This window comes from Cyprinus carpio, chromosome A1 (genome assembly GCF_018340385.1).
Source record: "Cyprinus carpio isolate SPL01 chromosome A1, ASM1834038v1, whole genome shotgun sequence".
Taxonomy (NCBI): Eukaryota; Metazoa; Chordata; class Actinopteri; order Cypriniformes; family Cyprinidae; genus Cyprinus; species Cyprinus carpio.
The window spans coordinates 31,472,281-31,616,459 of NC_056572.1; the positions used below are offsets into that span (position 1 = coordinate 31,472,281).

The 144,179-nt window shown below is 35.9% G+C and overlaps 13 protein-coding genes across 14 annotated transcripts in view; 5 read left to right on the top strand and 8 right to left on the bottom strand.

Annotated features, from left to right (window-relative positions):
* The window catches only part of actr2a (actin related protein 2a), an 11,045-nt gene extending 5,315 nt beyond the window's left edge, over positions 1-5,730 (top strand). Inside the window, exons 6-9 of the mRNA XM_042762239.1 lie at positions 1-137; positions 346-491; positions 1,345-1,477; positions 3,334-5,730. The exon at positions 1-137 is cut by the window's left edge and continues 13 nt beyond it. Coding sequence (XP_042618173.1) covers positions 1-137; positions 346-491; positions 1,345-1,477; positions 3,334-3,504 — 587 coding nt within the window. The 3' untranslated portion in view covers positions 3,505-5,730. The remainder of the gene's footprint in view (positions 138-345; positions 492-1,344; positions 1,478-3,333) is intronic.
* A 9,344-nt stretch (positions 5,731-15,074) lies between these two features.
* spred2a (sprouty related EVH1 domain containing 2a) lies at positions 15,075-28,037 on the bottom strand. Its single transcript, XM_019119234.2, has 6 exons — positions 27,668-28,037; positions 20,992-21,175; positions 20,746-20,914; positions 20,594-20,658; positions 17,519-17,671; positions 15,075-16,594 (listed from the first exon to the last, which is right to left on the bottom strand). Exons 1-6 carry the CDS (start codon positions 27,691-27,693, stop codon positions 15,905-15,907), a joined length of 1,287 nt encoding a protein of 428 aa, XP_018974779.2. The 5' UTR covers positions 27,694-28,037; the 3' UTR covers positions 15,075-15,904.
* Positions 28,038-31,740: 3,703 nt separating this feature from the next.
* Positions 31,741-54,808, top strand: meis1a (Meis homeobox 1 a). 2 transcript variants are annotated; one of them, XM_042762248.1, is made up of 13 exons: positions 31,741-32,122; positions 33,155-33,354; positions 33,845-33,983; positions 34,131-34,181; positions 34,312-34,362; positions 34,478-34,624; positions 37,528-37,633; positions 40,184-40,329; positions 47,706-47,782; positions 52,071-52,129; positions 53,293-53,382; positions 54,258-54,358; positions 54,758-54,808. In XM_042762248.1, exons 1-12 carry the CDS (start codon positions 32,111-32,113, stop codon positions 54,317-54,319), a joined length of 1,140 nt encoding a protein of 379 aa, XP_042618182.1. In that variant the 5' UTR covers positions 31,741-32,110; the 3' UTR covers positions 54,320-54,358; positions 54,758-54,808. The 2 variants fall into 2 exon arrangements, with proteins under 2 accessions (XP_042618182.1, XP_042618192.1); XM_042762258.1 differs by having other exon boundaries at positions 53,296-53,382.
* Positions 54,809-61,034: 6,226 nt separating this feature from the next.
* etaa1a (ETAA1 activator of ATR kinase a) lies at positions 61,035-65,934 on the top strand. The gene is given in 6 exon segments (XM_042762318.1): positions 61,035-61,362; positions 62,393-62,527; positions 62,616-62,689; positions 62,789-62,889; positions 63,106-64,581; positions 65,385-65,934. Coding segments are annotated over 6 exon segments (2,058 nt in total). The 5' UTR covers positions 61,035-61,226; the 3' UTR covers positions 65,521-65,934.
* Positions 65,935-69,889: 3,955 nt separating this feature from the next.
* On the bottom strand, positions 69,890-83,755 carry ppp3r1b (protein phosphatase 3 (formerly 2B), regulatory s1ubunit B, alpha isoform, b). The gene is made up of 6 exons (XM_042762283.1): positions 83,635-83,755; positions 79,223-79,262; positions 73,540-73,716; positions 73,243-73,302; positions 72,929-73,113; positions 69,890-72,131 (listed from the first exon to the last, which is right to left on the bottom strand). Exons 1-6 carry the CDS (start codon positions 83,635-83,637, stop codon positions 72,084-72,086), a joined length of 513 nt encoding a protein of 170 aa, XP_042618217.1. The 5' UTR covers positions 83,638-83,755; the 3' UTR covers positions 69,890-72,083.
* A 1,979-nt stretch (positions 83,756-85,734) lies between these two features.
* On the bottom strand, positions 85,735-88,310 carry cnrip1a (cannabinoid receptor interacting protein 1a). Its single transcript, XM_019119747.2, has 3 exons — positions 88,038-88,310; positions 87,539-87,683; positions 85,735-86,156 (listed from the first exon to the last, which is right to left on the bottom strand). Exons 1-3 carry the CDS (start codon positions 88,214-88,216, stop codon positions 85,992-85,994), a joined length of 489 nt encoding a protein of 162 aa, XP_018975292.2. The 5' UTR covers positions 88,217-88,310; the 3' UTR covers positions 85,735-85,991.
* A 1,434-nt stretch (positions 88,311-89,744) lies between these two features.
* On the bottom strand, positions 89,745-90,596 carry LOC109106866 (F-box only protein 48; the record flags this gene model as incomplete). The annotated part of the gene is made up of 2 exons (XM_019120162.2): positions 89,745-90,259; positions 90,351-90,596. Coding segments are annotated over 2 exons (408 nt in total), but the record flags the coding sequence as incomplete, so codon positions are not given.
* An 845-nt stretch (positions 90,597-91,441) lies between these two features.
* aplf (aprataxin and PNKP like factor) lies at positions 91,442-105,646 on the top strand. The gene is made up of 12 exons (XM_042762368.1): positions 91,442-91,731; positions 91,882-91,974; positions 94,347-94,418; positions 95,199-95,359; positions 96,143-96,323; position 96,892; positions 97,726-97,837; positions 99,579-99,759; positions 100,596-100,885; positions 101,665-101,784; positions 102,430-102,476; positions 105,440-105,646. The coding sequence occupies exons 2-12, from the start codon at positions 91,882-91,884 to the stop codon at positions 105,631-105,633; spliced, it is 1,452 nt and encodes a 483-aa protein (XP_042618302.1). The 5' UTR covers positions 91,442-91,731; the 3' UTR covers positions 105,634-105,646.
* Positions 105,647-114,846: 9,200 nt separating this feature from the next.
* On the bottom strand, positions 114,847-122,419 carry prokr1a (prokineticin receptor 1a). Its single transcript, XM_019118123.2, has 3 exons — positions 121,869-122,419; positions 119,600-120,136; positions 114,847-115,916 (listed from the first exon to the last, which is right to left on the bottom strand). Exons 2-3 carry the CDS (start codon positions 120,061-120,063, stop codon positions 115,190-115,192), a joined length of 1,191 nt encoding a protein of 396 aa, XP_018973668.2. The 5' UTR covers positions 120,064-120,136; positions 121,869-122,419; the 3' UTR covers positions 114,847-115,189.
* A 3,332-nt stretch (positions 122,420-125,751) lies between these two features.
* snrpb2 (small nuclear ribonucleoprotein polypeptide B2) lies at positions 125,752-127,824 on the bottom strand. The gene is made up of 7 exons (XM_019118474.2): positions 127,721-127,824; positions 127,453-127,542; positions 127,165-127,337; positions 126,746-126,877; positions 126,583-126,621; positions 126,378-126,466; positions 125,752-126,126 (listed from the first exon to the last, which is right to left on the bottom strand). Exons 2-7 carry the CDS (start codon positions 127,514-127,516, stop codon positions 125,967-125,969), a joined length of 657 nt encoding a protein of 218 aa, XP_018974019.2. The 5' UTR covers positions 127,517-127,542; positions 127,721-127,824; the 3' UTR covers positions 125,752-125,966.
* Positions 127,825-128,028: 204 nt separating this feature from the next.
* Positions 128,029-131,357, bottom strand: rnaseh2a (ribonuclease H2, subunit A). The gene is made up of 9 exons (XM_019118224.2): positions 131,077-131,357; positions 130,373-130,501; positions 130,225-130,296; positions 130,025-130,151; positions 129,855-129,942; positions 129,548-129,685; positions 129,324-129,411; positions 128,568-128,691; positions 128,029-128,381 (listed from the first exon to the last, which is right to left on the bottom strand). Exons 1-9 carry the CDS (start codon positions 131,231-131,233, stop codon positions 128,222-128,224), a joined length of 1,083 nt encoding a protein of 360 aa, XP_018973769.1. The 5' UTR covers positions 131,234-131,357; the 3' UTR covers positions 128,029-128,221.
* Positions 131,358-133,232: 1,875 nt separating this feature from the next.
* Positions 133,233-136,957, top strand: prdx2 (peroxiredoxin 2; the record flags this gene model as incomplete). Its single annotated transcript, XM_042762555.1, has 5 exons — positions 133,233-133,275; positions 133,456-133,609; positions 134,137-134,259; positions 135,353-135,483; positions 136,538-136,957. Coding segments are annotated over 5 exons (534 nt in total), but the record flags the coding sequence as incomplete, so codon positions are not given.
* Positions 136,958-139,754: 2,797 nt separating this feature from the next.
* Positions 139,755-141,077, bottom strand: junba (JunB proto-oncogene, AP-1 transcription factor subunit a). Its single transcript, XM_019118387.2, has one exon. It carries the CDS (start codon positions 140,815-140,817, stop codon positions 139,849-139,851), a length of 969 nt encoding a protein of 322 aa, XP_018973932.2. The 5' UTR covers positions 140,818-141,077; the 3' UTR covers positions 139,755-139,848.
* Positions 141,078-144,179: the final 3,102 nt, after the last annotated feature.

A 144,179-nucleotide genomic window follows, 5' to 3' on the forward strand; every position in this document is an offset into this window, starting at 1 on the left:
GGGGTTACGCCTTCAACCACTCAGCGGACTTCGAGACGGTGAGGATGATGAAGGAGAAGCTGTGTTACGTGGGCTATAACATCGAGCAGGAGCAGAAGCTTGCGCTGGAGACCACCGTGCTGGTGGAGTCCTACACGGTGAGTTCAGCCCAATGGAGGAGCAGGGAGACCGTTATTAACCCATGAGCTCTGCTCCATGACCCTCTTAAACCATAATGACCCTCTTGACAGCAGACTTGTTATTGCCAGCAGAGGGCAGCAGTGTGGTGTGTAAACTGAACTCTTTGAAATTGTCAGCAGGGTATAAAATGGGAGAATTCACACTAGTTTGTCCCTGGGTTTGTAGCTTCCGGACGGCAGAGTGATTAAAGTGGGCGGCGAGCGGTTCGAGGCTCCGGAGGCTCTGTTCCAGCCTCACCTCATTAACGTGGAGGGAGTGGGTGTGGCTGAACTGCTCTTCAACACCATCCAGGCTGCCGACATCGATACCAGGTCAGTTTAAATATTCCATAATCAGTATTAATATAGAAGAGATTTTTGTATACTGTATTGTGTGTGTGTATATATTTACATTTACATTTATTTATATATATATATATATATATATATATATATATATATATATATATATATGTATATATATATATATATAAGTTGATTATTATCTAATTTTTTGTCTCCTTTTTACAAACTTAATAATAATAATAATGCATTTTATTTATCACGTGCTTTTCTTCAACCCAAAGCGTTACAACAAGACATAATAGTAATATAGTAAAAACTTGTAATATCTTTAAAAAACAATTTTTTTTTAAATACTACAAAGTATTATATAAGTAATTATAAGTAATATAAATATTGTATAATTAAAAAATATATATTGTTATTAATAATAATCATATTTTTAATTGTAATGTTATCATTATGTATTGATATTTTTTAGTAATTTATAAAGTATATTTTTACATTATTTTAAGAGGTGGCTAATTCGTACAAATTCATACGATTTGTGCTAAATTGTATGTATTTTACGAGTTGCACAGTTAGTATGAATTTGTACGAATGACACTGGGGTCTAGACAAATCCTACAAAATCATACAAGTGAGGTCATACGAATTCTTGTGAATTAGCCACCTAAAATATGTATGAATTGGTCGTGAGATAGCATTGTATATTTATTTCTTTGTTACAGTGTATTATTTATATATCATATAATTAAAATATTATTACATATATCTTTATCTGTTACATATATTGTCAAAATGATCTATTTTTTGTATCAATCGCATGTTTTTATGTTCATGTACATATACGCACTGACATTTGTCTCTGTCTTTATGTCAGGGCTGAGTTTTACAAACACATTGTTTTGTCGGGCGGTTCTACGATGTATCCTGGTCTGCCGTCTCGTCTGGAGCGGGAACTCAAGCAGCTCTACCTCGAGAGAGTCCTGAAGGGAGACGTCGACAAGCTCTCGGTACGAATGCTTTAACCACAACTAACATCTAATACACACCCCAGGAAAGATGTGAACAGTTGGACTGGTGTCCTAAAACCTTCTGATCACTAGGTGGTGATATTCACCTATAACTGACTAGTTAGCAATGTAGCAGTTTATTTAGCAGTATTTGAGATTATTTATAGACAGACATTAGCTAACTTTATTAAGGGAAATTCCTTGCTGAAATTGTAACATTTTTATTTTTTAAGGACATGTTTTTCCCCCCTAACCATGTGAAAGGTCACTGTGATGTTTGCAGATGCACTAAACCGATAACTAGATAGGCCTACGATAAAGCATAATCAAATGTCAGCTATATTGAAATGGATGAATCATTACCAGAGCATTTTTTTGCCTCCATATTATAATTATCTAGAACAGTTTGTTTATATATACATATATATACAGTACAGGTCAAAAGTTTGGAAACATTACTATTTTTAATGTTTTTGAAAGAAGTTTCTTCTGCTCATCAAGCCTGCATTTATTTGATCAAAAATACAGAAAAAAAAAAATGTAATATTGCGATATATTATTACAATTTAAAATAATTGTTTTTAAATTTATTATACCTTTAAATTATCGTTTATTTCTGTGATGCAAAGCTGAATTTTTAGGATCATTATCACATGATCCTTTAGAAATCATTCTAATATGATGATTCATTATCAAAGTTGGAAACAGTTCTGCTGCTTAATATTTTTTTCAGAACATGTGATACTTTTTTAGGATACTTTGATGAATAAAATTAAAAAAAAAAAAAAAAAAAAAAAAGAAGCTATGTTTTTAAAATATAAATATTTTGTAATAACAATATACACTACTGGTCAGTAATTTTTTTTTCTTTCTTTTTTTTAATAAAATCAATACTTTTATTCAGCAAGGATGTGTTAAATTGATAAAAAGTGATAGTAAAGAAAATATATTATTAGAATATATATTATTAGAATTTTTTTTATTATTTTGAATAAATGCAGTTCTTTTTAACCTTTTATTCATCAAATATATTAGACAGCAGAACTCTTTCCAATACTCATAATAAATCAGAATATTAGAATGATTTCTAAATGATCATGTGATAGACTGGATGTTACATGTGACACTGAAGGCTGGATTAATGATGCTGAAAATTCAGCTTTGCATCACAGGAATATATATATATATTTTTTTAAGTATATTCAATTAGAAAACTATTATTTTAAGTTGTAATAATATTTCACAATATTACTGTTTTTTCTGTTTTTTTGATAGGATAAATTTGTTTTTGATGAGCTATATATATATTTTTTTTTAAGTATATAAATAGTAATAGTCCAAACTTTTGACCTGTACTATATAACTATATATATATATATATATATATATATATATATATATATATATATATATATATATATATATATATATATAAATATATATAAATATGTGTGTGTGTGTATTTGTATTTTTATTTTAAGTCAACTTTTTAAAATAATATTTCAGCTAGTTGCAAGGGTGAAATTTCTAATTTTCATTAATTAACTAAAATTGCAAAAATAACTTAAACTGAATTAAAATTCATAAAACTATATAATCATATTTTAAGAAAACAGTAACTAATTAAAAAAAAAAAAAACTAAAACTTTAACCAAAATTATTCTGAAAATGGAAAATATAAAAAATAAAAATTAAATTTGAATAATTATAAAAACTGGAATAGTATCCAAATATTAAAATAACACTGGCGATTTCTAACTCTGCTGTAGATTAGTTTTGAGTTTTATTACTAATAATTTCTTGCATTATATAGAATTGCTGTTTTTCTGAGTCTGTCTTGGCTTCTGTTTTTGTAGAAGTTTAAGATCCGCATCGAGGATCCTCCACGTCGTAAACACATGGTGTTTTTGGGCGGAGCGGTGCTAGCCGACATCATGAAGGACAAAGACAACTTCTGGATGACCAGAGAGGAGTACCAGGAGAAGGGCACACGTGTTCTGGAGAAGCTGGGGGTCACCGTTAGATAGATCACACACACACACACACACACACACACTGCACTCACACTCCCAGTCACAGTCACAGGGTGGCATTTTGGCAGCATAAACAACAGAGGTTTTCAGCAGATTATGAGGATGAGAACAACGATATTCAAATACTTGAAATTCCTTTGCAATCCAAAAAAAAAAGTGCTCTGTTTGTACGACATTCCAAATGTAAAGATTCTTATGACCACTGCACAGCACGAGACAAAAATTGAATGAAATCGAGAGATTTGCTCCTTTATGCTGCCAAAATGAATCCTCAAACGTTCCTTCATGTATCACCATATCACGACCTGTTTTGAGTCCTGTCTGTCTCATGAGTTCACATTGACCCTAACAAAGAGAAATATCGCTCAAAAGAGAGTAAGAAACAGCAGGATGTTGTGTACGTAGAGGGACAAAACAATAAAAAGATGTATTTTTAAGAAAAACAATGTTTCTTTGGTAATAAAGTTGTTTTTGTAGTAAGGATAAAAATCGCTGCAGCCAATCTGCTAATAAAAAAAAATGAAGAATGTAATTGTGGCCAATAGTATCAAACACATAGACGTACTTCTAAAAGCAGATTGCCTTTGCTGAAACGTCTGTTGTCTTTCTTTAACTTCCTGTGATGTCGTTTCCTGTCTATAATCTCAGCATCTGTGCACTCCATTATTGGATGCCCTGAAAATAGAGAGAGAGAAATGCAGCAGCAACCGGGACCTTCCCCAAATTACATTTAACAGAACATTTGAAGAGCGTGATTTTGTCCAATAATGTCGCTGAGGAGGCTTTGAATGCACTCCTGATGAGCAGAGAGTCATTTCAGTCATGAGAATTGGCATTTGGAAGTCTTTCGATATAGACTCTCTGTTCATGTCATTCCGCCTGCAGCTCCAGGATCAGTTTAAAGGACCTTCATGAACAATAGTATCAATATCATACTGTATTTGAGAGGGAAGTGATAATGTTCTGCTGCATGTTTTGCGTACGGTTATGTCTAGAACCTAATTTCCACAAAAAGCTGGTTGAATCTCATGAAACGCGTCGGAATCACATTTCATTTCAAAATCAAAAGAAAGAAATAAGAAGTTATAGTTTCCTTGAAGGATTTTGTCGCATTATTTTCATGACATTAATCACTGTTTTCCCCAAAATACTCATTACAGTAATGCAGAAAAATCTCGTTTTTATTTCCATAATGCAAATAAAAAAAAACAAAAAACTTTTTTTAGTTATAGAAATGCATGCTATTTTTCAGTTGTGTAGTATTGAATACTACATGGTGAGTTTTTTTTTTCTACTATGTGTAATGATGATTTAAATGCAAAAAACAAAATAATTGAATTACAGTATTTGTACTCTAATTCAGTTAAAATGAAACTAGTGAGAATCTAATAATGGGAATTACTAAATGTCCAGGTGTGTTACTGTAATGCGAATTTGGCAGATGAATGTGTGTAATTGTCAAGACAGTAATGATACTAAAAGAGGAAAATCAAATGTAATTTCTGATTGCTTTTGTTTTTGATTTGGGGATTTTTGTGAGACTCACACACGGAGGATATAAAACCGTGCGAGCAGCTGCAGCGGTGCATTTAGTCGTGGCTCATGCATTTTACACACATGTGCATCATCCATCCATGTGGCTTCATTCCATTGCAATAACCCTGCATCCTTCTCATCAGCTCATTTATTTAGTGTTCTAACCAGTCTAAATCATGGCCAGAGGAGCCTCCCGATTGTTCACTTTGCTATTTTTTTTTTATGGTTTCGCATTCATGTTTTTTCTTTGCTGTTGGTTGTCAGTCATTTTCATGTCCTAGTCGAGTCGCATCTAACAGTCTGGGAAAGGAGGGCCTCACTGACGCCCGGTGGGTGTTTCTGGGTCAGGCGCTTCATTCCCAGACTGAAGGCACCCGTGATGTAGCGGTTTACTGCCTATTTGTAATATGAATTACATAATGATGGTATTGTTAATGATGATAATAATTTTAGTGTTTGTGACAAGCGTTTGGAAGCTGGATCAGTGATGTTTCTGTGTTTGTACACACTCGCACATGGAACAAACTAAACGACGAATCCACTGATTTCACTCACACGCATTCTTGCAGTGCCAAGTTTGGGTATTGTAGTCATTTTGTTTGTTTGTTTTCTGCTTTTGGTTTTTGTTTCATTTGTAGCATACTGCCAGACCCCGATTTAAATAAAAGAAAAATTGATTTATAACTCAGTGGTTAAAGTGAGTCTTTTAAGCAGATTGAAGCCAGTGCTGTGTGTGTGTGTGTGTGCATGTTAGAGAGAGAAATGGTTGTTTTTCTTCATATGTGGTATGTAACTATGGAAGCGCACGAGGAATTGCTGCCCATCTCTGTTACCATGGAGATGTGCTGTACACAGTGTCTTTTCTTTCAATTCATCTCTTAGAGCTGTAATTTACAGTACCAGCCTCAGACACACACACTCATTATTTATTCACACTATTATCCATATTTGTATAAGTAAACAAACATACGTCAATCTGATTATCTATGTATCATCTATCTGTCTGTCTATATAGATGACACACATTTTATATATATATATATATATATATATACATACACATATACACATTGATATATATATTGTATAAACATACACGTCACCAAAAAATAAAAATATGTATGCGAACACCTTCAAATAAATGTCCATTTAGTTTTCTGTCTGATAAGTAGACATGTAATAAGCATCAAAACCAAATAACTTATACAATATAATTATGATTACTTCTTTCAGTAATGACAGGTTGACTACATTATCCCTAAATCTGAACAATGTATGCATGTTTTTTGTCTCCATTTCATTAAATTTTATTGCATTTTTTTTTCCTAAATTCTCATTACCGTAATGCAGAACAATATCTCTTTTTTTTTTTTTTTTTTTTTTTTTTTTACCATAAATCAAAATGATTGCTTTTCATTCATGAAATGCAAAAAAAAAAAAAAAAAAAAAAAAAATCTTATTGTCATTACCTTAATGCTGTTTAAAATAACTAAATACTACATGGCAGATTTTTGTACTGCGTTTTATGCTAATTTAAATTTTAAAAATGAATAAATTAATTATAGTATTTATACTGTAATACACAAAAAATGAGAATTTATTAAGAATAATGGGAATTACAAAATGTCCAGGTGTGTTACTATAACAAGAGTTTGGGAGATGAATGTGTGTAATTGTCAAGAAAGTTGTCATGATGCAAACTTTATGATACTAAAACAAGATAAAAATATGTAATCTCTTATTGCTTTTCATTTTGACTGAGATTTTTGTGAGATTCACAAAAGGAGAATTGGCCATAAAACGAGTCTCTCTTGAGTCTCATGGGTCTGGGCGGGGGTGGGAGAAAAGACAATATATAGCTTTAGTAGGAAATATTTTGAATGTTCGTGAACAATACAAAATGTTTTTTCTCTTTATGGTCCTGTTCTTTTCTCAAGAAGACCATCATGTTCTTGAAGAGACAATCATTCTGCATAGAAATACAGGGCTGTGGCCTGATGATGATGATGTGTGTGTGTGTGTGTGTGTGTGTGTGTGTGTGAAGGAGGGGGTGATTGTGTTCACATTTGTTTCCGATTTTATTCATGTAAACAGGGGGGCTGTCAGACTCAGTGGGGCCTGTTTAAATTAAGGCCAGGCTGCTCTGCAAACAGCGACTCACTCGCTGTATGTTACATTACACGTACTGAGAGCAGTGATACATTTGCATAAATAACACAGAAATGCAGATTTTGTCCCAAATTGTGGTGACCATGAAGAAGTTCACCCAAATATGAACATTTTGTCATCATTTATTTGCCTGTGGAATGACAAAGCAACACCAGTATATGGCTTGTGCACTATATTCCATGTCTTACGTCATACAGTAGATCAAAATATTTGTCATTATGTGCTCAAAATCATCCCCTCCGTCACAGTTTGATTTGTTGTCAATGGCATGTGCTTAATGACAAGTAACATGGTAGAGACTGCAGAAAACTGTTATTCACGTAATATATATCCCATAATTCCACTCTACACTGTACACATGACTGAACTGCCCTCTGGGGAAGAGATAGTTGTTCTGTTGAGTTGAACACCGCATGCTATATCCAGTGCACAACAAGCCGATTCATCAGTGTATGAAATGAACCACAGACATGTTTACTATCAATATCATTATGCAGCCGGACTGTGAGAGCAGGAATCTGGTGTAAATGCTCCTTTCTGGCAGTTATTTGCTAAGACAGTCAGCATTAGGGCATGCTGGGATGGAGTTTGGAGGACAAGGCTATATTGCAGCATATAAAGAAAGCTGTCAAAGTCAGCATGAAAGCCTCTGTAAACTCACTTTGCTTTCACAATGTGACGTGTTTTTATGTGAAGTGGAGCATGCAGGGAGGGACTTGATTTGATCCATTTATCCACTAACCTTTGACACACAAAAAAAGATAAAAAGTAGTAATTATGATGAAAAGTTCAAGTTTTTTATCATAATTATGAATTTTGTCATAATTTCTCATTTTTATCTCAGAATTATGGCAACAATAAGATTTATCATATTAATTTAGACTTTCATCTTATAATGACAGTGTATCATAATTGTAGGTTTTGTTGTAATTATTACTTTTTATGTCAGAGTTATGACTTCCCAAAGCATTTTTAATGTTGCATACAGTATTCGAGCAGTTATTGTATGAAGGAGTAACCGACGTCAAACATTTGTTTTGTTTTTGTTCCCGCTGTTTTTTGTCCAGTAGTTCTACATGCTCACAAATCCTCTCATTATAATGAGCAAAGCATAGACACAGTGTAAATAAGAGACTGACTATGTGTTGTTCTTCACACACACACACACACACACACACACACACACACACACACTGAAGAGGATTTATGCTCCTCAGATTGGAAGCTCCACCTCATAGTGAAAGCCCTGCACAATTAATTAATTGTTTGTTGCATATTTGTTTTTAGCTGTCTAGAGACCTAATTATTATATAGTTAATACATGTTTTTAATAATAGTCCTATATATATATATATAAATATATATATATATATTATATATATATATATATATATATATATATATATATTATACAATTATTATTATTATTTGTTTTATTTTTATTTATTTATTTATTTATTTTTTACTGTGGCTCTTTTGGAAAAATGTATTAACCAGAATGTAAAAAAAGGCTCTTTGGTCAAAAAAGTTTGCACCCCTGTTTTAGAGTTTCACAGCTGTGTGCTTTGTTTCTGCATCATGGCTGATTTGTAGATTGTACCCCCAAAAATTGATATGTATTTTCGCATTTCCCATTTAATTCCTATCATTTTTAACTGCGAACAACGCAAGTGTGATTTTTTTAACATCCATTTAGCTATTTCAAATCAACTTTATAAAATTTTTGTGTTCACATTTACATATGCTGCAGAAGTCAAGTTTCACGCCATAGAGAGCTACACTTAAATATTTGAACATATACACATACAAATTGTATATTGCAATAAACAATCAGCGACTTTAAATGGATAGTTTTATATTTCTCCATCAATTTTAATTAGATTATATTATCATACATATTTGCAGTGCTTCATGGGACTATAGTTCTTTCCCTCATTAAAGCCCAGTTTTGTATCTTTGTCTTTTTGTCCGATTTTCAAAAACCTTTTTGCTTTAAATCAAAGTTTGTACTGTTGTGATTCACCTGGTATTCAGACCATTCAGACTGAAGGTCTGGAATTCATGGCAGCTTTCATTGGCCAAGGCCCGCCCATGAGGCCGTTTGACTGACATGTCAAACAACCAATCACAGTTCATTTCGCTCAGCATCAAGTTTCGAGGCGTGGAAATATTGCCACAATAACAGGCCAGTGTGTAAAACTCTCAGACATATTTTAAAGATTCTATGCCGCGAACTTTAAATATTTCGCATACTTTTGAAAATCCAGGGTTTAGTTGATCTTGATAAGTAGAATGTAGAATTCAACCAATCCGATGACGACTTCGAAACCCCTGAAGTGTTTCTACTTTTGTGTCCCATATGCATCAGACGTTCAGCCAATGGTCCGTGGGTGTGACGTCTGAGGCTGAGACTACCTGGTAGCTGGTTGGCTTTATTAAAGGGTTATAGCAGTTTAACAAAGACTTTTTGGGAAAAATGAATGGAAGAAATACTTCCCGAATCAGCGCCTTTGAAAAAGGGGACAGGCACCAATGCACTCTATTCCAATGAAGTAAAATAACAAATCTAAACATATTTTCCCCTCTAAAATGACCGAACAAGACCAGAGGGTTAAGAGTGTAAAGGTAACATGGAATGTGTTCATCCGCTTCCTTCCCGCCCCAGATCCGGGCCTATTTCCCATCATGCTGTCTGCTCATAAGAAACTGCTCCCATGGCTCTATTGAGACCATTTTACTGTCTCTCTCAATACTTTAGTCTCAAAGATCCAGGCACTACCAAAAACTCTTAAAATGCACTTTAACCGGATTTGAAGCGCTGTATCGCTCCACAGAGACGTGCGCGGTCCAGAAGGCTTCCAGCTGACCTTGGACTAATGCAGTAAATTCATTACCGTGACCTCTCCGGCCCTGCAGACAGGTTGCCAGATAACTACTGCTGAAAGTAAACAAACAAGGGTGTACACGGGGAAAGAGACAATGCTGGCCCGGCCCTCTCTTTTCCTGCTGCACACACACACGCATGCACAGCTCCTTCCGAGGTCCCTGCTCAGTGTGGGAAGACTCCTCTGGAGACGCAGGCGGCTCCTTCACTCCCCTCTCGCTTTCTGAACATCTCTGTTTCCTCCCTCTTCCTTGTTCTTTTGTGTAAAGCTACAGTGTTGATCCTTATGTCCATTTAATCTTTGATGACCTTCATCTTTCTCACAAACATACTTCAAACTGTGTCACGCACAATAACATCCTGGTGTGTTCCCAACTGGGTACTTCAAACTGTTTATTGGAAAATAAGTGCGATTGCACGACAGGGTCCTGAATGAGAAGGGGGAGCGTCATCACGGCGCCTCCTGCAGTCTGGGAGTAAGGTTGAGGTGACGGGGTTCAGCTGCACGCAGTCAGGAAGATGGACCAAGTTGACACTAATGCATACAAATGAGCGTGTTTAAGATTTAATGTGCCTGCTGAGCGGCAAACCATTAACATGCTTCACTCCGACATTACACATCTACAATCAATGAAGCTTGACTGAAATGACCAAACTAAAATAGCAAAAGTAGTTCTGTTAAAATCAACAAAGATGTCAGTGGATGAAACAACAAAGCTGAAAATAAAATAGTACACTGCCATTAGAATCAACAAAGTAGACGAAATGACAAATCTAGAAACCCAACAAAAATGTCAGTGGAAATGACAAAACTAGTACATCCTTATTATCAACAAATTATCATTATTGATTATTATCAGCAGACAAAATGATTACATTCGAATGGAACATTATAATCATTTGTATGTCGCTTTGGAGTTTTTTGAAATGATTATAATTGTTGATTATAATCATTTGTATGTCGCTTTGGATAAAAGTACTAAATGTAAATGTAAATAATCGACAAAGATGTCAGGAGATGAAGCAGCAAAGCTAGTTTGCTTTGAGTTTTCAGCAGACAAAATGATTACAATAGAATGAACTGTTATTATCGTCAAACTACTGTGCTAATATACAGATTAATACGTTTGAGTTGAGAACAAGTGTTTTTAACTAAAATCAGAAATTGTGTTAATTGTAATAAAGCTGAAAAAATATAAAAACTAAATAAAAACTTTAAAAACCTAAATATAAATTAGAAATATTGCCTTAACCAGCTGAAATAAAATTAGTTTAGGTTAACTAAAATTATTCAAACTAAACTGGAAAAAATATAACTTAAGCTAAAATGTTGCCTTGGCCAACTGAAATAACATAAGTTTAGGTTAAAGTAAAATTACCAAAATTAAACAGAAATAAAAATGAATTAAAGCTAAATAGAAATATTTTTTTTAAAATTCTAATAAAAAGATAAAAGCACATAACAAAATTCCTAAAACAAACTAAAAATAAAACACAAAATATGAATAAAAACGTTCAGTAGACAAAACAACTGTTGAAATGAAAAAAAAAATAGATGAACGTACAATATAATTAGTATGTTGACATTATAAACAAAGCTGACAAAATGAAAAACTAGAATGCTTGAGTTTTAATTAACAAAAAGTAAACAGATACAGATCAGAATGGCCCATTAACAAAGATGGATGAAACAAAACAACAAAAACAGAACAAAACTTATACGCTCTCATTAATATCCAAAACGATCAGCAGATGAAATGACAAAACGCTCCTATAATACTCCGCTCCAGAATGAGGAGACAAAAGCCGAATGACAAAACTAGCATGCTCCCATTATAACCAACAAATCTGTGAGCAGACGAAATGACAAAACCAGATTATAACAGGATCGGTCTGGTTTGGTCATGTTGTGAGGAGTTTTGGTCGTCCTTGCTGTGGTATATGCATTAGTGTGCTGTTACCTGATTCCTCAGCATTAACAGTGGGAAGAGGACAAAGAAGGACTCCTGTTGAGTCCAGCGTGGTCTAAATGTCTGCACATGTTGGAATTTGATGCTATTTGTAGTTACAGTTCCAAAGCTGGACAAGGCCTTTGGGACCCCCTCCCTCTCCCCATCTGTCCCACTCAAGCTGTTATTCACTCATTCGGGAGCTCACGATTAAGATGTTTTTGACTTGGCATTACAGTGGTTGCACATTCTGTTGGATAAAACAGAGGAAGATGCAGTCGAGAGTAATAGTGCTGGGCTTTGGGACATGCACAGCTTTCTGCATAAACACAAACACTGTCACGTGTAATTCATGCATAGTTTCTCATTGGACAGTGGCCACACACACGCTTTCCCATAATATTGAACAGTCAAACATCTGCGTGACTTACTACCATTTGTCTATCATTGTTTTCCAGTCTCTTGGCTTTTATTTCCACCTAAACCAGACATGACTCAAGTTGTCCTCATTGAAAGTGCAACATAAAAAAATACCCAATCCGAATGGTTTTGTTGCTGATATAAAATATATAGTATATGGTAATGTATATGTGGTAATGGTGAGCATGATGTGACAAAAGTAGCATGCAAACGTGGCCAATCACTTTTTAAAAAATGCCTTGGTTGCGGAAGTATTTTTCACATTAATTTTCTCCATAGGCATTTAAAAGAAAAGACTTCCGTATAGAGTTTTAATGTAGCAAACGAACAAGACATTACACATTTTGATATGATGCAGAATTGTTGGAAAAAAGACATGTATTGAACATTATGAAGACACAAACTGCTCTTCCCATGGAGCATTGTAAATTGTATAAATCATTCCCAACAATAAAATGTTTAATTTAAGTCAAATTTATAATACATATAAATATGTGTATGTGCATCAGGGTCATTCTAGTTAACTAAAACTGAAACGAAAATTAAAACCATAAAAAAATTATAAATAAAAATGAATATTTTTATATGTATTATTTTATAATGAAAATGTTACTTAAAATAAAATAAAACTTATCTCAGCTAGGCAACTTTTCTTATTTTAATTTAGAGTAACCTAATGTACTAAAATAACTAAAAATGAAACAAAAATGGATAAAAACTGTAGACATATATAAAAATACAAAAGTACTAAAACTTTAACTAAAATGAAAATGGAAAATATAAAAATTAAAACTGATTCAAAATAATAATAAAAAAACTAAAATAGTATCCTCTTGATGCTCAAAAAACACTGATGTGCATATATGTGTGCAAATACACATATAGAGATATGGAAAATATAATTGAAAATTTGAAAAATGTCATTTTATATACAATTTTTTTTATATTCAATATATTTTATTGATATATTTGTTACAAAATATTCAAATATATACAAATATATAAATAGTTTGAGTGTTGGGAACAGTTTTTAAATACATTTAGAATTTTTGACATTGTACCAACATTTAACAGTTTCTGAGCTTGCAAAACATATGTTGTTACTAAATATGAATATCTCTATGGAGAAAATTGATAAAATTTTTTTTTTTGATTTTATATGAAAAAGAATACAATTTATTTGATTTTGAATTGCTTATTTTTTTTATGTTTAGAGGAAAATACCAGACTAATATGGAAGAGATTCAACAAGAACTGACGTGTTATCGTGTCACACCTCGTTTTATCTTTTGTAATAGAAACATCCTTGTCCCAAATGTGAGTAAAAGACGTCACAGGAGCGTGAATGTTAAATTTAGAGATGGACAGAAGGCGTGAGACGCACTGGCTGATTCAGGCACTTTCTTTTAATCTCAGATTGTTCAGGAGCATCAGACAGACAGAGAACTCACTCTCCTGGACACCAATAAAAAAATAAAACTGCTCCTCTTTAGTCACGCGTCAGATAGTACTACTGCAAAAGCTTTTCACAGGAAGAGGGGGAGAAGATGGAGGACAGACACCAGAAAGAGAGATAGAGACACAAATAGGACATAAAACATCAGCTGACAAATAGGATCACAGTCGTCATGACAACGCTGTCACAGTCCACTGATTGGCTGGATGTTGTTTTGAAGGATGATGCTGATAGGCCAGCAATTGGAAATATATTTTGAGAACTTGACAACAACTTGCACAGTGTTCAGTTGGTTGTTTTTTCTTGTTTGTTGGTTGTACTAGTTTGTGTTGTGCTTAAGACAAAGGCAGAGAAAAAAGACATCTTGTTTTTCGTCCTGTAGGAGGGGTACATCGATTTTGAGGCTGGTTTTCATTTCAAAACATTGATAACAGGGACATACATCTCACAAAACCTTTTAAGAAAATGCTTGGCTCATATCGCACCCCAAAAGCAACCGCAAAATTTTGCTTATTGAAAATAAAACCCATTTTTAGGTATCTGCATTGTGATATTATTTTCTTGATAATCAAGCACGTTCATTTATTACAGCAGTACAACAACGTACTCTACTGGAATATGAAAAAATGCTATTTATAAATAATAGAAATATTTGCTGTATTCTTTTTCTTGTAATAAAAATCATGTAACTATGTTATGTTGTTATGGTGCACTGTAAATGATTTTCAAAGTTTTATTTTATTGATTATTTTAGTTTGTAATTTGAATGTTTTATCAATTCAATTTGTGAAATTCACAAGCAGTTTTTTATAGTGTAATATATGGAAAAAAGGTAATTGAGACTTTTTATATATAAACTTGCAATTGTGAGTTATAAAGTCAAAACTGAGAAATATAAACTCGCAATTTTTACTTTTTTCTCAGAATTGCGAGTTTGTATCTTGCGATTCTGACTTTTTCTTGCAATTGTGGGATATTAACTTAAAAATATTTGATATAAACAAAAAATATTGACATTTTCTCAGAACTGTGAGTTTATATCTCACAATTCTGACTTAATAATGTTATAAAGTCAAAATTGTGAGATATTAACTCAAAATTGCGAACTGTGAGATAAAAATTCGCAATTATCTTTTTTATTTTTTTATTGAGTGCCGGAAACGGTCTTCCATAGTACTGACACTTTGGATGGGAAATAACTGTCATAAAAATAATGCCACAATGCTAAAAGCTCCTAATATAGGCCAAATAAAGCCTGTTTTCTTTTGATTTTGGGGTAAAATATGACCTGCACATTAGACTCGCTAACACACATACTTTACATTTGGGCAGCAATGTGTTTCCCATCTTCCACACAGCGAATTAATATTGGCAATTTGGCAAAATGTAATTTCCCACATCCGTTCTGACCTCACACACACACACACACACACACACACACACACACACACAAGATCTACCATCCTACAGGTCAGCTATTTTGGATTCCTCTGTGTTTGTCTTATCTAGACGGAGTGGATCACAGTAGAAGAGACGCCTCTGACTGGAGAGACATAACGAAAGGCTAACGGGAGAGTAAAATCAAATCAAACAAACTTATTTAAACACAGACGAGACGGAAGGAAGATTACAATTCAAACCTTCAAAGCACATGAGCATAAAAATATAAAGTACCTGGATTTATATATTTATATCTACATATATTTATATATACTTTTCATATATAAATGAATATTTATAGTGTGTAGTCTTTTAAATGGAAGCTGAGGGTTACTCTTTTAAAAACAAAGAAAAATACAAACCAGGACAGCTGTCCAGTACAATTAAATTGAGATAATGAAACAAAAATGGACCAACCCTCTGAAATTCAGTGGGAAGGAGAAACAACAACAAAGTGAAACACAAATGCAGCCATAAGTTCGTTCTTCCAATTTTAATTTGTCATTTTTCCCAGCTGCAGGTGTGCTCACGTTTTCCCGCTTACCCCGAGGCCTTGTGCTTGCCGCCGCAGCAGTGGCACGCGACGCCGCATTGGTAACACGCTCGCAGCGGCGCGTAGCAGCACATGCAGGGCGCTAGCAGCGACAGTCCCAGGAGAGCTAGCCAGCGCAGGCAGAAGCGCTCTTCGCTGGCGTCGCATGAGCAGGGGTCCGAATAGTCGCCCTCGGGGTCCGACATGCAATGGTAGAGCAGGCTGTCCGCGCACCACATGAAGCTCACCCGGCGAATGCATGTCTGCACGGGGTCCGGAGCTTCCTGGCAGCGCCCGCGTCTGTTTTCGGCCGGACTGAACATGTTTTGACAGTACACGCACCGTAAGCGCTCTCTGCTGTCCTCCACGCGTCGCGGCAGCCATTTGGCGGTGAGCGCCCGTGGCTGACCGGTGACCACGCCGCCGCCGATGCCCGTTTTGCCGTCGCGGGGAGTGTGTCCATCCCCACTGAGTGGGTACGAGTAAGTGTAGTCGTGTTTGGGAGGTTCGCTCTTGGCGAGGTGAACGTAAGCGTCCGTGGCGTCCGGCCGCAGAGGTTTGGCCCGTGTCGCTGTGGTGGCGTGGCGATAGTCCTCGTAGCCCGTTAACCAAGAGCGTTCGCGTGGGTTAATCCGTACGATCTCCTCCTCTTCCTCGTGAAACCTTACGTGACGGGAACACGGGAACATGGGCACCGTCTGTACAGCAGAAAGAAAGAGTTAAACACAAGATAGATAGACATCTAGATAGAAATATCTGAAATGGTAGCAGATAGCAGATGATCTTGAACACATATCTGAATATGTTATGATAAACAATCAGCATAACATATTGCCGCTGGTTATTTTTAAAGCATAAAGAGAACTAAAAAGCATAATATCACTCTAAAACAAGTTTAACATTGTGATGCCTTTTATGATTAAAATTAGACCCATGATCTTTCACATGTAGAAGTTATTATCATATAGTTATTATTGCTATACTTAAGTGTTCTATACTTTAATCTTGATTCCTTAAAAGAATCAAACTCAGCCCTTTTTCTCTTGTTGATCCAAAAATGAGAAAAACCCAGTTTGCAAGAACAATCACTTTGCATGAACATTGATTTTGATTAATTATTACGTTATTTTAACATAACACTTTATAATAATTCTAAAAATAATAATAAAAATTCAATTTACAAATTCAATTTATCATACTGAATTTTACAATTCAGTAAATTACATTTTCACATATAGAAATACACAAATAAGGCATATATATAAAATATAGGTTTTAAATTAATACTTATATCTCTAACTGTATATATCTAACAATTTCATTAAAATAATCTATTTATGAATAAAATGGTTATATTTAATTTCTCAAAACAAAACTTAATTTAAATAAAGTTGTTTATGTATTTAAAAAAGTCAAAAGATTCAAACAAATTTATAAAATAGTTAAAATTCTTTAAAAATTATTATATAAAAATGGAAACAATATACTAGTCCCTAGTGGCTAGTCCCTTAGTCTAAATAATATACTGCAGGTAAGGAGTCAAAGTACACTAAAACAGTACATTGTGATGACATCATAACTTTAGTAAATTTTGCACAAACAAATTATGCATACTAACTCACCTGTTCCAGGTAGAAGCGGTCAGAGTGTCTGTGTTGGTCGTAGAGATGTCCCAGAATGCAGTGGTGGGGCTCGGAGAAGCTGATTGGTGCGTGGAGCGTCTGCATGGACGTCTCTCTCTTCTGAGAAGAGTTAGACGAGCTGTCTGTGGCATTCTGATGGACAGACAGAGAGAGCAAGAATAGAAATTGTTTTCCAATTACAGCATGTTGGCAGGATCATGGTGGCACAAACTAAATGACTCCCCGCTCTTGAACGAGGGTCAAACAGTTGTATTTTTCACAGAATTTCCAGCAAAAATAGCCTTGTTGAGATTTATAACGTTACCATGATATAAGACTAATTATAACTTGGATTCAGCAGAAAAATAGAACATTGAAATCCATCAAACCATCCCTTCACATTTAACATTCACCATGTCAGAAAAAAAGCAGAAAGTGTTTGTATAAAAACAGAAATGGATCTGTATAAATGCATTTCAAACGTTCCACAGCAACACAGCACAGGTCATTCTGCTTGACCTTTGACCCTGTGTATGGGTGCGCAAGGTTTGTGTAAATTAAGTGCTTGAGTACTATCATCAGCACTATTATCTCTGACCTTCAACCCCTGAAATCCACACTGTCTCCTTCCTGTGGCTCTTCCTGAAGCCTGGAGCCTGAACGAGAGCCAGCAGTGTGTGCGTGTGTGTGTTTGTGTGTGAGCATCTGCTTTAAAAGTTGACAGAGAGCCACAAAGCCATCAATAACTCAAGTGTGTGTGTGTGTGTGTGGGGCCAGCAGTGTGTGAGTGTGTGTGTTTGTGTGTTTGAGATGATTACAAACACAGCTCGCCTTTCTTAAGTCATCTGGCTCCTTTCTTCTGCAAAGACTGAAATCTACCCTACACTGTAAAACACGTTTGTTAAATTTACAGCACAAATCTGGCAATTGCTGCATCAGGATGACACATGTGAAACACACACACTAAATAATGCAGTAAACATTAACTACACAACATAAAGTAACAAACACCCCAAAATGCACAACATAGGAAAACGAGAAGAAATTACCTTTAAAATAAAATATATGCAAATGTGATGATCTTTTTGGACTTTTAGGAACATTATTTTATGTTTTCAACCAGAAATTAAAAGATTTTACAAAAACAACCAAACAAAAATTATTTTACCAATATTTTAACATTAAAGAACATTTATTGCCTTGTAAAACTTTTTTTTTTTTTACTTAAAATGTTCATTTTACTTTCACAGTATGTACAATATTTTACTGTAAATAGTCATTTTATTCACCATAAAAAAGTTGATTTATACATTATATTTACAAAAAACCCTAATTATTATTTAAAAAAAACAATAATAATAATAAATAAATAAAAGAAAATATATGTGGTGTATTCAAATATAAATTATAAGATCATTTATACCATTCATTTATAAATATGTTATAATTTATTTCTTACGTTTATTACATAACTTTTTTATTTGTTAATTATAATACAGTTAATTATAATATACAAATATTAGAATTTTCAACAAGATTACTACAACACGAAACATTTTTACTATAGTGATATAGATAGATAGATAGATAGATAGATAGATAGATAGATAGATAGATAGATAGATAGATAGATGAAAGTGTCTCGAGTGTGTATGTAAGTGTAAATTCATACTACATGCATTCTAAGTACATGCAGAGTTGTGAGTGTGAGTGTAATGTCTGGATGGAAATGTATTTGTGGCTGTGCTAATTATCACTTTAGACTTTACCTCAGAGGGAATTAGACATCCAACAGCTGCTGCCCATTCTAAACCTGCCGCACACATCCCATCTCTCCCTCTCTAAACTTAGGAGCGACTGACTACTCCTGATTAGTAATAATCAGTGTCTGGCTGGGCTTGTATGAATAGCTGTGAGTCATAAACTTCTAAAGTTAGCGATTAGAGGAACGCCACTGCTGAGAGATCATGGCAAACGCTGATCGCTGAACACCTAAAGCCTGAAGTCCAACCAAACGTAACACACACTCGTGTATCTTTACTCTGTATAATTTAGTTTCTGAATGCATGCGTGTGATAAACAGACTCTTGTATCTAAAGGCTTTGGCGTGGCTTTGTTGTGTTGAGTTAGGAGCTATAGGAGGACGAAAGGGAGCAAAGGTCACTTCCTGAGCACAGCCCACACACACAAACACACACACACTTGACAAAACCATTTAATTTAACAGTACTGTAATGTGAACTGACAAAACAGATTTTTTTTTAGGGGTTAATTGAATAGAAAAAAAGATTATAATAACACGCTGTTGATATGTTGTTTAACAGAACAATGCTGGGTTTTCACTTGCTCGACCAGAAAACAATATATTTGTAGCAATAGCCAAAAATACATTGTATGGGTCAACATTTTTGTTTTGTTTTTTTAATGCCAAAAATCATTAGGATATTAAGTAAAGATCATGTTCCATGAAGATATTTTGTACATTTCCTACCATAAATATATCAAAACATAATTTTTGATGAGTAATATGCATTGCTAAGAACTTCATTTGTACAGCTTTAAAGGTGATTTTCTCAATATTTAGATTTTTTTGCACCCTCAGATTCCAGATTTAAAATAGTTGTATCTCGGCCAAATATTGCCATATCCTAACAAACCATATGTCAATGGAAAGCTTATTTATTCAGCTTTCAGATGATGTATAAATCTAAGATTGGTTTTTTGGTTTTGTGTTACAGTGTTAAATATTATTTTTTGTTTTATACAAAGTGTGATACAAAGTTAAGCAGTTGTTTTGTTTATTGATTTCTTTGTTTCTGTTAATAATTTTTTAATTTTTTCACTTCAACAATTTGTTTCATCACTCAAAAATGTGCACAAAGAGATGGCATTTGTCATATTAAAGCAATCTATGCAAGTAAATCTTGATGTTTATTACTAAGGATTGTCAAAGTGGGGTATATTAAAGAAAATACTGAAAGTATGGTTCCTCTGATTTAAAATAAATAATAAATCATCCTTTTAAGCCATTTGAGGGCAAATACATGAATGTAGAGGCTCTAGTCCGAGACTCACCGTGAAAACATCATCATCACCCAGTTCGGCTTCATTCTGTAGTGTGGAGGAAGAAGTAGTGGAGCCTGGAGGGGGGAAAAGGATTCATGTTATAATCTTAGTCAACTTGTTTCACATTAAACCATTCTCATGTTCCTCACGGATCCACGCACCCTCTGTGAGGTCCTCGATGGCCTTCCTCACGCCGCGATCGAACGCTCGGGCGTCAGCGGGGCTCTGGAAAGACAGGCCACACTTCCTGTTGTCCACTCGCCAGTGATGGAAAGTGGGCGTGGCTTTAGTGTAGACCAGATCCTTCTTCAGAAAGCACTGCAGGATCACCTGATCAACACAAACACAATTTTTAGGGTTGAAGAATCAGATTTTTGGAGACTCGCACACGTAGAGAGCTCTCTAACCTGCTTGTCTTTGAGTCGCTCTCCAAAGATGAGAAAGCCGTTCCGTCCCAGGAGCTCCAGGTCAGCTGGGACCACCTTACAGACACCCACTCGACTGAGACCACCGCCCTCCTGAGCCAGCCAACCCCCGCTAGACTCATCCCTCGTCATCACCACAGCTTTCACTCGCACTATGTAACTGTCACTGCAGGGAGAGACAGAAGGATGTTCTGATGTGGTGCAATGACAAATAAGAATGTCAGAGATGATTAAAAGAAGACGTCTAGTTTAAAACACATGTGAAAGTTACTCTTTGTGTTCATGTTGGTTTCATGCATTTTTTTAAACCATTTATGGTAAAGCTTTACAGTAAGGTTCCATTTGTTAACATTAGTTAACTGCTGTTAATATTTTTTAATGGACCTGAGCTAACTTCAACTGACACTAAACACTATTACAATTAATTAACATAAACATTGTAACAAATCTTCTTCTTATTGTTAGTTAATGCATTGAGTAATGTTAACTAATGGACCTAATGGTAAAGTTTCATTTTCAATATAAATTCAGAATTATTGATTATAAATGTCAAGTGGTGTAACCATTAAGCAAGAAATAAAAACATTTTCCTTACACCTTAAAAGTGTACATATCTTAAAGTTTCATTTTCAATAACTTTTGTCATGTCATGAAAAGGTCAAAATGTCTGGTATATTTTCAGATTATATACATTTCTATATATATAAAATATATCAGACATTTTGACCTTTTCATGACATGACAAGTTAGTTTCAAATGGTTTCAAATTTCATGACATGATATATATATATATATTAAAAAGTAGTAAAACTAAAAAAAAAAAAATCAAGACAGCCAGAAAATTAATATTTAAAAAAATATATAAAATGCAAAAATATAAAATATTTATAAATACAAATATGCTGCTTGAATGTTAGTAAGCGGTTTTTGCGATTCTCAAATGAACCTTCTGCGCTTCTTGGTTCAATGATGTCAAAACTTATGATAATATATCAGCAACCTAGGTATAGCCTGATCGGACTTTCATTTTCAATAAAAATTATGATTTATTGGTTCAGTGATGTCAAATGTCTTGGTTTTAAAATGACAGCTCTGCATTGCAAATGAGGTTTCTACTGAAATCTTAAAGAGGACGATGTTCGTTATGCTAATGAGATTTCCGGTCGTTGTTTAAAGACAGTGATATGCCTTATGCATAGATATGATAATGCCGTCCAAAATGCTGAACCTAGTTTATGTGCAACCATGTGCAAAATATGACAGAAGGTTTAACGAATGCAAAACTTGGGATGAGGATTTCTCAGAACATAATTTACATACTGACTGCAGCAGAGCATGGGAACTTAACACACATCTACAGGCTCATCTTTGCTTCATATTAATGCTGGAATGAATTCACCAGTCAACATCAGAACAGCTGATTTATTACTTCAACTTTCATACATACTTGCTTCACACCTCATGCCTAAAAAAATGTTTTAAAGTGTAGCCGAAGTGTCTAAATACAAATGCCAAATCACCCTCATATTTCCCTCAGATGCCTCCCTTGGTTAAAAAAAAAAAAAAAAAACCTCTGTAAAGAATGGAAATGTCAACCATTTTTGATCAAGAAAATATAGATTGCTTGACTTCAAAGCATTTAAGTCCACTAACAGTTATACAAAAACTTACAATAATGAAGCCTCTTGTTTAATTTTGCCACATTTGCTACGTGGCATTTTTGGGATTATCTTGTGATACAGTTGGTTAAAAAAATAGTTCACTAAAAAATACACTCCCCTTCAGGCCATCCCAGATGTTATTGTTTAATTTTGTCACATTTAGTACATTTGGGGTGTTTTATAATTATATATGGGTGCCGTCAAAATAAGAGTCCGAACAGCTGATAAAAACATCACAATAATCCACACCACTCCACTCCATCAATTAATATCTAGTGAAGTGAAAAGTTGTGTGTTTGTAAGAAGCAAATCCATTGTTCAGATGTTTTAACTTCAACCCTTTGTTTCTAGCTAAAATAAAAGCCCTCTATCCATAATATTGCTTTTTCTAGTAAAAAGTTGTCTCATCTAAATCGGGAGAGAATTATGAAGAGCTCAAGCACGGTTTACAAGCAAAAACAGTTCTAAATAGCTCTAAACAAATATGTCTGTGAATTTTGATGTGAGAGGACAAGGGATGGACATTTTCACTGGAGAAACAATGTGATGGATTATGGACGCCAATATTTTGGCCAGAAGCAATGGTTTAAAATTAAAACAGTATAATGATGGATCTGTTCCTTATAAACACACAGCTTGTAACTTCACAAGACATTAACTGATAGACTGGAGTGGTGTGGATTACTTGTGGATTATTGTGATGCTTTTATCAACTGTTTGGACTCATTCTGACGGCACCCATTCATTGCAGAGGATCCATTGGTGAGCAAGTGATGTAATGCTACATTTTCTCCAAATCTGTTCCCATGAAGAAACAAACTCATCAACATCTTGGATAGCCTGAGGGTGAGCATATTCTCAGCTAATTTTTCTTTGTGGTGAACTATTCCTTTAGAGGAACTGTATCCAGCACTGAACATAGTGATTTTCAGGCACAAGCAGTAACATTCACACAGGGACTTAAGTTAAAAAAACTTTAGCACATCGCTTAAGAATGTATGTTGAGAAATAAACGTAAACAACAAGAACATGAGTTCATTTCCTCTTTATCTCATCCTGAGTTTTAGCCGGAGTCTGTAAAATTACTTTCAGATTTATCATGCATATACAATCTCTTTGTGTCTACATAAACAGATAAAACTACTCATGACTTTCCAAAAATATGAACTGCAATATGATTACTTATATATGTATTATGTTTGATAGATTTTTAGTGGGGAAGAAAAATATATATATCGATTATCATGTACAATTTTTTTTTTGCAAGTCATTTTGGATTAAATCTGCTAAATGATTCAATGTAAACGTGAAAGTGGCTAATTCACAGTGTACACAATGCAATGACATATGCAGCTGCCATAGCAACCATTGTCTCCCACACACTGAACAACATACAAAGGAAAAACGTTTCATTCCAATCTTCTTCCACTCTTTAAAACTTAATTCCCTTCACAGCGCTACAGTCTCTTCATTTTGCATTTCACTCCCCTCACACTTCCAGTGAGCGGCTGGCTGGGAAATCAATCCTTATCCTTACTGTAAATCCATCAGAACTATGGAGAAACCAGCAGAGGGTTCATCTGGACTGACTTTACCTCAATGTCACTCTCGTCCCCTTTCAGATATTATTGACCCATAATGGGGCTGCATATAGGTCACGCTGGTGTGATCAATATAGATCGCATTCCTCCCCTCCCCAAGCGCCCAGAGGCTGGAGAGGGCATCCGGGTCTGAGGTCTGGGCGCCAGCTAGTTCACGTGAGCATGTACACACACCTTCAGGCTACAGTCATTAACAATGGGGAGCCACTGGTTTGCTCAGCACGTTTTTGAGGAACTCACATTCCAAGCCAAAAAGAGCCAGACAAACAACAGCATACCAGAGTTTCCAGAAAACTCTGAAATCTTTCGAAGGAATAGTTCAACCAAAACAAAAATCTTGCCCTCATTTATTCAACAGAATGAAATAAGGGTGAGTAAATAATGACAGGATTTTAATTTTATAATCCTTTAAACCTGCCATTCCCAAACAGTGACATTGTTCTCTAAATTTTCAGTCACAGTGAACCTGAATTATCCAGTTAATTTTGAATAATGGAACTTATGTGACTGCGAAAGCAAATATGCATCATGACACAAGACATAATGACCCAGAGGACATTTGCAATAAAGCACAGGAAGTAGCAAGAACAACACTAATTCCAAGCACATCTATTAGCCTATTAAGAAAGTATCATTTAAGCGAACTCAAAATACATAAAGTGGGTGCCAATGGATTCATGTAAAAATAAAGCACAAAAGTGATGTCCAATCCCATGTCTTTAAACAACACTTTCATATAATACAAAAATTAAAACAAACTGTCTGACAATTGTCCGACCACTCCAGGTCTTGTGATTAATATGTTTAGCATGTTGTTACAATGGCCTCCAAAATGTATACAGAGCCTTAAGTCACAATTAAATTGCATGGATGTCATTGCATTAGATAACAAGACACCAATCTGCATAAAAAATACACATTTAATGCAACCAAGCATCACATTTCACAATCTTAAAAGGATAGTTCACCCCAAAAAACAAGTCATTTAATCATCCTCAAGTTGTTTCAAACCTGTAAGGGTTTTTTTCTTCAGTTGAGCACGAAAGAATATATTCTGAAGAATGTGTTGGAGTGACGGTAGCCATTGACTTCTATATTATTTTTTTCCATTCTAAGTCAATAGCTACCGTCAACAGTTTGGTTACCAATATCATTCAAAATCTCTTTTTATTTGTGAAGAACTGAAGAAAGAAACTCTAACAGGTTTGGAATCAACTTGATGGTGAGTAAATGACAGAATTTAGATTTTGGGGTGAACTATTTCTTTAAGTGTGTTTTCAAAATTTTTTTTTAGGTGTTTTTTAAAAGGTTTTTGGGAGATTTTGTGTTTTGGGGTTTGGGTAGTTTGGTTTTATTTAGATTTTATAATTTGTGTAACATTTGTTTTGCAACTGCTTTGCAAAAGACTTTTCTATGTTTTGTTGAAGTATCCAGATATATGTTTCCAACATGCAAGACATGAAACTAAGACCCGTGATACCTGGGGCCATAACGGTTTAGACTACACAAGGGGTGTGAGTGTTATGTTAAGTAGAAGGGTTTGATTTCATTGGAATGAATTGTGCAGAGTAATCCATTCATTATTGGCACGTCATTGAGAATCCAACAATCGAGGGGCGTGACAGCGAAGTTACGCTTCAGCGCTTCACCCACCTCTTTCACTTCCGCCGGATCTTTGTTTAATCCTCTCACCATTGTTTCGTATTCCTTGAGCGAGTGCTTTGAAAGATACTCCCATTTTGGAGCAGCCCACAGCCCTCCCCTCCGCAGATAAAAGTCAACATTTCACAACCTCGGGCTGTTATATGGGCCTTTACATCCCAGTGTGACACACGTATTTACTCAAACGGGCGTGAGTGTGCCATAAATCTAAATAAGAAAAATTCCCCACCAGCTTCGGGTTTTTTTGTCATTTAAATGAAAGTTTGGTGGAGTTATTTAATTTTTAAATGAAATATGCAACTTTTGCACAAAAGCCATTCCTACAAAGATGATGTTTCAGTAAAAAAAAAAAAAAAAGATGACAAGTTCAGAAATGGTCTCACACACACACACACACACAAAAGTTTTTTAAAAACAAACACGCACACATGTAAGAAATGTTTGCCTGTCAGAATATAAAATGTCTATTTTTCAATTGGCGTTACAACAGGAGTAGCCTAACAACAACACATTACATTGATTTACACAGGTTATAATACTGTATGTAATACTGTACAGTATTTTACAGCATTGCATTATAGTTATATACTTTGAAAAAAGTTACACCACCAGTCTCCTCTAAATTACATTGCTTCAGAATTAATAATATTAGTTATATGTAATACTGTACAGTATTTTACAGCATTGCATTATAGTTAAATACGTTGAAAAAAGTTACAACACCAGTCTCCTCTAAATGATATTGCTTCAGAGTAATTATTAAAACTAATAATTGTCATTACATTACCATTTAATTTTAATTATATTATCATTAACGATATAGTTTTATATAAAATTTTTATAAATAATGATTCCGGCATAAAAGACAGACTAAATGATGATTGTTTTTTAATGATTTTCATTTTTTAAGCCCCTAAAGAGCTCAGTAAGTTCACGAGCCGTTTAACTCGACTCTAATGCTATTAGCGAGACTTGATCTGCTTGAGTCAAACTACTGTGATATGAGTGTTTATATTATATTAGGGAGAAGAATGTGGCAAAAAAGAAGAGAAAACACTCAAACAGTGCAATATACTCGCTAAACAAGTATACGGTCTATATGATTCGGTTTTGTTTCTTGTAACAAAAAAAGGAGACTGTCTGATTAAATGTAACATTTAAAAGCACATATAGGCCTATATATGCTATAGGGCCTGCCGTGACATCAGCACAGCTCTGAGGCGCTCTGCGCTCTCTGCTGCGCGCGCGCCCCCGTCTGTATTTTTATGAATGAAGGACAGTATGCAAATGAGAGCGATTCACGAAAAAGAAATGGCGGATATGGTATGTCAGACCACCACAAAGAAAGACGCCAAGAACGGGCTCGTTGCTCAAGCGTTGTGCGTTTATAAACTTTGCAGTCGCCTATTCGCTTCCTCGGAGCGCTAATTCGCCTTTAGAGTCGACGTGATATAAAGTATTCAGTAAAGGATCCCTCCACAAAATGTTTCCGCTCGGGCCCCTCCTCCTCCTCCCCACTTCTCGCTTTGAGTCCAGAGCCCTGCAGCAGGGGCCCAGCACTCAAATCCCTTTGACACTGCATTGTTTCTTAGCATTAACATCTCCTGCGTCTCTCTCCGAAGCGCATGCACGAATCCCCGGCATCTGACTGAGCTCGGGAACGCATTCTTGGACACGGGATAAGATTTCAATTCGCGTCCACATGCGTCGTTTTCGCAAAAAGTGGATACTCACTCGTCTGGGTGCGATTCCTCAGTCATGTTTCCCCACGTTTCACCTACAATAGAAATAATATCCCACCGCGGGCACGCAGCGTTCGGGCTTCATGTCGTCTCGATTTTCCACCTCGCCTTTTTTAAAGTCCAGTGCATCAACGAGTTTCCCCCAAATCCGTCTCGGCGTTCCTTATTCTCGTTCTTTCTCCGCGCACTGCACTTTATCCGTCACGGTTTGCAATGCATCTGGTTAATCCTCGCGTTATGCGACATCCCGGTGGCTATATCGACGGTTTCTCGCCTCGCGTCTCCTGCGCGCTGGTCTCGAAGAGGAGCCCCATCTCTCGTTACTCCATGTTGGATTGTGTAGTCAGCAGCAGGCGAGAGCCGCCGACACTGGGGGTGCCAAAGTCCTTGGGGGCGATGGGGGTAAGGCTACGGGGGACTTACAAGCGTTGCAGGGAAGCAATGACGTCACGTTAACGCTCCCCTTACCTGAATGAAAAGGTGTTGCTTAATTAAATTAATGTTTTATTAATTGAGTATGTGTTATTTACGGTAGGAAATTTACTAAATGTATTCATGGAACATGATCTTTACTTAATATCCTAATGATTTTTGGCATAAAAGAAAAATTGATAAGTTTGACCCATGCAATTTGTGGTCCAGGGTCACATATTTCTGTGTTCTGGCGCTGCTGGAAATCCAGTTTAAGTACTGCAAGCTGGTTACTAGCTGGTCTAAGACGCAGGAAGTTTTTGTATGGCGAAGGGCCATTTTTGGTCTTGAGGCCTGGCCATCTACCATTCAGGACTGGGTGACATTTTGATAACGGTGGGGCAGTTTTTTTTTGCAGTTGTTGTTATTGGTCAGTTTTTTTTTTTCTTGTTCTTATTTTATAGTTTTATTTTTGATTTTAATTTTGTTTTTGTTTAGGTGAAGTTGATATGGTTTTTCTTAATTAAATTGTTTTAGATTTAAATAAAATGCATTTAAAGGATATTTTAATACTTAAAAGGATTTACTTTGATTCGTAATTAAATTTCTGCAGTTTTGTTAGCAAAAACAGACTACTTGGCATTGTTTATTGTATTTATTGGTAGTTTGAAATAATTGTTGTAATTGTTTTTTTTTTTATTGTTTGTTGAACAGAATAGTAATTTGACATAAAAAATTTACATTCTGGCACCATTGGTTATCTATTTGTAAATGTGTTCTTTTCCTATTTTTAAATACGCTTGATCCTCTGGCACTTGCCACCAAGTGGCGTGCTTCTGTCCTGCGGTTCTGTTTTAAAAGGGGCATCTGAAACACTAGCTTCTCGGTAAAGGCTGTTCTTTTTCTACTAAATGATCTATCTACTTTGTTCCCTTCTTTTAAGTTATATTTTATAGAACTATGCAAGGATTTATATATATAGGCTATATATATAATATACTTGCATATATATAATATACTTGCAGGGGTGCCGCTATATGTTTTTGTTGCAGGTGTGCAGCTGATGTTTTTAGGGTCCCCTACTTGTTTGAATTCTCTCTTGGTCCCATATAATATACTTGCAGGGGATAGACTCTATAACCGTATACTATGAATATAGCTCTTAGCATATTTTGGTTTCCACTCGGTAGAAATTGCTAAGTGTACTGCGTTAGGCCAACCGATACTTGTTATAGCTCTTGCATATTTTTGTTTTTTAATTTTGTTTTTGATTGTTTATTTATTGTCATTTCTTGAAGTCAGCCTTGAAATAACTGCAAAATGTTAATAATCTAAAATGGGAGATTACAAAAAAAAAAAATGCATTTTGTGTTTATTTAGTACTGCTAATTTATAATACGCATGATTTTTAATTATCAATACTGAGTGTTGTCACCTGAATGAGCAAAACTGCAAACATTCACTGATGCTCAAGACAAAATACTGGGCTATCCAAAATGTTGTCATTAGCCATTGACTTCCATTGTATTTTTTCCTTTATGGAAGTCAATGGTTGCTGTCAACTCTTTAGTTACCAATGTTCTTCAAAACATCTTTTGTGCTCAACAGAAGAAAGAAACTCATACACATTTAGAGAAAATTGAGGGTGAGTAAATGATGACAGATTTTTAATTTTTTGGGTGAACTATCCCTTTAAGTAGCCGGGGGTGGTAACTTTGTAAAACATCGGATGATTGACCGGGAAATTGTCTTTATTTTTGTTTGAAGATCTTTTTTTTAGTACCCTGCCCTTTAGAAGTTACAATAAAATACTTAAACTTATGTACATATATTCCCAGAATACAAAAGAAGTGAACAAGTTTGACTCCAATTAGACGAGGACTGCTCAGGGCAAATGTTTAAAAAACACAACCCTTAAAAAAGGGTGGATGATAATGACACAACATTGCTAATGGTATAAACCAGTGCATTGTGTTCTTTGGTAATTCATTTGTGTAAATGCAGATGTTTTTGTGTGTTGTGTGTTATATGTAAATGTCTGTTATGTGTAGAAATTTTTAAGGGCAGTTTTTGATGGGTGAATGTAGAATTTTATGTTGCCTCTTGTAACAAGAATAGTACATAATTTTTCTGCTCAAAAAAATGTCATAGAATAATTTTGTGATTTTTTTGGTCATGTGGTTTTCAGAATCATTTTGTGATTTTTTTGGTCATGTGGTTTGCAGAAGCCTCAGAAAATTGCTCAGATAAAGGAAGAGGACTTGAATCCTTTTTGCAAGTTGGAATCTATAGTGATCAAGTATCCTGGAGATGACGGAGGGGCACAAGGAAAATTTGGTAGCCCCCCTTAGACCATACCAGCTCAAGGTGGTTAGTTTGGTTTTTAGATCCCGAACTGACCACCTTGATCAGCAAATAATCTGCTTTTAGCATTTAATGATCTTTAGTTTTGTAGACAAATATAAATTTTTATAGGTATAAATTGTTGTTGTTTGTTATTTGTGTAATGAATATACATTGGTACTAAATCTTGACCGGGCAGTCTCAAAAACAATGAGAAAATATGTAGGTAAAATGTGGTGGTTGTTGAACTTGGATCAGGAGTTTCCAGTTTTTCAGACTCTCTGCACAGTCAGAGGCAAATAGAGTTGGAATAGTGAGGCCGTTTTAAAGTGAACTGTGATGCAACCACAAATTCAGTGCGTGCGCTGCGCGTCGAGTCAAACGCGTTCATATGCTGCCCCCTCATGGAGAAAGGAGGCGCTTGCTTTAATAACTTTTTGATGGAAGAGTATTACATGATTACGTGTAGCAAAAATAGATCTCCAACAACAAGTGGAATGTTCCTCAATACTTTATAAACGAGAAAAAAGTCTCAGTAAAACAGCTTATATTGAAAAACTGTTGTCATTGTCAGTTAACGTTATAAGTTAAAAAAAATACAAGTTAAAAAAAAATAAAAAATATAGAAAGGCATTTACTCAGCTTCAAGTTAAGCTGTTATAAAGTAATCACGACTGTGTTGTAGGCTTGGGGAAATCTTTTCAACATAATAGCTACCAGTAGAGGGCGCCATAAGGATGATTAATAAATACAGTTTACATTAGCTCACTGCTAGTCCTTTCGTTCTTTTAGTTATTTTGTTATATGAATTTGGTTAGTAGATGCTATATAGATATCTAATTTCGTTTTTTTTTTTTTTTTTTTTTTTTGTATTTTCACACTTTCAGAAATTTACATAGAAACAATGCTAGATATTTCAGTTTCCTTCCAAATAAAGCAAAATTGTTTAAACATTTAGGTGTCATCATGTGCCATTATTAGGATTATTTAAAAAACAATCTAATTCCATAGCAATGGTACACGAACTGGTTTTTAGCTGGTCTTGGCCACTAGTAAATCTAAGCTGGTCATCAGTTACCTTGCACTTTCAGACTGTTGGTTGGCTTAGGTCCAAGTATGAAAAAAAGTATAAAAAAAAAAATCTTGTCTGGTATGAAAAATCGCAAACTTCTATTTTTTTTAAAGGCTATACACTGGATTTTTCCAGTGACCTGCATGCTCGTTGTGCGCTCTTTACGCACGGGTTCGCTTTGGTCTTCTTTTACGTCTCCTTTAAGAAGTCCAAATGCCCTCTCCTCCTCCTCCTCCTCCCTCTCCACGCTCCTCACATCTCATAGAGGTGTTATTGCATTAAGAATAAACCAGCTAAGCGATCAAATACCCGAATGGAGTTTGCCTTTTCACCCTTTGGCTACAAATCTTCGATTGGCAATAGAAAAATACAGCAGACATCCGAAGCGCACTTTGGTTATTTCGGAACGCGTCGAGAACTGGATTTCTAGCTTACTGATAGCCAGCGTTACGTTTGTTGCGAAAGCTGACCGGGAGTATTTGGGTGGATTACGATGTTATTGTTCATCAGGGGCACTTGAGCTGGGTGTTCGGGAGAGTTTTGAATGCGGCCTCGCTGCACTGAGATCCGGACGCGTTGAGAACAGGGAGTCGGTGACACGGAGTCCTCATGGCGCAACGGGTGCGTAAAAACCAACGCAACAAAAACACTCAAACGCGGCCGTCAAGACTAATTCTACTAGGAAGCTGATAAAAATGGACATAATTACAGTCAGATGTCCTTTAATTCCTTGAATGAACGATGTATGTGTTTAAACACCTAAGTTGTTTAGGAATATACACAGCAACAAGTGAAACCACCAAAAAATGAATTGTTATTTTTGCATTTTTTTCATAGCCACGCCATTTTTCATTTCCATCTAAAAAACATTCTTTATTTATATTTTTTTCAAATTCAAATATGTATTTTTTTATTATTCTTTTTCAATTATTATCTCAACTAAGTCCATATATAGCTGACAGCAAAAAGCGTAACTTGATGCTTCCAGCCTGTTCATGATTCATATTTCTCTCGTTGGATAGCCTACTTATCCGAGACCGATTTAATGCTATAAAACATCGATACTAGGCCTAATTTCAGTAATTATTTTTATACGCCGTTAAAACATCGCTTCACTGTAATTCTAAGTTATATTTTGCGTTTTAAATTAATTTTTAATTTCATGTAAACCAGAAAACTCAGTTGAAATAAAAAGGAAATTGGATAATAAAAATATTTCGTTTTAGCTGAATGTTGGTTACTCTTATATTACAGTAATTTCAAGATATAGGCCTAGCATTCGTTTAAATTTTATATAAGATATGAATTTAAACTTTCCATGTGTTTAAAAATTAAAAACGTGTTCAAAACATTTTAAGGTATAATGGCAACACATTCATATTTTCCTTTGTACGTGCTGACCATTTAGAAGTCACAAAGAGCATGAATATTAGAACTGATCCACTGTTAATTAATTTGTTTGAAGGTTGAAACTACTGACGTGTAGCCCATTTCGTTAATTAGTTTTTGATGCTCAGTTTATTACCTTTTAAACAAATAGAGCTTTGTTCCCTTCTCATGCTCCCTTGGCTGTTGTTATGTCAACATTTGCAAGATGTGTGTACAACAAAGTCCCGCTCTGAGGTTTAACTCCCACATTCTGAATGTGCTCAGTACGAGGATCTGGTCCATTACGGAATGGATGCGGTCGGGATCCCGTCTCCGATGTACGGGGATCCTCACGCGGCCAGAGCGATGCAGGCGGTGCATGTGAGTCACGGCCTGCCGCTTCACCAGTACGCGCACCCCGCGGCTCCCGGTGTCCCTTCGCCCGTTAACGACGCACTAAAACGGGATAAAGACGCCATTTACGGGTATGTGATTAATAGCCTAAAGGCCTGTGTATTCTGGTATGAAGATGAGTTATGATGTAGGGTAGAATTTAAAAGTAAAAATAAAATTGTTATTTTACGATGTTCTGTTAGACTAGGCTTATTTTGTTATGCTGAAATACTGGTATTAATGGAAATGTTTATAAGTAGACAGTATGATTTTTTTTTAATAGACTAGCCTACATATTTTTGCAAATGAACTTTTATTTCCCTCTTTTATTCTACATCATTTTTAACGATAGCAGTGCCAGAATAACTTCGTTTGCCTGTCACAACCATAAATGGTGCATAAAACCTAAAAATATTTTTTAAAACATAAAAATACAGGCCTATATTTAATATCATTGTTATTGAAAAAGTTGTGGAGAGAAAAAAGACAGGGCCTCGAGCCTGAATGTCCTGTGCTTGAGACAAATCGTGATTTTCGCCACAAATAGACTATAAACTCCACTGAATGTGTTTTGTTTTTCAGGCACCCTCTCTTTCCTCTGCTTGCACTAGTTTTCGAAAAATGTGAATTAGCGACTTGTACGCCGAGAGAGAGCGGAGTGACTGGCGACGTCTGCTCGTCTGAGTCCTTTGACGAAGATATTACAGTATTTTCAAAGCAGGTCAGGTCTACCAACGCTTTATTACGATAATAAAAAGCAGTAGGCCTTCTGATATAAGCAACCAACAACGCAGTCCAATTTAATCTTGTGTGAAAACTGTGCCTCGATATTACGAGCTAACGATACGATCGCTATTTTTAATTTCAGATAAGGGCTGAAAAACCTTTCTTCTCGTCGAATCCAGACTTGGATAATTTGGTAGGTTGCCCTGTGGTTTAAAATCAATTTATAGTAGTTTTTACATTTTACAATTTCTTTTTTATTGCCGGATAAAGTGAAACAATAATCACAAAACATTTTTGTGATGTGATGTGTCGTTTTGTTTTAGATGATTCAAGCCATACAAGTGTTACGATTTCATCTGCTCGAGTTAGAGAAGGTTGGGCTTTCACTTAGTGGTTTGTTATTTTTATTTTTTTGGGTTTGATATGGTAGTGTTTGAGTAGATAACATATTGGCCGATCATTGATGATACATGTCTGTTCTTGTCGTAGGTGCATGAGCTGTGTGACAATTTCTGTCACCGCTACATCAGCTGTCTGAAGGGGAAGATGCCCACTGATCTGATGGTGGATGATAAAGAGGGGGGATCCAGATCTGACGGCGAAGAGTTTACACGCACTCCAGGCGGGACAGACCCGGCAAGTCTTCAGCTCAAATCTGTCTGCTTTTGTTTGCTTTTGAAAAGGCAGTGCTGTATATTCTTGCTTTGTACAGTGCCAGGAAGCCACTAGAGCTTTTTCAAGAAAAAGTTAAATTACTTGTTATATTAAAAGTTTAGTAGAAGCTAACATAGGACATAAATGTGAAATAATTCTATTATTATGTTCTATTAAATTATATTAAAATGTGAAATAAGTCTAATAATTATATTATTGAAATAATATAAAATATAATTATATATAAAATATGATCATGATGTCTGTGGTGTGAAAACGTTTTATTTTTTTATATTCCCAGCAAAGGGACAGCTGACGTGAAACCTATTTGTAATTTGTCTATATATTTATCATGCATGCAGACTTTATGATAAATTATTTGGAATATTTGTGCATTTAAAAATTATAAAATTTTAACTTAAAAAACAAAACAATAAAACAGCAGCAAACCTTGAGGCACCTAAAATATACTCTTTCCATAATACATGAATATATTTTTAATTTAGTTAATTTCGATGTTGAATACATTTGTCAGCCATTTGAATACAGTAACAAAGCAAACTTGAAACACTATCCGGAGAGTTTGTTTTTGTGGGGAGGCCTGAAACTCCTGTTTCATGTGATACAATACGGCCACAGACTATTTGTCCCCCTGGTCTATATTAAATAACAGCAGATAATCAATCTTCTGTCATTTTATAATGAATCATTTTTGCTCTTTTGAGGTTAAATGAAACGTAACTCTTCACATTACAGTGTTATGCGTGATTAAACCCCACAAAATGATTACAGATCATATGATAATTCAGATTATATGTTGCCCATTTGAATACTGACACAGTAACATGAACAAACCATTCATGTTACCTAACCTTTTTATAGAGAGTAAAAAGACATGTTTGATTTTATAAAGCAGGTTATTCATAACTCCCAAATTTCTAATTATATTTGGATCATGCATGGGGAGAAGTGTAAACAAAATGTTTTAGATAACAGTCTTCCTAACTGTTGGTGTCAAACTGCAGCAACACCTGAACTATGGTCACTAAAGATCAAGGATTTGAAGTGCCTACTTTATAAAAAAACAATAAATATATGTTGTTATTTAATTTTATATATATATATATATATATATATATATATATATATATATATGCAGCAAACTTGGGAAGTGTTAATGATGTGTAAATAATCCATTAACACTGCCAAGTGTGTTGTGTGTGTCTTTAATACCTAGTGCAAATCACTGAAGCTTTGTTTTTCTGTTTACTGCATTGTTTGCACATATGTTTGTTGTTCTCTGTGAGTTTTTTGTCATGTGATGATAACTCACAGTGCATTTCTCTTAATGATGTGGTTTTGGAACGTTAGGGATTGTGTTTGTCTGGTTGAAAATCTTGATTTATTATAAGCGTGTCGCAAGATATTGTCTCCTTATTGTGCAGAGATGCTGAACATCTCCTTGTTTATAAAAAGTATTATTATGAGAAGACCAAACTTTGTTGCTATTCTGTGCACAATTGGCACTGGATAACAAAAAGTAGACCACTTACTTTAGTTTGTCTCAATTTTGAAGCATTTGCTTTCCAAAACAACTCATAACTGAATAAAACATGTAATTAGGAATGTAGATATAAGTTACTTTAACATTTTTTAAATAACTAAATGAATTATTTATATAATATATATATATAATATGGGGAGCCTGGGGCAAGTTGTCACACGGGGAAGTATAAGGTTAGTCACACAAGAAATGTATCTATAGCAGTGCTTTTGATCGTTAGTTTCAAACACTAGTTCAACCCCCCTTAAGTTAGGTTTGGTTTTGTAAAATGACATTATCCAAACTAAAATATCATACTAATGTCATCATGTTTTTGTAATAGCATTTTGTTAACAAGTGAATAAACCATATGATACGAATGAAGGCAGATTATAACCTAAATCCTGAGTTGTTCTTCATAAAAGATAAATATTACTTTAAAATATAAATATAACTATAAAATACATATATTAGCATAAAAAATTACATCTATTTGCTCTCTCTCTCATATGTAGGCTAGTCAAGACTATTATAGGACAAGGATATTTTTCAAAAATTTAAATGACTGACTACATAAAAAGTATATAATATTAAAATATATAATTCATTATATGTGTGTGTGTGTGTGTGTGTGTGTGTGTGTGTGTGCGTGTGTATAAATATATAAACATTGAATCTATTGAATAATGCCACTATAAGAAATACTGACTGTAGTTTTAAATGTTAAATTTGTATGTGGTCTCTTCTAATATTAATCTGTCTTGCTCTTATCGCTTGTTTGCGAATGGTTGCCAACCCATGGTTAAGACATTTCTCTCTAGGTTTAGTGTCAGTTAAATGCAACACACTGATCAGATTGCATCTTTACAACATAATAAAAATATTTAGTTGTCACTGACATGTAACGTTCATAGTTGGTCTCTACAGTATGTGTGATATACACACTGGCTAGATGCACAGGTGTTTCACGTCATAGCTGTTATTATATTATATATTTTAGCACAGTTCGAATGCTCAATTGACCAATCAGTATCCGGGCCCGTATCCATCCGCTTCATTCGGTCGGTTAAAGCCAACAAGATGGGTTTTCAAAATATCCTGTGCGTGTATGTGAGTGCGTTTGTTTGTCTTATAATTTCTGCGCAGATGTTTGTGCGTGTACGCGCACGTGTGTTTATATACAGCAGTCTGTAGCGCTTTTCAACTGTTTGCTCTTGCAGCATGTGTTCTGTATTACTCCTTACAGCACGCCTCTGGTATGCACTGCTATGCTGTACTTAACTAATCGTATATTATGCTGAACGCAGCTTATTACTCTGTCTACCTGTCTGTCTCTCTCTAGGCGTTCTGGAGGGAGGACGACGCTGCATCTGTTCATTCTTCTGAAGCTCCTGCGGCCTGCGGCAGACGGCCCGGCTCACACAATGGAGACAACAGCAGCGAGCACGGTAACACACTCACACGCTACGGTACAGATACACACGCGAGTGTTTGTGAAGGTCTTGCTGTGTGCCAAGTGAAACAGATCTGCTGCAGGTTTGTCATCTCTAGCATACATTTACACTTTAGCACCGCCACGGGGGTCTCAGACACACACACACACACAAACACACAAGTACACACACCGGTGGACTGCTCCTAAATAACTGCAGCCGCTCATGTGTGTGTGTGGATGTGTGGATGTGTGTTGGACAGGAAATGGTGCATGATGGATATAAAGACTCTTCTCTGGGCTCCTCTGCTCTGAGCACCAACCATGGCCAATAAAAACCAGAGTACATACTTCCTTGTGCACCGCATCTGTGTGTGTGTGTGTGTGTGTGTGTGTGTGTGTGTGTTTTGTTCGCTGTGCCTCAGCGCAGCAGCTGTGAGTCTGGCTCGGACAGAATATCTCACTACCTGAGAAAGAGAAACAACAGACACCAAGTTGTTTGATGATAATGATGAAGAGAGTATTTTGTAGTGGATTGTTTTTTATACTGTAAACATTTGCTTGATGTCTTTTTTAAGTTTTTGAAAAATTTAAAGGAGATGTGTCACACCTTTTTACTTTCTGTGTCAGTTTTGTTTTCACAAAAATGACATTTTGTACCCTCTTTCTGATGCATAAACATAAAGGGCTGTTTTTTCTCCCTCAATATACTTTTAAGACTGCTAATTTTTAAGACTTTTAATATTTCAAACATTTCCTTGACTTTTTTTTTTTTTTTTTTTTTACTTTTTTTAAGCTTTTAGGTCAAAATTAAAGGATCCATGTCAAACCTTTTAACTTTTTTATGTCAATTTTGTTTCCCAAAACAACAAAAAATTAATTTTCATGACTTTTTTGATGCATAAAACTAAAGAGCTAGTATGATTTTAAGACCATTTAAAGGGCCCATGCCATGAATTTTTTACGTTTTCAAAAAGACCTATAATTTCAATTTCACGACATTTTGTTCCCTCTTTCTGATGTGTAAGTATGAAAGTTTTTTTTGATGATATGCTTTTAGATATTATTAATGGTTAAGATTGTTATTACTGTAAACACCGTAATATGTCTTTTTAAGTTTTATTTTCATGACATTTTGTACCCTCCTTCTAATGCATAAAATTAAAGCACTGTGGTTTTTTTTTTTTTTTTTTTTTTGCCAGTATGGTTTTATCTAAATGCCTTCTTTGCATGTAAAATGAGATAATTGTCAAAAATATTATCAAACATCACCGAATCGTCCTACATACATTAATTTATACCAACAAAACTACCTTTAACCATGTAGAAATGGCTCTTTAAGGTAACAGCTGCATGTTAACACTTTTTACAGTGCAGTTTTTTTTTCTGTCTGACATCAGAAAGTTGTAACAACTTTAAAACAAGGTGTTTTTCTGATTATTCCTAATAAATGGATATTTTCACAAGGGAGGACATTTATAGCTCTAAACAGTTACTGTTTGTTATAGTACAAAAGGAGAATTTGGCTCCTCAAGATATGACCCCTTAAATAAAACTAACTGCTAACAAAACAGTGATGTTGAAACCATATCAAACAGAAGTTCAGATAATTAGAGTTGTAATGATGTATTTAGAGCGTAATTAAAAAGTAATGTGATCATACTGTTGTGATGAAAGAAACAATCAGCGTTATCATGCTCAAATTATGATGAATGAAAATGAATAAAGGACTTGTGATGTACTTTATTAGTGAAATATAAACATCAAACTAAATATGCTTTTGCATGTATTAGAAGGTTTTTGAAATGTTCAAACCCCTTTTAAATGGGGTCTAAAGTGCTCATATTATGGCTAATGAAAGGTTCATATTTCGGTTTTGGGAGTCCCCAATAACAGGTTGACATGCATGTAAGGTCAAAAAACACTTTCATTGTCTTATAATATGCATTTAATTTTACCTTACTTGCTCAACGACTCGCTAACGATTCGCTAAACGATTCATTTTTCCAAACCCCTCCCTTGCGTGATGCTAATCTGCGGTGATTGGTCCGATTGGTCTCATTTTCATTTCATCATGCCTGTAATGCCTGATAAAGCAGCGTTTGTGAGCACAGTGCTGCTTTGTGTACAGCGTTACCAGGGAAACCGCTATTTTTATCGCTCCAAAAGCTGCACCTAGTGGCAAAGAATAAATTTGCATTTTCATTCAGACCAATGCGGAAAGACCAACAAGAGGGCGGGCAATATGCTAATGTTTCATGTTGATGTCAACATGAAATGGCTTGGGATTCGTTTCAAAAATGACTCGTTTCAATGATTCAGAGTCGACTCTTTCTTTTGAGAGACAATAACTTTATACACGGTGCACTTTTAGATTTAAAACTCTGCAGGATGTTTTCATTCACTTAGAGCTGTGTTACACACTGCATGAAAGGTCATTTTCAAAAACCCTAATAGGGGCACTTTAAAAGCATTACAAAGAAATGAAAAAGAATGCAGCCAATGCAAATACGAAGAATATTATCTCGCATCTGTTAAGGCGCAGTAATTGCTTTCTTTTCCCCAGGTGACTTTCTGGATCACAGTGTTGCGTCTCCAAGCACAGGAGAGGAGGAAGACCCTGATAAAGAGAGGAAGAACAACAAGAAAAGAGGCATTTTTCCCAAAGTGGCAACCAACATCATGAGGGCATGGCTGTTCCAGCACCTCACGGTAAAACTTATCTCTGCTTTCCCAATGATAATACAAATCAAGCTCATATAATCTTAATTTACATTGTGTATTACTTTATCATAGGGTAAAAACCAAATCAGAATATGCTGAACTTAAGCCAAAAGTCATTAAACTGTATGCAATATAAATGTAAATGACAGAATTATGGTTTTCAGAAATATTAACGTTCAGTTATGTTAAGATTAATGAAAGTGTGGGTGAATGTGTGTTACTAGTTATCATGTAACCTAAAGTTTCTTTATTTGTAAACTTAATCTGAAGGTCATCGATACCCATATATAAACCTATAAAACAGCTTACAGATGCACAGAATTAGATAAGAAGATCATGTGGCTTGTCTGTACCTGCACGGCTACATTATTTCAAGCTCAGTGACGCTCCCACATTGCCTAGAGGCTAGTAGTGAACACACACACACAGATGCACTAATGACCGGTGTAACGATATATTGGGATGAAACACAGGCAGGGTTTTTTTACTGTTGTCATGTGTAAAGTGTGATAACGGTTTCCATGGTAAAGTGGGCGGGCACAACTCGGAGCCCCTCCCCCTCCCTCAAGCTTATTCGGAAACTTGTTGAATCTCCTTCCAAACAAATAGGCGCTCACACTGCCTCATAAACACTAGCTCATATGTGTCCCACATAAAGGCTGTGATTTAGATTGGGTAATTAGTGGGTAGTTTGTTGCCTTCTTGACAGCAGATGTGAAGCAGCAGAACACAAGGCTGCCCGAGCAACCAACATTAAGGAAGGAAGGATTGTAGAAGTTTTTTTTTTTTTTTTTGCTTTCAGATTGCTTTTATTCTTTTGTGTTTTTATTATCGTTTGGAGTCATGAGAGGACAGGAATGAGCTAAACATGTGCTAACCACACTGCATTCATTTTTATCAAAATATAAATTTCAAATGTTTTTAAATATATATATATATATATATATATATATATACATTTATATTTCTAAAATAGATTTTAAAAAATATACAAAAATGATCAAAACATATATTGGTAAAAATATATTTACAAAACATATTTTAGCAAATATATGCCTTTTTGTATATTTGAAAAATATATATTTGGTAATATATAGTTTTTGCCATATGGATTTGGCCATTTATATATATATATATTATATATATATATATTATATATATATATATATATTATATATATATATTGATTAATATTCATTTTAAAAAAATCATTTGGTAAAGATGCAATAAATTGTTTAAAAGTGACAGTAAAGACATTTCTGAAGGATCATGTGACACTGAAGACTGGAGTAATGATGCTGAAAATTCAGCTTTGCATCACAGAAATAAATTACATTTTAACAAATATTCATGTAGAAAATAGTTCTTTTAAATTATAATAATATTTCACAAATTACTGTATTTTTCACCCCTGTTTTACTGACGTCTTTCATTTAAAAAAAATCCAAAAGTAATCCCAAACCTTTGAACAGCAAAGAAAATTAGATACTTTATTGCCAAATTGGCAGAATCATAAATATCCTTCAAAGAGGAGTCAGTCCCATATGCACAAGCTGGAAAAAATCTATCCAAGATGGTGAATAAAATTCAAGAAGTGTTGATATATCTATAATTATTTCAATATGGAGTGTTAAAATAATGAGACCATTTTACTTTGCATGTTTTGTATCAAATGATTATTTGGTCTGTTGTGTGATTTAGTTTTATTGAGTATTTGTGTTTTATTTATTTTATATGAGAACCAAGTACAGGCCTAAACCAATACATGATCAACTTATGAATTAACACGACAATAATCACATAACATTATTGTACAGATATTTTGTAGCAGCGCACAAACACCTAAACATACTTCACAGTGATTTGAAGGTGAACAATCAAACAGACTGTGGGTTGTAGACACGAGGGCTTTCCTTCAGGCGCCAAATAAGGTGGTTAGCATTCAGATAGATGACATTACAACATTCCCTGAGATCATTAGGGGGTCAAAGGTCGTGGGTGTAAAAGAACGCGCCCCCAACCTTTATTCCCGTACAGTTGCCTGATCCATTCAGCTCCAGCAGCCACACAAACACCATGCAGCGCCATCGCAGACGTTACTGCATCCTTCTGTTTGAAGTTTAGAAACACGAGAAGCGCATGCAAAACCTAATTCATATGTTTTCCACCCTGCCTCTTCCCAGGCTCTGATCATTTTCAATCTCCATATTTGTGTTTGTCAGTGGTAAATGTGATTTCGCAGACCTCCGCTCGCTGATTACCCTTTAATTCTACTGCAGCGCAGACCAAAGGAATAGTTCACCCAGTCATTATTTTCTTAGTTCTTACTGTTGCTCAAGACCCATATGAGTCATTTCGACTACTTTTACTGCATTTTTTTTTTTTTTTTTTGGAGAGTTCATTGCTGCATGAGAAAGAGTTGCATTAAGTTTTGTGTCCCAAAAATATGCAGGTTTGGATCTGTATCTTGAAAAAAAAATTCTGCTGATTTGCCACAATATTTGATTTGGCCAAATATTGCCTAATTCGTTGATGCTGTATATATGTATACACTGTGGTTCAAACGATCCTCTTACACGCTTACACACACAACATTCATGGAACCTTTCTTCATAGTCGAAAAAGGTTCTTTAGATTTTTAGAATGTTCTTCAAAATGGTTCTTTTAAGAACTGTTCACTGAAAGGTTCTTTGGGGAACCAAAAATGGTTCTTCTATGGCATCACTGCAAAATCACCCTTTATTTTTAAGGGTGTATGCTCATCAAGGCTGCATTTATTTGATTAAAAATACAGAAAAAACAGTATTTTTGTGAAATATTATTGCAGTTTCTAATATTGGTTTCCTATTTTAACGTGCTTTAAAATCTAATCTATTCCTGTGATGCAAAGCTGAATTTTCAGCATCATTACTCCAGTCTTCAGTGTCACATGACCCTTCAGAAATTACTGTTGAAACTGTTGTGCTGCTTAATATATTTTTTGAACCTGTGATACTTTTTTTTTATTCTTTGATGAATAAAAAGTTTTTAAAAACTTCAAATTCAAATGCTAAGAACTTTTCTTTTTAAAATAGAAATATTTTCTTTGTAGTTCTAAGTAGTTCCCAGTAGTAAAAAAAACATTTTTATCCATTGAACACATCCTTGCTGAATAAAAGTATTAATTTCTTTTGAAAAATAAAGAATAATTTACTGACCCCAAACGTTTGAATAGTAGTGTTTATTGTAACACAAAATTTCTATTTTGAATAAACTGTTCTTTTTAACATTTTGTTTTTCAAAGAACTTCACAGTATCACAGGTCCCCAAAAATATTAAGCGGCACAACTGTTTCCAACAATGATTATAAATCAGCATATTAGATTGATTTCTGAAGGATCATGTGACACTAAAGACTGCAGTAATGATGCTGAAAATTCAGCTTTGCATCATAGGAATACATTAAATTCTACAATATATTCAAATAGAAAACTGTTATTTTAAATTGCAATAATATTTCACAAAATAAAAAAAATAAAAATTCTGTATTTTTGATCAAATAGCTAAATACATCCTGAGCATAAGAATACAACATGAGCATAAGAAACTTCTTTTAAAATATAAAAAATATTACTGATCCCAAACCTTTGAATGTGTGTGTTTTTAAATCTTGTATATAAAATGCATATAAAAATATCAACACATTTTCTTGTCACAAACCATTTTTTCCCCGCAAAATCTAAATGGAGATTTATTTACTTATTTTTTCCAGAAATTATGTCTTTATGGCAGTTTTTTTGATGATGAAGTGATAATACAGGACTTTTTCAACCTTACAAATGGTTGTCGAAAGCAAAAATGCTTCAAATTCCACATATTTTGTGTGAAAGTATGACATCGAAGAGCAAAATGAGGCACTATTTTTGGAATCAGCAGCCCCAAAATGAGTAAGAAACAAGTATTGGATTTCATTCAGTAAATATGAGGGAGGGCTGTGAAATGACATAATTTTCATTCTGTGGGTGAACATTTTTCGTTTACGTCTCAGTTAATGCCACTAAGTATGTTTGAGATAAGGGGGTTTGGATTATTTAGCGCATTTCTGTTATTTTGTGTTTTGTTTTTGTGTCTTTTTTTTATTTCTTTTATGTTTTTTATACTGTTTTAGCCGGTTTCTCCACAGGCGTAGTTTCCCTTTGAAGCACCGGAGCATTTGGTTGTAATGAGGGAGCCGTAATTAGCGTCAGTCCCAAAAAATGAGGAGCGGAGGGCTGCGGTGGGGGCGGTGTAGGGGCGCAACGGACCTCATTTAGCCCAACTGCACGGGCATGTTGTGTGAGGATGGATCTGCTGGGGTCCCCCCCCACCCGGGGTCTCTCCAGGGTCGAACTCGCTGTTATCAAAACACCATCCATTACGGCTCTGACAGCTCCTCCTGGGGACCAGGCTCTGCTAGACCTTCAGGGAATTTCCGTCCTTGCCCATGAAAAGAAAGGGATGCAGAAAAGAAAAATGTTGGGGAGAATGAAAGAAAGGAGAGGTGATTCATCACAGCCAGACTTTTTTGGTAAACGCAGAGGGGAGGGAGGCGAGGAGGAGACGCAGAGATGAAACCGAGAACCGTTGGACGCTGAAGTCAGGCCTCGCTTCACTGTGAAGTTAGTGAATATCTTAGTTGGAATGTTGGTTATAATCACAGACATCTTTTTAAAAATGAAAATCTGTTTTATGCAGTGTCGGAGAAGCTACTTTAAAACTAGCTTGCCAAGTAACAAGCTACTTGTAATTTAGAGTAAAGATACTATAAAGCTAGAAATTTTGTTTAGTTGTTTGTTGGAGTGGATGTTTTGTAAAAGTAGCTATTTAATATCTATAAAGCTGTATTTATATACCACATAAATTAAATAAATTAGGCTAATAATCTAGAATATAGCAATATATATACACTATCAAGCTTTTATAAGAAGTCTCTTCTGCTGACCAAGCCTGCATTTATTTGATCCAAAGTACAGCAAAAAAAGAAAAATGTTGAAATATTTTACTATTAAAAATAACTGATTCATTTCTTTATTGTAGTACTAATATTTTACTATTAAAAATAACTGATTCATTTCTTTATTGTGTTTGTTAATAATTTAATTATATTTAAATAAAATATATTTATATTTTATATTTTTTCATTTCTTTATTGTAATATTTCATGTGTGGTTTAAATATTAGTGTATCACTTTATATACTTAATATATATGATATATTTATATATTTAATATATAATACTACCATGAACAATATATGCCCCAAAATATGCAAAAAATGTTAACATATTTGGGGAAAAATAATATATTTAATTAATGTATATGATATTTTTTTATGTTTAATTAAAACAATTATACATAAATTTTATATTATATTATAATTTTATTAAATTATATATATATATTTTTATATATATGTGAGTAATGTATGTATATAATATATGCCCAAAAATATGCAAAAGTATTATATTAACTATGACTGATTTTTGCATGTTATTATTTGCTTCTACTATTGTTTGCTCTCCTGTTGTCTGTGAATTTTTTGTTGTTGTTTGCTTTTAGTTTTGTTTTGTTTTATTTTGTTTTAGGTAGAGTTTAGTCTAAAGTCTAGACAAAGTGTTTGAGTACAATACAGAGACCATCACACACACACACACACAAACACACAGCTGCAGTGGGTGAGGCTGGGTGTGTTTTAGAGTCTTTTTAAGTACCGTTCACCCTGAATTACCGATCATTAGAGCCCTAACAGTTTTACTGCCTCTGTAAACAGGATAATGACCCCACACACACCTTTAACTCTTCATTGAGTTTCACAGGACACACACACACACCTCTAGCCAGCATGGCTCGCTCGCTCGTAAAGTTACCCACCATTTGTTACCAGAGCTCTCGGCGTGCAACAGGTGTTAAGAGAGAGTCATTCATGGGTGAGGTGTTTATAGGCGCTGCTGTAAAACCCCTGCTCCAGGATCAGTTTAAGACGCACGCCTCTTTATTTATAGATCTCCTTGAGCTTTAGATGGCTGACCCGGGATCAGTTGTTGTCTAATTACAGGTTGAGACCTCCTCTGTCACTGTGTGCGTATCCTCTGGGTTTGGAGAAAGGCTTTGGTGGTTGCTAGAGCCGTCACCCTTGGTTACAGGATAGCAATTTGTAATGACTTTGTGGCTTGGTGTCTAAATCCCAGCTGGCAGCTCTCCGATTAGCGCATGGGGTTTCCTTTAGAGTTTATGGATTTATTTGCCAAGATACACAATGAATTTGTTTGGCTGTACAGACACTAAACACAGTTCAACAGAGGAACAATGGCAACTGGAATCTGATTCTTCAAGTCCTATTGATTTGTGTGTTGTTTCTTTTGTTTCATGTACACTGTTTTTTGAATAATTATGATTTTTAAATGTGCTTGAAAGAAGTCTCTAATGCTAACCAAGGCTGCATTAATTTGATGAAAAAAAATTTTTAAATGATCTGTTTTTAATACAATTTAAAAAATTGCATTTTAAAATGTAATTTATATTATGTGTAGTGCCTCGCAGCACCCGTAATATTTATCTATATAGGAATAGATATATAGAGGCATTTAATATGTCCAATTTTGACATTTTAATTGACCATTCATTTTAAGGTCATCAACTGGTTTTATTAAAATGAAAAAATCTTTTATAAATCTGAATTATTTATTCATAGAATAATATATTTCATTTTATGTATTAAATTTCATCTTAATGTGTGATCAAGTTTATTATAAATTAAGAAATATTTAAATTTCATCTTAAGTATTTTTTTTTTTTTTTTTTTTTTTTTTTTTTATATATATCTTTGTGTTGTTGTATTAAATGTATTAAAATACATTTTAAAATGTAATCTTAATTACTTAATATTAATAAATATTAAAATAATTTATACATTTACAAATATATATTATATATTAATTCACAATTTAATATAACATTTTAATATTCTTAAAAAATGCATAATACATATATAATACAAATGCATAAAACATTTTTTTTTTTTTTTTTTTACATTTTCAAACATACATTGATTATATCTTAAGAACATTTTTTGTGGCCACACCTTTGACTCGCTGATAAATTTACATAAAATGCTTTAAAGTCAACATGAAATCAAAACTGACCTTATTTTGACTTTAATGCACATTTTATCCTACTTTTTATCTCAATATTTCAATTGGAACATTTCTGTTTCACTTAGAAACGTCACATTACAGAAGTAAAATGGGTTGAGAACACTATTTCATGTCAACCTTAGATTGTACATGTTAAAAATGCACATGTTGTACATATGCTTGTTTTGTGATTGTCAATGTTTGTGCCCCGCAGCACCCGTACCCCTCTGAGGATCAGAAGAGGCAGCTGTCCCAGGACACTGGACTGACCATCCTGCAGGTCAACAACTGGTGAGTGCTCATCAGATCAAACTAACACAACATCAACTCAAAACTAAACACAAGGATGAGCAAGTGATCTGAAATGTGATGTCTGTTGTTATTTCTAGTAAGAATCAGAAAGGATTTTACAGCATGATGTCATAGTAGAACCTTTTTAAGTTCATCAGAGAACTTTTATTCACTCGTTCTTTAAAAAAAACTGATACAATCTGGCATTTTAAAGTACATACAAGCCATTACAATACAAATAGAGATAGATAGAGAGACAGACAGTCAGATAGATATATCCTTTAAAGAAACTCAACAGGCTTGTTTTTATAGTCTGAGTGTTTGGTTTCCAAATGTCTCTTGAATTTCTATGGCTTCATGCTCTCGGCAGACATTCATTCACCACACAAAAACACATTGTGGTTGCCACTTACAATGGTTATGCTTGCAGCAACTGAACCCTTACTTAATGTATTCTGGATCATATTTTTGGAGCTTGCGTAGTTTTGTCCGTGTTTTTTAGGCAAGACATGTCTCGCACACAGCACTCCAAAACAAGATAGATTTTCAGAAATTATAATAACGTGCCATTTCGATTTGTTTCTCACCAAACCCACATTATACCTGCAGAATGCTTGGAATATACGCCACGAGATGCATAAGATTATTTTACGATGGATATGCATCCACTTAAAAACAACAAATAATTACAAAAAAAAACTAAAATCACCATTCTCTGCCATAAAATTGGCAAGTATGAGCAGGACATTTTTGTGTTAATTAAGTAATAAGCCTTCAGAACAACATTATTTCAATATTAAATCAAAAAACGAATGAACGAATGATACACAGATTCAAGAGCCCTCATAATCAAAATCACAACTAATTAGCATTTTAATCACCAGAGTGAAAATGCATTAAGTGCTCTTCAATGCCCAACACAAACAAGAGTGCAGAAAGTGCTGTGTGTATGTCTGCAGCTCTGGCGTGCAGAGAAATTGATGAGGGAACGAGAGGGGCGAAAACGAGCTGCTGTCAAATTAAACAGAAATTATCACTGGAAACAGCTGGACTGGTTTATTTAAACGTGGAGACACACACACACTGTCCTCCGAATGAACTCACAATACAGTGGGACTAAAAGAACACTTTATGTCTACGGTTTCCAGACAGGAACATTTGTTGTTGAGTTTTAGCTTTAATAGGCTACAAATATCATATGGTGAATTAATATAAACTGTGAGGCCTAGGAATGTACAGTGGGGTCTGCATGTCTGAGGCTACAATGATTTATTGTTTATTCAAATCTGGAAATTATCAGAAAGCTTTGAGATTTTCACAAATGTTAAAACAAAGATAAGCGTTGATGTAAAACATCAAGATAAATTTAAATTTAACACATATTTATTTGTTTTATTTGTGATGGTAATAATGAATTTAATGGATTTAATGTTGTTTTTTTTGTTTTTTTTTTAATTTTTTTATTAAGTTATTATAATTCGCAAATAAATATTTAATATTAAAAAGCAAAATATAATATTTTCACGAGTTGTTACTTTTCATCCCCATTTTATATAGTCAATTATAAACATTTAAAACCCACATAGACTCGATATATCTAGCTGTGTGTGTGTGTGTGTGTGTGTGTGTGTATATATATATATATACATATATATATAATTTGTAACAATTTCAACTCTGAAATTGCTAGTAAATTTCATAATTACACACACACATATATATAAACAGATACATTTTATGTATAATTTCTGAATTGTATTTAAGAAAAATACTGTAGCATTTTATTAATATATAACTTCTAAAGTAAATATATAAATATTTTACAAATTTGAGTATTTATCTATATATATAATTTTATATATAAAATAAATAAAAATAGATATATTTATGTCTAATTATCATATTTTTATATTATATTATCTTTTATATTTATATTTAATGTTATTAATATATTATTAATTCATATTATTGTTGATAACATTTAAGAATTTATTCATTATAATTGTATATCTTTTTTTCAAATATGTTAACACTATTGCATATTTTGGGGTATATGTAATAATATATAAGTGTATATATGGCACAGCAGGTTTGTTCTGTGTTGGATTGTGAAGGAAAGGTACTATGTGTTTCTTTGCTCCCTTGTGCACCAGAAAGGGCCCCCAAATATTTGACTTGCTGCGTAGTGTTGTTATGTGTTTGGCGTGCGGCGTGTTGGTCCGTGTATGAGTGTGTGTATGTGTGTGTGTGTTTGGAGTGAACAGGCAGAGGCATGAAGCTCGTAAACTTGGTCTCGTGGTGAGAAGAGGGGTTCAGTGAGGGGTCAGCTTTTAACCCCCTTAAAGAGTGGGACAGGCCCGTTCCCGCTGGGGATACGACTCCTATCTCTGATTGGTCACCTAACGGGCGGAGCTGAGAGAGATGCTCGCCCTCTACAACCTCACAAAGAGTTTTTTGTAGTTGCTGTTATTGTTGTTCGTCTTATGATGCTCTTCTTTTTATTCTCTGGTTTTACTCTGGTTTTATTGTGCTCCTCAAGCTGTGACGTGCAACATTATATGTACAATTTATTATAAAATCCTATAAAATATACATTTTAATTGGCATTTTTATTTTTCCATGTGATCTCCATAAATTTTAATATAGTTTTGTGTGTTTAAGACTCCAATGTATAATATACAGTACATTAAAAGGTGAATAGTACGACGCTTAGGAAATAGATGATGCATTTTTTAATGTCTTTAATGCTGACCAAGCCATTTATTTGAATAGAATATTGTAATAGAAAAGTAATATTGTGAATAATTACAATTTAAAATAATTGTTTTCTATTTGATTATAATTTATAATATAATTTATTACTGTGATCAAATCAGAATTTTCATCATCATTCCTCCAGTCTTCAGTGTCACATGATCCTTCAGAAATCATTCTAATATGCTGATTTGCTGCTCAAGAAACATTTCTGATTATTTTTTTACTGTTGTAAAATCAGATTTTTTATTTTGTTTGTGGGATGCTTTTTGTTTTTTTTTAAGATTCGTTGATAAATAGAAAAAAAATTGTTATATATTTGAAATTAAGTTTTTTTTTGTATTATAAATGTCTTTACTCTCACTTTTGATCAATTTAATGCATCCTTGCTGAATAAAAGTATCAGTATTTTTTTCTTGTTTTCCAGTATGATTTTCTTTTTTTTATTTTTTTCAAGTTTGATTTTCTAAGCAAAACTTCATAAGTACATTTTTTTTTTTCACTTTTTCCTTCGAAAGAATAAATTTTTGAGAAGGAAAGAATAGATTTTTCTTACCTCATTGGGATTTTTTTTTTTTTTACATGGGTATTAACTTTTGTTAGATTTATTCTTAAAACAATAAAAAATGTTTGCTAGTGTGGTAATACAAATATCAATTAATATAGTCTCTGAAAATGAGACTTTATTCCTTAAATTCCTCTTTTTTTTGCGATAAGGGAATACTGTGAATGTTTATATTTGGTCAAAGTTGGCCTGATGTAAAGTCAGGCTTCTCCTCACCCATAACTCTTGGGTTTCAGATGGTGACACCTCTCACAGAGTGTGTAATTCACTTCCTGCGAATTAAAAGTAGAACTTCCCCTCCTTTGTGAAGGTTAAAATGCGAGCGAAGCACCTGGGGAGACGCAGAGCGGTCATTTTTTTATTGTGTGTTTGTTTGTTGGCTGTCGGCGGGCGGATGTGAGGTGGGGGTTTTTTTTTTTGGGTGAGAGAGGGGATGGGTGGGTGGCTGGGGTGGGTGTGAGGTCATTGAGTCGGGGGGTCAAAGGTCAAGCGTAGCATGGGAATAAATGCGGAAAGCATTGAAGTTCTGTGGAACGTGTTAATTTATGTTCTGTGTTAAAATAGTGTTCTAAAAATTTGCCACCAATAGCATGTTGTGGATGGTTTGTGTGGTTTTTATGGTTTTTCTTGGTGTTTCGTATCTCTCGTCTCTGTTATTCTGGTCTTTAGTCTATTGGCTTTTTCGTCCATTTTCTTATCCACCAGGCAAAGTCATAAATTTGATCATTTGAGACTTAATAAGCTGCATGGCTTGAGGAATCATTCATGTCTGGAGCACAAGCAGTGCTGGATGAGTTGCACGCCAAAGTTTAATACTCTGGGTTTGTTCAAATCCATAATCATAAGTATGAGCAATAATTTTAATGATGTTTGCCTTTGACAGAAGCCAGCAGCGTTAATAAAACTTAAATGTGCTTTTATTGCCTTTTTTTAATGTTTTCACCCCTGTTCTTTTCTTTGCTTCATCAGGTTTATCAACGCCAGGAGAAGAATAGTCCAACCGATGATCGACCAGTCCAACCGCGCAGGCAAGTGGCTTGTAAACTGACCCAGATCTTTTTAGTTTCAATTCTCAGATCTACACTGAAGTGCCGTTCATCCAGGATATGCTCTCGCGTTCCATCTGCACTATATTTTAATTACTGGTCTATGCAAATATTTGTGAGATGAATGAATTTGGCTGTTGCATTGCATTTTACGTTTTTTTTTCCCCAGTGTTTTGTGCCATGAGCATCACGTTTTTAAGACCATGGCTCAAATGTAAAGGTTTTAGTGTTCAGCAGTTTTAAAACAATTTCCAAACATGCAGAAAATGAAGACAATGGACTAAACGTATACCTCCAAACATGCTTTCTGTTCAATTGTGTTGTGCTATTTTTAAACTCAAGAACATGCGCATGCATTAACTGCCCTTAAAATGTATTTCAGGATGAACACACACATACACACACACACACACACACACACACACACACACACACACACACACACACACACACACACACACACTCCTCCCCCCCTCCCCCCCCCCCCTCTCTCTCCACACACAGGCACACAGATGTACACACACACACACACACACACACACACACACACACACACACGCACACCCACGTTTACTTAGCTATCTAGATGGGGACATCACATAGACTTCTGTTGTTTTTATATACAGATGGTTATACACTTTTTAACCTAAACCAACCCCTACCCCTGACAGAAAACTTTCTGCATTATTACAATTTCAAAAAAACTTAATTTTTATACCAGTTTTACAAATAAGGATGACCCCAAATTGAGGTTTTTGCCAATTTTGTCTAGTTTTGCTCACTTTTGGGTACAAATTTGTCCCCAAAATATGGTTAAGTAGGTACATACACGCACACTCTCCTCAGGATGAAGTGTGATGCATGTTGGTCTGGTGAGGATTAAGGCTTGCTGCTTGCAATGGACCTCAAAGACATTTATCCAAACAGATGCTTATGAAATTATTGTTTCAAACTTTTCTGACCCATTTTTGTAGCTTGGTTTCAGTAAATGGTCTGGGTGAACTGGAAAGCGTGTGTTTTTAGCATCGCATCTGTTTACATATTTCCTCTGGGAAGCGGCTAGCGTAGTGATGTCTGACCTTCTTAACTGTCTTTTGTGTAATATACAGTATGTGTGTAATGCATGTATGTGTGTGTGTGTGCAGTAGGTCACGGTGGCCCGTACACTCCTGATGGTCAGCCAGTGGGTGGTTTTGTAATGGACGGGCAGTCACACATGGGCATCAGACCATCAGGTACATCAAGCCTCTGTCTGAATGTTCAGATGTTTGAGGGACAAAATGTGCATCCAGCCTGAAATGAAGTCAGCAAAGCACTGCTTGATTTATAAAATGCTCCTGAAAAGGATGATTCACCCCAAAAACTAAATCAATTTATAAGAAATTATATTTTGCCTAAAAAAATGAAGTCAACAGTTTGACGTAGGACATTTAAGCACACTTTACCTCTCGGTTCTCATTACTGTAACATAAAAAACTAACACTTTTATTCAGCAGTGATGCATTAAATTGAAAAGTGTCAGGACAGACATTTATAATGTTAAATGATTTCCGTTTCAAATTAATGTTGTTCTCTTGAATTTTATATTTTTCAAAGAATCAAGCATCAGAACAAAGATAACATTTTTATACAGCCTTAATTTTTTATTTATTTATTGTACATTATAATGTGTCCTGTTTGATCTATTTATTTATTTTTCATTTCATTTTATTTTTTGAGCAAAAAAAAATGAATATCATACATTTTTATTATAATTTACAGAAGATACATATAACAAATTTATATATATATATATATGGATATATATATATATATATATATATAAATCCATTGTATATATATATATATATATATATAATTCAAATATTGTTATCAATAATAATTAGATAAGTATGCACAATTCCTAAATGAAAACTTTCTTTACACAGTATTTATTCAAAATTCACCAAAAACATTTGAAAATAAAATGCGAAAGATCCGTTGTCAAGGCTGTTGGTCGGATCCGTTGTCAAGGCTGTTGGTCTATGTTGTTTGTTGATTTATTATTAGCTGAGAAATGCATTTCATGCATTTGTGTTATGCATTTTATGTATCTGTGTCTGTCTCTCAGCGGCTCTGGGTGGTCTTGGGGGAGTGAATATGGGGCTGGAGAGTCAGTGGCACTACATGTAAACAAACCCCTGGCATCCTTCTGAACACAGCAGAGCGGAGGTACGACACTGCACCAGGGATTCCCCTCCAATGAAAGCAGCTCTCATGGCTGTTTGCCCCAGCTAACAGTCACACTTCTCTCACGTTTACAATGATTTTTCAAAATCATAAAACACAGTGTTCAATGTGTTGCTTGCTGTTTTTTTCTGAAATTTACTAGCAATCCCTATCCCATAATTCCACCGTCACATGGTATTAACCGGCCAACCTGATTAATTAGTCACTTAATTACTCAGTGGAGACAGTTTATGACATCGGAATCAGTTAATGTCTCAACCCACAGGAAAAGATAAAGATGAAAGCGGCTGTTTTGATAGAACTGTCAGCTGCGTTGATTTGTGACGGCGCCGTCGCCAGTACTGTTTCCTCATAAATGATTTCAACTCTTTTTCATTACAGAGTCAGGCTTTTTGGCGACAGGATCGATCCTTTGCTCAAGTACTGGGATTTGATTTTGTGTTTTGCAACAATGTGAGGCCTTTATTCAAATACCCTAAAGAAACCCCTACAACTTCACTCTCGAAATGAGGCGCTGTCCTCGTGGCACAGACGCTTTCAAGATGGCCACCAGGACTCGTTCCCTGTGATGGGCAGATCAACCGTATCAGGACAGAGAGAAAACAATACAGGAAACAGAAATGCTTCAACACCTGGACGGAGCCGCTCTGGGCCGGGAGATTCCTTCATGTGACCTTTCACCTGGAACCAGGTGAATCTTCAAGTGGCCTGAAAGGCCAAAGCAAAGTCTCATGTTTCAACTCAAGTGCCACCTGAAATGAAGAGTCATTATTGTGCAGACAAAAAGCCCGGGAGTATTTTTGCAGACAGACATCTACGTCACACTTCGCAGGAGTCTGATACAGGAGTTCTCGATCTAATCTGTGCAAAGCAATTCAATACAAAGCCTGTAATTGTATATAATGCTGCTGGATGTGTCAAACGTGATACAGAAAAGGTTCATGAACGCTGGTGTTGCCCGACGAATGCAACTGTAGGTTTCTCACACATCATTTACTGCAGGAAAAATGTGTTCAGATGCATTTGGACGGTCAATGCTTTTGAAAGGTACTAATGATTGTTTTGGATTTGACTGACGTGAGCTGAGCTGTGTTTTCACACTATGTGTGTGTGTGTGTGTGTGTGTGTGTGTGTGTGTGTGTGTGTGTGTGTGTGTGTGTTAGTGTTTGGTTTTCAGTGAGTATGGGTTTATTCACATAAAAATTCATACCTCAACATGTGTGTTATATTATTTTTGTTGCACGTCTGCCTTGATTTGTTGGCTGTGTGTGGAATAGAGTACTAGAGTACTGCCTTCTATACAGTATATTACTGTACAGTACATATTTTAAGTTTAAAAATAGTACACTACTGTTCAAACATTTGGGGTCATTAAGGTTTAAAAAAAAACAAAAAAAAACAAAGGCGCATTAAACTGATTCATAGTTAGTTTAATTAAAAGTTTTTTGTGTTGTTAAACAAAAAATTATTATAATTGATAAAAAAAAATAATGTAGTGAAGAATAAATGCAAATCACTGGTTTCAACAAAGTTATTACTCTGGCACAATTTTTCAGCATGATAATAATAATCAGAAATGTTTCTTGAGCAGCAAATCAGCATATTAGACTGATTTCTGAAGGATCACGTGACACTGAAAACTGCAGTAATGATGCTGAAAATTCCGCTTTGACCACAGGAATAAATTACATTTTCATATATATATTCAAATAGAAAAAAGTTGTTTTGAATTGCAATAATATTTTTACAATATCACTGTTTTTACTGTTTATTTGATCAAATAAATATAGCTATCGTTGGTGAGCAGATCTTTTAAAAACATAAGAAAAACTCTGACTGACCCCAAACTTTTGAATGATAGTGTATTTTGGCTGACAATACTTTAAAATATATTATGGAGTATTGGTAGTATGATTATTGTTTTGAATAGTTTTTGTATGTTTGTTAAGTTGTCTGTAATTTTGTTTACTGCTTTCTCCTGTGGTCGGTGTGTATCGCCCTCTGTAGGGCACTTGAGGTACTGCTTTCTCCTGTGGTTTGTATTGTAGATGACTTCTGGTTAAACTGAACATTTCATCAACATTACCATTCTAATTTTACCAAATAATTCTAAAAACGTCTTACCAAATAATGAGACAAGAAGGCACTATGTGCAGTGTACTTGTCATATGGAAGTCCAAACTGGACGCATTGCATTGTGGGATACAGTATTCGATTGTGACTACATTAAAAAGAACACATTTTGTATGTATTTTTTTGTTTTTTTAAATAGTTTACATTTTTGCTGGAGTATTATTTGTTTTATGGTATGTTGTAGCCTATGTGTTGTTGGTAAGTGGACTGCACAGTGCACACTGGAGCGGGTGTGTAGCGCCCTCTGTAGGGCACGAGAGGTACTGCTTTCTCCTGTGGCTTGTATTGTAGATGACTTGTTATTGTTTTATTGTGTGGCTTGTATTTTATATGTAGCTGGGGTTTGTTTTGTTTATAGTGAATGTTTAGTCAATAGCTGGGGTAAATTAATGTCTAGTCCATGTCCAGACAGTATTTCCTCTAAAACAGGAAGGAGGATTGAATGAGAGAAAGTGGCTTATGAACATGGCTTGTGGTTCGGTTGTAACAGAGCCATCTGTGGTATGAAGGTGAGTTATGGTCAGTGAAATTGAAATGTCTGGGTCGGATTTTAACGCTTGATCTCGCTCTTCTTCCACTTTCCTGTTTAAACTCACTGCCAAAACAAACCCGGCATCATCTCAACACTGGAGAATCTTGAAGCTGATCCAAAACCATGTTTATAATTTTTACAATTTTTTTTAAGTTTTTTTATTTTATGATCTGAAGCAGTGTTTATGTTTGTGTTATGAGTAGGCTAAATGTTTCAGTTATTCCTACAGACCTTTAGCTGTACAGGAGTACCGTATGTTAAATAAAATCTACAGTATTTTACAAGATTACTGTATTTTTAATGAAATCTACAGTATTTTTACCATAATGCATCTAGAAATGTTACTTTTAAACACTGCATTATATATATATATAGTACATACAGTATAGTACATAGTACATACTAGATGTGTAGTACATACTAGATGTGTGTAATTATTTTTATATTTATAATTTTTATAGGATATGAAAATGTTACATGTGCCCTATATATATATATATATATAAATATATATATATATATATAATATATACTATAATATATTTTATTTAATTTTTTGCATTGCAGTAATAATAAGTCAGTGGGGAAAATGTGCTTAACTGTCATAAAAATTTTGATTTTTTTCCTAAAGGCTTCACTCTATTTAATCAAAATATAATTTATTATTTATTATTTACAGCAATGCATGATTAACACATACATACTGTTTTAACCATTTAAATCATGCATATAATAAGAGGTGTCCACAATCGAAACGAGGAAATGAAGGGATTGAATATCTCTCTGGATCTGTTTCAGTTCAAGGGCAAAGAGAGAAACGAAGAGAGGAGAGAAAGAGAGACAAACAGATGGGTGTCGGGTTGTCTTGTGAAAGCTTGTAACAGGACAGGAGGTTGCTCTCGTTTGAAGAAGCAACTGGCTTCATTTAACAAAGACACAGACTTACAGTAGTATCCTAAAACTATTTCTGTCTAGTTATCGTTATAGTTATTGTGCTTGGTGTGAATGGACCTTAAGCGGCAAATCAGAATGTCAAATCACAAACATACAAGAGCTGAGCCTCCCAAAATCACTCAGGCTGAGATGTGAACCGCTTGATGGGTCAGTGTATGTACAGTTAGCAGCCGACCCCTGTGTGACCCTCGGCCGAACCACACCAAAGACAGGCCTGTGAGTGATTAAGCAATTTCACACACACATATATACACATTCAATCAGCTCCTCTAATCAGGACCTAACCACAAAAAAGGCCAACCAGGGGTCGTTAGGTACCTTTTCTGATGACATCATCAGGTTGCCGCGGGTAACCGGAGCTGGACCGGCTCTGGAGGTGCTATAAGGGGTATATTTTAAAGGGTTTCCCAATAGTATATTGTTTGGTTTACAGCCATTCATCAAATAAAAGTCCTAGCAGTGCAGACTCTGTGTGTGTGTGTATACGTACCCAGCCCGGGCTCAGATATAAACATAAGTAATCTGTTGAGGTAGCTTTAGCAGTGACAGGGCAGTCAATCAGGCCTCTGTCTACATGTCAGCCTGACAGCTTAACAGTTCATGGGAGATTTATTAGCCACGGGTCAGATCAAATAATATATCCCCAGTCTGCTCTTGTTTAGGATGACTTAGCGCTATTGATTAGACTCACCCGTGAGGCCCCTTCTGACACGGGCAGAGCTCACAGGAAACTCTGCTAAATTGCCAAACCACAATATATCATGCTTTGATAATTCAATGAGATGGTCTTCATTTATCATATGGTGTGAATGGCTACAGTGATTCTGGAAACATATCTTTATGGAACTTTTATAATTAAATTAATTAGTGTTTAAATAAATAAATAAATAAATAAATAAAAGTTAATTCTGTTATGACTTTTACTCTCATGTCATTCCAAAATTGGTATGAGAATACATACAGCTCTTTTACATACAAAAACAGTTCATCAAACATCAGTCAATGTTTAAAAAGGACCAAAAGCACCACAACAGCACTACAAAGTGGTCTAGTTTTTATATTCAAATGATTTGTGCTGTACAAAAATTATAATAAACATGAAAAGGACAGAAAATATGAGTTTGGAATGAATAAATAAGGGTGAATAAATATAAATAAGATTACAATAAATAATTAGATTAAAATAAGTAAACAAATAGATAAAAATAAATAATAAATTCGATTTTAACAAACAAACAAACAAACAATAGAATTAGATAAAAATGAATAAATATATAAATTTAACAGTATAGTATTGAAGTGAGTAGAAAAAAAACTTAAGACTTAATAGAAAATAAATATAAAAAAGACCAAAAAACACAAAGCTGCACATTTTTATAAATTTTTTTTACAATTTAAGTTTAGATAAAACTGTTTTTAAAGTGTAAACATAAATAAATAAAAATTAAGAATAAATAAAAATTAGATAAATAAAATTAAATAAATAAATAATTTGATTAAAATAGGCAAATAAATACAAATTATAAATAAATAACTGAAAAATAAATAATACAAAATTTAATAAATCAATAATACATCTAACAGTATATATTTTATAATAAACAGAAAAAAGAACTTAATGGAAATTATGGAAACTAAACATTTTCTGAATAGTATATTAAATTGGTATAGTATATATAGTATGGCAATTAATTTAGTATAAACTGGGTCTTTATGCATAAAACAAATATATAGCTTCCTTTCAGGATGGGGGTCCCTTGCAAAAGGTTGACAGTATTTAGGGGTCTGTGGCATCTAATAGACTGAAAACCCCTTTCTTTATGCTGCAAGGCAAAAAATTCTGACGACCAGTTTGAGCAGTAATTTGTTTAATGTTAAGGTTACTGATTAACAAATCGTCAAACTTTCTGTTAACAAAATAGCTCGGTATGACTACTTAACCTCTAAAAGGTCGATCACAAGCGCCTTTAAATTTATGTCCAGCTCCTGCAGCTATTTCCTGTGTTACGTTACCCTGAAATAACTCTGAAGCTTTGCAGCGGTGCAGTCCACAAGCGAAGTATGCAAGAAACCAAAAAATAAACATATAAATACATGACTGAGTGGAAACATGCTGACATTTATACAATGTAATCACTCCTTAAGTACAATAGGACAAAGGATCTGACAAGCTGAGATCTCTATCAAGCATTATTTGGACACAGCTCATTTCAGAAAAGAGCACACACATAATGTGCTGTGATTGCAGAGCAGTGCAGACACTGACCTGCGCTGACACGGACACACAGAGCTCCAGACTGCTGTCAGTGTGATGATGAATACCTGCAGCAAGAGATCAGAAACACTGGATTCAGTTTTCTCACAGAACATTGGCTTACGACCATTTCAAAAATGCAAGTTTGGTATGAAAAACAATAGTTTTGCCCAAATACCATAGTTCCTACAGTTTCTGTTGCTGTGCAAAATCATAAATTAATCAAGGATCAGTATCTCCCTCACGGTTTCAGGTTATTTTTCTCATATTTTTGATGACAGTGGTTTCTTACAGCAGATTTAAGACCCATAAGACTAATTCACCACGAGTTGTCTTGAGATTTTCCTTTGGGTTTTAATAACAGGGTTTTTCAATTCATGACTAATATAACATCTGCAGTATACATAACTTGACAGTACCTGGGCGCTTTGATGTCATTATGTAATTACATCTTATGTAATGCAACTACGAACATATGTTTTTAAAAATAAAACATAACTGCTTCAAAATCGGTGTTTTTAGTATAGTATGTGTAGTTTATATTGCAGAACAAATCGTCCAAGTATTGTCAACAATACAGCTACAATAGCCTACTTGGCAGATTTATTTATTCCTATTATTATTATTATTATTATCATTATTATTATCATCATCACTTATATATACATTTTAAAATTAAATTCACTTGAGACAACCGCTTTGCATTCGCTAAATTATCAATATGTAATTAGCTGCCTTATTTTTGTCAGCTATTTAATCCTAGCTATATTGTGTAGGTTGTATGCGTCGCTCTTGCGTAGCAGCTACGCACACCCGACGTCCTCGAGCACGTTTCCGCAATGAATCCTGGGAGGAACTGGGAGGAACTGCGTATTTGGCGGAATGTTTGAACAATTTATACAAATCCAGGCTCACGATGGCAGCGAAAAGCACAAGTAATATAATACCAACTCGGTGATATATTAACTAAAGACAACATGGAGGGCAGAGGCAGTCAGGAACACCGCGAGCGAAATGAAATCGCCAAACTGACGCAGATGAAGTCGAAAGTAAACAGACTGAGACGCAGCCCTAAAGCAGCGACACTGAACCCCGAGCAGATGCGCGACACGGGTAACACATCACCCCAAAACACACTGAAATCTGACTCACTCATGACCAGTTGACATCTCCGACTTATTGTTTGAACGTTGTATTGCTTTTATGTAACGTATTTAGTTTAATATTAATAAAATTGTTTGTGTTTAAGATTGTTATGGTTATTTTATTTTTATTGGTGTGGGTTTGGACCACAATTTTTTTAAATTGAGATTTATACATTATCTGAAAACTGATAAATAAGTTTTCCATTGGTGTATGGTTTGTTAGGATCAGACAATATTTGGCTGAGATGCAACTATTTTAAAATCTGGAAACTGAGGGTGCAAAAAAATCAAAATATTGAGAAAATCGCCTTTAAAGTTGTCCAAATGAAGTTCTTAGCAATGCATATTACTCATCAAAGATTAGGTTTTGATATATTTATGGTAGGGAATTTAGAAGATATCTTAATGGAACATGATCTTTACTTAATATCCTAATGATTTTTGGCATAAAAGAAAAATCTATAATTTTGACCCATACAATTTATTGTTGGCTATTGCTACAAATATTCCCCAGAGACTACACGTGCTACTTATGACTGCTTTTGTGCTCCAGGGTCACAAATGGCAGTGCAAACTTTAAGAAAAATGCTTTGGCCGGTCTCAGGCTTGACATCAATTTGATAACTTTAATTATTTTGATTGAACCATCTTTGACATTTTATCAAATATCATAAAAAAAAGCAAGGATAGCATAATAGTAAAAGAAAGTTAAGAACATTTTAATAAAATAGTAGTGCAAACTTTAAGAAAAATGCTCTGGCCGGTCTCAGACTTGACCTCAATTTGATGATTTACATTATTGTGATTTAACTATCTTTTGACATCTTATCAAATTTCATTAAGAAGGCAAGGATAGCATAAAAAGGAAAGTCCCACATGTCAAAGTACTATGAAGTTTTCGGTTACTGCATTAAGTAATTAATGTGCATCGCAGAACCGTCAGATGCAACCATGTGTCTGTATTAAAGCAGGTGTTTTGACCTGCGTGTGTTTTATAGCAGAGTTCAAAACCCCTACACGTCCAGCGAGAGGCCAGTTCAGGAGACTGATCCCTGACGACTCGCCCAGCAATGATCCGGATTTTCATCAAGATATTATATGGGACACGACATCTCCGTCACCCGTTCGTCATGGTATGCATGTCTATTAGACTTGTGCGTTTTTGTAATTCTTCTTTAAATGTGCAGTATCCAAGTATGACAGAATTGCATTTATTTCCAGGTCGTGGACAGAGGAGAGCTGCAAATGTCAGAGCGGTGGATATATCGGACATCGCCAATCGGATCGCACCAAAGGTTTGCTCGAGGAACATAAACTACCAGAATGTTTTCAGTTCAAAACAAGTTAAGTGTTAATGTCAAATGCTGTATTGTGATGTATTTGTTTGTTTGTAGAATGGAAGACTAGAAGAAGCGGATTCGTCTTTGCTGCAGTGGATTGGGGACAGTGCCATTCCCTGCACACCAGAAGTACAGCAACCCAAAGCCAAGCCCACGTCTTGTATTTGATGGAGTGTTTTGGAGACTGTGGATTTTACTGTTTTTTTTTTTTTTTTTTAAATACATTTTTTTTTTTAATTCTTTAAATATTTATGCTATTTGATTTTTCATTACTTATTTAATTATAAGCACCTATATAATCACAAATTAGTAAATGAATGAAATCATATAAACGATAGGAAAAGGTATGTCATCATGTGTTTGTATTGCAGACAGAGCACTGTGGAAGCTCTAATGCGGCTGGCGAAGCAGTTTGACTTCAACATGAGGCAAGATGAAGCTCGAGAACAGAGCTCGGATGCATCGGGTTCAAAACGTTCTGAGGAACAAGAGCCGCCGCATGGCGAGCGATTCAGTGGCTCTGCTCTAAAACCCAGTGAGAAACTTGTCGATGAAAGGGGACTTGATCAGGAGATGGACGATGATCTTGATTTCCTTTTCGATGGGCGTCAGGCGTCAGATTGTCGTACTCAGGAAGTTCCTGAGAGAAATCTCGGCATTGAGAAAGCCAGCGCTTCACATAAAGGTTCTGCATCCACTACGTCAGAAAACCATGGCAGTACACAAGTTAACAAGGCCGATGATTTTGATGATGACTGGAACAGTGACGGTTTACTCGATGACTCGTTGCTGTTGGAGATGACGCAAAACCCAGATCTGTTTGCTGCACCGAAGTACAGTTCGACACAAATACAAACTCATGAGAATCGAAATGCTTTCAGTGCAATGGCAAACCAAAAACAAGAAGCTAAAACTGATGTTAAATGTGGCACATTTCAAGGGCAACAGACAAAAAGTGAGCAAAGTTTTCAGCAGGGCTCTCTAATACAGGCCAAGCCAAGAATCGGAAATCGTTTGGAAAGTAATTGCACAAATCAGGTTTTTCCCACGAGTAAAGCGTTGCCAGTTCCTCTAAGTTGCTTCAGTGGCAAACAGAATCAGCGCAAGACACAAGTAGCACAGCTTCAGGTTATTCAAAATTCATCCGAGCTCAACGCTGGTTCCTCAACGCAACATTTCCAGCCAAGGACCAAAGAGACGCTGCCATCCACCGGCCCCAGTACTATAAAACCTCCTCATTCAAATCCTCCCAGCATGCACCAGAATCCAAACTCTGGAGGCATTAAACAAGGAGAGGATGCCGTTACAGCCAGAGATGGCTTTGGTGATGTTTTAGATGAAGACCTGGACTCTTTTTTTGCGTCTGATGACATCTGGGATGACGGAGTGGAGGACGATGATCTGTTTTGTGAGGCGTGTGATAATCTTGAGGAGTTATCTGGCAACGCCACAAACAAGCAGCAAAACACCACCGATACATGTGGTGAGTGTGATAATCTAGAGGAGTTTTCTGCCACAAAAAAGCAGGATGATAATGTTTAAGTGTTAAGTGAAAAGATGTAAGTGTCTCTGTACGGCCAGAAAGCTCATGCGGTGAACTCCGGGCCTGCAGGACTCTGCTCTAATGTGTCATGTGATGCAACGAGACCATCTGGCCCCTCAAGTAATGGACCGTATAAATTCAAACAGGTGAGAAGCTCCTCTGTGGTGGGACGTGGGACCTGTGCTGTTCCCCCCACACAGCAGGGGCACGAGAGGGGCGTGCTGGCTGTCCTCCAATCAGATGTGAGAACAGCAGAAGGTCATCAGTTCAAAAAGCCGTACAGTGACCCGTTAAGGTCCACTGCAGGGGCTTGATGTCGGTTCTCATTTCCAATGTTTTATTACTGTGGTGTGCAAGTGTTATGTCGGGGCATTTTAACTTTATTTTTGATCAAATTAGTTATTAATTTGATAACATTAGTTTATATTATTATTTTAATAATTATATTTAAAATAGTGTGAAAAATCTAAAAATAATCAAGGATGTTTTCCACATTGTTTTCCACTAATTTAGCGAAATTAAGAATATTTAATCATTTTCATTTACATGCAACCATATAATCAATAGTAATTAATGATATTTTTGCATAGTCACTTAATTAAACATTTAGGCAAAAATAATGATAATGAACATATGTATAATATACACTACCATTGAAAAGTTTGAGGTCTGTAAAAAAAAATTTATGTTTTGTAAAGACGTATCTTATGCTCACCAAGGCATATTTGATCAAAACCAGTAATATTGTGCAATATTATTACAATTTATAGTAACTGTCTATTTGAGTATATTTTAAATGTAATTTATTTCTGTGATCATAGCTGTATTTTCAGCATCATTACTCCAGTCTTCAGTGTCACATGATCCTTTAGAAATCATTCTGATTTGATGCACAAAAATATAAATAGAAATTTTTCTGTAACATTATAAATGTCTTTACTAAGACTTTAGAACAATTTATTGCCTCAGTGCTAAATAAAAATACTCAATAGTTTTTTCTAGATCTGTTAAATAGTTAAAAATAAAAAACCCTAGATCTTGGTGTGTTATATTCATTAAATATCTGACTTGCATCAAGTTTTCCAAAACGATTGTTATTCATTGTCTGTGTTTTTCTGTAGATGTGTGTAACTCTGGAGCCGTGAGGTGCAGTGATGCTGAGATCGAGAGGAAGAAGCAGCAGGCTGTGGAGAGGCGGAGACTCCGGATGCTGGCCAATCAGAACCTCAGAGCTCCTGTCTGATTCACTGTTGCTATGGAGATGCAGAACAAAAACAGGTATACGTGTATATAAAGAGTTACAGTGTGTCTACACCACAGCAATAACTATTCCCATTATCTTTGTGGGTTTATGGGTTATAATGGGAGTGATCTAGTTTTCTGCATCATGCCGCTTGTTTGTGGACCAAAACTCTTTAGGAACAATGTAGGGTCATTCGTATCTGTACAACATTTGACTGCTCAAAAAACAGATGTTAATCTGAGGTCACATGCTTAGTATTATGCCTGTTTGGGCATCAGATAGCAGATCCTAGATCAACACTTCTCATTTGTCATTACAAAAATATCAGGAGTAGCTGCCTTTTTTCACCTCAGTCACTTTTATGCAGATTTTATGTAAATTGTATAATAAATATTTTCCTTCAATTTGTTAAAAAAGTGTAATGTTTACTTTGCTTAAAGTAAATCACCCTTGTTCATTTAATTTTTTTTCATTTATGATGATGTAGAAGAAATTTTACAAACTGTGGTTGGTTGATTTTATTGTTTTTGTCCTTTTATGAGTCTAAAAGAAGCAGCCCAGAATATTACAATGACCTAAAGTGAGTCATGCATAGTATTTATTGAGATGGGATTGTCATTGTAATTAAGGCATTAATAAATAACTTGAATAAAAATACTCTGGATTTTTCATCTTTTTTTATATCTAACTGAATTTTATCTGTTTCAAGCATTATATCAAGAGCTGCAGACTGATATGACCGTACTGAATCTTATAATGCATTTATTTTCAATTATTTGTCATGGAACATTTATTGAGGTGTTTTCAGAAAATTAGCTGTAGAAGTCATAAAAAGTGGAAAAGTTATGGTTGCAATTAACATACAGTTGTATTGGTCTTTTTGCTGGTTCTTCTTTGAAACGTCCTTATATTGTTATATGTGACCCTGGACCACAAAACCAGTCATAAGGGCCAGTTTTTTGAAACATAAATAAGCTGTCCATTGATTTTTTTTTTTTTTTTTTTTTTTTTTGTTAGGATAGGACAATATTTGGCCGAGGTGCAACTATTTAAAAATCTGAAATCTGTGGGATTGAAAAGTCTAAATATTGAGAAAATCACCTTTAAAGTTGTCCAAATGAAGTTCTTAGCAATGCATATTATAAGTTTTGATATATTTATGGTAGGAAATTTACTAAATATCTTCATGGAACATGATCTTTACTTAATATCCTAATGATTTTTGGCTTAAAAGAAAAATTTATCATTTTGACCCATACATATATTGTTGGCTATTGTTACTCACGCTACTTATGACTGCTTTTGTGCTCCAGGTTCACGTTTGCATTTTCAGATTGACTGTCAAGCACATATTTAAAGGAATAGTTCACCCAAAACAGAAAATTTGCTGACAGTTTACTCAGCCTCAGATCATTCAAGATGTAGATGAGTTTTGTTTCTTCATCAGAACAGATTTGGAGAAATGCAGCATAACATCATTCGCTCACCAGTGGATGCTCTTCAGTGAATGGGTGCCGTCAGAATGAGACTCCATACAGCTGATAAAGACATCACTGTAATCCACATGACCATCAGTTAACATCTTGCGAAGCTGAGTGAAACAAATCCATTAAGAAATTTTAACTTTGTACTGTCGCTTCAGTTCTGAAAGTCACAGATAAAGCACCGTTTACAAGCAGAAACAGTTCTAAGCAAATACTAAACTGGAGTGGTTTGGGTTATTATGATGTTTTTATCAGCTGTTTGGACTCTCATTCTGACGGCACCCATTCACTGCAGAGCATCCATTGTTGAGCAAGTGATGTAATGCTGAATTTCTCCAAATCTGTTCCCATGAAGAAACAAACTCCTCTACATCTTGGATGGCCTGAGGGTGAGTTCTCAGGGAAACGGCTCCTCCGTGGGTCTGTTTCTCATCATTAGCTCTCTGACACCTGTCTGACGCCGCTGTCCTCGGACACCTGCGGCACACATGACTGCTTCTGAAAGTCGAGTCTTGTTATCAGGCTGCCGGTGTGTAACTGTAGCTAGTCGCACAGAACTATGAAAAGCCCCCGCGGGCCGGGGATGCGGTTTCACCTGACCAGCCAAGCGTCCAGGCACTTACCTGCTCCGCGTGTTGTCTGAACTCTGATGAGGACAGCATGAATGGAGCGTTCTGGTGAGCTTGTTGTCGTACATGCAGAGATTAGTGTGTGTTTTGATATGCGGCTGACCTGAGGATTACATACCTGAAGTCAAAGGTCTGCATCTATGCTTCATTAACCACTAGCAAGTACACACATTAGGATGATGTGGCTTCCGTTAAAGCTGAAAAATACCCCCATTTACACCAATTTAGTAGCTTGTCAAATTTTTGAGGCGGGTTGTGTTTGATCGATCAAGTTTGATCAGTTGTGTGCTTAAAAACTGGGAAACCTGGAAATGTCAGGGAACTTTAAAATTTTGATTTCCAAGCCTGGATTAAAAGTAATTGTAATCATTCACTAAAGTCTATAGCCTAAAACATTTAATAGACTGAAGGGTCTCATACACACCTTTCAAGCACAGGAAATGAACAGAAATGTGCATTTTTTTTTAGTAAGAGACTTACTAAGTAGTAAGTGCCATTTATCCCTATATTGCGTTTTGTTGCTTCACTTCGAGCCCGTCTGGTGTCCCGTCGCCAGCACATGGAGATGGAGAACAGGTTTAAACTGAAGCAACAGGATCCTCACTGTCCTTTTGTCTGCTCGATAAACATACTTATCAGCAGCCTGTGTGCAGAAATAAAGTCACCTGAGAATACACCTGAACTCCAGCTGAACCCGCTCTCTTCTCTGCTTTACTCCGATTCTCTCACTTTCATCAATTATTCTCCTTCCCAATCAGTTCGGACACCGATACAAAGTATCGCTCGCTGTTCCAGACACTGGGCCTGAGAAAAGCCAACCTGCGAGGCCAAGACTATTGTCCTACCGGGGCACGGATTCTGGAAGTGGATCAGTGTCCTCTGGTGTCTATGCATGTGTGTGGGAAATAGCTGTGTGTGTGTGTGTAGCTGTAATTGATAGACATTTGTCTGTTGTGTTTGTCTTTTTTGTTTCTGATGATGTTGATTTTTATTGTTTGTTGTGTGTGTGTGTTTTTGTGTGTTCGGTTTCTGCAAGGGGGGAAAAATGACGTGTTGGAAAATGTCTGTTGTAAATTTTCCCTTTGGTTTAAATGGGATTGAGATGATAGGTGAGATTATTAGGCTGGTTTGGGTCATATTTTTGAGCATTTTTCTCAGCCAGCCATTATAAATGTGTTCTGCACTGAATATAAGCATGACTGTTTATCATTTATGTATAAGATGGTCCTTCTGGAACAATTTTTAGGGTTTTTTTTGTTTGTTGACAGGGTTGTTAGGGTGTGGTTTGGAAACTAGTTTAGGCTGATTTAATTTGATTTCTTTACCAGGAGGATGTGTTTTACTACTGAGATAACTCTTCTTCTGAAAGGTACACTAATACCATTTCCATTTAGTAAACGTTTCTTTGGAAACTTGTTTCTAAACAGGTGAACTTTCTGCCCGTTACAATCTAAATGGAATAGGCCTTAATCAGGTTAGACACCATACTGAATTAAAAGCAGTTGAAAACAAGACAAAAATTGTCATTTGTAACATAAACCATTATATTGCATATTTTAAGTAATGTAAACGGATTACTTTTAGATTGCTTTTGATCTAACTTGTTTATCACATTGATTTTAATAGGATGAGTGTGTACCTTATTGTTAAGAAATACAAAGAGAAAGAAAATAAATTATGTTATGAAGAAACTGCAGTGGGGTTACTGCAGTAAAAAAACAAAAAACAATTGGTTTCTCGCATATCATGTGACCATTTAACTATATTCAACCAATAACATGCATTTTCATGTGTTTGAAAGACAAAAGGCATCCAAAGACACTTTAAATAACCCACAGAGTGATAATTCAAATAAAAATGAATGTGTTCATCAGTAATTGATAGTTGTAGGTTCCTTTCTGTGACCAGTATCTAAATTTCTCAGAACGTTGCAATAAATTTAGTTTTCCCAACCTAATATATACAGAAGGACTATTTAAGCTTTATTTATTTTTATAACCTTAGACTAACCTTCCCACAACACTGGGTTTCCACTTTGACTCAATAGTTCTTTCGTTCATTAGTTGTGTATTACTGACACCTAGTGGGACCCAGCTAATATTACAGATTTAGAGAACAGAAAACGTTTAGAAATAAGCTCGGGTCAAGATCAGGCACTTAATTTCACTATTAAATATAATACTTTATAGACAAGAAAAAAAAAATTAGATGGATCCATTGCTAACGGCGCGATAGAAAGACACAGAGAACAGTTTGTACAAGTCTCAAATATTTTATTTCTCATTTTCATGAATGACATTTCAATGGTTCCCACAGCATTTGACGCAGCATGCAGAGAAATGAAGAAAGAAACAAAACGTTAAACCTAAAAGCGAAACGTTTTCATTCACTTGTATGTTTTCTGTGTCCAAAAATCACGGCTCTCCCATCGAAAGTTATTCAGATGGCTGTCTGACCCCCAGCTAGAGAAATACAAATCAGAACTGAAAGCAAGGAGCTTTAACAAACACACATTCTGTACACACACACACACACACAAACAATTCAACCAAACCATGAACGGAAAACGAGAAAAATAAAACGAAAATAATAATAATAATAATAATAATATTTCGCTGGGAGTGACGGACACCAATCCAGAATAACTCACACATTTATATTTGTAATTTTCATAATAATGATAATAATAATAATATTTATGGATAAATGTAGTGAAGAAACTCGCTTTAAAATCGTTTCCATATTTAAACATTTACCAAAAGTTTGGCAACGTCCATATATTTATATGTAACTGTCATTCAGATTATAATATCTCAATAGTACGATTCATATGTAAACAAGAGAATCTTTCCCCCCAAAAAAATCAGATCTACATGCACAACAGAAAATAAAAACAGAGAGACAAACCCTCCCGTATCTTGCAAGCACATCACAAGACCTCAGCGGCCTTCGGGAAAGACATATTTAAGCGTCGTCACCGTGCAGCAGCTGGCGCGAAAACGCCGGTTTGCGCGGGAGAATCACATTTAAAGCAACATAGCGGAGTGGCCGAACGCTTCGAGTTTATTCATCCGCGCTGAAAGCGTCAGGTTTGGTCTCTCCTTTTGGGAACACTACAATCCTGCTACGGATCAATCATTGAAATGACGAAGGAGAAGAGAAACTGATCAGTCAGTCACATCTGGTTTTGCCTACTTCGACGATCCCTCTCAGGTAAGTGAACATGCTGCAAGCCAACTCGATTAAAGCTTAGAAAAAACCCCAACACACAATCTGTCTGTCAGTCCCTAATATACAAATATGAGCTACTAAGGTCTTTACAATGCTGCCTGCAGTCAAGTTGGAAAAAAAATAACCTTTTATTTCCACAAACAAATATTCAAATCGGGTGTTGTTGTGGATTCAGTTTGCCACAGTATGCACTGTATCCTACAACGTCGAGGTAAATCAAAATTACTCGTTTGCTGTGTTAAAATGGTAATAAATCCAGAATACACACACACACACACACACAAAAAGTTCAGAAATTTTACTGATGGCACTTCCATCCTACAGTAAATGTGTGATCTGATCATCCCTCCCCACCCGACCCCTGCGATAACACACCGGTCTTAAAAGTAAACCATACTCAACTAAACTTTACTCAGAAGTAAACCATATGTGCACAACTTCAAATATATTTGCTTTTTAATCCTAGTCTACTGTATATCAGAAAGCAAGACGGTGGATGAACTCCCTGACAATATTAACACAGCACACTTTACACACACACACACACACACACATTCTCTGTAGAAAATTCAAATCGGACTTTTATTTTAAAGCAGATATTTGCTCTAAAGAGGTGGAAACAAAAAAACTAGATTTTTTAATCTCCCCGTGACATGAAGAACATTAGATAGTGGTTTCAATATTCAGCTATTGTTAAATCCCACGTATATGTTTTCGATTGGCACTTCATGCTTGAAGCGTGTTGCACTGAAATCAAGTGTCAAGTCATATATAATCACTCACATACACACATTCCCTGTAGACCTAGATCATCTTTAAAAAAGACAGGACCAAAATAAATACAAAAAATCCCCCCCTTCAAAAAGAAAAATAAAGAACGCACACACACACTCCTCTCTTTAGTCTCCATGACACTGAGTCGCTCGGTAATTAACAGATAAGTCGTCTCTCTGTCTGTCCTTAAATACCCGAGAACGTGGACAGAAGAATCTCATGCTCTATAACACTTAGGATGGCAGGCGTCACAAGGCTCAGGGAGTACAGACGGGGAACAGGCATCATTCAGAGAAATACTTCCATAGAAAGAGAGAGAGCGAGCGACAGACAGACAGACAGAGAGAGAGAAAGAGAGAGCGTGTTAGCGGAACATCTGGAGCTGATTCTCAGAAATGGAGAAGTGAAAAAAGAGGGTGTTCAGTGAAGGGCCTGTTCTGTGTCTTCACACATCCACCACCATCTTTTTGTGAATGTCTAAGCCACCAACCACCTGCGGAAGAGAAGGGACATAATGTCAGTGCATTTCATAAATAGAGGAAAAAAGTGTTAGAACTCAAACCAACTTTTTTTTTCTGTGCACTCTTATAGCACACTAATTAAAGCACCACTGCTAAAACATACCACAAATCTCAATAACTAGTCAGCTGTTTGACAAGTAGTCTACCAACACACACTTTAGAGACATAATTCCTATAGAGGACAAACTGAGCCAAGAGATCAAATAAAATTTGAGATGTAGCAAAATACTGGCTTTAAGAAATACTCATTTGTTCTAGTTTTGACCAAAATGGTGATGTTTAATTTGTGATTCTCTGATGGCATGTTTTGACCATGTTTGCGTCTATTATGTGCAAACAATGTATATAAGCTACAACAGGTAAACTATGGAAAGATGTCAAAGCAGCTTCTAGAAAGCAGGATTATGCTAAATATGCACACCATTATATATTCTTTATACTTTTTCTAAGCCCGTTTTCTTCGTCATTTAACATGCGTATAATACATCTCATGAAAACAAGTTTTTATAACAGCCACAGTTTAAATGTTTATATTTTAACAACACAATTATATCATAAAAAAGTTGATATTAACTTGATTCTTCAATTGATTATTAAATAAACGTTAATTTTCAGTAAAATCATTTGGGTGCATCACTATTGAAAATGGTCCCCTAGTTTTATTTTGAGCCTATTTACCCTTATTTTCAGCAAAAGCTAAACATGGAAATTGCAGATCAAAGTGTTTGGAGTGTCAAATTTCACTGTATCTCAACATTAAATGACTCACAGCGCAGAACTCCTCGAAAGATATCCTCCCGTCCCCGTCCTTGTCTGCGTTGATGATGGTTTTGTCGACGATCTGCTGCAGCTGGGTGTCCTTCAAGTTATTCCCTACCATCATCTTCAGCACCTGGAACAGCTCACCGTTGGATATGTAGCCATCCTTATCCATGTCATAAATCCTGAACGCAACTGCAGAAACAAACGAAGAATAAAAAACATGATAAAACGCTTTGCTCCAGCGCACTACAGACTAGATTTATGAGGGTTTTTTAACTTAAACTTAACTAGTGGGAAAATTCAAGATGGAAAGAGACTCACAGCGGAGCTTCTGCTCCTTGTCGCCCTTGACACTGAACTGAGAGACACCTTCAATGAATTCTGCAAGAAAAAGGAAAGTAAATGGGAGGGTGAGAAAATTGTCTACCCTCTCTACCTTTAACTGGACCAAGTTATGTTAATGCATCTGAACTTCAAGTACAGAGCACTCAGAGAAAACACTTGGAACTCAAACACTTGGAATTCAGTACACTTTGCAATGAAATCAACATCATGACGATTAGCATAAACCCATGAGCAACCCATACTACACGTCAACTGGAATAAACTGAAATAAACCTTTAAAGTCCACTTCTCCATTTCCGTCCGTGTCGAATATATCGATGACTCGCTGCACCAGCGGATTCTGCTGCAACTCGGGTAGAGACATAAACTCCTCGACGCTGAGAGAACCCGAGTTATCCAGGTCGAGTTTCTTAAACCGCTTTCCTAGTCTTTTAATCTCATCAGCGTCAACTGAAATAGAGAGAAAGAGAGATGAAGAAAACAGTGAGAACATGTCATTTCAACACAAACTATGCATCCCTTTCTTATTCTCTTTGATTTTCCTGTGATCTTCAAAACGTCAATCTAATATGCCTTCAAAGACTGCCCAAGTCTTAAAGCACTCACATACAAAAATGCTTAGGGGTTTGATATTGTATTTATAGGGGTATTTAATTCTTTTATATTCATCTTTGGCTGCCATCAGAAAGCCAGAACCCATCCCAGAATAGACCTTACCCAGTTTCTCCTGCCTGGCAGTCATGGTCATCTCTCAGAAGACTGCCGTTCAACTACAGCTCGCTGTTGTGCTGTGTGGACTGCTAAATGGCCTAATCTCATTCACACAGCCACATGGTACACACCTCCAGTAATCGGCTGCCAGGCTGTTTGCTGTTAGCACTGTGCAGTTAATCGAATTAAAAAATAGTATTAATATTGTAGAGTTAAGAGTTTATATAACTTTGTGGCTTTGAGGTCCCTCGATGTCAGAGGTAACAAAGAACTCACTCTGCTCAACTTACAGAGGAAAAAACGATTGAAATGCTGATATGAAAACTCTGTCATTAATTACTCACTCTCATGTCGTTCCAAAGCCATAAGACCTTCATTCATCTTTGGAATGCAAATTAAGATATTTCTGATGAAATCCGAGAGCTTTCTGAACCTCCATAGACAGCAACACAACTGACACGTACAAGACCCAGAAACGTAGTAAGGACATCGTTAAAATAGTCCTTGTGACATCAGTGATTCAACCTCAAATTTATGAAGCTATGAGAATACTTTGTGCGCCAAGAAAGTACCATGGCACATGTGCACTATCTTGAACGTGAGGCAGAGACTGATATGAAAGGGAAGAATTGTTTAATAAAGTTGTTATATTGGTGTTTCGTTTGTGCACAAAAAGTATTCTTGTAGCTTCATAAAATCAAGCATGACTATTTTTACAATGTCCTTGCCATTGCCGTCTATGCAGAGTGACAGAATTTAAATTTTTGGGTGAACTAACCCATTAAGGCCACCAAAGTCTGTTTTCATACATTTTAATTGTTATTTATATTGTTTCATGGAAAAACTTGGATATAATGAAAGAATAATTTGAATTTCTCACTTATTTAATTAATGAATAATTAAAGATTTCTCATTTTAAATTTATATGCTTTAAAAAAAAAAAGCTTAGAAAATATTAAATATGTGAAACATCTGGCATGCTAGATTTTAAGTGAGTGCAATTGTGAGTTTTCATTTCATTTTAATTTATATTTCTTTACATGAACAAACAGATAAAATAAAACATTTGAAGTTTTCAGCCATTTTAAATAATAATAATAGTAACAATAGATTAATAATAAATATATTATTAACCATTTAAAGTTAAATAATTTAAATAAATGTAAATACAACAGATAAATGAGGTATTGGATACTCAGAAATTCAAAAAAAAAGTGAATATATGGGTCTCAGGGCGACAATTTAAGATCTTTAAAATATTTAAGTACAATAACATAATAATAAAGTTGACTTGGTTGCAAAAAAAAAAAAAAGTTGTTTGAATGAAAAGCAAACAGATGAAAAATTAGGTATGTGTTAATGATGCTGTTCTTCCTTTTTTTGTTTTTGATAATAGAGTTGTTATGTGAGATATGAGAGGTAAAGAGACATATGCTGATTTCCGCTGTGCTATTTTGAGTTCGTGGACACTTCCCAGATTACCCTAAAGCAGATGATGTAACCGCTTATTTTTCATATCTAATAATATGCCATGGATTAACCATGATACAGCTAGTGCCAATGTGTGTCATTAAACCAGGTGACTGTATTACACCATCACGCATCTGTCGTTCACCGATACGTCAGGACAAAGCATGCCAGTGTCTCAGTCCACATACTGACAGTGTTGTTAACATTACCTAAAAGTGCCTTCAAGGCAACAGAAGAAGCTAAAATTTTCATGCTATTCACTACGGCCCATTCGGCATCAGCAGGGGCAGTTGCATCACTGAGCCACAGAATTCAAACAATGTTGAGATGGGAGAGCCAGAGGGGAAATATTTATAGCAGTCATACTGATCCTCCATGGTCTCTCACCCACTGTAATGGCTGATAAGAGCCTCTCAGAAAAGCCCCCTAGCAACAAGGATGGCCAACTTAGCAGAGGAAAAGCAGCTGCATACGTGCACATCAGCACATGATGGTTTAGAAAAATGTGTCAACTTCTGCGACATCATTTGTAGCGCTGTTTTGTGGTAATAAGCGTTTCACTTTTAAAATGTTTCTAAGGACAGTATATCCTGCTTTTTCTAGATGTTTTTAAACATAAGAGCATGTCTTATGTTAATTCCCTTTAAATAAGGCGTCTGTTTGGGATCCGGTGAATTCAAAACCAGCTTAAAGGAATATTCTGTGCATGTTAAGCATAACTGACAGCATGTGGTGCAATGTTGATAAGCACCAAAGACTTTCAAAGACAATGCACTCATATAAGTGCAATGTGCAATAAGGCAGAACAGTCCCACCTTCTCAATACTAGCCAGTTGCTAAATGATAAAGTCATTGCATCACCACAGCTGCTACTGAAACAGTCAGTGTTTCTAGACACACATACACATTGGCAAGTCTAGCCTGAAAAATAAGCTTTTTAACGCTATTCTATCAATAGTAAAGCCACAATAGTAAAATAAACAATGTGTTAGCATGCTTCTAGTGTGAAAAACATTACATAATAAAAATACTTGAAAAACATGAAAAATTATGATTTAAAAAAGATTTAAACAGTTTTACAGCTCAAATAATAGTTTTAACTAAAGAATTAATTAAAGTCCTTACCCTTTCGGGATGGTTACTTGTTAAATGTAATTGGTTACAGACTACAAGTTATTTCAATTATAGCAGAATATTTATTCTATAATAATTTTTTTAATAAATTTTTTTTTATTTTTTTTCTAAATAATTTTTGTGGTAATCAACATTACACTACAAATGCTACCCAGAATACCACTTTAATTATAAAGGATGACGTTGGCGCCAATAGACTTGTGGGCAGCATGTGAGCAGTGGGCGTCCAGAGTTAGAATCCCGGCTCAAGGATCGTTCCTGATCCCGCCCCCCTCTCTCTCCCACTTTGCTTCTTGGCTCCTCTACACAGGCATTGATAATTATTTTTTCTTTTTATATAATGTATTTTTAAAAAATATGAACGGAATGTGGATCATTTTAACAGCAGGTGGCTTGTTTTCGCAGTGGCACACTTGTTATCGCCCTGTTACAGTCCTGCAAATTTAATTACTGTTGCCTCCTCCTTCTGCCGAAAGACCTCTTGGGAATGATGCAATTATTCTTTCAACTTGACCTATAACCTCGCACTGCTTTCATCTTTACTGGGTTGAATGAGTAAGAACAGATCACTGGATTTGTCAGGTTAGATCTTTAAAAGAGGTTTGTCCTCTTATTCGCAGGACAATACAGCTACAATAGAGCTTTTCCTTTGCTGTGCACTATGAATAAGGCTCGTCTTAATCCAGTGGTCTTCCCTCTGTGGGTTGGAAAACTGTGCCAGTGAAGTTGCCATAGCAACATTAAGTGAACCCAGTGCTTGTACCCAGAGAACTCTGGGTAATGTAGTTCTACACAGCTAATCTTATGTGTCTCAATGTGAAAGATTATAACATTCACATTTTTTACTCGGAATCAGATTTCACTCAAATTGCTTGTAAATTTTACATTTAATTTAACAAGAAATTTTTAAGTAAAAAACTAAAGTATTTTATTGTAAAACGTACTCTTATTTACATTTTTTACATGTATTAGGTGCAAAAATCTTAATAAATTAAGAATTAATTTGTATAAAAAAAAAAACATTTTATTCATTCAAAAAGCAATGTCTATTTGTGAAAAGGATATGTAGTAAGTTACATCAGAACGCATTTCTTAAAGGGACAGTTCACACAACAACGGCAATTCTCCCTCATGTCATTCCTAACCTTTACTGACTTCACCATTTCTGGAATATAAAAGAAGATATTTTGGACCCTGTTAACATTCATAGTTTGGCCAAAAAAAGAAAAAAAAAAAAAAGATCTTCTTTTAGTTTGGAACTGTGCCTTTAAATAAATTATTTTTCAGCCAAGCACAGGTCAGAACTATTTTATTGAAAAAGGGGTGTCAACGATCCAAAAGTGCCTCTTATGTGTTTGTCAGTACTTACAATGTCTAAAAAAGAGCAGAAAAATAGATAAAAAATTAAACCTACTAAAAACGGACCATCACCTCTACTCACTCCCACCATCTCTAAAAATAAACAGCCTCTTCCTGCAACCCGAGACTAACCTTTACCAGCTGGAGGCATTTATAGCACTTATTTCCACAGTACGCCACCCTGTCTAGTCTGGTTGAACTATAGCGCTGGCCCTGCTCCAGACCCGGAGAGCCCCACTGATCCAGGGGATGCCCTCTGCCTCATGTCTTGATCTCCAGCGCAGCAGGAACAGGTGTTTAAAGGACTGGACTAGACTACACTGACTGCTTTCTCTGATCACCCAGCACGAGCTGCATGTGAGTGACTAACCACAGGTCATCTCTGTATATGATGTGAATGTGCACAGTTGCAGGAAAAGGTGTTGTTAAATTACTAAAATTAAAATTTTAATTTTAAAATATTTAAAATAAAAAAAGCTAAAACTGAAATAAAAATGAATGACAAAAACAATATGCATCACATGAGCTGTACACACTTTGAATACACTGTACAAACAGTGTCTTTGCCTACATAATCCATAGATCAATAATTACATGATCACGATTTTCTATATTGCTGATGTTGAACAAGACACTGTTTTAGACCCAGTGCTCAGCCAAAAATAATCTAGCTCAGAATTTGGCGTATCCAGCATAAACTGTGACTAGATTTATCCTATTTACACAAATAAATGCAAAAGTACCTAAAGGCATTCAAAATAAAAAACAAAAAATTAAGGGTCACAAAAAATGAAATGTACTAAAATGTAAAATAAATAAACATTAACAGTAATCTTTTTTTTTTTTTTACTTATTTCAGAAATTTTAATTTAGTTCAAGTACTTAAATTACTACAACTAAACGTGAAATAAAAATCTATTAAAAAAAAGATATATAAAAACGAAAATATTACTAGACAATTCAAATATAAACAGATATGAAAACAAAAACTAATTCATAATATTAATACATACAACGATGCTATAATAATAATAATGCTATATAAGTATATTTATATACAATTTATTCTTGTTTCTTCCTCTCTTCATATTTTAGTTGTTGAAACTCAAATTAGAGCTGTCTTTTATCATAAGTATTCACACATCTCTGCAACTAGAGCTGCATTTTTTAATCACTTAAGTTGATTTAGTTTGACTTGCTTATACTTCAGTGCCTCTGGTGTAATTAAGAAAGTAAAAAACACAATTTGAGGTACGATTGAGCAACAGCCCAAAATACTTACAGTGTGAGCACATTTCCAAGGGATAACTCGCCTCATTTCCCTGTAGAGAGAGAACAAGAGTCTGAATTTTATATTTAGAGTGTGAACAATTTTATTGATAAAATGTTAATGTTCTGTGAAGCCTGACAGACAGTGATTGAGTGATTTTCACTTCTAACTACATAATCAATGACTCGGCCTCATCAAAAACCTCAACCACGCATACTATTTACACTAATGTAAAAGTCGATTTAGTAAATCTTTGTATGTTCTCTCTTCATGACATACAGCTGTCACCAGAGTCACAAGGCAAAAGGGTCATCACAACTGTGGCTCTTAATGTGTCTTAGTTAATTAGCTAATCAGATTTGAGGAGTGCTGTGGAAGAGGCCATCAGTCTCAGAGAACAGACGCCGAATGAACCTGGATTTTATTGTGTGTAATATTGTAGATGGAAAAAGTGAAAGCACATAGACACTACATACTGTGGTCAGTGATCATATCAGCAGTCATACTGAAAGGGAAACTGCAACATCCTTTACTGATGACTCGATTGACTTAACTCACCAAAATCTAGAGCCAAGTGTGATTACTGGCTGAATAGTGTTGATATATACTCTACTGACTCAAAGTTTGAGGTCGTTAAAATGTTTTAATGTTTTTGAAAGTCTCTTCTGCTCACCATCTATTTGATCCAAAATACAGTAAAAACAGGAATAATGTGAAATGAAAAAAAAAAAATGCAAAATCCGAACTGCTAAATCTCTAGCAACTGATACGTAATAGAATCATACCACCCAGGCATTCCTTTGTTATATATTAGAGTGGAAATACACACTGCAATAAGCCAGGAAAGAAATCAGGCCACCCCATCACCATCCAGTTTCAGCACACTGGGACACGCAGAAACAGCAGGAGACAGAGAGAGAAGAGAATATGCCATGATAGAGCAGGACAGAGAGAAGAAAATAGAGAAAGGAAAGACAATGAGAGACACTGTAATGTTTAAATTATAGTAATATTATACCTTACTGTTTTTACTGTATAAATACAGCCTTGGTAAACATAAAAGATTTAATGCAAAAAGAGCATCTTGGAGATTTTGATTAACATCTTATTTGGGGTTTCATGGTGGAAAGAAAATAATACAGCTTAAGTTTTCATTTTAAATGAACTGAATAAGACATAAGCAGAGGGCAAGAGTTCAGAAGAAAAAAAAAATCGATAAGTGTGACATCCCAGATAATAATCAAGTTGTTTCAAGTCGGCAAGAGGGATGATGCTTTCATTGAGCTGTGTGCTGAAGGCCTGTTATGACTTGCAGGGAGAATCCAAAGTAGAGAGCAGGACAGATAAACTGGAACATCACTGTGCCTAGAAGTTTCTAGAGCAACTTCCAGAATATCTAGAGCTCTCTATTAGATGTTTATTGCATCGTTTCATAGCTTACGAAGTGGAGTTCCTGTGCGGCCATTTCATGACGATGAAATAAAAGGAGACGTTTTCCAGCATTCTTCTAAGATAAAAATTCAAGCACAGTGATAAACCTTGTAGTAGAGATAGTAAATGAGGTGTATATCCATGCTGTGTGTACATAAGTGTGTGTGGAAGTAGATTACGAGACAGGTCATCACTCGGATTTCTCTAATTTATTGCATTAAACACAGCCGTTTCAGTATGTCCCTCCCTCTAAAATTAGTTTGAGCGCTCACGTGCACTACAAGCAGACAAGGGTTTTGCCATAGCTAGTAGGTTAGCTAAGGTTGAGTGCCCTGTGCTATTTTGACTTTAGTGGTAGAGAGACAGCAAATTAACTTAAAGTGGATTGAGGGTTTAGGATTACTTCATCTGGTTATACGGTCTCAAGCATGAGCGAGTCGACGCCTCAAAGCAAAGCAAGAGGTGGAGGAAATGGTCATACAAATGTAGCAATGTTCGATTGGGCTACTTTCTACTCTTTATGACAACACAACACTCCCAATCACGTCCAATGAGGAAGCTCCTTCAGTAGAAACGTCTATTAAAAGAGACATCAGGATCATCTGAGGCAAGGGAAAGGTCAGGTGAAAATAGATGAAAATATCAGGCCTGTATCTATAAACATTTGGTTAACAGATGTTCACTTGCATAATTTAGCAGATTTTTATTTTTATTTTTTAATTGAGCATGACAAAAGTTAGCATGAAATGAAAATCTATTTATTAAATGCATGCTATAGATTTAACTATGAATAATTAATCCGTACATGCATTTTATTTGTTAAAAGAGTTTTGAGCCCATAATTTTTAATCTGGATCTTCTGGACAAAACGGCAGCAAACAGAACTTCTGCAATGGACCGGTTTAACAGATTCTGATGATGTGCTTCCAGAGTTATTAACATTGTAAATCTATTTTCATTTTTTAAAAATATAATTCCTACCACTATACTTTGTTTTATTACCTTTGCATTAAATTAGAGAAAATTAGTCAATGCTGCTGCATGAGTATGGTGTGGTTGAGGGAGTGACTACAATTTTGACATCTTTCACTCTTTTTTCCTCTTTTGGAAAGTCAAAGAAACACAATAGTGTTATATTTTTATATAGTTTTATGGTAGTACGGTACTCTCAGCTTCACGTAAACATGCTAAAATCTATTCCGCTAAATTTCCACCCAGACCAGTGCTGGAAATGTGAAAAAACACATCTGATTTTGTCTGATTCTAAGGCACTACAGTGGGTTGTTTGAGTCTTTAGACACAGTATTGAAATTAAAATGCAATATAGACATGGTGTTGGTAGACTAGGCTAAATCTGGGTCTGTGAAGCTAATGCTTGGAGCATGTAATGCTATGCTATGCATCCCAAGTATGCATACTTTTCTATTCTTTGAATTGAGTGCATTGAGTGCGTTCTTATAGGGTAATTTGCATTGATACACAGATACGCAGGCCGAGATTCTCTCATTGGCTGAGCTGATTAAACAAAGTGCTCATTCCAACTTGTGTCAGTTCCAAAATGTTATAGTTTGCTATCATTAATTATACCAATATCCTGCACTGTATCAGCCACACTGCTGATGATAGCAATTCAGTGTAAACTGAGGTTAAATCGAATGCCTATAACAGACAAACAACAGGTGCACACCTTCTGAGCAATTAACTTCCGTTGTCTGACCAGGATTTTAAAAGAAATAATTTTTATGGAGACCCAAAAATGGCTTGCAGGTCTGCTCTGATAAGCTCACATACAGCAGTGGAAATAAAATCAAATTTAACCACATAATAATTCGTTAGGATAGCAAAACATATATATGTCATGCATCCATTCAAACTCTATTTTGGCACAAATTCAGTAATATGACTAATACTAATATGACTTAAAGATCTTAAGGTTTTGCTAACTGTGGATTGCTCATTTCTTCAGCTTACTGTATGATTTCATATATGGACTGAACTGACTTCTCATGTCACTGAACACTGAACCGTCATAACACATACAAGATGAAATATAACAATAAGGCAACATAAACATGGTTCATCAACAATATTTTTAGATTTAAACGCCTAAATACTATTTGTTTGGGCAGTGACACCTAATAAACCCACTCTCAATCTAAAAACTAGCAAATTACCGTCACATATCATAACCAAATACTACATTTTGAAGAAACACAGTTGTAATCTACAATGCTTGGCATGGTGGTAATGACAGCAGAGCTTGGCACAGCGATTCGAATTCATATCAAATGATGTGAACATGTTTTAAATGCTTTCATGAAAATGTGCAAGGCCAATTTTTACACTTCTTATTAATTTATCATACAGCAGAAGTTGAAAGGTCAGGGTGGACAGAAAAACAACAACAGAAACATTCTAGCAAACTGAAAACTTCACAGTAATTCATATCAAAGCAAATGTTTCATGAGAAAACATGACTCCAGGGGACAGAAAAGGTCTTTAATTTTAGGAAACCCCATCTTATAATTAATGGCCAAGCAAATCAGGCTTTTCTGGAGAACCAACCAGTCGATTCAAGTTGTCAACAGATCTATTTGTGACGAAGAAAAGCTGTTGTTGATCTTGTTGGTAGTATTGTTGGTCTAAGGTTACTTTATATGAAATAATGTTTTTTTTTTACCGCCGCGCCATTACATTTGATCCCTGCTCGCTCAGATACAGTATTTACACCGGAATCTATAAGAAAGCGACGTGTTTTCTGTGTGTGCTTCTCCGTTCGCAGCGTACAGAACCTAGAAGCAGTGGGCCACACTGACAGCCATGGCTCTGTTTTATCAACAACGGCTTCGATCACGACACCGCGAGCGCGTTTTCAACCCGTCGCGGCGCCAGCAACGCGCGTTAAACGCCCGATTGACCCGAATCGGTATCGGAGGTATGTGCTAACGTTAGTTACCTCGGGTACATTAGCAAGAGCTGTAGGGGATCCTTACCATTCTGTCGCCGGGCTCGTCTTCGCCTTGTGCGGAGTCTCGCGGAACTGAACGGTCGCTGACGGTTATTTTTCAGAGCGAGGGAGTGGTGGTTATTTTTTTGTCTCCTGGGGTTTCTTGTCGTTGGGTTTTGGGTTCAGTGCAGTGGCTTCAGTAACGTTAGGTCCGCAGCGGAGGGGGAAGAGGCAGTGGGTTGAGTCGGTGGAGAGAGAAAGCGAGGGAAGGAGGGAGGGAGACTCAGCGGAGCGGAGGGGGGAGGTGCGTTAGAACAGCACATCCGGGTACTTCTGCCGAGCATCATTACCGCTGATCAAATGATTTTGCATCTCAGGTCTGAAAGAGAAACCTAGTATCTGACTTTAATGAAGAGGAGGGGATGGACTGGAATTAATTTCATGCCGTTATTACGTCAAAAGTTATTTCAGTTTGCTTATATAGGGCTAATTTGATATGGCCTTCATGCTGCAATACCTGATTATGATAATAAAGTTATAAATGACTTTAATGTAATTTTTATGTAATTTGTTTGGAATTTTGTTTGAATTATTTTTTAATACTTTTATTGGTTTTTTTTAAATGTTTTGCTTAATATCTAATGATTTTTCCCTTTTTAAAATTGTTTTATTTATTTTCTTGAAGGGGTTTTGTCATCAGGCCTACCTTTGTATTACATTTTGTGAGCATTCCTAAATAAAATTTAAAAGTATAAAATAGTTGATTTGTAATAAATATTATTGGAATTATGGCTAAATACAACACATACTGTATATACATTTTTTTTAGCAATGTTTAACATGAGCAGTTTAATATCTAATGATCTTTTTTTCTTCATTTTCTTGATTAATCTATGTCCTAAAGGGCTTTTATTGTAAGGCCTGCTTTTTAAAAGACTTATTGTGACCATTCCTAATTAAAAGTATAAAATAGTTTTGTTAATTGTAATAAATATTATTGGGATTATGGCTTAATTTAAAACATAAATGCTTTGTTTGTTTGACATGTGCAGCTTAATATCTAATATTTTTCACTTTTTAAATCATGTTTATTATTTTCCTGATTTTATTGTTTGTTCTTGCTGTGGCATATTTCATCTCTCTTGGGAGTGTTTTATTGTGAGGCCTGCTTTTGTATTACATTTTTAACCTTTGGTGACTAAATATGCAGGTATTTGCATCTTAAAGTTTGTGAGTTTTGTGTCTTTAAGTGTATTAGTTTTTTGTCTTTTGGTGTGTTTTTTTAAAATAAATAAATAAGTTTAATTTGCAATAGCTGCCTGTTCAATGATAGATGTTATAAATAATCTAGTTATCTAAAATGCATATTAACTATAAAGTTACTAAATTATATCAATATTCTAAGCTAAAAATAACCACCACATATTATTTTCATATTTTGTACTTTCTTTCTTTTTTTGGTCTTTTATTGGCTGGTATTGTCCTAAACCATAATGTATTTTTAAAAACAACAACATTGTTTATATTCTTACAAAAAGGTCAGAAGTTTGGCTCCAAGTCACACAAAAATCAAGATTGATATTCAGCAACACACGAGCAAACAAATAATCAGAATATGAGTAAAAAGAGGCATAGAATTAAGCAACTGCATTTCTGATTCGCTTCTAACTCTCACCAGTGAACTAATGCTTCTGTGAGAAATAGGCAACGTATATATAATAGTTTAAGCAGTGAACAACAGTAACACAAAATAGGAAATAATTAAACATCCATTCACACCATACAGTAACAGACACGCCTGCCACAAATAAATAATTCTTTTACGCTGGTCCCAAAAGACCACAATATTAATTGACTGGTCTTTATAATATTACATTATACATACTAATAGAGTATCATGTATAGCCTGTGTACGTTCAAACAGCACCTTTCTGAGCAAGCATCGTGGAGCACAGCCTGTCTCCAAAACAGCAAACCGCTGGGGTAAATACAGGCCTGCATTGCAGATTTCTCATCTGAGTCTTGATGAAAGATGGTCTCGGTGTATTTGTAACCATAATAGAGCTGATGTGTGCTGTGCAAATGACCAAGAGAGAGCGTTACATTAGTTGTGATTATATTTGCTTTTCAAATGGAGAATTTAACAGATAATATCTCAATTTTTTTCAGAGTTTCACCAACTCTGTTCAGACTGAAACGTTCAGATTGTGCATGACCAGTGGATGCAGTGCTTGACTGGTGAACAGATACCCTGATGGATCGCTTGTTTGGAGCCTTTAATAGTCACATCTTATTTCACTTGAGCATTTTGCAGTCATCTATCTCGCACACAGCGGCCCCATGATGGTTACAGGACATATTGCGCAGGTTTGCTGCTGCTGCTGCTGCTGCTCCGCTCGTGTTTTACAGGAAAACCTCTTTGTTTATCCACATGAGGCTGCGGGTCTCGTTGGGCTTGGCCTCGTACTCGATGCAATTGAAGCTGTTGCCGAACTGGCAGTGTTCTCTCTTGTAGTAGTTGTAGTATTTCACTTGCCATACTGTTTCAAATGTGCCTGCATCTTTGAACTGGCAACAAAAAGAAGATGGATGTTTAGAAACATTTTACAGCTCAGTTCTTTTTGTGTACTCAATCAATTGGCTGACTGATTTGTCTTTAGTTACAGAGCGGTGGTGCTTGCGTATCCATGCAAAATTAACACAATGCTCACAATGTTACTCATTAACTATCCATTTAAACATGGATATGTGTACATGTACAGAAGCAACCTGACATAGATTTAGCTTGTAGTTTATGCAGTTTTTTTTTTTTTTTTGCTGATTTGCAATTATTTTATGTATCACAGGTTGCACTTGTCTGCACTCCGAAAAGATAGTAAGTAAATAAAACATTACTGCAGTACAAGAAAATACAATTTCACTTTTCATACTTAAAAATTTCAAGTTTAACTCATGTTTAATTGCTTGCCATTTCTTTGTAATCTTTTGTAAAAAGAAATTACTAGCAATTTCTGAGTGCAAACTGTTTCACCAAAAAAAAAAAGAAATCAGTGTGCAAACTTGCTTTCCATTTAATATAGTCTTGACATAATAAAATTAAAATATAAAACTGTAAACATAATTTTAAAGGTTGTCATATGTTTTGGAGTGTACTATTAAAAAAACTTTAAATAACAAAAATTTTGCCCAAATATATATATATATATATATATATATATATATATATATATATATATATATATATATATATATATATATATATATATACACACACATATACATTGAATGCTCAAATGCAGAGTTTTGCCAATAGTATCTGCATGTTGTATGTGTAGAAAGTGTAATAAAAGATCTTTTATTGAGTCTTAACATTCTAGACTTTTAGAAAATAGTATTCAACAAAGTGATCTACCAATTAGCTATATTTTTTAATTTTTCTGAAGAAAAAAAAATCTCCACTTAAAATTTCCAGCTACTCTACAGCTTAAGTTCAGTTGCTGCCTTAAATTTTAAAGTGTAATCAATCTGACTATGTAAAAATGAAGTTGAAATTGGTTAAATTATTTTGATGAATTAAAGTAATGGGGGAAAAAACATATTTTGAGATGATTTCTAGAGCCCTGGTGGTTGCCATGATGTTTATATGAGGTTGCTATGGTGTTGGTTTCTCATTGGTCCAGGTCAAAGAGCCCATCCCCCAATCTGTATGACATTCTGACCAACAGATATGACTTAAAACTAGGATTTGATTGCCTGTTTTATCATCTGTCAGCAGGTGCAAATCATGAGTCTTCCAAAGTAACAGAATCACAACCTTCTCAGTAATTTGAAGCATCATTTAGGTCCCTAATCCTCAGTATGAACAATGTAGCATCTAGCAATTCCACGTGACTTCATAATGAATTCTATTTTATTCTATTCTATTCCGAATCCCGGCTGGGCTGTGTTACCTCTATGAAGACCTGCACAGGTTGTCTGTCCCCGCTCTTGGTGTGTGGCACTCCCTCAGTGTCGTAGGTGCCATTGTAGACGATCTGCTCCTCATCTCTGGACTGCTGCTCCAAAGGGAAGCTCTTTCCGCCGATTCCCATTGTGCTGAAATCCCGTTTAAACAAGCGTCAGACTATCTGTCTGCTTAGCACCTGAAATCCCTTCTGTGAATTAAACATTAAAGGCTCGTGCACTCGTAACACATACCCATGGCTCAGTTTTACTTCTTTTATTAAAACATTAAGGATTCTTTGTTGTTAAAGATTAGCATGTTTTGAATGTATGCAGCGGTCTGTTTAGTTAGCTCACATATACGATTTAATTTCTTACAGGAGCGCAGGTGCACCTTTCGAACTCAGGATTGCGAAAAACATCGAGTGCTAAGAGCTATTTATATGCAACCAGCTATAATATCAGAAGCATATAAACAGGAGCAGTTTAACCGCGTATTCGACTTACGTGGCCTCCGCGCTACCCGGCTTCACGATCACCTCGATTTTGTATTTCGATCCTGTTAGCAATTTGATTGTCCTGCTCTGACCGAACCTCGTCCCGTCCACTTTATAAAACACGGGTCCGTCATTGGGTTGGATTTTCAAAGAAATCGCGATGTTTATTATCGCTGGAACGTCGGCCATGGTTGCGAGATAACGGAGGTCGATGTATTTCCACGGCTCCCGGTCATTAACGGGATGGCGGATGGTCCCAGGAAGCTGTTGGGAGATGCTGTGACGTCTACACAAGCCATCACGCCCATTTGCGAGATATTGTAGCTTATCATGGTTATTTTTGGGATTTTGGTTGGCTGGGCTCATGTAATGCACCGATGGCCATTAGTCACGCGCTGGATAACGCACACTAAAATAGGCACTGCTACTCTCGATTGTTTATGTATTTTAGTCATGCGTGTTGTATTTTAGTTTTCAGAAATATTGTAAATAGCTTATTAAGCATTTTATTTAGGTCCTAATCCCACTGTGTTAGCCTCCATCTCCGTTATCCTCGCAATGAAAAACAGTCCCTGTCCAAAGTGCTGAAACTGAAGAAACATGCTGTGCTGCGCTAATACTGCCTGCAGTACTGAGCCATGTTTATGAGTTGCTAAAAAGTACATTTTAAATGTTGTTGAGGTAATACTGAATTAAGTTTTGAGTGTTGTTTATTCAAGAAATGTTAATAAATCATTAATATAATTAACTAAATTAATTAGGCTAATTATGTTTTTTTTGAAGAAGTATATACCTTTGCGTGCATTTTTGTCTTTCCAGAAAGCTTTGCTTTTTTGTTAATGGACAGTCAGACCAATAATAGTTTAATTACATTTATGCCATTTTAAATAATATAATGAAGAGGAATATACATAATTTGATTAATCAGATAAGTAGGCAAGTTATATTCTCATTTAACATTCATAATAGTTTTATCTCACAAATTCCTCCATTAAGAGTTCATAAGGAATAATTCTCGCAAAAAAAAAAAAAAAAAAAAAAAATCTACTCACTCTCAGGCCATCCATGATGCAGATGAGTTTGTTTCTTCATTAGGACAGATTTGGAGAAATGTAGCATTACATCACATGCGCACATTTGCAGTGAATGGATGCCATCAGATTAATTATGTAATCACTCTCAGTAAGCATTTCCAAACATTGGATAAAAACTCCACAATCAACTCACATACTCCAGCTACATTGGATGTCCAACTCCACCCTCAACTACATATTGGTTTATTTTTATGTTTTTGTCTGTTTACCTACTGTTTTTTTTCCCCCTTTTGGAAAAATAAAAAAAAAAAAGGCAGATATGGACTCTCTTCACTGTATTGAATTGTGTTTTCGAAGTCTCGTCTGTTAATAAAATGAAAATCTCTTTATCTGTCTGTGTAATAATAATAAAAATCTCTTTTTAAAAAAAAAAGTGATGTTGGGTTTATATATATTTGTATGTTTATCACTGTTTGTACATAGAAAAATTTGATAAATTAATTATTTTAATATTTCTATATTTTTTTATTTTTTATAGGGATAAGACATATGCATACAGATAGCAGAAAGAGAGATATGACATATGATTAAGGGTGGAGTAAAGAGTTGGGTGACATAGTGTTGATTGATATGTTGGGTTTAGTACAGCATTGGGACACATATTTTTAGTTAATATATTTTTGGGAGTGACTCTAAAAATCAGATAAATTAACAAAAATCAATACTTAAATCCAAATGTGCACAGTTTTGTTGATCTATATGAAAAGAGCGAAGAAAAGATCCATCTATAAAATGATTCCATCAAATGAAACCTATAAAACCTTATTTTCCATTGCAAATTAAGGTAATACAACTAAAATGTTTGGTAACAAAAGCCACACTATCATGTATTCTGGCCGCCACAGTCTTTGGGCTTTTTTGCAATACCGATTATAAAATTATTTGCCCAGCAAATGTTTCAGTCTTAGTGCTTCCATTGTAGACACAGCTGATATATTTCAGTACATTGGCACGGTCTGAAAAGTCTCTCTCTGCTCTATCTATCCAGTTCCGCCTCTAGTATCTCTCCCCAGGTCTCCACGTCCAGTGGACACATGCTGTTGGGCGGGATATCGTCAGCAGAGCTGATGTTACTGTACCGGCCCTTCAGCCACCTCCGCTTTACACAGCCTTTTCTGTAGTTACGAACAAGAGTAACCTGGGAGAGGATGTTAATGTATTTGAATTTCAGCAACCTGCGGTTTTAAGATACTTTCCTGCAGCAGAATTTTAACAGCACTAACACAAACCTTCCATGAACACCCAGCACGCCTGTCCCCGTTCACCTCCCTCCGGCAAACAGCCAGCGCTGTAAGACAGTGGCTCCTCCACAGCTGATCGCTGCCCTCGATTATATCATTCCAGTGTCTGCAGGTGAGCGAGGCCCGGCACAAACTCCTGACGTCCAGCTCACTGAAGATCCTAACGCTCATCTCAGTGGGAAGGGTCTCTGTAAAGCTGTGCTGGAGCGGATCCTGGTTACAGGTGATTGAGTTTGATGACGTTTATCTCTGTTGGAGGTTTCGCTGTTGCTCCTTTTACAGACATTCTGCATCTCGCAGCATCCTAGAACAGTTTCAGTTTTATTTTCATTGAGTCCAACACCAGGTATTTGTATGACAGAACATATGTGACCCTGGACCACACAACCAGCCATAATAAGCACAGGTATATTTGTAGCAGTAGCCAGCAATACATTGTATGGGTCACACTGATCGATTTTTATTTTATGCAAAAATCATTAGGATATTAGGGTTAGGGTTAGGGTTCCATTAAGATATTTTGTAACTTTCCTACCGTGAACCGTTCATTTGGACAACTGTAAAGGCGATTGTCCCCTTTTTTATTTATTCATTTATTTATTTTATTTTGCACCCTCAGATTCCAGATTTTCACATAGTTGTATTTCAGCCAAAAATTGTGCCATCCTAACAAACCACACATCAATGGAAAGCTTAGTTATGACTTTATGACCATTATGACTGGTTTTGTGGTACAGGGTCACATATGACTTACAAATAATGCGTTATTTAAGCAACACAAAGGTTATAGTGTGCGTGTAACGTGGAAAAAGCCACCAAGTAAATCTAGATAACAGAGTCTAAAACAGATTTTAAAAACGGTCACATCTATATAACTCTATTCTGTACGACAAATTAATTATATTTATAAAAAAATTAAACATGTTATTTGTAAAGATTCATACCGACGGAGGCGTCTCTCAGACAGCTGAGGATTTAAATGTCAGCGTTTGTTTACACCGGAAGCCCCACAAGACAAACCTCGCCCCCGTCCCACTGCGCATGCGCTTCTCTCCAGCGGAAATTTAAAGTTGTTTTGATTCTGCATTACTGTAGTGCAGAATTTAAGTCATAGATAACAGTTTTAATTATTCATGTCCTAAATTTGTGCAGCGCTGTGGGTAAACGTTTAGAAAGGGTCCCACGTGCGTGTTTATACAGCGCATGCTCGTCTCGGAGTTCACCGGAAGTCCGAAAATTATTATTCAATATTCATTTCTTGTTACACATCTCGTTCAGTCAGCGCAGCAAGCTCCTTCAGCCTTTTTCTTGTGCACAAAGCAGCGAAAAGTTGACTGTAACGAATTCGTCTTCGCAACCTTATGAAATAGTAAGTAATTTCGTTCTTAATGGGAGAGTTTGTACTGAGAAAGTTATAAAATTGCAGCGCGTGCGAGCCCTTACAGCATTTGCATACACTTTATAGTTAATTACAGTGAACTATAAGTACAGACAGGTCTGTGTGTCTTCTTATGCACAGATGCCAGGCTTTGAGCTGGAGCAGGTGGACGGTGGCAGTCCTATAGAGCTGCCCTTTGGAGAAACTGTCCTGGGGAGAGGACCATTTCTAGGAGTAAGTGGACTGTTAGTACTATGTACTGTATTTTCACTAATATGTCTTAAATATATATTAAATAGCATGCTAATGCTAGTTGAAATTTGGAGTTACTGTTTTTTATTGATATTTCTGTTGTTGAGATTATTATGCTGTGCACTAAAGCTGCATGTTTTTGCAGCATGTGCAGTGAGTTTATATAGATATATGTTTTGGCATATTGAATGTTTTCTTCATGTTGGTTTACTGTAGAACACACAAAACAAATGTGTTACTTTCAATTTCATGTATGAGCCATTTATCATTGAGCAATGACAATCAAAGCCCTCAAGATGGCACCCAAACTCTTACGTCTGAGGGTTAGATGTAGGTGATACTGAGGTGCAATATCCCATAGAGTGGTCCATGAATTGACAAAAATGTTTTTTGCATTGCACTAACAAACCTCAGGAGTCCTGACATCGGTTATATAGCATAGACAAATTTTTAAAGACCCAATAAAATCAAAATGGGAGTTTGCTTTAAGGTAATCTATATGCTAGTGTACACATACAAGTTGACAGCCTTTGGCATTTAAATAAATTATACATTTAAAATCTTTGTCTTGCAAAAAAACCCTCTTTGTCTTTGTCTTATGCCAGCTTCCTGTTTCATAAGGAAATATGTCAAGAAGACAAAAAAGAAAGCTCGAGTCATTTCATATCATGACTCATGACTCATGGTGTCACTGTAATGTTCTGCTACACACATGAATGACACTGAGCTGCAGCTAACAATGTTTATGATAGTGGTGGGTGCCATTGAACATTTATGATTGGAAGTGACACTGAATTATTTTCATATAGCAATGCATACACTACTGTTCAGAGATTTGGAGTGGATAATTTTTTACTACTGTTCAGAGATTTGGAGTGGATAATTTTTTCAAAATGTTTTTAAAAGAATTGTGAAATATTACAATTCAAAATAAATGTTTTCTATAATTTATGAATTTTACAATGTTAACACTGTTGTTTTTCTGTTTTGTAATGTTTTTGAAAGAAGTTTCTTCTGCTCATCAAGCCTGCATTTATTTGATCAAAAATACAGAAAAAAATGTAATATTGTGATATATTATTACAATTTAAAATAATTGTTTTTAAATTTATTATACTTTAAATTATCATTTATTTCTGTGATGCAAAGCTGAATTTTTAGGATCATTATCACATGATCCTTTAGAAATCATTCTAATATGATGATTCATTATCAAAGTTGGAAACAGTTCTGCTGCTTAATATTTTTCCAGAACATGTGATACTTTTTTAGGATACTTTGATGAATCAAAAAAAAAAAAAAAAAAAAAAAAAAAAAGAAGCTATGTTTTTTAAAATATAAAATATTTTCTAATAAAAATATACACTACTGGTCAGTAATTTGGGGTCAGTAATTTTTTTGTTTCTTTCTTTTTTTAAATAAAATCAATACTTTTATTCAGCAAGGTTGTGTTGAATTGATAAAAGTGATAGTAAAGAAAATATATTATTAGAATATATATTATTAGAATTTTTTTTTATTTTGAATAAATGCAGTTCTTTTTAACCTTTTATTCATCAAATATATTAGCCAGCAGAACTGTTTCCAACACTCATAATAAATCAGAATATTAGAATGATTTCTAAATGATCATGTGATAGACTGGATGTTACATGTGACACTGAAGGCTGGAGTAATGATGCTGAAAATTCAGCTTTGCATCACAGGAATAAATTATTTTTTTAAAGTATATTCAAATAGAAAACTATTATTTTAAGTTGTAATAATATTTCACAATATTACTGTTTTTTTCTGACTTTTTTAATCAAATAAATGCAGGGTTGATGAGCAGAAGAGACTTCTTTCAAAAAACATTAAAAATAGTAATGTTTCCAAACTTTTGACCTGTACTGTATATTAAAATGCAATTTATTCCTGGGATGCAAAGCTGAATTACTCCAGTCTACAGTGTCACATGAACATGATCCTTCAGAAATCATTCTAATATGCTGATTTGCTGCTCAAGAAACATTTCTTATTAGTATCAGTATTGAAAACAGTTGTGCTGATTCTTTTTTTTTTTTTTGGAAATTATGACATTTTCCTTTTCAGGATTTTTTGATCAATAGAAAGTTCAAAAGAACAGATTGTTTTCAAGTGTTGAAATGTTTTGTAACATTATAAATCTCTTCACTGTCACTTTTGATCAGCTGAATGCATACTTGGAAAAAAAGTAAAACAATTTTTTTTATAAAAATCTTAGAGAACCCAAACTTTTTTCAAAAGTTTTGCACCATTCACCAGAAACATTCATACTTTTTAAGATACGGTTTACCATTATAGCATCATTTCACTTTGTCTTTGCCCTCCACCAGGTGAATGATAAGAGAGTGTCCAGAAACCACGGCGTCCTCGAGAACCTGAATGGCCAGCTGCGTCTGAAGCCTGTAGGTTTTTGTTAGTCATCTGATGTGGGCTGAGAGTCGTGATGGTGGTTTTGTCATTTTACACTCTTCTGTCGAAGAAAAGTGGCACTCGTGATTTTTTTTTTGTAATTTTTCAAAAGCATCTTTCTCTCTTGAGCAGCTGTCTCTCCTAATTACATGTGTCGTTATAGCCTGTTAGTCATGCTGTCATAGCAACGGTGATTTCTGGAATATTTAGGTAATGTTTGCCTCCATTGATCTTTCGACTCTGGGTATATAACAAGCCCTTGTTTTCAAAAATCTCATGAATATTCACATTATTGATACCTAATTGAGTTAATTCATTAAACTTACTTTTTTTTTCAGCTGCACAAGCTCAATTCACTGTTGTTATTGTTTGTCTTTTAAATGCATCTGAAATAACAAGCATATTTTAAAAAGAAATTCAAGTTGTACTCAGTACAAAAAGTATAAAACTAACAAATATGCCAAATGCTCAAAAATGGCTAAAGCCTAAGCTAAACAAATAAATAAAACATATAATTATAAATAATACTTAAACAATAATTAAATTTGGACTTTTTGTTGAAAGTAATTGTTGTCGAAGCCATGGCTTAGCATTTGCACACATGCTTCAGAAATATTCAGACATTGCACTCATACAGGAGACAAATCCTGCCTGATTCCTTCCTCTCCTCGTTGTCTTGTAATTCTGAGTATGCCTGTACGTAAAAGACATATGCAAAAAGGCTTATTATTTGCATGTGTTTGACCAGTATTCCTCTCATTGCTATCCTCTAGACACACCTGAACCCATGTTTTATTCAGACGAACATTGTGGCTGTGCCTCAGCCGCTGGAGAAGGACCAGTGGCATTGCCTAAAGGAGGGCGACATCTTCTCTCTCATGCCTGGGAAATACATTTACAGAGTGCATGTCAAAGAAGATGGTCAAACCCTGAGGTGATTCAGCCTGTCACTCACAGGCATTCATTTATTATTCAGCAACAACAGCTCAATCTGATTGGCTACGCAGGCGTGCAATGATTTGCAGCAACCTCTCTATTTATTTTACTTCTTTACGGAAAGGTTTAATTTATTGGCGTTGAATGCATTTGTTTAAAATCAACATGAAATCAAATTGGCACTAATACGGTCAAATTTGGCTTCTGGTTTGAAAGACCTTTTCAATCCAAAATAATTCCTTATGGATACTATGAAGTGCTACATTGTTTTCTTGTTGAATGCTGTCACATTGTGGAAGTGAAATTGATTGCGAATGGTTCACATTGACTCATGAATATTCTCACCCTCATGAATATTCAAACACATTCATTCTTGCAGTCTTATCATTCTTTGTCGTCTTAAAATAGCACCCTTTATTAAAGCCAGTCATTTATCTCATCTATCTATATTCCCTCTAGACATGATAATCAGCGTCAGGTTGAATGTGTTCATTTTGACCTCTATAATGAGCACACTAGACGCGTTCAAAACGGACGCTCTGATAACACCCAGATGATAAACAAATGATAAGATCTGCTGTGACGAGCTGATTCTGAATGTGCTGATTTGCATGCATTTAAAAGTCATGCCTTTCATCTGTGAAATTAGGCTATTAGGTGGCTGTCTTCTTTCATGGTGTGCTCATGCTGACGAGGGATTGTTGTTTTTGTTGATGAATTGTTTTAAAGATTTGTGAGATATAGGCCATTTACACTGATTTTCACTTCTGGTTCTTCACAGAAACAGTCAGGCGTTTGAGGAGGAGATGGAGGTGGAGAAGTGTTCGAGTGGACCAGCAGCACCCTCTGTAGACTCGGCCACACTTGAAGCCAACAGCTGCACGCCCACGAGCCCAAGCGCCACACTCACAGAAGATAAAGGAGCCGGTTATCCTTCACACACTCTTTCCTCTGCAAATGAGGTGTGTGTGTTTTTGCATACTACAGTTTAATGCATAGGAACCCAGATGAGAGACTTCTTATCAGGGTTCCTGTGCATTCAAAAAATCTTCATTTTAATTATTAGGAAGCCTGTTGTGATTTTTATTTTTGGGTTTGTTTTGAATTAAAAAAATTCTTGGTTTTGATGTATTATGAAGTGTTGTTTTTTTTCAAGGTGTTGCCCCCATCAGTGAATGTATAGTATAGAAAACATTAGTATACTGCATAGCATATCTTGCCATTGTTTTTAAAATATTTTCTGATTTGGAAGTTTAATGCCAGTATATTTTATTATTTTTTATAATATTGCATACTTATTGACCCCCAAACGTTTGAAAAGTGGCATAGCTTTGACCAGATTTCTGATTTGGAAGTTTAATGCCAGTTCTGAAGGGATAGTTAACCCAAAAATGAAAATTTTGTCACACTCAAGTTTTGTTCTTTTGCTAAGCACTAAAGAAGATATTTTAAGGAATGTAACCAAACAGGTTGTAGGTCCCCACTGATTTGCATAGTATGGAAAAAAGTATTATGGAGGTCAGTGGTTAGCGTCAACTGTTTGGTTACCACCATTTTTCAAAATATCTTTATTTTGTGTTTGTGAAACTCATACAGGTGACTAAATGATGATGAAGGAATTTTCATTTTTGGGTGAACTGTCCCTTTAAACATATGGACTCATGCATGATTGTATTGTATCCTGATGTTTCTTCTAGCTGGAAGTTCTTTGCTACTTGTTTTATTCCAGGACTCACCCTGCTGTTATTGCTGCTTTTACTATTATTTGTATTCCTGTCACATCATGTGCTCTCTGTTTGCTGTGTAGTTCCTTATCAGAAATCATAAACATATTTAATACTCATCTGTTCTGCAATTTTCAGTTCTATACTTCGTATACAAAACTGTATAGCCTACTTTCAATTCTGTAATTTCTCTCTTCTATGCCTGTCTTTGTCTATACATATAATTCTATAACCTACTGTTCTGTATCACTTAAATATCGACTATTATTGTCTTTGTTTTCTTATAATTTTATAATATATTGTTCTGTATTATTTATATATTGATTTCTATTTATTCTTTTAGCATTTTATATGTTTGTATTTATTCATTTTTTTTTTATGTATTCATTTTTATATATTATTTAAATATGCAATTTATTTATTATATTTATCACTCTTCTATACCTCTCTTTGTCTAGACATAACATTCTATACCATCCTTCTGTACTCATCGTCTATATACTTTTCTTTTCTATACTCACTTCACTTCTATACCTTACTGTTTTTTGATCTTCTGTATTTTGTATACTCTTCAATACCCTACATGGCTATACTCCTGTATATTGTAATTTTCAAATCTATTTCTATTTTGTGTTTTCAGCATCCACAAAGAGACAACAGGACGTGCCTGATGTGCCACAGAAGAAGCGGATCTTGCCGGACTGGATGTTGACTTCAACCAAAGGTACTGTCCCCATGGCAACAGATCCAGTGTTCCGTCTCTTCACACTTATTCAAAAAAAAAAAGAACACATCTGCCAAGTGTCCGGTCGTCACGGTGACTGTACTCAGCCTGTTGTTGAGGAGCAAAGTGGAGAATGCAGAGAGAGTTAGTCCACATCCACTTGTCAAATCAGTTACAGACTGGGTTCAGATTGGGCCCAGATGTCCCCCTCATCCTCAGGGTTACTCCCATCCAGCCTGCAGCTCTCCAGAAATGCAGATGTATCTCTAATGCGTACACGAAAAAGAGTAGGTGTGCTACTGACTACTTAAACAGCTCATTAGCACCAAACCTGTCATATTCAACACTTCATCTGGATCTCGTGGCGCTTTACCCTGCATTCGGGGTCGTGCTTGAGAAAGCTTTCTTATTCAGCTCATGTAGGAGCAGATTTGTGTGTTTAGCAAGCATATGTCTTTAACCCTCTGATACATGATGTCCAAAACAAGTGTTTAAAAGCCTTTTTTTAACCATTCAAGGTGTGATTTTAAATCCTTACCCATAATTTTAAATCGCTGTCGTCTGGTCTTTGGATTTTGTTTTTTAATTAATGGCAACATAAAATTAAAAAGACTGATGAAAGTGGTGATGCATCAGATCCCACTGACATATTTACTGCTATTTTGTGTTTCAATAGAAAGATGTGTAACTCTCTCAAAAGAAATAATTTTGGTCAAATTTGAGCTTAATTTGAATGTGCATAGAATAAATAATTTGTATGTATATATTTATTTAAGATTTTTAACATTTAATATATTAAATATTAATATTTAATTAATTTAAATTTTTAAGCTAATTTTCCTATAACAACAAATTATATATTTTTAGGGAGAGTAAAGCTTGATCTACGTTTTTTTTATTAGTTTATATAAAGTATTTGTTTATTTAAATATAATTATAAAAGTATAAGTTTTCATATTTATAGAAAGTTCAAAGAATGTAATATTCAAAATAATTTTTTTTTGTAACATTATAAATGCCTTTTGTCACTTAATGCATCCTTGCTGAATAATAGTATTGATTTCTGTAACCCCTCTTAAAAAATCTGAATCTATTGTAGTTTTTTCCCCCACAGAGTCTGTAAGTATAGCTTTGTTCATCAGTAGGACACTGTTTCAAAACATCACGTGAATTTTTCTGTCTTGTGTTTCTGAGCGCAAGTATGTCTGAGACTGAAACTGCAGTTAAAACGGGTTACGGGTGCTTTAGTGTGCGAGTGAGCGTGTGGGAAGACTTTCAAGCCCTTATCAGCAGAGCCGGAGAGCTCTTTTTTTGCACCTGCAACAGTCATTTTTTATTGGATAGATAGTTGTTGTTTGCACTTCATGCTCAGTGCACAGCACGTACTCTTCATCAGACTCTGTTTCCTCAGCACTCACTTACCGTGATGGACAGATGTTTGGAGACACTGACTCATGAGTCATACATTAGCTGCACTGTTCTCTCTGTCTGCAAAACATCCATGTCACCTCTAATCTCTGACCTTCTCAGTGCTACAGGTCCATCTGGAGCCCCTCTCAGGTGTTTTTCACTCAGTTGTGGTCCTACAGATCATAGAGTTCATACTGCATCAGGAGACCACGATTTTAAGAATTTTTTTTCCTGTACTTTTCACTCTTTATTAATACTTTTTGTTTGTATTGAATTATGTAGTGACCAAAAACTTGCAAGTATTGACATTACAGGTCATTAAAGGTTCTTTTTTATTGTTTTTTTTGGGTATTTTGGAGCTGGTGGGTGATGGGGGGTGATGCAAAACCCAAACAAGGAGCTACATCCAAGAGGGCAACTGGACCCAAACGGGCTCGTGCCACACAGGTGTCATCTGAGGAAGAGGAGGTGGAGGAAGAGATGCCCGAAAGGAAAGCAAAGGGACTGAAGAGTGACTCTGAAGATGAGTCTGGGCCTCAGGTAAATGAGCTCTTTTACACAATATGGGATTACTGACCCTTGTTTATTACTGTGTATTTTGTTTTATTTTATAAATATGTATAAATAATATCATTGATATATAATTTTTTTATTATTAACTTTTTAAATTTGTGATTTATTTGATGTATGCACTGTTTAATATAATTATACAATTTTATAAAATGACAGCAATATCAAGTTGGCTTTTTCAAGCCAACTTAAAATGTAATGATGATGATAATGTTAATAATAATTATAATTATAAATGGTACGTTAATGATAATAATAAAAATAATAATAATAATAATTATTATTATAAACATAATAATGATAATAATAATTAATATATTTTGTTAATTGTAATTATTATGTTTAATAATTAATTATAATTAATATATTTAATTATCATTAATAAATTGTACTATTTATCTATTGACTTTTATACTTTGCTGTTGCTGTCATTTTGTAAAATTGGCAGTATAAAAATATATATTATTTATTTTGTTTTATTTTTTTATTTTTTTGTGAATAAGTAAATTTTGTAGTATATTATTTTATATTATTTATTTATATATTTTTTTTTTTATTTTTGTCACTCTGGTGTTATATTGTCATTTTTTATTTTTATTGAATTGTAATAATAATGTTTATTTTTTATTTTTTTTTTACTTTAATTTTTTTTTTTGTTATTTTATTTTAAACATTTGTTCATTAGTCTTCCTTTTAATAGTATATTTTATTTGTAAAACCTGTTAGATATGATTACCAGAATACAGCTAATACCTGCATTGTGTTGCACTGAAATGTATGTACTGTGTGCATGGATATCCTGACAGGATGATGCAACCGCTCTCAAGAGCAGTAGAGTCGGATCAGTCCCGGATGAAGAGAACAGCAACGGTTTGATGGAGTGTGATGATGGGGAGAGAAGAGGAGGTGGCAGGGGAGCCGAGGTCAGACAAGGAGCTCACGCTGAACACTCAAAGACACAAGAAGAAGATGCCAGTGATTCTCAGGTCAGCCAGGGACGCCAGCAGAGGTCAAAGGTCACGGAGAGCAAAACAAGCACCAGTAAGGTGAAAAAACAGCGACGGGCACCATGTCCTTACGGCAGCTCCTGCTACAGGTACTGCACCGCAAAACTGAATAACCTTGAGCGAACTGTTGCTTTTTAAACTTTGCTGCTTTGACAAGTCAATGTTTAGACATTACGAATATTACTATTCAAGACAGTATAGTGGCATAAACATAACTGGAAATATTTCTTGAAGATCAACACTGCTAATTAGTTTGCTGGATATTCTCATATTATCTCAAGATAAGATGCTAAAAGAGGATTAAGAATGAAACCATCCCAAGCAAAAGCTTCTCTGAGAAATAGCTTGCGAGTTATTTCAAAGACATACGCACATGTTTTCCCTAACGTTTAATTCTCTGATGGTATTTTAGCTGGAGGGCACTGGCCCAAACGCAGCGGTGAAGCGTGACATGCGGTTGTAAACTGTTTGCATTTGTGCCCGGTTCAGTTTTCCGTTGGGACTCGCATACCCTGAATCTTTTTTTGTTTTTTCCCTTCCAAACTGTCCTTTAGACACAGCCATAAAGAAGCTACATGCACTTTAAAAAGTGACTCTAACTGACATCAGTTGTGATTTATGAAGCACTTTTTCAAAGTTTCGTTCTGCTGCCAGTTTAATTTAAATATTGCTTTATGATGGGTCACAGAATGATAACGACAAGCTGAAATGAGCAGCGGAAATGCTGCTGAATAGTACTTTAATTTCCACCTAGATTAGCTGTCAGTGTAATTAAGTTGCATGAATGCTTGTGATTGAATTAATTTGCCTTATTGTGTTTCAGCGTGCATTGCGGTTCATTCGGCAATTGTGTTTTTCCTCACGCCAGGAAAAATCCAGTCCACTTTCAGGAGTGCAGTCACCCTGGAGACAGCGACTATGAGGAAGAGGAGGCAGAGGATGCTGACGATGACAGGCCTGAGTGTCCGTATGGTACCCACTGCTACAGGTGATGACAAATGAGTTCAACCACACCACAATACTTAATTTAAATGCATATTTAGTGTACGTAATCAAAGTTTAAATTGAGAATCCTATGAAAACTGTACTATGAAAACTGTCACTATCAGAACTCAAAACTTCCTGCTCAGTATAATTTATATATAATCAAAGTTTAAATTGAGAATCCACTTTTACACATCATTATAAGAAACTCTGTAAGCAAAACTTCCTGCTCAGTATAATTTATATATAAAAAATGAAGGCAAGACACCACAGTTTAATAGAGTAAAAAATGTAACTAACTGATATCACCATACTTTCCCCACTACATTAATCGTAGTGCAAATTTTGTTTGTGTAATTTGGGTATTTTTTAATTAAATATTTATTAATTTTGGATAAAGCCGGGTTCGAAATTCTTGTTTGATTTTGTTGACATAAAGGCTTTTTCAGAGGGGATTTATCACTTGTGTATTTTGAATATTTTCTTTCCACTAGTCTGACAGAAGATATTTTAAGTATCCAAAATAACCCAATTAAAACAAAAACAAAACCCAACTGTCTTGCCTTAAGTGAAAAGTCTATTAGATTAAGTGTATTTATTGAGTTTTTTTTTAGTTTATTTTTATCTCTAGAGTTCTTCAATATTTCAGAAAGAATCTACTTCACAAGAAAGATTACAAACACACTAAATCACCACGTGAGTATTTTTACATGTGAATTTTCAATATGTGTGTACTTATCTATAAAACGTGTAATAATACTAATACTTTGTGTCAGTACTTAAGCTTTTGTTTTTGGTGGTAATGTTGATTTTTTAATTAGGAGCATTATTTTACTGTAATGAAATGTGTTTATGCGGTTTAAGGTTCAAAAAATGCATAATTTTCCACATACTTCATCTTCTGGACTACTATCAGAATTATACAGGTTTTTTTCTGCATTTAGGTTTTCATCAGAAGTTAATTGTGTGGTGGAAACCACGAAAGCTGAGTGAGGCTCTTGAATTAGACACATAAATCTCTACTTCGAAATGTTTTAGAAGGTTTAACATCTCAAATGACCAGACATCAGGCACTTGATAATGGAGTGCTTTAAATCTAAAAAAAAATACTTCTTTAAAAACTGAAAGGTCAGTTGCCAAAAGATCAATGATACATTTCTGAGCCTTGATCATGTAAGGATCCTTGCTGTCTACGGAGGGTCATAGAGCACTCGGGAAAAGATCAATGATACCCAAGATGAACGAAGGTCTTACAGGTTTGGAATGACATGAGGTGAATTTGTGTCCCAAGATGAACAAAGGTCTTAGTAATTAATGACTTAATTTTAATTTTTTGTTTGAATTTGTGTTTAGTTTATAAAATTTATTTGGTATTGTACAACAAATTAAGTTAAAACAGTTATTTGAAATAGTGTGAAGTCAATCAACTCTATTACGTAATCTACAACAAAATGGAATCAGCATTTCGTAAAGGGGTCATGAACTGCCTTTTATTATTTGGTACTGTTCCCTGAGGTCCACTTATAATGTTATCAAGAGTTTTACTTCAAAAACATCATAATTTATAAGTAATAGGCTATTTTCTGTTCTGTTTTTAGCCCATCTCATCAGAACACTCTGTTTGAATAGATGTGGCCGATTGTAGACTCCACTGTAAACACCCACTGCTGTGATTGGCTAACACTTGTCTGTTTGACAGTACATCCTTCACTGCTGTGATTTAGTTTAAAATGCATAAATACTCAGTACATATCTAACGATCTGTAATAACAGACAAAGCAATAGTGATCACGTAATAAAAACAGTTACTGTCGGATCTAATATAGTCAGCACAGCATCGTCTTTTAGTTTCAGTCTTTCTGAAAATCCCACGTCGAATTGTGCCTGAATCCACAGTAAAATGAAGTGAAGAAAGGACTGAGTTCTTAATGACGTGATTTGCAGCCTCATTAAAAATAAAGTTCATCTACTCTTTTCTAATGTTTGGGTCAGAAGGAAGGCTATGCAAAGACTTTTTTCCCACAACATGGCACCGCACAGCGTCTTGTCTTCGGATCTTTATCATTTGGTTTCTGCATAGACCTGCATTTGCCTTTCTCGTTATTATTTACCAACTACGTATGTGAATCTGTGGGCGGGGCTAAACAGGCAGTGATGTAGAATCAATGGGCGGGGCTAAACAAGCAGCGATGTAGAATCAATGGGCTGGGCTAAACAAGCAGCGACGTAGAATCATGGGTGGGGCTAAACAAGCAGCGACGTAGAATCAATGGGCGGGGCTAAACAAGCAGCGACGTAGAATCAATGGGCGGGGCTAAACAAGCAGCGACGTAGAATCAATGGGCGGGGCTAAACAAGCAGCGACGTAGAATCAATGGGCGGGGCTAAACAAGCAGCGACGTAGAATCAATGGGTGGGGCTAATAAGCAGCGACGTAGAATCAATGGGCGGGGCTAAACAAGCAGCGACGTAGAATCAATGGGCGGGCTAAACAAGCAGCGACGTAGAATCAATGGGCGGGGCTAAACAAGCAGCGACGTATGTGTGAATCTGTGGGCTAAACAGGCAGCGATGTAGAATCAGTGGGCGTGGCTAAACAGGCAGTGATGTAGAATCAGTGGGAGGGGCTAAACAGGTAGCGATGTGAATCTGTGGGCGGGGCTAAACAGGCAGTGATGTAGAATCAATGGGCGGGGCTAAACAAGCAGCGATGTAGAATCAATGGGCGGGGCTAAACAAGCAGCGATGTAGAATCAATGGGCGGGGCTAAACAAGCAGCGATGTAGAAGCAGGCATTGATCATCTTCTGCAGAGGCGGTGTTTTGCCCCACTATTACATCATTGAGTGGCACATTCCACAATCTGTTGTCTTGGCAGACTGCCTTCAATATAAGCTTTTTATATATAGCTTTGAGTTAAAATGACTAGGTTTGTCGCAATGGTCATCGCTTACCAATCGCATCTCAATTTGTATAAAGAGCTTTGAAAGTGATGGAATAACTTTGATGTTCTGAGATGAAGAATAAACAATCTGTTTATTAATCTAACTCATGCATATTTAATGCCCGCAAATCTGTGCGCAACAATGATGCCAGATTCTGAATCATTTACCTTTGGACTGAATGAGTGTAATGTTTGGTGAGTAACCTGAGGCTCCTCTGGGCCCTAGTCACATTTGACACAGTTAAACTCTTCTTAAACTAATTGAAAACATGCTGCATGGAAACTGGGGAGGAACAGACTGCACATGGACATCAGCATCGATCAAAATAAACATTATAAGATTTTTATCTTAGCTTTTGTGACGTTTGATTGTTAGCAATCATCAGTGGTTTCACTGATAAGTGATTTGCATTTAATGCTTCATGAAGTCATAACCATTTTGGTTATTTTCCTCCTGAAAACAGTGTAGTGCGTGCCGAATGCCACATAAACCAGGCCTGAGACCACAGATGCTCACAGCTGTTCAAGAAGCTTTATCATCCTCTGAAGATCTTAAAAATTTAAGCTTGTTACCACGCAACTGAGCAAGATGTTTCTTCTTAAGCCTTATTTATACTGTCTTGGGTGATCACAAGGGGTCAGTGCGAAATACAGAGGTAAACTGGGTCTAGAATCTTTTATTCAAAGCACATTTTATGCTGTTTTGTTTTGTCCAGCCAAGACTGCTGCTGCTGATGATGAGGGTGAGGATGATGATCACTATGAAAACAGTTTTATTAATGATGAGAGCGAGGAGGAGGAGGAGGTGGATGAAGACTCGGACTATGTGCCCGAATCAGACGACAGTGGCAAAGAGGACGTTAAACGTCTGCAGAAAGAAGCAAAAGCATTCATCAGGAGGAAGAAGTGACATTAGTTTAGGGTGTTTTTTATGGTTAGTTTTTGTTGACTCTAATCTCACAACAACTATGAAAAATCTTTAGTTTTGAGGGGGGGGTTTTTTTAGTTTGTTGTGTTTTTAGTTTAAAATTTTCATGACCTTTTACCTTCACTTTTAAGATAAGTTTGTGTGTGTGTACATATGCATATACATACACATACTATATATATATAAAATCTTACTTTCTTCACAATCTAATGCTTGTTTGTTTTTAGAGCCAGCTATTTTTAAACTTTTCTATTATCCCGTCTGTGTGTTTGTAAAAGCTGCTACTTCTCTTTTTAAGTCTCTCTTTTTTTGATGATTTTGCTATTTTCTAAGTCTCTTTTATGGTGATTTGGTTAGTTTTTTTTTAATTTTTGTTTTTTTGTCTTCTGTTTTTTGTTTGGTCCAGGGTTTAGAGTCATAGGAAAAATAAACACTATTATAAACACCGCTGGGTCTTGATTGTTTTTTAATGCTTTTTAATTGCTATAATTACAATACATTGGGCATTTATACATTTTACTTTCATCATAATTTGTCTGCCAGTGACATTTAAAGAGCAACAGCAAAGGTAAAAGTATAACATTGCTGCTTTATGAGTTTTGCATCCTAACTGAAATAGAACCCTAAATGAGCGTTTTGGAACACTACTTGGGGAGTAACTCTGTGCATCACTCAAATAGCTCTCTGTAGGTAAAGAGCACGGGACGTATTGAATAAACATTGGCCCTGTCCCAAATGGAACATTTCTTGTGCACTTTCGGTCTTGCGGACTTACAATGGCCACCGCATGTGCGTGTCCCTTAAGTCCACGAGACCGTAGAGTGTCCCATTGTCATTTTAGCTTTCAGAAGGGTGCTCGCGAGCGCCACCTTTGCAGCTGATATGCGCCCTCACACTGATTTTGTCCAAAATGGTTCATGATTTAGTCCAAAATGGTTAGAAGAGGAACAGCTGATGTAAGCAGATTAAGAATGCTAAGTCAGGATTTATTCATCATACAAAGCACCAAGATGTAGCCATTGTGACTTTTGTCCTGTTCAGTATTTTGTACTTTTGTCTGTTGTTTGAAGATCATTCTTGGACTTGGTTGTTGATGGAAAGCATTGTTTCTCTTTTGTAAGATTAAGCATCAATGCCCAAAATTGAGGTTGAATCAGAATTCTTTGTTCATGTATTTGTGCACAGTGTGTCAAATGGACCCTCGTGAGCGATTGATTTGGAACGCTCTGTGTTGGCAGCGATTCTATGTGCCACACAGGAGATTTGACTCATGATTGAGTTACGTGACGTAATGTTAAGTGAGATCGATATAGATGACCAGATTTTGCACATTTGTTGAAAGACTGTTGATGCCTTGCCTATACGGCATTTGAGGTTGATCTCAATCTCGTCCAATAGTGCTGCCAAGGTATGTAACCCTATCTACTTCTTTAATTTTTGCATCCATCAATCTTAATTCTTGGCATGTCAGCTTGAGCATCAGTATGCATGACTTTGGACTTTTCAACACTAATGCGTAATCCGACCTTCGCTGCTTCTTTATGTAAATGTGATGTTATTTCTTGTAAATGGTAACCATTTTCAGCAAGAAGAGCAATATCATTGGCATAATCGAGATGAGGCAGTTCTGTCCATCCCAATCAATGCCTGCATTTGGCCTTGCCATAGCCTTCCTCATAACAAAATCAAGGGCCACCATAAATTGGAATGCATCCTTGTCTGACACCAGTCTCAATGACAAAAAAAGTCAGTGTGGCCTGTATCTGTCCTGACACAGCAGCTGGAATTGCTTTGGCACGCCATACAGTTGTAAATTATTCCATAAAGATTCATGATGGACACTATCTAAGGCTTTCCTGAAATCGATAAAAATGATGGAAAGTGGATGCTAATACTTCACGCTTTGTTTGGTGATGTTACCTAAAGCGAATATTTGCTCCCTACATGATCTTCGTTTACTGAAGCCAGCCTGTTCTTCTCGGACTTTCCATTCTTGTCTTTGATTGGAATGGAGGAATTCCTCCAGGCTCCAGTTAGGTCTTTAGTGATTCAGTACAAAGTGCAGGTATCATTCCGATCCACAGCCATCTGGACTTCTTTGCATTTCTTCTCCCACCAGTCTTTCTTATATCGCCTACAAATCTGTTTCACAGCCAAGGTCAGCATATGCACGTGATGCAGTTTCCTTATCCTCAATCTCTTGGGCTTGATCCTGTTTCTTTTTTGGCCCCCTTTCTTAGGTCAATCAGGGCCCATGATCTATCCTGGATCAGTTCTTCCTTCCTATTGGTTTTTTTACTGTTTTTTTTTTGTTTCTTCGGTCGAAAAGATGTTAAGGTTTTTGAGGAAAACATTCCAGGATTTTTCACTATATAGTGGACTTGAACAGTGGCCAGTGGGTTGAAGGTCCAAATTGTAAGATGAGTATTTGTGGTTAAAAAGTATATAAATTTGTATTTTTCTTAGAAAATGATGTTTCACTAGATAAGACCCTTATTCCTCGGCTGGGATCGTGTAGAGCCCTTTGAAGCTGCATTGAAACTTCAACCCATTGGCCACAGTTGAATTCCACTATATGGAGAAAAATCCTGGAAAGTTTTCCTCAAAAACCTTAATTACTTTTCGGCTGAAGAAAGTTTTCATGAACATGTTTTATTTAATTTTGGGGATTGAGATTGTAGAGATGTTTTTGTTCTTGAAGTGGGGGTGATTGAATTATCAAGTTTTTTTTTTTGTGGAAGTTAACTTTTTTTCTGGTTTCACATAAAACGTCTTGAGTTCAAAAACAGCGAGAACAGAATGTAACGGGACAGCTTTAAAAACTTTTAAAAACATTCAAGCTAAAAAACACCAATTACGAAATAGTCTAGATCAACTAGTTGGCTTGTCTGAAATGAGCTTGTCTGAGTCTCGATGCTCTGTATTGCTTCATCAGCTGCTGCGCTCGTGGAGGTTTGAACATCAGGCTGTTAATCCATCAAAGGAGTATCTAAAGGAGCTCGGTCTGACTTGAATTGAGATTCTTTCTCAGGGCGATGGTCCTGGCAATCAGTGCCAGTTGCCCTCCCAACTGTGTCCATGGCAATATTTCCCATTCTTTTTATTTGGCGGAGGAGAGAAGATACTTTCTGCTATCTGAGATTAATAAACACTGTGTGAGGGAGGATATGTTACAACAGTTACTTTTCAGTTGTACTTGCTCATGAAATGAACCAGACGTTGAGTTTTTCTGGAATCATTTCTTTCATTAGGATATGTTTTGACATTAAGTTTGCTTTCAGAAGGTAGGGGTGGAGTAATCAAGTCTCCTGTGCATTTTTTACACACTGTTTTGTATGACTCATGTGTGAGCATTGTTTATTACTGATATAAATGGTTTAGCAAAAAATATATTATGTTCCAAAAAGATGAGGAGTTGCAGGTAATGGGGGAAAATGCTGAAATGAACCAGACGTTGAGTTTTTCTGGAATCATTTCTTTCATTCCAACACATGCAAATAATTAATTTTTTAATGGATGGTTGAATTATTTTGATATTATTTGTAGTTCCAAAATACTCTTTAATATTCCTTTTTCTCTCAAGAGAACAAGTTGATATGCACCATTGTTTTGGCTTTATAATCTGTCTCACGTTCATCAAGCAGTATTAATTTTTTTTGTGTTTATAAAATACTCTTATGCTTGCCATTAGTGGCCTGACTACACTGAATCAGAGAATCACACAGATTAAATCAAACCCATCCTGAGTTTCACCCAGCTACTCTACAGGATTTAAAGCTGGTCTCTAAGAGACGTGAAATGACAACATGTTACCAACACAGGCTCATTCCTGACCTCCCATCTGTCATATAAGGGATATTTAATGACATCATGTTACCAATACTGGCTTGCCTATTTTCAGTGCTTTTTCATTGTAGTAGCATTTACAAAGTCGTGGCTTTTTTGGATTAACCTTAATCCCTGCAGACGCACTATTTGTCTGGACAGGAGAGAAAATGAACACAGACCAGCCGTGTGTCCACCCTCAAAACCAAAGATAAAACACTGTTCAGAACCATTTGTTTCCACATGCTGTTCCACAATTTACTCATAATCTTGTGTTGTGCAGTGAGATGGAAAATTGTGTTTTGAGTATAAGCATATTCATCTGCAGTGTACACTCAAAAGTGAGTCCAAAAAGTGTTATTTTTTTACCCCCATTAATTTAAAACATGAAATTGGGTCACAGACAATTAAAGGGAAAAATAAAAATGGTAAATGGCAAATAAAAAATATAGCCAATGTAGTTGGAATAGCAAAATAATTGTTTTCTAATTTTTAAAGGTAAGGAAAATACTCATCATAGTTTTAATATATTGTGGTGTTTATTTTAAGGATTTTATTTATTTTTTCAAATTAGGTTAATTTTTTTGTACAAGATTAATTTTGGTGCTGTGCTGAGTTGCATAATGGGTCAAATGTAGAGTAATCCTGAAGTAAAGCCAGAGATCCCCTGATTTAGACAATAGGACATTTAATATTGTGTTTAACAACACGACCCTTTAAAAAAAAAAAAAAAAAAAAAAAAAACTGGCTGACTGGGGGTCTTTCTTTGGCCCAATGGTTTATCTTGGATGAAGAGCGTTGGGTGATGCATGTGACTGTTCACAGTTTAAGCCACACATAAATACCTTTAGAAGTTGAACCTAGAACATCCAGAAACCCCATTTAAACCATAAAAGAGTTAAGTTTGAGATATGCAGCACACAAAAAGAGTTTATTTTAATGATTTCATAAGTGCCCTAAAACTGTTCTAAACTTGAGAGTTAGTTGTGTTGTATATAACAATAGTTTAGAAAAAATTTTGGGCGGCTCCAGAATGTTTAGTTGGGGTGCTAAGGGGGGCTTAATAGTTTCAGAGAGGGTGCTAAAAAAAGACTATTAATTTGCGAGAAAGTAATGAATGCTAAGCTTCAGCTCCTCTAAGCATGCAAATTCAGCCACCCTGTGTGTTTTTATATACAGCAGCTTTGAAAAAGGTATTTATATGTAATGTAATGTAATATTTAAAATTTTTTTTAAATAGGCTATAACTTCTAATGCCAACTGCCAAATATGATACTTACAAATTAATTTTATGACTCGCATAGAAAAGAGAGAAAGTAGGGGAATTTTTTATTTTACACTAGATAGATACAAATACTGACAATTCATAAAACTATTTCCACAAAAGCAAAATTTTTAAGCGCTGCTACTCTGTGACGGACAGACTCCTCTCCATCTGTGAACTCAGACTGAGGCTACGTTTGCACTAGTGCATTTTAGTTTTAAAACACATAACCTTTGCCATGGTTACAACCTGTTGTTTACAACTACTTTTGCATTCTCAACCCTCGAAAAGGGAGACCCCCCCCCCCCCCCGGAAAAGGGAGCTGCAGACGGGGTTGCGTTTCAGGTGTAGATCGACCAAACGGAGACTTTTTAAACCTCATTCTACAAATCTGCATCTAATGCATTAAATGGATGTAGCAATTATGAATAAATGCTTTTGAAAACATCTGAAAATTTGTTCTCTTTGTTTCATGAATGAGAAAACAGCTACATATACAGCTGTCTTCAGACAGCATCCTAAATGAAACTGAATCTCATGGACTGTAAAAATTACCTTAAATTTTTAAAAAAGTTTTATTTTTGGCATTTTTGCGTTTATTATGATAGGACAGATCAGACATGACAGGAAGCGAAGTGAGAGAGAGAGGGAGGTGGGAAAGGTCCCTTTTTCTAAGGACGCTCGTAGCGCAATGGTGTTGTCTGTCAACACGCTGCCCACAAGGCTATGCTGTGCCAACAAAATTACCTTAATTTTAATGGTGAAAAACTTCACAATTCCAGAAAAAAAGGTACAAAAAAGCAACTTAAGTACCTTTAGGTGCATATTATTTTCTAAAGTGTATACATATTAGTAGCTCAAAAAGTACATTATGGTACCTTTTGGAAAAAGATGGCCCAGAGACAGCTTTTGTACCTTTATTTCTGAGAGTGCTACTGTAAAATTAATTAAAATAAATTAACACCTGTTAACTGGTCAATGGTTCCCTTACACTACACAGGGAAAAAATACAATAAATCTACTATATATAAACCTTATATAAATATTATAGTGAAAAACTATAAATTGCATTCTTAGAATTCATCGTGTGTGATTTTTCTTAAGTATTTTAAATGTGGTTGTCAGTATATTATAAAGGTTCAACTTATTTTAGTATCAAATCTCCAGCATATTAACACTATTTCAGTTCTAATCTCATAAGTCAATGTTCAGTTTGTAAAAGTGTGAAAAAAAAAAAAATGCTGCCATATTTGAGTTGAAACTTCATATTGAAGTTTGCCGGCAACAATAAAAAAATTATAATCTGTCTCACGTTCATCAAGCAGTATTAATTCATAAAACATTTTTTTTTTTTTTTTACCTAAATTAATTTTGTTTATTGATATTTATAATGCTAATTGACTTTGATTTCCAAAGAGTTTGGCATTATCACCAAAAATATTGGGTAAAATAGTCCATAGTTATAGTTGATTTTAATTAGTCAGTGATTGATATTTTTCCCTCCTCACCCACCATCTTGAATTCATTTTTTATAGAGCTTGGAGGTAACATAGTATCTTAAAATGCAGCCTACGTAGGCAGTTAAACAAGAACAGAACAATGTGTTTTTCAGGACCCATGGTCCCCTCACATGGAAAGTCGTTCATCAAGCAGTTCATTAAACTTTTGACGCCATTGTACGGAAAAAATAATTTTAGCGATTTGGCACAGAACTGCATCTTTTAGTGTGCTTATAGATTGAATACAAGGAAGATGAACTTCCTCCTTTTATATTCATTTTTTAAGATCCCAGAGTAATAACAATTGCAGTTTTTAAATGAACCTCTGATTTACCCTTCAATGTTTTTTGTCAAATGTTCCTCAGGTCAAGTGAAAACCCAGTAGGCAGATTTTATTGTAGGCTTAACTTGGTAGGTGTTGCATCCAGACTGTTTTTCCAGATGTGACAGTCATTCAATATAGTTACAGAGTTTTTGTTTTGGGTCAATTTTAAAAATATGATGAAATTTAACATATTAGAAAAATGCAATTAAACAAAGAATAATTAGAAAATTGTATGTTAAATAGTCAGTTGTATGTTTGTTAAAGATAATATAAAATGTGAAAGTTTTTTTAATTTGGTAATGTTATTAGAACTTGTGGCACTTAATAAAAAAAAATGCTTGAATTTTCAACCTCACCCTTCAATGTTTTGGGTGTACTGAAAGAAAAAGGAAGGATAATAAAAAACATTTTTGATAACTGCAAACTGTTCATTTGTGTTACAAATGCTTTATTTAAAGTTTGCTGTTGAACAGCCAAGTGACATGATATGAATGGGCACTAACATTAGTAACCCAGGCTCATTGGAAAAACATACATGTGGCATTAATTTCTGCAAAATGATTACATTGGTTCTTGCACTTTTTGTGAAACATTCAAAGTGATCCAGTAAGAGGTGCTAATAATGGGTTGAGTTTGATCTACAACAAATGTGAATCTGTCAATGCTGTTCCTTAAATTGTGGCAGTTCAGAAATTAAATGAACTTGGTGGCATTAAAAGGTTACGAAATAATGTACACTAAACCCTATATTCTAAACTTAAATGATAGTGTTAACAAAAGCATACGAGATAAAAATGCATTTGCTAAGGAAACCATGTCATTTCAGTTTAGTTCTATTAGTGTTTTAGCTCTTTTATTGTGAATAGTCTTTTACCTGAGTGCGACACATGGCAAATGCAATGCTGTACCAGGTGCGCTAGCGAGCAAGTTTACTACATCAGAAAAGCCATGTATATGGAGCTCGTTATGTGATTCAAACATCAAAATGTATTTAGTTTACAAGTCATGCACTACAGTAAAAGTGTTTTGAGGTCATAACATATGTTGTGCAAGGAACTGCACAAAAACTCTTTATTAACTGATAATTTGCTCCTATGATTTGTGTGAAAAGCAATAAAAGTTTGCATTTCACTGACAATAGTTTCCATTTCAGCTGGAAACTGCAACATTTTTTTTGCAAAAATGCAAGTAAAGCCATTTTTTTTAAACATTATAGTCTGAATAGGACTTACAAACTGAACATTTTGTCTGGCACTTTTATTAAAATCAGTTAAGTCAGGGATTCGATCAGCAACATCATTTCTGCTCTGTCACCTTCAGCAAATCTACACTGATCACTGAAAATGCATGTTGACGTCAGGGGGTCTTTGAGGCAATGTTTTTCCTAATGAATTGGGAAATTAATCCTGTAGTGGATTTAACATTAAAGGTGTCATATAATGAGATTTAAATTTTTCCTTTCTCTTTGGAGTGTTACAAGCTCTTGGTGAATAAAGAAGATCTGTGAAGTTGCAAAGACTAAAGTCTCAAATCCAAAGAGATATTCTTTATAAAAGTTGAGACTTGTCCACATCTCCCTGAAACGGCTCGTTCTAACACGCCCCCACGTCTCTACGTCAGTACGTGGGAAGATTTGCATAACACCGCCCTGCTGTTCACGCAAAGATAGAAGGCGTTCCTTTTATTCTCGTTGTAGTATTGCTGTTGCCGCCGCCATGTCGTATAGACGCTGTGTGTTTCACTGTGAAAGCAAAACTACTTTGTTTGGCCTTCCAAAAGAGGACGATATCCGCTTCGTCATGCCTGGAGCTGATCTGTGCTGGTCGCTGAGGAAATACATCAGCTTTGTACTGTGGATCGCCCGATCGGCTTTCCAGCCTGGGGTCATCACGTGTGGTTGCCGCAAGCTCCTTCGTCGAATCCACCGGCCGCTCCGTTCTCAAGCCCGCCCCCGCCTCTGCTCACTCAAGGCCGCGGTGTGTGACGCTGTTTCATTGAGAAAGCGAAACTACTTTGTTTTTGCCTTCCAAAAGAAAACACGACTATAAATCATATTTATATCAGGTTTATAATGTTTTTTATGTTTATGTCTCGTTGCTCTTGCCAGACAGGACATCACAATAAGTTAAGGGGTGTATCATTTCCGTCACACGCTTGATGCATTCGGCCAGTCACAACACGCTGAATAGCTGGCCAATCACAGCACAGCTCGCTTTTCAGACCGATAAGCTTTGTAAAAATCAACCTGTTTCAGAAGGCGGGGCATAGAGGAGAAACAATAATGTACAGTATGTGGAAAATAATGTTTTTTGAACCTTAAACCACCTAAACACATTTCATTACACCAAATACACAAAATAAATGTTCTTTTTAGCAACATCATATGACCCCTTTAATATATTAATCTGGGAGCATTCACACAAGCCAGTCTCTAATCAATTTTTCATATCACAACTCTTGGCCGAACCATATCACTGGTCTATCATGTTTTTTTGGCTTCCAAAACAAGTCCTTCTTAATTTATTTGTTCCCGTAAATAACGTTTTCATGTCTCTGTGGCTCCTTCCAGATTTATGGACATTTCTTGACCCCCATGATGGCATTGTTGAAGCCTTGTATCACCTTTTAGTTTATTTCTCCATCATTTCTCTTTATTCGTGTACATTCCACATCCTCTGTCACTCGCAAGGATGAAGTCCTAATGTCATCTTCCGCCATCTTTCCAACGATCACTCTCGTTAGCGAGCACCAGTTAGCAATTTTGGCGGCTCTAAAGCACTTTGTGGCATTATTCCTAACGCTGACAAAACACAGAGTGTTAATGACCCCGTTGCTCATAGCGATGCAGTCGATGATGTAGAAAATTACCAGTGAGTTACGGCCACGTGTGATCAGCGCCGGGTAGAAGTCACGCAGCAGTGTGAAACTATAATATGGTGCCCAGCACATAACGTATGCTGCCAGAACTGCGATCAGTGCCACCACCGTCCTGCGCCGCTGTTGTAGCCGTTTACGCAGCTGCTTCGTCGGAAATCCCGGGACATTCTTGAACCACAGCTCCCTGGAGATCTGCGCGTAACAGACTGACATGGTGACCACGGGCCCCAGGAACTCCACGATGAAGATGAAGAGGAAGTAGGAGCGATACATGAGCTGCTGGTCTGCAGACCAGATTTGGGCGCAGAAGATCTTTTTGTCGTGGCCCAGTGAGCTGTGCGGGTATTCGTGCTCTGTAGCGAAGTAGGCCGACGGTACCGCAATGAGGACTGGGATTATCCAAACTCCGAAAATAATCCAGTACGCTGTCTCATACTTCATACGGGGCTTCAGGGGATGAACGATAGCCATGTACCTGTTGAACATAGAAACAATGAAAACTGCTCATTACATATAATTGTTGTAAAAAAAATAAAAACAGCTGAGTTAATTGTCACAAAATAAATTACATTTACATTTCCAAAATTTACAATATAAATATTGAATAATTGATCTGAGTTAATCCACTGATAATTTTTTTTTGTTTTAGTAATCTTTAATCAAAATCTGATTATTTACTTCTGTTCTGGAGAGGGATTCCTTCTCTGATGACGTCAGTTTGATGGCTATGGCAAAAACATCCTTAACCATGCCCCTCCAATCGTTAAATTGCTGTGAGTTACACTGTTTACACTGGACACGACAACTGCACTGCAACCGCAAAAGTCTGTCTACACTGGACGTGACAAAGCGACCCTTGCAAATCATTTGAACTTTGTGTCAGTACATCATAAAAAGAACGAGGCAGCAGTTTACTGTCGGGGATTTGTTGTGTTGCGCTGTTTAATTTGGAAATACGTAGCAACTTCCGCTTCACGCAGACTTTAAAGGGAAACGTGTTGCCACATCAGATTAAAAAAATAAAAATAAAAATAAAACAAGGTAAATCTACTTGAAAATTAACGTTACATACTGTACCAAGACAGATGTATTTTGCATTACTGCAGTGGGAAAAAATCCTGATTTATTTTTTTTTAACCTGTTTATAGTATGACTCTTTCATCTTGCAGCAAGATGAAATCCACTCATATCTCTGCAAACAAGTGTTTATATTTTATGCAGTTTGTATATATGTTTTAATGTTTTAAGTCTTTTGCGTGTTTTGATTTCTTATGGCATCTGCTTGCATTGTAAGTGGAACAGAATAAAATTGAATTCATATATACACACACACACACACACACACACACACACACAAGGGCTGTCAGTTTAATGCATTAACTTAATTAATTAGTTATGAAAAATAACGCAATTGAAATATTTTAACGCAGTTAACGCACTGGCCTGCCCCCGCTGATTTTGTCCCAAATATCATGAGTTTAGATGTGATTTCATACAACAGTACAGTAAATAGTAAAAATTCCACTTCCTTTAATTCCAATTCAAACTTCTGTAGCAAATTCTTAAATTCTGAGTTGTAGCATTTGGACTGGGTCTGGGTTTGAATCTTCTTTAGGAAACTGTGAGCATTTGGAATGCATCTGGTGCTTGGTGTGTGGGCGGTTCGTGGTAGATTTGTATTAGTATTTATCAAACATCAAACAATCCTCGGAACAGTCCAGAAGTAGAAAATGAATCAGGATTACGGGTCTGGCAGCAGTCTATTAACACACACTGACTCTCTGATCTCTCTGTCTGATCTGATCACTGCTTCCCGTTCTTAATGAGATATTTCATAACCTTTTGACATTCATGGTGAATGACAGGCTCCTCCATCACTTGTTCTCTGAATGAATAATACAGCACTATTTCTACCCATTTAAACACTGTCCATTTTGATTAACAGTACATCTTTGCCCACGGCTCTTCCTGTTCTCTCTCATAGGCTGAAATCTGTCTCACTGATGGTAATAATTCTAACTTTATTACTGGTAAATATGAATTTAATTAAATAATATAACAACATGTTACTTGAAATTAATTTGTTTTGTTGTTTGATAGGTTTGTTTTTTTGAATTAGAATCCTCTCCAATCTTTACTGGCTCAATGGGGAACGTTCTAGATCAGCAGGAGTGAACAGAATGTACTTTTGCCCCAAATACATGCGGTTACTGTGATGCATGGGAAGTTTTTTACTTTATTAAAGTTACTATTAATATGCATCGGATGTGCTGCTTGGCGGTTCGTGGGAAACAGCATGCCAGGAGTAACAGGTTGGACGATTTCATGAATGGCATTGTAAGATAAGAGTGGCTCTATTCCAAAACCTAGTCAGCTGCCTAAGTAGGGAGCATTTTAAGGCATCATTTACTCTTAAAAGTAAAGGTTTCTAAAGGGAGGTTTTGCAGCGATGCCATAGAAGAAACCTAAATAACTTCTAAATAACTTTTTTTCACTAAAGAAGTTTTTGTGCTCTGGAAAGTTTCCACTGAAGTTAAAGGTTCTTCATGGAACCATTAATGGCAATAAAGAACCTTTATTTTTAAGTGTGTAGAAGTCCACAGTTCTTTTGGACAAATGCTGCATTATATAGAGAACATAATCCCATAATGCATTGCAATGAGCTCAGTACAAAAAAAAAAAAGTATCCATAAATACAAATATTATGAAAAATATTAAAATACTTCAGTCTATTTTAGTACTATTTTAGCTAATATTTGCATACAGTGTGTTTTTATGCTTATCAGAGTATAATTTGTTATCTTAGTTATATGCTAATATGAAAATCTGTAGCAATAAATTAAACTTTCAAGGCATGCTGTCTTAGAATGTAGTTGTGATAGTAGAAAGCAAGTAAGCAGTTCATTAGGTATTATTTTATTTTTAAAGTGAACATCTGTGAAATGATTTGCTCAAATGTGCTTTAGAATCGATTAAGAAGTTTATTTTTTTTTTAAGGTATGTGTAATGGGTTCACTTTAAGATCTTTAGAGGTGCTCAGACTACTGGATGTACTGTGCCAGGTGCTAATTTTATGCCATGCCCCGTCAGCTGATATCTAAGGCTGTTGCTGAAGGCTAAATACAGCATGTTCTCCCTGGCCATTCAAATATTGACATGCTAATTAGCTAGCTTAGCCTCAGGGATTGGCCAAACGTGATGCAAGCGCCGTGCAATTCCTCACATGCAGGCACCTCAAAAAACACTTAATCCAATTTTTAGTGTCCCTAAATCTGAAATGAAGTCTCTAATCCTGCCTTCGTGTGCTTCTGAGAAGTTCCTACTTGTTAGATTAGAAGTCGTAAATATGATTTTGTGCATAAGTGATTTTGGGTTTTTAAAAAAAGTGCACAAGCTGAGCAGTTTCTCTTTTCATGTGGCACTTTCCATGAATACGGTACAAACTTACAGAGCAAAGCCACTCCAACATAAAATTAACTCAACTAGACAACCCTGTTACAAAAGTTAAGGGAACTTTTAAAGTAATCTATGGGACACGTAAGATAAAAACTAAATAACGTGATAGCTGTATGACAGCATAATTTAGGCAAAAAATAATTACATTATAGTAAAATGAAATAATATTTATACTATGCACACTATCATTCAGAAGTTTGAGGTTAGATTTTCTAATGTTTCCTTCAGAAATCACTCTAATATGCTGATTTGCTGCTGAAGAAACATTGCTGATTATTATCAGTGTTGAAAACAGTTGTGCTGCTAATTAGTTTTGTGGAAACTGAGACATTTTTTTCATAATTCTTTGATTTATAGGGATTTCATTTTACTGTCAATTTCAAGCTGAATTGAATTTCTTTCAAAATTAAAACAAGACTAAGTTTTCAAACCCTATTTGTGCCCTATTCATAGAAAGTGACACTCCTGTCTCATAAAGACAGGAACCTTTTAAAACTTAATGCACTTCATTAGTTCTTAATTTTGTTGCTTTAAATGTGTAATGATGTTTTTTCTGTGTATTTTGGCTTTGTTATGCAGCTGCAACAAATGGAGCTTGTTTCCTTGTGATCAAAACCAATTTACCTTGATTATTAATAGACACATCCCGACCATACAACATTTAACAGTATGCTGCATGAGCTCAGAGAAGCAAACACTCACCTGTCCACCGCGATGGCTAGCAGGGCATTGGTGGACACGTAGAGAGACACAGTCCTAAGGTAGTTAATGGAGACGCAAAGCACAATCCCGTGATCCCATGACAGCTGCTTGATCACGTAATAATCCACCAGAAAGGGACAGCACACTGTGGCCACCAGGAAGTCTGATATTGCCAAGTTGGCGATGAGTAAATTGGTAAGATTCCTTAGTTTTTTGTAGCGTGCCAATGAGGCTATAAAGAGGCAATTCCCAACGCCGCAGACCAGCATGATGCAGACCAGGACCACCGCGATAACGATTGTAGCCACGAAGAACGCTCGTCCCTGGGTCGTGTCTGGGATCTCGTCCACCGGAACCTCGTAATCCAGGGGGATGTCGTAATTTGGCATGAGGTCATGGGGGCTCCCCGATGGGTGGATGAGAGTCCATGTGCAGGTGGAGGTGGTCCTGTTGTCTTCTCCCATCGTCTCTTTTTACTGGTCTGTCAGAGCACCGGGATCTTTCATATTCTTGTCTGAACACATAATTTGTTGCTGGCTGCCAAATTAAGAAAATAAGTTTCCTTAAACTTTTAATTGGCTGCTATTTTTAGAATTTAGTTATTGATATTCTACTATATATTAACATTCATTATTGGTTTTGAGTCTTTTTATAACCTTAATGGAATCTTTTCACTTTTCCACTTTTTGTGGAAAAAGGTACTTTAGATTGTTAAAATACTCTTTAGCCGAAGAAAAAAAATGTTTCTTTTACTGAAAGTTTTTTTTGAGGAAACCCAGAATGGTTCTTTGATGGAAATATTTCAGTGAAGTTTGGCAGTTTAAAACACTTTGCACTCTTATAGACAACAAAAGCTCAGACATTCTGGCTAACATCTCATTTTGGTGCCTAATGGGAGAAAGAAAATTATATGGGATTGGGTTGACATAAATGACAACAAAACATTCACTTTGGAGTAAACTGTGCTTTTAATGGGTGAAAACATTCACAACACAGCTTACTGAAAGATGTGTGACAAAACGGCTAGAGTTTGGAGAGCAAAAAGCTCACAGATGGCCACATTAGGGATGGATTTACGATAATGCTGAAATTTTGGTGCATGTTTACTTAAAACTTACCCTTTTTTTCTGTATACTCTTAAACAAAGCTTACAAAAAAAGATGTTTTTGCAACAATGCAATAGAAAAGAACCACTTTAGTTCCAAAGAATATTTCAGTCAGCAGTTCTTTAAATATATATATTTGAATTTGAATTAGATTGAAGAATTTTTTTTAATAATCTGAAGAACTTTATTTCATTATAAAGAACCTTTTTTTTTGCACTCGAAAGATTCCATCAATGCCAATGAAGAACCTTTATTTTTAAGAGTGAGGGGTGTTTTGAATCTCTTCTTCACCTTCTTTTGATTGTTGTCGGGTGCTTGAAACAGTATGAGGCTGCTATAACAAATATGTTCAGGCTATTAAATGATAAAAAGTTTTTTCCCACATGACCTAAAGGCCAATTGGACTTGCACTGAGCTTCTACAACATAAATGTAAATTCTAGTTATAAAAAAGGGGATGATAAGAATAAAGAAAAAATGTAGGGATGGCCTTTTAGTTAGATTAGATTACACTGAAATTGAACTATAATGGACAAAAATGCACGGCAAGACAAAGTAAAATAACTATATATATATATATATATATATATATATATATATATATATATATATATATATTTACAATAAAGCATGCACAATGAACAGGTAAAGCACGCATTTCAGTCTGTGGTGTAGTCTATAAACATGTGAAGAGTTCAGATGCAAAAGCCTCGAAGTGCCCTTTAAAGTTTTCTTCTAAAATAAGGATTTTGATCAGGCTCCTGTGTGTAGATTGAGTCGTTTCACTCTAATGGCAACGAATAGGTTCTTTTCTTTGCCATTAAAGTAAAATAACTGATCATAAACAGAGAAGCCTGAAAAAAATGACAGTTTTAGAAGAAAATTTTACTTACACAGAGGCTTTTGCGTCTTAACTCCTCATGCATTCTGCTCTTCTAAAACTAATTTATGTCCGTTGTTTACTGGTATTAATTTGCATTTAAACGAACCCAACATCTGTCTCATATTTAAATGCTTACGAACTTTCTAAAGGCTGTTAGCTGTAGTCTATACGCCCTTACACACTCAATCTGATCTTTTACAAAAATAAGCGCAAATTTGTAGAAAAAAAAAATACACTGAACAACTGCATTTTCTCTTCAGGAATAAAAATGAATATCCTACCTTCGCAGAATTTCTCCTCTTGTTTTTCTCTTTTGCTCTCCGCGTGAGGACGAGCGCATCTTCAGATGTGTCTGCTGTAGTTTCTGCTGGATGTGATCGTGCTGTTCTCTCTTCTGGTGAATGAATAATGCCCTCTAGCGACACTACTGTCCGCCAGTTCAACGCATTTTTATAAACACATGCTAATAAATCCCCCAGTACTCAGATAATAGCCACTATGCTGTCTTTAGAGCTAGTTTGACCAGCTAGCAGTTAGCCAAGAGGTTGTCAGTCTTACTTTTGTGATTTAAATTGGGTCATTCTACCTTTTTGTATCTGACTAAAACGTTATAACCAGTCACGAAGAAAACAAAATAGATGACTAATTTTTTAAAGACTTGTCTAAGCAGTTTATGCATCTGGTCCAGGGTTATGAAATGGATAGCTTTGACAACAGTTGATGAAAACAACGACCGGACGAACCACGGAATAGAAAAATGTCAATGAACCCGCCAAATCACTACGTTGCTAGGCAACTGTAAACGGTCGTTTATTCTTTTTATTTTAATCGCTGTATACCACCACAGTTTTATTTTTAAAAACTATTTTATTGATTGTATGGGGTTGTTTTGGTTTTTTTAAGGTTAGGAAAAAGTTCCTTACAATAGCAAATTAATGTTCTCATGTGGCTGTTTGTATTAATAATCCAGAGTTAAACATGAAAATGGCGGGAAAAACGTTATTTTCCCCTTCATAGTGCAATATTTAGCACTTGTAATTTTGGAAGCTTATAATTTTGGCTATTTTTGCTCTCTTGTTTGGTTCACTGATAAGTGAACATGAGATTCATGAGATTCATTCATTCAGTTTTGTTCATATTTCTGTACTCATGTGATTCTTTGATATTGATCTGTTTTCAGGTACCAGCAAAACTTTGAGAGAAACAATCTAGTTCAGCCTCAGATATAAACAGTCTTACTGACAGTGTGATAAAGGGTCAACCGTTGACACAAGGCCGAGACTGCGTAGGCATTCTTTCAGGTAATTTTATTGGGCAAATAAATCTCGAAATCCATCAAAAACATGTCCTGGTCCATATTTCACCCAATAATATAAAGGATAACAGACGAATATTTCATTACATTTCATGTTATTTTGTTTAGATACTGAAGACTACTCTAGGAACATAACCTTTTTTCAGGTTATCGTGTGTCACACTGTTTTCATAACATAAAACAAATTTTCCCATTAAAACAAATCATTAACAATGAAAGCATGTCATTTAGACTTTCAAAATGTGATGGAGGTGAACAAGCTTCTTGAACTTATAAAGTAACTGGTCAGAATGCAAAAACTGCATCAATGGCTTCATTGTCTTAATGCAAAATATATCTTATTTTTTCTTTAAATTTAGGGTCGAAATATGACTATTCATGGGATTCACAAGATGTGATTCTGTTTGCTGAATGCTAAAAATGGAGAAAGGAGAAACGAAGGAGAAAGTGAAACAGGTGTCGTGTTAAAGATTTATTCACATGCTGTCCTCCACACACACAATACTACACTCCCTGACAGAATCATTCCTGAACATCCTCTGGATTTACAGCTCTAGATTGCTGCATGGACAAAACATCCCTCCCTTTCTCTAAATCACACACACACACACACACACACACACACACACACACCGTCCTGGGAAAAGTGAGTCGTAAAGGCAGCTCTGAATCCACAAGCAGCTGAATATCAAACAGTGATCTTGTAGAGACGGTGCAGATAAGCAACGCAGCAGGACAGAATTAGAACTTTCTCGTCATAATGAGTGAAGCTCATTATAACAGTAAGTGAAGAAGGAGTGAGGCTTTAATGGTGGACAGCTGTGTACATCCATTAAACTGCATGAGAGACCCGGTGAACTCGTCTGACAGCAGCAGCGGTAGAGTAGACGCCTCCCAAGACCGTCCCAAACACACTGTCTGAATGTCCAGCACGCTTGAGCTACTTCACAGATTGTGTGAGGCTAAATGATGTCAGAGCGGCGTAGAAAGAGATGACTGGGCTGTCATGATGACGAGAGATCAGTGATCTGCTCATTTAGAGAGTAAATCAGGGATGACGGTCGCTGATATCTTCTCATTGCCTTTTCCCCATTAGATCACTGTCTTTATAAAAAGACTTGCTGTGAGACCACAACGGGAAAGTTGTTCAAAGTTAAACCATTTTAAACCTTTTGGGTCATTGCTGTATGGTTGTTAGGGTGTTTTGTTTGGTTGCTAGGGCATCTGTGGAATTGTTTTGAAGCTTAAGGGTGAATTTTGTTGATGTTTTTGTGTTTTGTTTGTTTGATTGGGGCTTTAATGTCACTGAATTTCAATCAGAGTTGTGCAACACTCAGTCACCGTTTACGGATACCATAGGAGTGAATGGGAAGTGCCGTAAGCTGAATCCCAGCTGTCACAAAAAGTCAGTGACTTCTCTTCTAAAACGAACTTTTTCGATGTAAACTCTAAAAATAGTTCAATTTAAAAGCATTGCTCAGTGCAAAACATGTTGAAGATTAGTTTATAGGCTGCCGATTCATTAAACGATGAACAGTTTCCTCTAAAAAGCTGTTAATTCAGTGTAGTGAAGCCTCTCCTCCACTGACATCCACATAAGAAAAACGCCCTCTGGTCTCCTTTCTGTTAGCATTTGCTGTTATGTTTTTTTTTGGCTAATGGTTGCAGGCTTGCCTTCTAGTGGCTTTGATCTGTGGTTGTTTGCAAGCAGTGCTTGGTAGATTACTTACAAATTGTATCCTCAAATTTACTCATTTGGATGAGGCAGTTAACATGGGATTGCATTACATCCTGCAACACCTCGGCAGACCTGGGAATTATGCAAGGATATTATTTGTGGACTTCAGTTCGGCCTTCAGTTCTGACCTTCTCTCAGACAAACTAACCCAGCTCTCCATGTCCACCTCCATCTGTCAGTGGATCACCAGCTTCCTGACAGACAGGCAGCAGGCTGGGTAAACTCACATCCAGGATCATCATGATCAGCACTGGTGCCCCTCAGGGATGTGTACTCTCCTCACTGCTCTTCTCCCTGTATACAAACTAATAATGCACTGCAAAAGACCGTCTATAAAGCTCCTGAAATTGCAGATGACACTGGCATCATCTGCCTCATCCACAAGAGACGATTCTGCTTACAGACAGGAAGTTAAGGAGCTGGCTGTTTGGTGCACTCACAATAACCTAGAACTGAACACGCTCAAAACAGAGGAGATGAATGCGGACTTCAGGAGAAGCACCCCAGCACACCCCCCACTCCCCATCATGAACAGCACTGTAACAACAGAATCATTCAGGTTCCTGGGCACCATCATCTCTCAGGACCTGGCATGGGACACTCACATAGACTCCATTGCTAAAAAGCTTCCCAGTTAAATTTACCTGTTGAAAAATCCCTGTAGCAAAACATTTTTTCTGTCCATTCAACCCACTTATCAGAACGCTTTTAATGGAGCTATATTTATTTATGTATTGCAATGACGCTTAGTGGAGGGTTATTATGTGCTGGGACTAATTTGATAGTATCTGTCAATTATGCAAACCTCTGATCCTGACATTTTAAAAGCAGCATGTCTGGAAATGTCTGTGGCCTCGTTAGTCCGATCTCCAGTGTCTGGTCCGTCATATAAACATGACCGATTTAATCTGCTGTGGACATTCTGCTGCTTTGTGATACTTTGCCTACAATAAAATGCACATTCTTGCAATTAAAATATCAAAACAGATTGGATACAGACTTGATGAAAATGCAGAATGGTGTATGCCCTTTAACCAGTGTTTCTGTCAATGCTGCATCATGCTGCTGCATATTATTTTTGGGAACTGTCCTTTTAAACTCAATCAGAAAATTTCAAAAATATGGTACATTTATTTTAGATGCTAATTTTATTAGCCCAAAGTACAAAATAAAGACCTGTCCTGGAATATCATGAAGTCCTCAGTGACCAAATAATTCCCATACAAAAAAAAAAAAAAAAAAGCTTGAATGTCAAGACAAGCACAAATCAGAAGTGAGGATCCACTGATCAAAGCCTCAGTTACAGTCCAGTAAGTGTGAGCCAGGTCATTTTTTAGCATATGTGATTTTCATGGCGCAGGTGGCTGTGATTCTGAATCCCTGTAGCGCATCTTTCGCGACTCCGGCTTGAGCCTCGCTCTCAAACTCCACAAACGCAATGTCATGCTTTCCAGGGACCAGGCGCACTTCTTTAAACCCTGGAAACCTGGAGAGATGGAACAAGACAATCTTGCTGAAAAAGCTGGGTGATATATAAATCTATCAATACTTATGTATTTTTAATCAAAATGGCAAACAGAGTACATTTAAAGTGTTTAATAAAAGTGAAACGCCCTCCACATTAAAAACAAAACAACATCACTAGAACATTACATAAAAAAAGGTTACAGATAATAATTTTGCATTTATTACCAAAACATTAACTTTTTTCGAATGTTTACTGTATTGAAAACTTACTGGTTGAATAACATGGAGAGCATCATTTCGTTGGTTTCTTCTGGGAGATTATTCAGGAACAGAATATAATTTGGTGGGTTGTCAGGGACCTAAAACAATATAAAATCATTTATTATTAGGTACATAAACAAAACAATGTATTTTTTTAAAAAATACAAAAAAAAAAATCGAATCACAAAATAAGCATGTAAATTGTGTGATGTACCTGGACTGTGGCAGGCGGAGGAGGTTGTGTGTTAACTCCCTGCAGAAAAAAAAAGAAGTTACTCAGTTTATCTGTTTTTCTTTAAATGTACATTTCACCACAACTAGGTCGTCAATATCATTTTCTAATCACAATGCCTCAGCAAACATGCATTTCAACTCACCTCTGGTTTCTTGTTGACATTGGCGGCCTGTTCCAGAGCTTTCTTTTTCTTCTCTTTCTTCTTTTCTTTATCTCCATACGTGCCTCTCATCTTAGAGATCAGGTCCGAGTCTGTTTTTGCATACTGGATTCGCTAGAAGTACATCCTAAGGTTAGCAACTGAGAAATGTGTTTTTTTGTATTGTGTTTTAGATTGTAGTATGTTATATAATGTTAGAGACTGAGTATTGTAAACTCCCTTAGGGAATCACAGATGAAAGAAACGTAATATATGCAGGTAAATTATGGCATTTTTACATTATGGATAAACTCCTTCCTGAGTGATCTAATTATAACTTAAAGTTTAAAGTGAATCAAAAGACCGTATTCCGCTCATTATTTTCTGAAATGTTTTGTTTTGTAGTGAGCTGTGGCACTGACCATGGGTTTATTGTAGAAAGGGAATCCCTGAAGCTGTCTGAGGGCATTGGTGGCTGCTGCAAGCTCTCTGAAGATCACAAACGCCTGACCCCTCATCTTCATGGTCTTCATCGCAACAATGTCCATAACCTGGCCGAACTGGGAGAATAAGGCGTACAGGGATCTCTTCAACTCTAGATAAGATGCAAGAAAAAAAAAACTGCACAAAAGTTTCTCAATCATATCAATTATACAGTTTAATGGTCAAAGGGAGGGAAAAAAAGAGAGCAAACGTGTCAAAGACTTTACCTTCTTTCTTGATCTTATCGTTAACATTGTTGATATAGATGGTGTGATTCGGTCGTATGTCCATGATTAATAATCTCAGGTAAAACCACACTAAGATACAGAGAGAGGCACAAAAAGAGAATGAATACAGAGAGCAGTTCACGTGAACAACTCGCAATGACAAAACACACGTTAGTACAGACAGTTCAGACTGCTTTCTAAATTATAAACGTACAAATAATTTACTAAACATTAATAAAACTGAATGAATCCCTTCAAACAAACTCACCACACTGTTGAGTTCAAGCGGAAACTGTCGCTGTGCGTCTTCCTCCTTTAGTTTATTGCTGTGAAACAGTTGCGCCACCTGCTGTCGCGGAGTGATATAAACATCTGAGCAGAGCACAAAAGCCTGAAGGTTTATATAAAAAAATAAAAAAACACCTAACACGTCAATTCATCTTCCCCAAAAGCATCGTAAACATGTTCTGAGTGGTTGCTAGTAAGACAGACATATAGGATGACTAATATTCTCGGCCAATTTTGTACCACTTCTGAAAACATTATTTAAAAATCCAAGACACATTCAAAAAGATATGAAAATGAAAACATTTTATTGATTTTACATCCAGAAACGAATAATGCACGCAATAAAAAAACACAAATGAGCATATAATACATTGTGGTTCATGTACAGTTCATTATTTGCGATATTATGCTGGACATTTCCAGTTGACGTGTGTTTTGTGATATGTTGAGTGCTTCTGTCATTGATGGACAGTGCTTGTGTTCAGAGTGTGTTGATGCTCTGGAGTTTGCGCTCAGTGAAAAAGCGGTGTGTGTCTCGTGTGTGTGAGAGCTCTGACGGTTTGCCGCGGCTGAAATACGACAGCATTGAGGTGTTATTCTGACGAGCAGCGGCTTTTTCCCCATCTTCCTCATCGTCGTCCCTACACACAAACAAACACATTTAATATTGAATTCCAAGCAAAAATACACAAGTACTAACATGTTCGGACAGAAAAGATATTTGTGTATTTAACATGTTATGTGTAAGCACTAAAGAAAATGAAACTGCAGCCAGTCTGAGTGTTTTCTGAATATGAAAAGGCAGTGCCCTCTGCTGTCAGACTCACCAGTGAACAGCAACAGCTTTACTGTCCATGAGCGTCTGCGCTGTGCTCCAGCTGAACCTCACAAACTGAGGATAACCAAACACTGGGTCCAGATGCTTCAGCAGCCAGCTCTTAGTTTTGGGATCTAAACACACACAGAATAAATCATAATATTTAATTTGAGCCAAGTACTGAACTCTTGGGTCTGTAAAATTTTTAAAAAGTTTTTGAAAGAAGTCTTTTCTGCTCACCAAGGCTGAATTTTTTTTAAAAACTGTTTTCTATGAATATACTGTAAAATGTCATTTATTCCTGTGAAGCAAAGCTGAATTTTCAGCATCATTACTCCAGTCTTCAGTGCCACGAGAACTTCAAAAATCATTCTAATATGCTAATTTGACGCTTAAGAAACATTTCTGATTATCAGCGTTGAAAAAAAAGTTGTGCTGCTTCGTATTTTTGTGGAATCTGTTTTTTAAATCCTTCGTTGAATAGAAAGCATTTATTTGGAATATATATATATATTTTTTATCACATTATAAATGTCTTTACTATCATTTTTGATCAACTGAATGCGTTCCTGCTGACTTAAAGTATTAAAGTAATAATTTTAAAAACCTTAATGACCCCAAACTTTTGAACAGTAGTATATATGTGCCAGTAAAACAGCAGTAATTGACACTAGTGCTCATTTAAAAATATCTAAATATGGTTAGTCTACCTTTAATTGTAAAAAAAAAAAAAAAACACTTTTATGGAAATGGACTCTAAACTGACCATTAGGATACCCAGAGCCATAATCTGTGTCCACTTCGCCCAAATCTTCTGCAAATTTCCAGGATTTGACAGCATGGTCTCTAGCCACCTACAAAGAGAACACATTAGTCAAAAATATAACAAAATAAAATCATATGCATATATCCTTCTTATAGAGTTAGCAGATATTTTTCCTCTAATAACTGATATTCCCCTTACAGCATCCACCTCTGAAGGAACCATACCTTGGCACAGATACTGGCAGCGCTGACGATGGGGAAGAGCGAGTCAGCTTTGGGACGGACGGTGACCTCCACCCCCGGGAACCGCTGGGAGAGCTTGTCCTGATACTTCTCTGCAGGACCTACTGTATCCACAAACACCTGAGAGGTATGAAATACACGTCATTATAAAAATTATATATTCCTATATTATATATATAAAATCAATTATAAAAAATATATTATTATTATAAAAAAAAAAAAAAAAAGACACGTCATAACGGGCTTCATCACCAGATCTGCTGTGTATCATACAGGTGTTGGTTTGTACCTCTTTGAGCTGCACCCCACAGTCCAGGGCGTGCTGCACCAGGCCAATCGCTGCATCATGTGACAGCGCATTCAGATTGTATTTTGCTCTGAAAATATAAGCACAACAGGTTTAAAAGATTCTTTTGACTCTAATCACCAGCCTTGGCCTGCATGCATGTGTGCGTGTACCTCTGCAGCATGCTGGTGGAAATGGTGTTTGGCGAGAGGATCTGAAGAGCCCAGCCTACAAAGTCTTTGGCCTCATCGATCTTCAGAAACAGGTTCTCTCTCTCTGCCTCCGTCAGCGTCTTTGAGTCTAAACATGCGACAAAAATACTGCAGATATCCACAGAATCTGAACTCCTGTCAAGGTCTGCTCTGTTACCAACCTGCCACTTTCAGATTCTTCAGGTCTTCCTTTCTGGATACAGGGCAGAAGCATATCCCATACACCATGGGTCCTGAAATACAGCATGCCAGATTTATACTCCAGTTTCAATCACAAAAATGGTCTTGTCCAATGAGGATGACACTCACCCAGTACAGGACCCCTGCCCGCCTCATCGATGCCCAGGCAGCAGTCCTCGGTCTTACACTCGTCCGGGATGGACGAGGACAAGCGGCAGCTCACGGAGTTATCCGCCTCAAAATCACTCAGATCCATGTCTGATCATTTGGATAAAAAAATGACTACTTTTTAACAAAATATATTACAATTAAAGTAAACATAGGTCTGAATTTTAAGATTAATTTAAGCATTACAAAAATGCATATCACAAAAATTATTAAATAAATATCATTAATAGCATTACAAACAATAATAAATAACATAAAAGACTTTGAAAATATAAATTTAGCTTTATATTCATTTTCACAAAAATATTAAGCAGCACAATTTTTTTCCACATTGGTAATAAGAACTATCTTGCTATTGTGCAAATAATCAAGTTATATTGAATAGTATTCGACCAGAGCATGTTTCTAAACATGAAAACATATCCAGTAAATCACATGTATTATTATTCCCTGTATAAAATACAGAATTTAATAACCCATAACTTATTTTCTCCCGCATCTGATACTGAAATCAATCAATAATACGAGAATAATCCACAATGAGTGGAGAAAACGTGAGGTTTGTTCACTCTTATTAACTAACAGGGTATTCAAAAGCATCATAGAAGAATGTGTTTAACCATTAAAGTGTGTAAAAGTTCCTGCATAAACAAACTCGCACGAACCTGTGTGTTTGCAGCGCGCCTCAACCGGAAATACAGAATTGGCGCGAGTGTGACAGAGCAGCGTGACCTTTGACCTACAATACTGGAAGGACAACGGGTATTTATTACTGCATAGAAAAATAAGACTCACTGAAACATATTTAAAAACACAGCTCATATCTAAAACCACGCAGCGAACGCGTTTAAACGTGTGCCCCCACAACGCTCCATCGCGGTGGATTGTGGGAAATGGAGTTCATGGGACGTTTGGTTATTTTCCCGATTTTTTCTTGTAATTCAGTGTTTATTTGCCTTCACGTGAAGTGCAGAAATGTAAAACACGAATAGGGAGGTGAGCAGTAAATTATTTATAAATAGAGGTTAAGAGTGATGAGTTGTCATTAAGTATAAACTTGAGGTTAGCATTGCAAAACACTATGCATATGCTTTTTGTGCGGTTTGTTCTCGTGTTGTGGATGTAAAATTTGTCTAAAATAATGAATTTCTTTTAAATTTATTTAAAATTTTCTGACATGTATGTTAATCAGTCAAAATCAAAAATACAAGACATCGTGCATCTAAATGCACAGTTTTCTGAAATGTTTCTGAAATCGTATCCAAACTGGAATCTGTCATTAAACTAAAACGCAAAATATGGCTTGAAATTGTAAACGAAATGCATGAAGTGAGGCGGTGCACTGAAGCACGTGGATCCTCCCTCTTCACGTTGAGTTTTGCAGCAGGTCGCGCGGCTGGAACTTCCTGTGCTCTGCTCGTGCGTCAAAGGAAAGTGAAATTTCGCTTCCACATCACAGAACAGGTGCGTTTTTAAGTCAACATATTACTCTTTTGATTAAAATCCCAATGGTTATTTAAATGCACAAATGCTTAATGCATAGTTTTGCTGATTAATACTGAACAAAAGAGCGCGTGGAAAACACCGGCGTTGTTCTCCTGCGGATTGCATCGTTTTTTATCAACTGTTTGACATCTCTTAACGCATTGAAATGTATTTATTGTGTCAGACTGTTAGTATTAGTCATTTCAACTGTTATGATTCACGCAGTGCTACTTTTATGCAGTATCTCTCGACTGATCGTGCTTAGCTGTCGTGGCTAAGCAGCTAAACGACTTTCTGAAAATATTAAACGTTTTAATGTCGTTTTAATATGCATTTCGTCTTTTGCATGTTTCCAGACACTGTATATTACAAGTCAGCATGGGTCTTAGCAGAGCCTTAAGTTAGCGCACACTTGTCTCGGCCTTCTCCGGCCCATTTCCACCTTTTTCCTGCATGTTTCAGGGCAAAGTCTCGAGGGTCGTTGACCATTCTTGTATTTTCTAGGGGTGGATACTATCAGCTTTAAGCAGAGATACTGAGCTGGCAGGCGCTATCAGAGCGTGGAGGGCCGCACGGAATCGACCTCTGAGCCAAGTGCACTTATAAAACACGCTCAAGTCCCTCTTTTAAGAGAAAAAATGACTAAATTGCTCGTGCATTTGGTCTGTAGCTGAACTGAGATAAAGACTTGTGTAAAAGGCCACATTTAGACTAAACCACTTCTTGAATCAGAAGCCCATTGTTCAGAACAACTGACCATCATGTGACCTGCTGTGTGTGTGTTTGTTGCATACATTATAAACTGAGACTCTGGTTCAAACACGAAACTTACTTATCTTGCAGATTTTTTTTTTTGTTACATTAGAAGCTCTCTTTCCTATTCTCATTTCAGAACTAATATTTTGAGGTAAATATAATTTGGTAAATGACTTAGATGAGTTTAAGTCACCCAAAAATGAAAATTTCAGTCATCATTTAATCACACTTAAGTTGTTCTAAACCTGTGTGGATTTCTTTCTTCCACTGAAGATATTTTGAAGAATGTTGGAAACCGAACAATTTTGGTTCTCATTGACTTTCATAGCATTTTTTCCCCCATACTATAGTCCAGCAACTGTTTGGTTACAGACATTTTTCAAAATATCTTTTTATGTTCATCGGAAGAAAGGAATTCCCACAGGTTTGGAACAACGAAAGTGTGAGTAAATTCTAATAATAATATTTCTGATGTTCTTCTAGGATTTTTTTTGGTTAACAGTGCCAAGCAAGCTTCAAAGTTTTTTTTTTATGTGTTGGGATCGGTAATACTGATATTTGTTTTGTTGTTGAATATTTTTTTGGCGGACAGTTTAAAGACGTTCAGCTCTCTGAATACAGAGGTGAGCATCAGACGCTCCACACATTGTGTTTTGTAGATTAGGACGAGAGTATTTGAAATGCCATTCTAACCTACTTTTTGTTTCCATTGCATCATGTTACTAGACATCAAACCCACTGACTGGCTTACAGGTGTAACCTGTTTTCACTTCATCTTTATTTTGCCTCCATTTCTCCTTTAGGGAAGTATGTGGTGTTGTTTTTCTATCCACTTGATTTCACCTTTGTGTGTCCTACCGAGATCATCGCGTTCAGTGAACGGGCCGCTGAGTTTCGTAAAATTGGCTGCGAGGTCATCGCTGCCTCCACCGACTCTCATTTCAGCCATCTGGCATGGTGAGGATCCTGCTTTTATTCCTACGTTATCCACATCTAAAGGACTACACTGGCTACTTTAGAGAAAAATCTATATTTGATATCATTAAAACGTTGTAAAATATCTAGTCCCTTCATTATAAAAAGTAATTTATTCTAGATCAATATTGCCAGTGGTCCTATGTTAGATGTCACTGTTGGTTTTCTCTGGCTTGTGAACGTGATTCTTAGCAGGCTTTCTGTGGCTTCACCCAGTTCGTGGTTATCTTTTATGTTCTCCTAACCAGCCTGGCTTTGATAAGAGCTACTATAAAGTGTTAGAGAAGCACAGATAAAGGAAGGGTGTAGCGCTTTGTTAGTTCTAGAAACTGCCACTTAAAATCACATTGACCTTTTATTTAGAGAGCATTATTATTTACACTTATTACTACTACTTCTAATAGTAAATGTTTAGGTTTAAAAAAACAGACTTTTCTCAAATAAAATAATGATATAATAATAATATAATATATATTATAAAAACATGACTGTTGGCTTGTTCCTGATAGGATCAACACACCCAGGAAGCAGGGTGGCCTCGGCTCCATGAACATCCCACTGGTGGCTGACCTGACTCAGTCCATCTCCCGCGATTACGGTGTCCTGAAAGAGGATGAAGGCCTCGCCTACAGGTCTGTGAGGATGTGCTCATGCTTGCACTGATTCAGTTAAACTGTAACTACTTACCCCCTCTTGCTTTCAGTGCATGATTGCAGCAGAAATTAATGATCAAGGGTGCTCGATAACATCCAGGTGTACTGCAGCGTGGGCAGGGTACAGGGACTATGAGAAGAATATTAACTTTAAGTAGATTTTATTGCTCCTTGGAATTCTATATCAAATGTTCACTCTATGATTATGAATTGATGTTCCGGGTTCAAACTTCAGCATTTGACACAGATATTATATAATATTATACACGGCTATTTAGAAGTTTGGGTGCTTTTATTTAAACAGTAAAAGTACTACAGTACAGCGATATTTTAAAATATTCCAGAAGTTAAAATGAACTATTTTATATTTAAATAAATGTAAAAATGTCATTTATTCCTGTGATGCAAAGCAGAATTTTCAGCATCATTACTCCAATCTTCTGTCACAGGATCCTTCAGAAATTATTATTTAATTTGGAAATGTAATTTAACTTAATACTTTTTTACATAATTATCAGTGTTGAAAACAGTTGTGCTGCTTATATTTTAGTGGAAAGCATGATACATATTTTTGGAGTTTTTTTTTTTTTTTTTTTTTTTTGATGAATAGAAATTTCAAAAACCAGCATTTTATGAAATAGAAATCTTTTCTAACATTATAAGTGTCTTCACTGTCACTTTTGATCAATTTAATACATAATTGCTGATTAAAATATACATTTTTATGAAAAAATCTTATTGACACCAACCCTATAGGTTTTTGCGAAATAAAAAAAAATATAAATAATATATACACTATGTATATGAGTTGTGAATTTGTCTAAATGCAATTGTCATCCTTTTTGAAGTAAAGTGGGGATACCTTAAATTATTCATTTACTTTCATTAAGGAACCTGTTGACCTTTTTGTAATAATCAATATTATTCAATGAATTCACTGAACTTGATTTGCAGATAAAACATTCCTTTAATGTTGAAAACTAATTTAAGAGCACTTCTACAGATTTTATTGTAAACTGAGCAAGTTGCTTTAATAACAGAGAGTTTTCTGTCTCTTGTCCTGCTCCCACAGAGGTCTGTTTGTGATTGATGATAAAGGCATCTTGAGGCAGATCACCATCAATGACCTGCCGGTGGGTCGCTCGGTAGACGAGACGCTGAGACTGGTGCAGGCCTTCCAGCACACCGACAAATATGGAGAAGGTGAGTGAGACGGGGCTCTTTCTGAAAGTCCTGTTTATCTTGAGTGGACCGCATGTGGAAACATGCTCTAAAATGTTTTGGGATCCGATCACTCAAACCACATTTAGAGGAGGTCAAAAACATGTACCCACATTGTATTTGTAGTGTAAACACAGATGCATCCTGATGCCAACGAAGAGCTGTTTGCTTGCATATTTATACTGTACCTCCAAATTGAGGGTTTTAAGCCCAGACTTGTACTATCTTGTATCTGCTTGGTTTGTACTTGAGACATCGTGTTTGAAGTGCGATTAAATTCAGGTGTATTTGAGAGCATCACTATGGTGACTCTTTGCTTTATCCTGACTGAAGTGATGTGTGTAACTGTGGAGTCTGATCACAAGTGATCACAGGATGTGTAATGAGAGAGTGACCGTCCATATGCAGAGGTGTTGAGTAACTACTCAGTACTCACATTACAGCTGTTTCTGGTGACATCCTGTTTGATTTACAATGGAAAACAACTGGCTCATCTTTCAGTTTGGGGTCATAAACATTTTTAGTTTTTTGTTATATTTTCATTCAGCAGGCTTGCATGAAATTGAAAGTGACAGTAAAGAAATCCCCAATTATATATAATGAATAATTATATTACAACTTCTATTCTATTCATTATTCCTTTTTTAATTTTTATATATAGTATGTATTATATTTTACACAAAGATATGAGGCAGCACAACTGTTTTCAACACTGATGATAATAATGTTTCTTGAGCAGCAAATCAGCTTATTAGAATGATTTCTGAAGGATCATGTGACACTGAAGACTGGAGTAATCATGCTGTAAATTCAGCATTACATCACAGGAATAAATTACATTTTACAATCTATTCAAATAGAAATTTGTAATTTTAAATAGTAATAATATTTCACAATATTATTGCATTTTGTTATGAAATGAATGCAGCCTTGGTGAGCAGAACAGACCAAGAAATGTTCACAGAAGGCGATGCCAAAATATTCATTTTCAGTCTCCACAGAGGTTTATAATAAGGTGTCTGTCTGTTCTCCGTAGTTTGTCCTGCTGGATGGAAACCTGGAAGTGACACTATTGTTCCAGATGTGCAGAAGAGCAAGGAGTTCTTCTCCAAGCAGTAACAGTCCTGCCGTGTTTCCCGGATCGTGCTCCCGTTCAGTGGGACGCTAGAGCACTTAACCTTAGCCTGAGAGTTCTTGAAAAGTTGTCTAAGCCAGCATAACAAACTCTTTGCAGTTTAAATGCACTTGTTAGAGAGATTTCTTTTCCTTTTCATTGTCTGAAGAAAAAGATGTTACAGTCAGCATCTCCCATGCACTGAAATATCTGTAGTTTGTTTTCAGCGGTATTACATATTTAGTACTCAGTGAACATTAGATTCTTTTTGAATTGTTTCAAGTTGTTTAACAATCTGGTGATCATCAATATCTGTCAAATAAACGGGCTGTTATTGTGTGACGTGCAGTTCTCTTATTTTTACCAACCTATCTCAGCTGTTGTTGTGTTTCAGATTCATTACAAAATATGCAGTTTATGACAATTTGACTCTTGAGTATTGGTTCATCTATCCAGAAAAGTTTTCACAAATCAATAAGGAACATGCAAACAGCTTTACTGCTCATATGTTTTTACTAAATATTGTTAGTAAAAATTATTTTGCAATAATATGAACTGTACATCTCTGCTTGTAAATCCAGCACTTTGTGCAACTGCAATTAAACCAGTGTAATTGACCATTCAAGCTTATTTGATAATGGACCAGTCTTATAAAAGTGTACCAATAATATATTAATACTTAAATAAGATATTTTCTATTTTCATTTAATTTTATAGTTTTGGTAACATTTTTATTTTAGCATTTTTATTAGTTATTGTTTTATTAATTTTTATTTGAAATATTCAGTTAGTACTTAGTTAAACTAAACCAAATGTGAAATGTTGTCTGGAGGGGTTTTTTTTTTCTCAAGTTGTAAATAAGTATATCTCTGTTATGGACATTAGCACAAATGCTTTTGGTAGACCAGAGCTCGAATTGATTTTGCGACCTCCCATTAAAACAGTAGGTAGTTCAATTCGACAATGAAAAATGCTGCCCGTCAAATGATGGTTTATTAACGTCTACACCTGCCACAGCCCTAAACCTACCCTTACAGTAATGCGAATACAGTAATTACGAGTTAGTCGCGGTTGTGGCTAGAAGGGATACAGCTACGGCTGGAAATCAACCAGTTAATTTTTCTACATAGATTGTTTTATTAACGTCTACACCTACCCAACCCTAAACTTACCCCTTACAGTAATGCAAGTACATTAAATGTTGTTCAGTGTGGGAAAAAAAAGGATGCGATATTGATGTGCGCATGCGCAGTAAACCAACGTGAGGACACCTGGAACATGTCTTAAGTTTTTGTTTTTGGTTAGGTTAGGTTGGTGTTTTAAGTTGAATTTGAGAGAAATAGCTCAGGAGCAACTTGTTCTTTTGAGCCCCCAGAGCAATAATAATTTAGGTAGGCCTCAAGAGAACGTTTTGGCAAGGTTCGCCAAAACCTCTGAACACACGTTCTTCCAGTAACGTTAATGCTCATTCACAGTTCTTTGATGTTCTCAAAACATTATTTATTTATTCACGGAATCTTTTTTCCTGAAACGTTTTAGTTGAACGTTTGTCTAACGTTTTTTGAATGTTATGACTTTGGAACGTTCAGAGAACGTTCAAAAGTAACATTCTCACAATGTTTGCACAATGATAAAAATAGAATGTTCCTGTGGTGTTTGTAGTCTACTGTATAACCAAGAAAAAAAAGTATATAAAAAAACATGCTTAACTGACGTTTTAAACGTTCAGAGAAAATTCAGAAATATGTTTTCATACTAATAAGAACGTTGAAAAAAAATGTTCTTAAAACATTTTTTTTTTGGTAGCTGAGAATGAGACTGATAACAAAAGGTGTCTTTTTATTCAGTATACTGAAAAGGTGTTTTTGAAAGTATTTTTATATATTTAATGTCTTAAATATTTGTCATTAAGCTAAATGTAAAAAATGTAATATATCCTGCAAATAGAGCTATGAATTTAATGTTGATATTCTCTAAATATCTTGTTTTCAAGCTAAAATATGTTTTAAACTATATAATTGCAACGGCTGATGCTTAACAGGAGGCATCACTTTTAAGCAAGTCTTTTTTAATAAAACAAAATGGCCACTAAAACCTAAAGACATTACGAAAGTAAATAGCCTACAAAACACTAGATTTTATTTATATAGGCAATTTGAATCAAATGTGCTTATTTTGGTAGAATAATTTCCTGACATGAGATATGGATTTAATCCCTTTCGTGTGTAGACTAATATCTAATCTAGACTAGGCCCAAGTAGAATTTGCTGTGTTTACATTCTGTTTGACTAATGGATTAGTTCTAAAGAATCCCTCAAAAAACTTTTGGGCTGACTAAAATGAATACTGGCAACTTGTGAAAGAATAAAAGCTGTTACAAAAAACAATCATATAGTCCTTATAGTGCGTGGGTCTGTGGTTTTGGCACTGGACAGTATCAAAACTACGTAGCCTATATTTTCCGGAAATCACTTCTGGTTTATAAGTCTAGATGTTATTTACTGCGATATGTTTTTCTGTTTTTATGCTTGCGACGGCTCCATTTTTTGCAAAGTAGCTACCTGGAAAATGCCCGTGCGTTTTCGTATTTTTATCTCGTTTTCTTTTCGATGAAACTGTTTTGGGAAGGTTTCTGCGCGCGGGGAAAACCCCGAGTTGCTAAATTTTCACTCGTTCACACGCGTTTCATTCATTCGAACTTCAGACTTGAAAGCGCGCGGACTTCCTGACCGGTAGCGTGGGCGGGGGTTCCCGCAAGTCTACCCTCAGTGACGTACGTGCGCCAAAACAGCCCATATATGGGCTTTGCGTCAGCAGGAAAAAGAAGCCAACGTGAGCCAGAAATGAACAACCCAAACAGTGGAATTATTTTCAATGCTTTTACTTAAATATAAAAAATATAAACAACACAAACAGGAATTCAGGTCTGGGTCAACCCGAGTCACAACATCAATAACTTACTGGAATGTTTTCATATAGGGCAGCACTCAAAAACAAAACCAACTTGAAGGTTTTCCCCTGTGCATTCACTGTCCACTCTTCAACATTTAGTACCTTGAAGGTTTTTTTGTGTGCTTTTGTAGTACTATATTTTTCTTTTAGAAAACACTTAAGAAATATACAACGCTTGTACTCAGTGCTGCAATAGTATCATTTGCATCAAAACATCACAAACATGATCTGCGCTTCCAGTGTTTCCCATTTTGCCAGTGTCCGCGTCATTGCAGTTCGTACTAAAACGACTTGATCTTGGGCGTCAGCATCAGCTGGCACCCGCTGCTCACATGGGTCATGACCTTCTGCTTGAGCTGGGCAACTTGCTCCCTCAGTAGGGAGGCGGTGCTGGACAGTCCGGCGTTATCCGACTTGAGAACTTTGACTTTGTCCTCCAGCCTGGAGATGCGCTCCAGCTTCCGTTTCCGGCACTTGGTGGCCGCCACACGGTTCCTGAGCTTCTTGCGCTCCGCTTTGATGCGCTCCTGGTCCTCCATGTCGATGGGGGACATGGGAGGAGAGCCGTCGCTGCTCTGCAGGTCGGGCACGGTCTGTGGCTCCTCTTTAAGCGCGACCATCCGCTGCGGATGATGGAGCGTGTGCTGGAAGTGATGAGGGTGCGTCGTGGCTTGGTGGTGGTGATGGTACTGTTGGTGGTGATGGTGAGGCAGGTAGCTGATGGTGGCTGAGGGGTAGTTGGATGCAGGTGTGAGGTTAGTGTTGGGATTGCAGCTGTTCAGGGTGGTGTACACGGGGCTCTCCGGTTGCAGGGAGGCGCCGAAGACGGACGACGCGGCCGAACAGGATGACATGCCGCCGGCTCCGATGGAGACGTTCGGCGGGGGCATCTGGTTCATTTTGTGGAGCTCGTCCAGCGCTTTTACGAAGCCGTCCGCGAAGCCCTCCTGCTCTTCTGTGATGCTGCGGCCGTAGAGATACTGCCCCGGAGTGGGTGATGTGATGACACCGTTACCGTTCTGGATGATGAGTCTCTCCAGCTCCGGAGAGGCGAGTTTCAGCGAGCCCACGTCTCCGGTGTAGAAGTCGCTTTCGGAGCGCAGGGACTTGAGGTTCCGGTAAGGTTCGGTGAAGCCCACGCTCATGTTCTGCTTTAGGAGCTTGTAGTCGTGCAGGGCAGCGTCTGGATGACCATAAGCAGAAAGAAACGAGTCGTCATGATAAAACGGTTGCTCCATTTTTGTTGACATGTGAATAGAAATTAGGTTGGAGTTTTTTGAGTTGACTGTACACTTTACTGTCCGCAAATCTGGTTCTCTCCGTAATATTACATGAAGATGTCAAAAAAAGATGTCAAAGAGAGAAAAGAAACTTCCAAAATAGTTTGAACAACTTTACTGTACCAAGTCGACAGGTGTTTTCCCTTGACAGCTGATGTCCAAAAAGTTGCGTTCCGGCACAGTTATTTACAAACAGTCGAACGCGCAGTCTTCTGTCTCGGTGCGTACTCGATCTCACGAGAAAGTGCGCCTTGAAGTCTTTTATACTCAGCGTCCCGGGGGCGTGGCTTGGAGAATCGCGGCCGCTGATTGGATAAGAGTTCGTACCGCTCTTTGAGCTGTCAGATGAGCGGTGACGTTGTTGCCGGGAACCGCTGCTGAGATTGAAAACAACGCTGGAGGCGAGAGTGCAGAGCTGAAGGGACGCTATTTTTGTTTCCACAGACTAGACGCAAAAACTGGCCGCAAAAGTTACATAGGCATTTTTAAGAAAAGTTTCCCATGGCCAAGTAAACAGAAACTCTGTTGTGGTCTTGAGAAAAACACGGCGTTAAAGAATGCATGGTAGTATAACCTTTGAAGTAGCCTGCTCGTAATCTATATAGAAAAATGTAAATATTTGTCATTATGAGATCTTACAGATGATTCAGTTATTGTCTTTATGATTTTGTTTTCTGTATATATGCAGTGAACTGTAAATAATTAAGACAAGCTTGAGATGACAGAATTATAAAGTTAATTTGATGATTATTATTACCAATAAGGAGTGGAGAAGGGATGTGCTTCTTCTTACTCCCTATCGGACATGTATAATTTAAAATTGTTTTCGTTTTTAATTTTATTTATTTTACATGTTCGAAATAAAGTCAAGGTCTGAAAATTCTTAAAAAGTTTACACTGAACGTTTAAGCAGCTCTTTTACGCACAAAAGAAAGTGGAGAGGGTTTTAAATGTCAAGCTCTAAATATATTCCTCTAGTTTAGGTGGCACATCTAAACTGGCGATTTAAGTAAATACAGGATGGGATTGGATCAATTTAACCCAGATGAATGTGTCAGGGCCACCACATCATCCAGTAAGGTCCTGTCTTAAAGCATACTAAGCTTCATGAGTTATATAAAATAAAGATGCCAAATTCATTCAGATCATATATAATGCAGATTTTAGCCATCTTGCATTTGAGTACTTTTACTTACTGAGTCATATAATAAGCAAAGCATGAGTAATAGTAGACCTTTTTTATAGGGCTTTAAGAGTCTGATCCCAAAGATAGACTTAGCTATTAAATGTCTTTCTTTAAAGTATAAGCTGTAACAGTAGCTCTTTTTTGGTGATTATTAATTTGAATTATGATTTTTAAAATGATATCTGTCCCATATAAGGGCAAGACCACACAGTAGTTCCTCCTCAGTGAGCGACCGGGAAACCTCTCCCATGTCGGCCTGATTCCAGAGGCAACGCCTCCGCACATGGAGAGGTGGAGGAGGGGGGGTAGACTCGAGAAGACAGATAGAAAGTCGTAAGAGTGTGAGGTTGAAAGGCCAGTTTTAATGTTACAAGTTAATGTGAACTAAACGTCAATACAGTCCTGTTCTCCCATACTCTCATACAAATAGTCATTTAGGGAAGTTATAATAAATACTAGGTCAGGACACAATGCCGCGTCACACCTGTGGTGTGGGAAGACGTTCACACGACCACATACGAACACCTGTTTATCACCAAAAGAAAGCCACTACTGTCTCCTCAATATGTTAATAAGTCTGAATCATCACTGACTGGGCTTAAAGCCAGGTGCAAACCCATGTTTCGCCATTCGGCAGCAGTGCAGAACCTTTCACCTATATCTTCAGGTATACCACACTCCTGTCAAGAGTCACACTCAACTTCCTCTATCGCTGCATTTAGTAAAAAACTTTAACTGTGTTAGGCTTTTTTCCCCAACAATCTGTTAGTGAAAATGGGTGCTTAAAGGGTTAATCGGATGCTACATGCACTTTTACAAGTTGTTTGAATTGAAATGTGTGTTGGCAGTGTGTGTACACAACCACTCTATAATGATAAAAATCCACCCAGTGTTTATTTTTTTAATCTCATTAAATAACTTCCCCTTTCTCAAATCGAGCCGATCTCAGATGCCTGTCTGTGTGACGTCACAAATCATTCGTGATCCAGCTTCACCTCCAGAAGAAGTGAGTGTAAGGTTTTTTAATGAATATTTGCAAATTGCCTTTACTAATAATGTGCTAATTAGCAAGTTTCAGGATGAATGCAGCTAAAGTAAACAGTCCCTTAGAACAGTGGTTCCCAACCTTGTTCCTGGAGGCCCCCCAGCACTGCACATTTTGTATCTTTTCTTTGTCTGACACACCCATTTCAGGTCTTGGAGTCTATAATAATAAGCTGATGTTATTAATCAGGTGTGTTTGATTAAGGAGACATGGAAAACCTGCAGTGTTGGGAGGCCTCCAGGAAAGTGGTTGGAAACCACTGCCTTAGAGAGCAGCTCGGAAGAGAGGGGAGGGGTTAGCAGAGCTCATTAACATTTAAAGGACAATGCTACAAAACTGCCTCTGAAAAGAGCTGTTTTTGACAGGGTAAAAAGGGTGTTGTTTTGTACTACAATTGAGAAATTTTACCCAAACGATGTTACTTAATTTTCATTAATACCCCAAAGAATCATATCAACTTGTGGAAAATGGGCATCCAATGACCCCTTTAACCTTGTTGAATCACCAGCATCAGGAGGTCTGTATTTTAAGATAAAATATTAAGTTAGGCCCAATCGTTTTTAACACTTGTGTATGCAATCTTTACAATCCTGTTATAAAACTTTATCTTCTTTAGATGTTTTTAGAAGGCTCTGAGTTTTCAGCACTATATAAATAGTCATGCTATTACATTTTATTTTCAAATTCAAAATGTCACTTCACCCGTTAAACAATATGAGACCAGTACGCCTCACAAGGTCAGTTGCACAGGCATTTATACCAGTCCCTCCATATAAAAACAACTATGGTCAGAAATCCGTTTTTTTATACATATATCAAAATTTGGAATGATATTCCTCATCACATAAGAAAAATACCATCCATCACGTTTCAAAAAGGCATACAAACTGTTTCTTCTAAACAGTTACACTTGTACTCACTGATTGTTTATTTATTGTCCTATTTCTGTTTGTATTGTTTTTAGTTGTTTGTATTTGTTTAGCCTGTATTAATGTTTTGTATAAGTGTTTTTGACCTTGTGTTGTAAATTGTGTTTTATGTTCTGCAGAACAGGAACCTGCTGGAAACCAGTTTTTAAACTGTTTTTGGACTGTTTAAGTT

Coding starts and splice junctions, on each gene's coding strand:
- cnrip1a (XM_019119747.2), bottom strand. CDS start 88,216: ATGGCCGACGTTCCAGCGATAATAAACATCGCGATTTCTTTGAAAATC. Junction 87,684..88,037: donor CCGGGTAGCGCGGAGGCCAC/GTAAGTCGAATA, acceptor ACGGGATTTCAG/CACAATGGGAATCGGCGGAA. Junction 86,157..87,538: donor CTGTGCAGGTCTTCATAGAG/GTAACACAGCCC, acceptor TTTTGTTGCCAG/TTCAAAGATGCAGGCACATT.
- rnaseh2a (XM_019118224.2), bottom strand. CDS start 131,233: ATGAGCTGTGTTTTTAAATATGTTTCAGTGAGTCTTATTTTTCTATGC. Junction 130,297..130,372: donor GGGCAGGGGTCCTGTACTGG/GTGAGTGTCATC, acceptor GCTGTATTTCAG/GACCCATGGTGTATGGGATA. Junction 129,943..130,024: donor TCCACCAGCATGCTGCAGAG/GTACACGCACAC, acceptor TTATATTTTCAG/AGCAAAATACAATCTGAATG.
- spred2a (XM_019119234.2), bottom strand. CDS start 27,693: ATGACTGAGGAATCGCACCCAGACGA. Junction 21,176..27,667: donor GAGGAATCGCACCCAGACGA/GTGAGTATCCAC, acceptor CTCTCCCTGCAG/TGACAGTTACATAGTGCGAG. Junction 20,659..20,745: donor CATCGAGGACCTCACAGAGG/GTGCGTGGATCC, acceptor TCCCCCCTCCAG/GCTCCACTACTTCTTCCTCC.
- ppp3r1b (XM_042762283.1), bottom strand. Junction 73,303..73,539: donor TGGAGAAGTGGACTTTAAAG/GTTTATTTCAGT, acceptor TTTTTCTTGCAG/AATTCATTGAAGGTGTCTCT. Junction 73,114..73,242: donor CAAGGAGCAGAAGCTCCGCT/GTGAGTCTCTTT, acceptor TTGTTTCTGCAG/TTGCGTTCAGGATTTATGAC.
- prokr1a (XM_019118123.2), bottom strand. CDS start 120,063: ATGGGAGAAGACAACAGGACCACCTCCACCTGCACATGGACTCTCATC. Junction 115,917..119,599: donor CTAGCCATCGCGGTGGACAG/GTGAGTGTTTGC, acceptor TATGTTCAACAG/GTACATGGCTATCGTTCATC.
- snrpb2 (XM_019118474.2), bottom strand. CDS start 127,516: ATGGACATACGACCGAATCACACCATCTATATCAACAATGTTAACGAT. Junction 127,338..127,452: donor CGATAAGATCAAGAAAGAAG/GTAAAGTCTTTG, acceptor CATCTTATCTAG/AGTTGAAGAGATCCCTGTAC. Junction 126,878..127,164: donor CTTTCTACAATAAACCCATG/GTCAGTGCCACA, acceptor ATGTACTTCTAG/CGAATCCAGTATGCAAAAAC.
- aplf (XM_042762368.1), top strand. CDS start 91,882: ATGCCAGGCTTTGAGCTGGAGCAGGTGGACGGTGGCAGTCCTATAGAG. Junction 95,360..96,142: donor GAAGATGGTCAAACCCTGAG/GTGATTCAGCCT, acceptor GGTTCTTCACAG/AAACAGTCAGGCGTTTGAGG. Junction 99,760..100,595: donor AAGATGAGTCTGGGCCTCAG/GTAAATGAGCTC, acceptor ATATCCTGACAG/GATGATGCAACCGCTCTCAA.
- junba (XM_019118387.2), bottom strand. CDS start 140,817: ATGTCAACAAAAATGGAGCAACCGTTTTATCATGACGACTCGTTTCTT.
- meis1a (XM_042762248.1), top strand. Junction 37,634..40,183: donor AGACAACAGCAGCGAGCACG/GTAACACACTCA, acceptor TCTTTTCCCCAG/GTGACTTTCTGGATCACAGT. Junction 53,383..54,257: donor CATGGGCATCAGACCATCAG/GTACATCAAGCC, acceptor TCTGTCTCTCAG/CGGCTCTGGGTGGTCTTGGG.